Source organism: Capra hircus, chromosome 4 (genome assembly GCF_001704415.2).
Source record: "Capra hircus breed San Clemente chromosome 4, ASM170441v1, whole genome shotgun sequence".
Taxonomy (NCBI): Eukaryota; Metazoa; Chordata; class Mammalia; order Artiodactyla; family Bovidae; genus Capra; species Capra hircus.
The window spans coordinates 8,663,768-8,807,946 of NC_030811.1; the positions used below are offsets into that span (position 1 = coordinate 8,663,768).

Sequence of the window (144,179 nt, forward strand, 5' to 3'; positions counted from 1 at the left end):
AGTGCCCAGGGCAGCAGCGATCAGTAAGTTTCCACTGATTTGTAGCATGAATGGGAAGCTCAGATAAAACACCTTCCTTTCCAGTTATGCAAACATGGACGAGGCTGGTTTCTGCTGTCTCGATGCACAAGCCCTGTGACCTGAGTCCTGGGATACAGTTTATTCACCCTTGGCTTTGGCAGTGGCAAACTGCACGTGTGTGTCTCCTGTTTCCCCTCATCTTCCCTGCCACCTGCTGAGACCCCTGGTCTCTGTGCTATACCCAGGAGGTGTCACTGACCAGTTTAGGAAGTCGCCCCCGAGCTTGCGGCCCGTGAAGCCCGTTTGTTCCGTCATGTGACCAGAGGCAGCAGAAGACAGCAGCTGCCATGATGGAGGGCAGGGCTTGGGAGCACCGCCCGGTGTGTGCGCTTCGCACAGCGGGCTTTCATTCCTCGACAGGCAGCGTACCTCCAGGAACCAGTCCACTGACCTCACGGATGCGGAGATCCTGACCAGAAATCCTGGCCTGCAGCCACAGCCATTTGTGATCGAGAGCATCCTTAGCTCGTCAGCTGGACTTGTTCCTTTACCTGGAGTCGGGGGGAGAAAGAGCTTGACACAAGGTACTCAGTTCACACAGAACACCAAGTTTAAATATGTGCTTTTTTTCTCTTCCCCTCGCTCTCCCATCAAGGTAGTAATTGACATTGTTTGAGCCTGGTGGGTTTAGTTCCCCAACAGGGGGAACCAAGAAGAGCTATGTGGAATGAGTGTCCACATCAGCGGATGCATAAGCATCAGGATACGGATGCAGTCACGGTTGCCATGGTTTAGGGAGCTCACACCTTGTCCACTGAGGAGAAAGAGCCCAACAGGCTGTCCAGCTGGTCAGCGTCTGTGGTCCCTAAGCTTTTCCCCAGTGGTCACGAAGACCCACACGTCTGACCACAGTCCTGACGTCCAAGTACAGGCAGCAGCCTGGACTCCGACTAACTGCCACAGGCTAATTTGAAGGTGCCATCACATCATTCTGTGCGACAAAATTATCAACATTTTGAAGTTTATTTTTTAAAAAATGTAATCCTCTACCTAGAAACTGCTTCCTATTTCTCAGTATTATCTGGATCAGTCAACCTCCAGGCTTCAGTGTGCCCAGTCAATGACTCCAACTCTGGATTCCCACCTCTGCCCAAGGCGTTCAACTGCCCACCACTGCCACCAAAAATCAATTCACAGATGGTGTCATTTAGATTTGTAGGTTGCAGGTAGGATCTTCCGGACCCAGGGATTGAACCCAGGTCTCCTGCACTGCAGGCAGATTCTTAACTTTCTGAGCCACCAGGGAAGCCCACTTTAGATTTGTAGGTAGGTCATCAAGAAAGGTTTCAAACGACATTTTGAAAGAACCTAAGTATTCCGTTGGAGGGCCTCTCTGGTGGCTCAGCTGGTAAAGAACCCGCCTTCAATGCAGGAGACCTTCGTTTGATTCCTGGGTTCGAAATGTTCCCCCGGGGGAGGGCATGGCAACCCACTCCAGTATTCTTGCCTGGAGAATCTGCATGAACAGAGGAGCCTGGTGGATTACAGTCCATGGGATTGCAGAGTCACACGACTAAGTGTGCACGCACGCACGCACATGCACACACACACACACAGACACATACTCTGTTGGAAGTTGCATAGGCTTTGGGCTCTTATCAGAATAAGCTCAAATCAACACTTGCTTATTCCTCTGGCCTCTGTTACAAATGATCCAGGGAGGGGTGTGTGTAGTACCTGGGATGAGAAGTGGTCCAACACATCCACGCCACACAGCTTTTTGTATGTGAACCAAAGCTCCATAAAGAAGTTTTAGAAAACTGTCCTCACCTATTTTGACCAAGTCATTGTTCTGCCTCTAGAGAGATGAGATTCATCAAACCACCCAGACAAGTTGTTGCCATTCCTAAAAAAAAAAAAAAAAAAAAAAATTTTTTTAAAAGGATTTAGTTAAGAGGGATTTACTTCAAATGAGTCAAATGATTTTTTAGCTGGGTGTGGCAAAATCTTTTTTTCCAAAGGAAAATTAAGATACCTCAATGAATAGGTAGGCCATCTTAAAATACTCAGTGAGTAAATATATTTTAGATTTGGGTGCCTCTCAGCCCTGTGTCTCCTGTTGTGGTGTCCCTGGATGCCTCCTACAAAGGCGCTGACCTGTGAGGGCTGGCAGTTTGCCTCTAGGCAGGCGTGAGGTTTGAGAACCCAGCCCAGGAGAGGGGCTCCTGGCCCTGGGCTCTACCTTGTTGCCCCCCTCCTAGGAGAGAGGAGATGGTTCCGTCAGGGGCAGCACTTAAGCGACTGCCCGGAACACAGCTTTCCTTCAGTGAACCAATCCCTGTGGGTTATGCCAAGGCTGCCATACACCACCCCTCTTCCAGGGCGTGAACTTCCCTGAGGGCCTGGGTACTAGGCAGCCTTCAGAGGTGGGTGATGGCAGATTCAGAAGGCTACTATTGAGGTTCTGAAAAATGCAGCTCAATGCAGGAGACCCTGGTTTGATTCCTGGATGCCGGGGAACTCAACCCTCGTGGCTTGTATTTGGAGGCCCAGCCATTCTTGTTAGGCTAGGAAGTGGTTCGCGGAATGAAGGCATCAAGTCTGGAACTGCCTTTTATTCCACATCCATTAAATAGGACTTTCATCTAGTGTGAGGGTCGGGGTGGGGGGTATGCACAGGGAACCTCCCATCACCCACCTCCAGTCTGCCTTTGCTCACGGATGTCCTCGGTCTTACCAAAGACACTCTTCACCCTGGAGGAACTCGAGAGACGTCAGTAAAGTCTCATGAAGAGGTCCCTTAGAGGAGCATCAGCACAGATACACTGCTGTGTGAAACAGCTAGCTGGCGGGAAGCCACTGTGTCCTCTGCGATGACCTCGAGGTCACCCCTCGAGGGGTGGGATGGGGGGAGGGTTTGGAGGAGAGCTCAAGAGGGAGGGGGTCTATATCTGATTCACTTTGTTGTGCAGCAGAAACAAACACAACACTGTAAAGCAATTGTACTTCAGTTAAAAAAAAACCACCACCACGAAGCTCTAGTATGTGACCTGGCAACCCCACTCCTGGGCATGTATCTGCGGAGGCCGTCGTCTGAACAGGTACCTGGACTCCAACGCTCACCGAGGCGCTACTTACAGTAGCTGGACGTGAAGGCAACCTAAATGTCCATCAGTAAATGAACAGATGAAGCAGCTGTGGTACCCAGACACAATGGAATATTATCCAGCCACGTAACAAAGAATGCAACGCCATCTGCAGCAACACGGATGGACTTAAAGACTGTCACACTAAGTGGAGCCAGAAAAAGACACACCATATAGTATCACTCGTATGTGGAAATCTTAAAAAAAAAAGGAACAAATGAATGTCTACAAAACAGAAGAGAGAACTACAGATGTAGAAAACAAGCTTGTGTTGAAGATGGGATAAGGCAGGGGAGGGATAAACTGGGAGACTGGGGCATATGCACACTGCCACACACAGCACAGATGACAAGGACCTCCTGTATAGCACAGGGGACTCTACTCAATACGCTGTAATGACCTGTATGGAGAAGAATCTAGAAGAGTGGAAACAGGTGTAACTGAATCATTTTGCTGCATACCAGAAGCTAACATGTAAATCAACTGCACGCCAATAAAAATTTAAAAAAAAAAAGAAAAAAAAGGCAATTTACCTTCCTACTCTTGCGGGGAGTCAGACGGCAAGTGCGGCAAGCGGCTGTGGCGGTTTACAGCGCGTCTGTCCCTGGGCAGGCGGACTGTTGCCAGGAAAAGCAGAGCTGTGGTCTCAACTCCCAGCCGGGGACTCGCAGGGCAGTCTCTAGGTGGTCCTCGGAGCCCCAGGGCACTACAGCTCTGGGAGGGGGGGGTTCTCTGGGGGAGGGGGGGGCATTGCTTTTTGCCTGGTTCATACACTGGGGCTCTTATTAAGACTGTTAGAAAAAAGAAGATACACTAAGACAAACATGGAAACCGTTAAGCCAAGTGCTTAAGTCTATTACTCTTCCTTTTAATAACCCATTTAACCATTAAATTTTAAAACACTAACCTGTTAGGTGCCAGATTGGTCCAAAAAACTGGAAGGACATAGTAGCTTAGGTGTCTTCCTCTGGCCCTGATTTCAGAAGCAGGCCTCAGGGCAGGTGGAGATGGCACAGGTGTTGACAAGCATGTCCGAGTCTCCAGTCAGGAGAGCCACGTGTAGTTTTTATGGACCACGAAGCCCAAAAGACGAAACCAGCCCGGGGCTTCTGCTCTCGCCTCCCGTTCCTTCTGGATTCAGGCTGGGAAGTGACCGCACAGGGGCTGCAAGCCAACCACCCGAGACCACAGGCGAGGAGTCACAATGGGCCAGAGGCGAAAGGGAGACGCTGGCGGTGGACATGGCCCCTGAGCCCGACTCGGGACGAACGTGGTGACCAGCGGCCACCCTTCCAGGAAGGCGGCTGGCTGACCCTGGCCAGCACCACGGGGGTCTGCAGAGAAGCCATGGGGATGCTCCGGGGCGTTGGTCGCTGGAGCCAGTCAGGGAAATGAAGGCAAACGCTCCAGGAGGAGAAGGCGAACAGGGCTTGGACATCCAAAGCTTAAACATGTTTCCTCTCGGCCCGGCGGCCCTCGGGGCCTCAGGAAGACACCAGGGAAGGCCCGTTTGCACAATCATTATATCTTTTATTTACAGATAGAAATTAGTAAAACTTAAAACAAAAACCCAATGCGACTTGTACAGAAATCCTTTAATTTTCTTTATTTTCACACATTAAAAAATGAAACACACTATACAAATGGTTTTCTCATAGCAGATTACACGTGGGTCCCTTCAGACCCGCTCTCCAGGACTGCCGGCCTCCGAGGGGCCCCGGCCGGCAGCTGGGGCTCGCGTGGCCAATGGTTGATCCGGATGCAGGCGCATGCAGCCCTCGGCGCGGGAGGTCCCCCCCTCCGGTCTTAAATTAGGTTAAATGGCGTCGGTGTCCGTATGTACAGACGTGAAGTGTGGCGGTCCTGAGCAGCTCCGGGGCCCGCGCCCGCGCCAGGGGCCGGGCCTGGGGCCGGGCGGGCGTCCGGGGGTGCGGCCGCCGCGCTTGGGGCTGCCGTCCCCGCGGCCGAAGGGCTGCGCCCGCGCTCAGACCCCCGGGTTAGGCCAGGTAGCTGTAGGTGTCCTTCTCCCCATCCACTCGCTCCAGATACTCCTTCTCGATAAGAATGTCAATGCATTTCTGCGCGTGGTGTTCCGAGGAGGGAGAGGCCGTGAAGAGAAAGAAAAACACATTTACCGATGAGAGAGGGATTCTCCCACCCTTCCAGGGCGGCGCCGTCTCACTTCCCGCAGAGCCCCCTCGCCCCCCGGGGTTTCCCACCGCCCCCCTCGGGTCTCAGAAGGGGAAGGACGCCCGGTTTCTGTGTGAAAAGACCCCGGGGGTCCGTGTCCCGGGGCTGCAGACCCCCGCGGGCCCAGAAGGAGCCACGTCTGCGGGACGGGCCTCCCACCGGGCTCCGCACATGCAGGAGGCTCCCGGGCCGGCGCTGTTCGCTCTGAGCAGCTCAGCAAGTGGAATGCTGAGGATTTTGCACGTCTCAGAATTCGGCCTGTTTTCTTTTGTAGAAACCTATTTTACGTGACTAAGCCAAGCTCCTCTGTGACAGTCATCGCCTCTTTTGTTTTTTGAGATAATAATCATCTGAATCCTGGTGCTGGGGGATTCCTATACCTTAATTACTGGGACCCGGGGCTTGAATCTTGAGGACAGCTGAGTCAGGACTTCTCCAAGTAACTGCTGGTGTTTTAGGACCTTCCTCATTTTCATAATTCTCACAATAGCCGCCTATGTGACCAAGGAAAGAAAAACAGACCTTGTTTTCCCCAGAGTTAACCAGAACTTGTCTGTAATGAGGAGAAGTAGCAATAAGGCTGCGGGGTGCGCTCTGTGCGCAAGACTGGGATCCCAACGGGAACCAACACACTGCAGGTCCAAGGACGCAGGGGGCCGATTCTTTCTGCTTGTTTCCGCGCCAACACAACAAACGTTAGAGTGTTTTGGTTTTGTGAGCAGCAATTTTAGTAATTTAACCCAACTAGAACACACATTTAAAATGAGGAAAAATTCAGTCCTCAAAGCCACAGATGGCACTTGAGCGCTCCACCAGACAAGCCTTGCTCCCGCCCCTTTTACGGACTCTCTCATCTGTTTCTTCGGTACTTCATCTACTACGCCCAGAACCATCTATCATCCAGGCCGCCTCTCGCAAGTCCCAGGCGACACACAGCCTGAGGGAAGCGCCCCCAGCTATGGGCGGCCCGCCTGCCACGTGAGGGGCCGGCCCCGGTCACCTGGATCAGTAGTTTGCGATCTTCCTCGATGTTTTTGTGCGTGGTTTCCTGTTCCTGCTTCTGTTCCGTTTTCATGGGCACATTGATGTTAACCCTTAATTTTTTACTGTCAAGAAAGTCGAGGAGACCAGTCACTATTGCTTCCAAAGACATACAGTAAAGCTGCTTTCTGTTTTCGGTCTTAAAGAGTGGCTCTGCCCCCAGACAGAGGGTGGAGAGCATGACCAATGACCTCCCGCCTCCCCAGGCCGTTGCCACGTCATCTCTGTGAAAGGCCCCCTAGTTCCCTATGGGGCGGGGTCCTACCCTGCCAGCAATGGGACAGCTGTGTCCCAGGAAATTCAGCTCCTTAACCTGCTCTCCCCAAACTATCAAGTGAAATAACATCAAGACACGGGGGCTCAGAGGGCCAGGCTTTCTAGGAGAGCCATTTACCAAATGAAGAAAACCCCGAAAACTTGAGAGTCAACTGGAGAAACACCTGGGATGGCCAAAGGATGTCAAAGGCCTCGGCAGAGGCCAGCACTGGGCTCACAGCCCCGTGTGCGATGACACCCGTGTGCGCGCTTGGGGTCAGGGGGTGAGTCTGTGGCCTAGGACCATCTCCTTAGCAGATTTTCCTTACTTTTTATAACCAAGATATAATTTTATTAAGGTATCTGGCTTCAATTCCACCTCATCAACATTTGCGTTTTCATCTTCCAAGACCTGTAAGAAAACAACTGTTAGTACATCATATCAGGAAACGGCTTTCTTCTAGTTTAACATTCAAAGAACACAGACGTACCAATAACTTGGACTTCAATAAAATCTGTAGGACTTGTGCCAAAATGTCCTGCAATTAAAGAGAAAAATACATTTTTTTCTTTGCAGTAAAAACCACAGCCAATCCCACAGAGTCTATTTTTGGGGAAAAATTAGTGACCCAAGTAGAAGATTATGTCCAGAGGGAAAAGAGGGCTGTGCCCCTCAGCGGCTCCCCAAACGTACTCCGAAAAGTGGCAGCAACCCCGTTCTGCTCTTGATCACCCAGTATTAAAACTCACAACTCTACTAATAAAGACCAGAACGTGTAAGATCGACCTCCCTGACTGCATCTTGGACACAGCACTGAAAGGAATGGGCAGGAGCTTCCACGGCCTTGCACGCACCTTCTGCTCATGAACACGCCAGGGGTGGCGCCCGAGACGTGCCTTTGGTGAACCCACGCCCCTGGGCCACCTCTGTGTGCAGAGAGCAGGCGGTCCGTCCTGTCTCAGCTCTCCTCTAGCGCCCCAGCTTGGGGACCCCACACAGCGGGACAGCCGCCGGGATGCTCACATGCCCCCCTGCCCTTAAAGGAAGGCCATTTCGGCCCAGGCGAGGCGCAGCTGGAGAGGCCTCCGGTGTGCTGACCGCCCGGAGCCGGATGAGGATGAGGTGGCCACGCCCGCAGCATGGCCGCAGAGGCCGTCTTCACAAGCCACAGTGACTGAGCCACCAACAGCCCTCACGCAGGAGAGGAGAGGGAAGTGGGGGACAGCCGGCTGAGGGGCTAGCGTGGAGGCTGAACAGGGGAGCGAGGGCCGCCCAGCCCCGAAAAGGGAGTTCCCGAGAGCAGAGCCCTCCCTGCGGTCTGGTGACAACCTGAGCCTCTCCTCCTCCTGGTGAGGAATGAGGAAGGAAAAAAAGAGACTCTTATGTGCACAGAAGCAAATTCTTGTGTTATTAGAACTTGAAAATGTATTCTGGGCTAACCTGAAGCACGATGCAAAAATAAATGACTTTCCTAATTCACGTTCCATGAGGCCAACAATACCCTGACACCAAAACCAGACAAAGCTATCACAGGAAAATGGCAGACCAAGTTCCCTATGAATAAAGCAGCAAAAATCCTCGAGAATATTCCAGCGAACCAAACCCAGCAGCATATAAACAGTGTCATATACCATGACCAAGTGGTATTTATCCCAAGAATGCAAGGGTGATTCACCATTTAAAAACCATCAACATAACACACATCAGTGGACAAAAGCACACAGTCATCACAAGGGAGTAGCAAGAACATTTCAACAAAATCCAACACTCTTTCATGATGGAAACACTAAAAAAACAAAACACTATAGAAATAGAAGGGAATGTCTGCAGTCTAGTAAACAGCATCTAAGAAAAACTCACAGTGACAAACTGCAAGCTTTCCCCTCAAGGTCAGGAACAAGACAAGGATGCCCGTGCTCACCACTTCTACTCAGCACTGTACTGGAAGTTCTATCCACAGCAATCGAGCAACAAAAATAGAGACACCCAAGGAGTAAAAGTAACAAAACTATTAGCATTTATAGATGACATGACTGTGTATTTAAAAAGTCCTAAAGAATCCACACAAAAAGTACCAGAATAAATGTATTCTGCAAGACTGCAGCATACAAGATCCAACAGGTAATTGTATTTCTGTACACCAGCAATGAATTTACAATTTCATCAACAATAGCATCAAACTTAATAGAATACTTAGAGGAGTAAATTTCACCAAAGTATCAAACTTAATACTTGGGAGTAAATTTCACCAAATAAGTGTAAAAAGGCTTGCATGATAAAAACTGTGAAACACAGTTAAAAGAAATTAGAGACAATCTGAATAACAGAGAAAGATATCCATGTTCACAGATTAGAAGACTTGATCTTGTTAGGATGGCAATTCTCCCAAAGCAACCTACAGATTTAATACAATCGCCATCACAATTCCAACTGCCTATTGTGCAGAAACAGACAAGCTAATCCTGAAATTTATATGGAAATACAAGGGACCCAGAACAGCTAACTCAAGTCTGATACAGAACAAAGTTGGATGTCTCAATTCCAAAACTTATTACACAAAGCTGATGTGGCACTGGCATAAGGCAAGACGTTTAGATCAGTGGAGAAGAACTGAGACTCGAGAAAGACATCTAGAACCGACTGACTTTCGACAAGGTTGCCAGTACCAACCAAGAGGGGAAAAACATGTATAAAAATATCCAGCCACTATGATGTACACCTGAAACTAATGTATTAATTTACACTTCAATTATACTTTAATAATAAGTCAACTGCACTTCAAGAAAAAACAGGGCAAGAACAATCTTTGACCTTGGATTAGGCAATGATTCCTCAGATGTCTGACACCAAAAGCATAAGCAACAGAAGAAAAATAGAGTGGGCTTCATCAGAATCAAAACCACGTGAGTGATAGAGAAAATGAAAACCCACAGAGTAGAGGGAATATCTGTAAATCACTTATCCGAAAAGGGTCTACTACACAGAATATATGAAGACTTCTTACAACTCAACAAAACGACAAACAACCCAATTAAAGTGGGCATAAACATACAATGAGGCACTACTTCATATCCACTACAATGGATGAGCACCGTGCTGGCAAGGATGCAGGGAGGGTGGAGCTCTCACACTGCTGCTGGAACACGAGCGGGGGTAGCCACTGTGGGGCCGCCTGGCAGTCCCTCCAGAAGGCAAACGTAAGCGATCACGGCTGTAATTCCACAGCTAGGTCTACACCCGGGAGAGCTGAAAGGCCTGCACACACGTGTTCCCAGGAGCGTCACTCATAACAGTCGAAAAGCAGGAGCGACTCGCACGCCCATCAGCTGACAAACGGATAGACACGGTGTGGCCCATCCGTATGCCTGAACGGATCTTTCCCGTCACAAAAAGATGAAGGTAAAGAGTAGTTACTGCTAACGGTTACTGGTTTCTTCTTCTGCTGATGGAACTGTTTGGATTTGTATGACGACGGTGGTCGTACAGCCCTGTGGAAGCCACTGACTAGTATAAAATGGTGGATTCAGTGTCATGTGAAATGTAGCTCAATAAAAAACGATTAGCAGGAAGGATAACATTTGGTGAAAATTTAAGTTTAGTAAGGGAAAGCTTAGCTGGAAAGAGGGCTGAGAACAAGCTAAATGAATGAGAAAAGCGAGCCATGTGGGCATGTGCGTGGGTAGGTATATGTTACACTGAGTTTAAAAATTAAGCTTTGAACACATCATGTGTTGAGCCCTGGAAGAAGAGCTTATTCAGGGTCATGGATCCTTCCCCTCCCCAGGACACCGAGGCTGGAGTACCATTTTGATCTGGGTGCTGTCCGTCAGCTGCTGCACGGCATAGGCATCCTCCGTGTTGTACTGGAGCAGGATGGCCATCTGGAATGTGGATGCCTTCGGGGCCCCATGCGAAGGAAAGAGAGGAAAGAGCTAAATGCTGGGCAACTCCCAAAAGAACTTATTTAGGAAAGCAGTGCTCTGAATAGACGCAAAAAACAAAGCCGATCCATTAAGTGGGAGTAACGCACGGCTCACAATTCCACCATGATCCGCTTCTTCCTGAAAGACGCCGCTCCCTACCTTTACAGACACTCGAGGATTCTGCATTTTCTTCCACACGTTTTGTCCATGTAAATACAGTGGACCTCTGAATGATGCAAACTGAATACTTAAGATGGGGTGTCTTTTTATGTAAATGGTCTCGATAAAGTTTACGTGTCTACTGATCCAAAGCGGGGCGGGGGGGCACTGAAATTTTAGGTAATGAAGTCTGAACTCAGAGATTCTTCTATGTATACTTGGGAAGAAAGAAAACAATTTCAATTGCATAGGGGACCCTTGACATGGGTTTGAACTGTGTGAGTCCATTTATCTGTGGATTCCCCACCCCCAACGGTAAATAGCACAGTGCTACTAATCTGAGGTTTGTTGAAACTGAAGATGTAAGGAAACCATTGGATGCAAACTGCTGACTCTAATTTTTGTGCAGATTTTCAACTGCCCAGGGGGTCGGTGCCCCAAACTCCCCGCTGCTCAAGGGTTAGCTGTACAGAAATCCACATTCAAGGTGATAAAGACCTCTGGACCTGGTGTGACGGAGTATCAGACACTTCAGTTTATCAGAATAGAATTGCTGAAAGTTTAATGAGCAGGTTGAGTCTGCAAAATGCAGTCAGAAGTTTCCTAACACTTACAGATTTACAATTGCTTTTATAAGCTTATAAGCACACAAGTGAACCCTCTTCAGGATGGAATCTTTAAGGGACAAGATCTTAACGGAAACTGTGGCTCCTATCAGCCAGGAGCCAGAGGAGGTCCCTTCGCCAGGCCGATGCTTGGCTGCTCAGCGACAAACCAGGAAGCAAGTGGCCGCTACCATCAGGCGGGGCGCAGCGCCGCAGGGAGCGAGCGCCGAGGCTGCTGCTGACAGGAAACTGCCCCGCAAAGAAGAGAGCTAGTATCACAATTACAGACAGAAAACTCCAGCTTTTAAAGCTGGTATCTGAACACTAGTGTATGTCAAGCAGAAGCTGTGTCAAGGACTCTGCGACCCCAGGGACCGCAGCTCCTCAGCTCCTCTGTCCATGGGATTTCCCAGGCAAGAACGGGAAGCTGGAGTGGGCTGCCATTTCCTCCGCCAACCTATCTCCCTGACTCAGGTCCTGAACCTGCGTCTCTTACGCTGGCAGGCAGACTCTTTGCCGCGGAGCCACCAGGGAAGCCCTCAAACGCATATTAAAATACATTCAACTTCACTTCGTCTTCACACCGCACACAGAGTCCAAGCTCTAACACCGCCTCCACACTTTTGTGGAGGAGAAAAGTGAGGCTCAGCATTAGTGAGTAGCTTCTCCCTTAGCTAGAGAGAACTCACCTCTCCGACTCATAAAATCCAAGCTGTTACCTCGGTATTATTTTGCAGAAGCCTAACTCTAGATTCTGTCGCGTGTCACCGCTGGATCTCTATACTTCATCTCATCTTCATTTATAGTAAACCAACCAACCTCCAAAATAAAAAGTGATCTTACCTGCAAAGTGTATCTGTTTTTGAAGCAGTTTGTTACTAATTCTCCTTTTGACAGTTGATATAACCACGTCAATTTTCTGCCGCTGTGACGGCTGGCGTAAAAGGCTGTGAATCGCTGGTAACTCCGCTCCAGCTGCGTACAAGGTAGGGAGCGCCTGTGAAACACGTGCCTCAACACATCCTACAGTCATCTCTAAACACACACTGGGCCTAGTTCACAGGACAACATGCTGACGTGAAAGTGAACTGCAAGTATCAAGTGTTCATTATCTTGCAGAAGCCCGTTAATTTACACGTTTGAAAGTACAATTTTAAAAAGTCTCTAGTTCAAGACAAGTAGGGATCACCATGACGTTCATCGCCGAACTACGAGGTCCTACTTTCTGAGAGTAAACCACCACTGCTGAGTGGGACCGGAGGTGCCACCTCCTGACCCCACGCTGGCCAGTGCTCAGGGCTGCCGGGGCACGGCTTGGCCAGCAGGAAGGCCTTTTGCAGGCATGCCGGCATGAAGGGGCTTCTCCTTATCCCTGCCCAACACCAAGGGAATAGAAGAGGAACCCATCCTTACCTCTGATGGCAAGGCAAACGTGCAAGACTGCTGAAAGGGCCACGATCCGGAACTCAGCACTTGAATACTGAAATCCACTGGGGGAGAGGAAAGTTCAGGAATACATTAGCCTTATAAACTGGAAAATGCCAACAGAGCAGGTAAACTTAAATTGCTTTTTATTAAAAGAAAAACACACTAAATGAAAAATCCTGCTTTAATATAAAACTAAGGATGAAACACACTAAATTTCAATTAAATTTGGTAAAGGGAAAGTGTTAGTCACTCAGTTGTGTCTGATTTTGCAGCCCCATGGACTGTAGCCCACCACGCTCCTCTGTCCACAGGGATTCTCCAGACAAGAACACTGGAGTGGGCTGCCATTCCCTTCCCCAGGGCATCTTTCCCACCCAAGGATCTCCCGCATTGCAGGCAGATTCTTTACTGTCTGAGCCGCCTGGGAAGTAAAGGGAAAAAGAGCCACAAATTCTCTCCCTGCAGAGTGCGTCTTTCATTCCCCGTCTAACTCAGAATTATAACACCATGTGCCTGTTTGGCTTCATCTGCTCTGGTTTTCAGCCACCAATAAGCTCAGTCCACTCAGGGTACACCTGAGTTCCTCAGGCTGGATGGCCTGAGAGCCTCAAACTCAAGACAATGAGAAGCGCAAGTCAACCGACTTCATTATGCTTTGTGTGGCGCTGAAGACTCTGTGTACAGCACAAAGACACATGATCTATAAATTATACCATAATGTCATCACTGCAGACAGCTGACAACAAGTCTGCTGGCACCATGGTCAAGTTTTACAATGGAATGGTGCTTTTGATTTGGGGCAAGTACAGCCTCATTTTCATTTAAAAACAAGAGAATCACCATGTCCGCGAAACCTGCCACCCCCTGCTGCAGCCAGACCTCGCAGGAACCCAGAGGACCTCTGTGTCCTGACACCAGCCTGTCCTGACCCCCAGTGCAATCAAGGAGCCAGGTTTTGACTGGTCATCTGTATGGCCACGGCAGTTTCTTATAATAGAAGAAACTGCTAGAATGGAATCAAACTTAAGTGAAAAAACGTTAACTGGAACTTAAACTGTAACTGGCACCCCTGAGCTGGCGACCGGCCAGGGTGAGGCGACCATGCCAGCCAGTGGAAGAGGTCAGGGCTCAGGACCTGAACACAAGACCCCCACCGGCTCGGCCCCTCGGGGGGAAACGCCAACCCCCTTCCCCGGCTTCACCTCCTGTCATCACCCAGGAGGCAGGAGGCATGGGGTGCGGACTTCCTGTGTGCCTGGCCCTGAATTTCTGATAAAGCTGCCGTCTCTCGCACTCACTACAAAGAGCACCGCCTCCTCCAAGAGCCCTGCCTGGTCAAGGAAGCTCGGGAACCAGGGGATACTCACAATCCAGTGGCTCGGAGTTCGTCAGGTGCTTTTTGAACTGCTCGTTCAAATCTTTGCTTACACCAATGTCTTGAAACATCCGCTGAAGTTTAGAGGTATACTCAAAACCACAAGCTTGCTGAAATGAACCCAGACAACTGCCTTATTAACTTCTCCAGAGACAGAGATGTATACAGGGTAGTCTGACGGGGAGCATACACACAGGAGACGCTGAACGGCAGTACTGAAGCTGCAGCAGGTACAGGAGCTCATGGTATGAACATGCACTGATTAACGTCCATATGCTATCAAAGCCTACATAGCTGTAAACAGAACCGTCAGCGACTGGCGTAGAACACAGTGACTGCCACTCGGGCAGGAAGAGCGAGGATTTCTGACAGCACGAGAACACCGAGACGACTTGGCTTGTCTGTGTCTCACCCGTGGCCGAGGACTGACCTGCCCATCCCCCACACCCCATCCCATGCTGAAGTCCTAGGCTGCTGGCACTTGGAAGTGGGGCCACGGTGAGATAAGGAGGTTTAGGAAAGGTCCCGAGGGTGGACCTCTATGCGGGGAAGAGTTGGCCGGGTGGGGACGTGGCTGGGCGTCCTCAGGGAAGGGGGAGGGGGAGGGGCGGGGGGCCTGCACTGGACACTGAGCTGCCTGGACCTTGCTCTGGGCATCCTGGCAGCCTCTGGAGCTCTGCGAACACTTCTCTCCTGTTTGAGCCACTAAGTTACGGTACTCCATCACAGCAGCCCACACGGAGTAGCACTCACGTTAACTAATTTCCGGTCACAGCGAAATACGCCGTAAAACGTGGAACAGCCCTGAGAGGCCAGGTGCAGCGGGAGCCGAATTAAGAAATAAATGCTCAATAGCCAGCAGCATTCCTGTCCTCCTGCAGACGTGGGGTTACTAACAGTCAACCAAGCCCAGAGAAATACAAAAAGCCCCAATTGCTCAAGGCCAACAAAACATATGAGTGGAGGCCACACCACGTGGAGCCATTCCTGGAGGTGGGGGGAGTGGGCCGGTGGGGGTTGGGGGCGTGCAGAGCTGGGGCTGTGCGCGGGAGCCGGAGAGGATGCGCTGGGTGGGCTCAGCTGCAGCAGAAGGGCGTGTGTGTGTGTGCGTGCACACGTCTGTGTCTGGGAACCTGTGTGTGTGCACATGGGCACACACATGAGTGTTGGGGAGAGCACAGGCAGCCCTATGACGGGGGCCTGGACGCGTCTCAACGACTGTGGGGGGGCCTGGACGCGTCTCAACGACTTTGGTGGGGGGCCTGGACGCGTCTCAGCAACTTTGGTGGGGGGCCTGGACGCGTCTCAACGACTGTGGGGGGGCCTGGACGCGTCTCAACGACTTTGGTGGGGGGCCTGGACGCGTCTCAACGACTTTGGTGGGGGGCCTGGACGCGTCTCGACAATGGTGGTGGGCTCTTGGTGTGCAGCGGCAGCGCTCACTCTGCCATCACAGCTGACGGCTCGGCCCAGCTGACAGCCTGGAGGGCCCAGCCGACAGCCTGGAGGGCCCAGCCGACAGCCTGGAGGGCCCAGGAGCCTCGGCGCCCGAGGCTGCACTCTCTGGGAGAAGCCAGCCTTACCTTCAGCTTGGAGATCATGCTCGCCTCGGCATCATCGCTCGCACTGTTCTGGTGCACAAGCCTCTTGGCCAGCATCTTCGCGTAGAACTTCTGAAACACGTCCTTGTCCTCGATGTACTTGAAGACCACCATCTGGAAAGCCACCAGAGAGCACACACACACCTCACGACCGGTCCCAGCCACAGGCCGGGAAGCAACACGTGGGTCTTGTTCTGTCCCACCCCGTATGCTGACATTCAGAGTGACAGAATACTGCCCCCAGCATCTTTTAACACTGTCACCCACTCCTTAAATCACGCTAAGTTGGTCCAGACTTATTACTAATGAGAAAGGCGCAAATGCTAACATTACTGACTCAGTACAGGAAGTAAAATCAGATTTAGAATAAAGTAAGTGTTTCTACTACTGTTCAGATGCCTCATAAACATAACCTCTAAGCCATCTGTCAGAGAAAAAGTTCCTGAAAACCGACGTAACTAGCCAGCACCTTACCACTTGGTTGAGCGTGTCTTCGAGTTCTGCTTCTTCTGGGTTCTTGGAACTGAAAATTTTTAAAAGGCACGGTGTTTTATTAATAAAACAAACCAGCAAATGTTTACTAAACAAGCACCTCTTTGCCAAACTACCATATCAGATGCGGTTCAAACGGTGAGTTCTTTTTCAGATCAGCACGTGGATGAGGGAAGGTTAGCTTTTTTAACCTGTGGCCATTTGGCAATTTTATATTCTATTTCATAAACTATCCTTCCAAATAATCATTTAGAATATCCACAACAAAAATTAAAAGTTTCCCAAAACATTCTGAATCGTTTTCCTTTAAGATAAGCCATTTAAATTTAAGTAAATTAGCTTCACTTTTCTAATTGCTTTCCTCAATATGCTTGAACTTAACTTTGAAAAAAATAAAAGGCCGTTCAATGGCCTAATAGTTAAAGGTAGTGGGAGAGCATTTTAAACTCCCTCCCCAGTGCCGCCTCCTACTTGTCGTTATGTCTACAAAACAGATGGCTGTCCTTTAGCAACTGACTCGTTCACTCTGGTCTATGAGCAAATATTAATTGAAAAGTGACTTCAGGACAAACAAAAATTTAAAGGTTTTGCTCCAAGAGTCCTCTCTAAAAGAGATCCCTATAAATTCATCTAAAATGACCCAACCACCAAACAGGCTCTGAAGAGGTGCTCCTGCTTCAGAACGGTTGGCCGGAAGCTCCGGGCTTCTCCCTGAGAGGCCGGGGCCGTGTCCCTCTCCTCAAAGGTTCCCTTGGCGCCCACTCGCCTCTAGTCACTAACGCATGTTCATCAGACCCGCACTTCGGAGCTCTCCGCCACTCTGTCTGCGTCAGCTGCCTTAACGAAAGAATAGCCTATCAACAGCCTCGATGAGACAGTTTCTGAAAAGACAATGGCTAAAAAAGCAGCTGTGTGTCCTGCCAAACAAACTCAAGCTCTGCCAGAGTGCCTGCGTATTTAAAATACGAAAGTTTTTCATTTGATAGCGCTCCAAATTTTAGCCTTTTAGCTAGGAGGGTCACGCTCCCACTGTCTACAATTACAGACGCAAGAAACAGGTGAACTGGGCCACGTTAACATGCGACATGAAATGACTTTCAGGAAGACAAAGAAGCTGTACTCGGTTTACAGCATTTTTCTCAAAAGGTACAAAAAAATTACAATGTAACACACGTAATAGAACTTTAACTCCTCACTAGAGGCCGAGGTTTTAAGCAGGTTTACTAAGAAAACGCACAAACGCACTAGTACCTCTTCTTCAGCAGGGAGTCACAGTATCGAGCCAGCAACTCAGGTGATTTGCTAGACGACTGAGCCATCTTGGTGACTGCGTTGTTGTTTATGAAGCGACCGCAAGCCTGCAGACCACAGACATACAGTCAGAGGCCCGCGGGCCTGCGGGCCACAGGCACACAGTCAGAGGCCCGCGGGCCTGCGGGCCACAGGCACACAGTCAGAGGCCCGCGGGCCTGCGGGCCACAGGCACACAGTCAGAGGCCCGCGGGCCTGCGGGCCACAGGCACACAGTCAGAGGCCCGCGGGCCTGCGGGCCACAGGCACACAGTCAGAGGCCCGCGGGCCTGCGGGCCACAGGCACACAGTCAGAGGCCCGCGGGCCTGCGGGCCACAGGCACACAGTCAGAGGCCCGCGGGCCTGCGGGCCACAGGCACACAGTCAGAGGCCCGCGGGCCTGAGGGCCACAGGCACACAGTCAGAGGCCCGCAAGCCTGCAGGCCACAGACACAGTCAGAGGCCCGTGGGCCTGCAGGCCACAGACACACAGTCAGAGGCCCGCGGCCTGTAGGCCACGGACACACAGTCAGAGGCCCGCGGGCCGTCCGCTCGGTCCCGCACGGAGCCACAGGTCAGCATACCCACCTTGTCCAGCGCGGCCACGAAGCCAGCATCATTGTTGAATGCCGACATCACCAGGGCGTTGTATTTTTTATGAACATCCAACACTGTCTGTACATACATTTTGGGGTCCTTGGGGAGAGGGAAAAACAGACACGAGTTGTTTCCTGGGGACTAGACTGTATACTCACATGCTACTAGAAAATATTCCAAAAGATCTGCTTCCTTCTTCAAAGATGCTAACAAATAAGATCAAGAAATAGTTCACATCCCATCATCAAAACACATAGGATATTCTGCTTATAGATATAATAAAAGAAAATATATTCTCTGTACTCAAAATGAAATACTAATTCCGAGCTACACGAAAAAGTGATTTTTCAAATTATTTGAAAACTCAAAGGAACCACACAAAACAAACTTTCAAAGTGACAGCTTTCTTTGTCTACTTTTGCCGTTGAAGATTTCATATTCTGGACTTTGTCTTGGCTGGGGAGACCCGTCAATAAGTTACTTAGAACTTAGCTGAGCAGGCAATGTAAAAATAATGTAGGTTTGAGATCTCAGGACATGTGGGCAAGGGCAGGGGTGGGTCACACATGGCAGTGAGGGTCTGACTAGTACACCCGGGAAATCTGAAGATGGACGAGGACAAGTAGAGAGCTAGGGTGGGGAAGGCCAGGCCCGGAGACCGTCAGAGCACCAGGCGATCAGCGAGGTGGCCACTGGGACTCTTTGGACAGAAGAATAGAAAGGAGATGTGAGAACCAGCCTCAGGGGAGGTTTCGGGAGTGCTGCAGAAGGCAGGCAGGAAAGACGGGCCGGAGGGGACAGTCTGGGGTCATACGAAGACCAGAGTGGCCAACCCGAGGGCTGGCTGCGTGTCAGAGGGCAGATTGAGCTCGCAGGCCTGACCCGTCACACTGTGGGGTCAGGGCTGTTGGTCTCCCCCTTAGAGACGAAGAAACAAAGTCAAGGGCGGGCACCTGGCCAGCCTGATGTGGGCAGCCTGCTCCTGAGAGTCTCAGAGAGGAAAAGGCCCAGGGAGAGGTCGGGCAGACAGGCGGAGCCCAGGCGGTGCTGCTGGACGCGGGGCTCAGCACGAGCGCAGGGCTCCCCGGGCAGCACGTCACTGACGGGGGGTGTCAACGGTCTGCCAGCGCGCCCAATTCCTGATGAGTATTTCTCCTCTGGTTCAGGAAGGAGAAACCACAACTCCCCCAATTCCAATCACTCTGCGTTTCTGTGACACCTGACTTGATCTTGGGTCACCATTAAATCATTCTTCTGTGATAGGGTTATACCAGGAGGTTCAGAGGTTTTCTGTTATTAAAGATATAATAAACATGCCAGGCCTGTTATTATTATGAATAAAAGTACTGTGACAAGATTTTCATTTCAGTGACATGTAAAGTGGTCTCTACTGGGCAAACATTTGATAAAATGTTAAAAGGGAACTTAACACAAAAAACTGCCAAATAAAAATCACTTAAAATATTGAAAGCGGATGCCACATATATTTAATGTTTAAAAATTTTTCTATCTTAAAACTTAGAACACACACACACACACAGCATTAACTGTCCCACTGTACAATCCTGCTCTTAGTTTCCGGAGAACGATTCCAGGTGTACAAGTTCTTGCATTCTCTATTAATAATCTGATTCCTAAGCCTGCATCCAAAAATACCTGTCCCTCAGCACACGTCTTACTTCATATAAACTCATTTCTTTTCTTTTTTTCTTAACAATGAAAATACTGTTCGCTTGACTTAATTTTGGTTTTGCCATTGAAATTGATACTGCTTTTGCCAATTCAGATTTTAGATTGTTTTCTGATTTCATGTCAAATTATTTCTCATCATTCATACTGTTTTCCTCTTGGCATTGGTTCTTTTAAAGTATTTACAAAGAGCTTTCACCTCCAACAAGTACCCAAACACTGGAAAATGCCAACACTATCACACAGTAAGGTTATTAGCAGCATTAAAAAGAATCACATATCAAAACTGCCAATTTAAGGACTTAATTTGCTTCCAAACCTTGCTGTTTCTTGCAACATCACTCACAGGATTGATATAAAGTGTATTATGAATATAAACAGATTAATATTTGCTTCGTTTGCAAGAAGGACTGCCTCTTAGGAGCGGAGGACGACACACACACATTTATAACTGGGCACTGCCCAGGAGGAAGGCTGACCCACTGGACTGCCCCTCTGTCTCAGCCTGGTTCCCAGAGACGGCCTGAAGCTCGGAGTTCCCACCTCGATGGAGTCCTCTGAACCAGCAGCGCCGCTATGTTGACCATTATGTTTGCGAAAGAACTACACGCTCTCCCCTGTCTTCACTTCTTGACCGATTTTTCTCAGATCCAGGATTTGGAAAAAACATAAAAGTCCCAAGAAATGCCAGGTATGAATTCCCCATGGAAAGACAGACCTTCTCTAAGGGAACAGAAACCTTCAGACTCCAATTCCAGATCCTTTCGGCTAACAGGAGAAGACCCAGCCGGGAGTCTGGCTGGTGAGAAGCGAGGGTGTGGATGGAACCTCCTGAGGGAAGACTGTGCTTAGGCGCTGAGCCCTGGAGACCTGAATTAGCTTCTGAGATCCTAAGAGAAGCCACCTCGGAGCTGCCAAGAGCAGACGGAGACAGGGACACACAGGAGTAGCACAGAGGAGGGAGTTTGAGGAAGGAGCCATCAGCAATGTCAAATGGAGGAGAAAACGTTCAAAAGGTGGGTGATTTAGCAACCGGGAGGTAAATGGTGATGTGCAGGAGCTGTTTCCGAGGGCCCCAGATGGCAGGGTCACAAACGCAAGAGAGGTGAGGGCAGAGGAAAAAAATGCATGCTTTTTTTTCCGGCCAGCTGGATAAAATGCATGCTTTTTTAAGAACATGAAGATGCGAATTTTGGATGTTAAAAAAAAAAAAAACACGAATGGTGTACTTAGCAATCTGCGTGATTACTCTTACTATGCAAGAGTTCTCTGCATATAAGAAACACGACACTGCTCAGGCTGGTCCCAGGGGGTGGGGGGTGGGGTGAGGGGACCTCATACAACTCCTACGTGATGGGCATCTTCTGCCCGTGGCTGGCATATTCCTCTCCAGACCAGATGTCCCCACTCGGCTCACACAACCTGCCCTGGACACAGGAGGATTCCTGAACTCCGCGTCAGAGTCGGCCTGACCGCCCATGGTTCTGCCGCCCTCTGCACTGCTATTTACATTTCTTTTCTGTCAACGTTTTATTGTAGAAAAGATTCAGATATATTCAAAATCACAAAGGACCGTGAAACTCGCCCCCTGTATTCACTGTCCAGCTTCAACAATCATCCGGCATGGACCCTGCCTGTTACAGTCTAACTGCCTCGTTCCTTCTCTGCGTCCCCATCACCAGCCGTGTCGTTTCTATCTGAACCACTCTTAACAAACCTAACTGGTATGCTAACAGTTCTTCTTCCTTTTAATCCATTTTTCACATGGTAGCAATTTCATTTTTTTTAAAAAAAGGAGAAAAGCAAAAAAATCATATTGTCAGTTTCAGGCTTCTCATACAGCCTAACCTGGTTTCTTCTTGTCCTTGGAATTAAGGCGTTCACTGACCTAGCCTTCGGGGTCTCCCTGGTCTGGCCAGCCCAGGCCGTCCTCTCAGGTTTACCTGCCTCCCCTGCCCCGTCCCCACTTCCTGTCCCAGCAGACCTCTTGGGGGCTCCGTGTAGGATCCCAGCTGCCAATCTTGGACTCACCAGTATTTTCTGAGAACCTCCCTGAACCCTGGACAGCAAGGCCTCCCCCATCACATGATGGTCAGCATCCTCGTGGGGTGCTGCTCAGGCTGTGCCCCCTTGCCGGGTATGAGCTCAAACACCGAGAGAAGTTCATGGTCTCCTCTGACTGGGCCAGGAACCAGGCGTGGCCTCTTCAGGGTGGGCGGGCGCACAGCAAGGCTAAGCCAGAATTGAGATTGGTGTGGGGGATTTGGGTAAGAGGAGGCTCCTCGATGGGTGTGCCTGTGGAAGAAAGGACTGAGGTTTCCCCCTACAGGTGGAGGAGAGAAGGGAGCTTCCTGGTTACACGAAGGACACAGTGAATCTCCTCAGAGCCTGGTGATCACAGACTAAAAATGGACATTTATTTGTGTGTGTGTTTTTTTTTCCAGAGAAAAAGGTTGTTCTCTTCATCTCATGGCAAGACAGAGTGGACAATTTACCTGCATGTTTTCTAGACCAATCTGCATTGCCACCATGTTATCAGTTCTCTGTAATTAAAAGCATCAGGTGGACCTACTGTATGAAACTGTTTCCTTTTATCCTAAAACAGCTCCTCAGTCCCCTCTCTTTTCCCACATCAACTGCATCAAAACTAGTGCATTTCTTTTTTTCTTTCTGTTTAAGTTTTATTACGGAAAATGTTCAACATATTCAAAATGAGAAATAGTAAGATCTGACACCATGATCCATCACCCAGCGTTCAGCAGTTGCTGGTTGAGGACCTTCTCCCACCCACTCTGTACTGTGGGAAGACCTGGCTGAGGCTGAGTGCTCCATCCCCTGGACCAGACGGAGCTACACCACGCTCCCCATGCAAGGCTCCCAAGCAGGTGTGGCTCTGAGTGGATCATTCTCTTCTCTCACCATCCATAGGAAGATTGAGTCAGAACTAAGTTCTTATATTTGGGATTTTACTCCAGAGAGAAAGGGAATCTTGGATATATCACTTAACCCTCCATCTGCCAGAAGCACCCAGCACCATGTTACTCTGTTTATTCTGGGGTAAGTTCGTACACAATTCGGTTCTTATAATTACACCTAAGCCAACTTCTCAACCCAAACCATAGAACTTTTTTTACAAGTCTGATATACGGCCTCAGGCTCACTCCTTAGTCTTATGCTGAAAACATGCTTGTCAGAGTGCCCTGATTTTCTGTCTGTCTCTAAAATTCTCCATTTTAAGTGCTCCTCTTACAAGCACTCCCGATCCTGGAGCCAGCAGCCCCACGCCACTCCTGAAAATGCCTTTTCATCTCAGGAGAACACTTCCCCCCCACCCGCCAAACCTGCAAATAAATGTTGACAACTTTGTGCCCCAGTCCAGGTTGCAGCCCAGCCTCCCACTGTTAGACCAACAGTCCCGCTGGACATCAAAGTATCTACAAGCCCACTCTTGCTGGGTTACATTTCAGGTCCAGTTAGACTGAAGTCACTCAGTCAAGATACAGTTTCAAAGAGGACTTTGTGCTTATCTGTTGCCATTTCTGCCCTGAAGACAGTAATGAAACATTCTCTATACCTGATTTATGAGGCCTTCTTCGTTGAGAACAATAGCGCCCAGATTGCTGCAGAACGGAGTGCTAATTAAAAATTCAACATGAAACCAACTGTATCATCAAGTGCTCATTAGCAAGTGCTCACAAGTCTGCGCTGACTCCTTCCCTGAACTCCATTCTGCTGTGAAACTTTGGTGTCAGGGGAAATTACAAAGCCATCCAATGACCCGATATAGTTTTACTTTGTATTTACGTTGTATGTGGATGACTTTCCACATGGCTGGTGTTCACTTTAGATGGGCCATTAGGAAAGGTATTATCAGTTTTGAATGCTGATAAGAGTCACTCCTCAGAGCTGAGGGCTTGTTCCTTATGATCGGTGTGAATCAAGGAGCTGACCGTACATCACAGTACTGCCAACTGTCTTTTCCAGCAGGCTTTCTGTGCTGATGGAAAACACTGGAGGCAAATTTGTGACCCACCTCTGTCACGAGACCAGACTTCACCACCTCACTGCACGCATTCTGAGTGCCACTCACTATTCTGCACTCAGCTTCGCTTGTGTCTGCAGCCCTTACTTTGCTGCTGTCTCATTTGTCTTTCCGCCTGTTAGGCACTGTGTGAGCCCCCTGAATCCTGCTGGAGACAGAGAGGAGCATCACAAAGACCCAAGCACACCGAGACCCTGTTCTGTGTGAGGCACGGAGCTGGGCTGAGGGCACGACGGTGGATAAAGCCAGCTCTGCGGGAGACATTTACACAGACAAGCGAAATGTAAGGAGTGTGAATGCTGTGTAAACAGTCCAACACGATGCTGGTTCCAAGGAGTGGTCGAGAAAGGCTTTGGGGAAAGAATGGCATTTGAGGGTATTGGAAGATGAAGGTGTGTAATATACAGGGGAAAAAGAAGGCATACATCTAGGAAGAGAAGAACCAGGCAGGTCCAGCACGGTACGTGTATGGTGGTGTGAAGACCCACAGCTGGTCCAGACTCAGTAGGAAATGACTCCATCTCAGGGGACGAATGCTGCTGGGGGCGAAGGGGAGGGCAGGGGCACCGAGCCCACAGCTGCCCCGCTGAGCTAAGGACGGAGGAGGGAAGACGTGAGGTTTCAAAGCAGACCCGCCATCCAGTCACCGGAGCAGGAGGAGGAGGGCATGGAGGTCTGAGAAGGAAAGCTGAGACCTGAGGGCAGCACAGAGGTGTGGCAATTCACATGGGAACCCAGGCTCAGAGCCAGGCCACAGATCCTTGCGGAATCAATGAAAACAACTTCAATTTTCTCTGAAGCATACATGGGGCCTTTGAGTTATAGCACCAGCCATCATCACGTATCTGGTTGCTGTGGTAGATAAAACTAAGAACGCAGCCAGCCACGCTGTGGGCTTCGGTCTTTGTAAACGAACCTGAAGGTGCGGGCTCTGCTTCCAGGCTGCTCCCTTCAAGTCTCCTCCTTGTATCTGACCATTCTCCTACAAACCGTCACTACACGGCCAGCGGCTGAGCACACACGTTGGGCTCTAGCCTGTCTCCCTAAGCGCAGCATGGAATGTGCTGGCTGACCCAGCCGCCCCCTCTCTCCCTTCTGTCCAGAGGCCGGACGTGGGGTGACTTGCTGGTGAAAAAAACTTGCCTATTAAAACAATTATCTGTTCAGCTCTAAAGCAGTTTAAACCCATCACTGAAGAGTCCTTGGTGCACAAGGTTTTGAAGTCCTCCGGGAGCCTCCGTGAGACATGCCGACGGCGCGGGCGGCGTGGCTGGGCACGCCTGTCCTCAGTCACCAGCCTCTGAAGGCCGACAGCTCTCATCCTCCGCTGGAATCTCCCGTGATGGCGGGTGGGCCTGAAGCCCTCGTCCCCCGAGAGGAGCCCTGATCCCCAGCCTTGTTCTCGAGTGTTCCCTGGCCTGGGGGCGTGGCAGTTACAAGACAGTGCGTCTAAAAGCAGCACGTATGTTCAGGCTTTCAGCCACACTTCACAGGGAGAGGACTGCCAGTTCCCATTTGGGTGAAGTGAGGGGGACCCCACGAGGGGAATTCCCTGGGCACCAGTTACCCAGGAACACATGTGATTCTCAAATCCATTTAACTATGAAAAATATGCCTTCAGAAAATTCTTAAGGCCATTCTGATGTTTGTAACACATAAATATTATTCGAATCACATTACAAACTTAAAACCTGTAAAAATTTCAGCCTACATCAGATTTATTAGCAGTGAAACATGTTTTCCAGCCAAATGGATGGCTACCCCTGCCTTTCTGGCCAAATGGGCTTTGAATGAACAATTGGGAAAACCTTACGTTATTGAAAAGATATCTTCATCAAGGTGGCCCCTTTTGAGTCTCACGTACGTCCACACGTGCATATGTGTGTACCTGTGTCTGTGCGTCAGACTTTTCAACAAAGAATATTCAGAGTTTGGACATAAGAAAAATCATATAATTTTTACATAATTAAAAAAAATTAAACAGGACTGGATACCTGAGAAAAACTGCAATCCTCACTGCTGAGCACTGCGTACTTTCATGTAAGAAGCCCTTTACAAGCTTTAAGTATTCTTTATTCACAAAACCTCTAGAAGGTGGTCACCATCATTAGTCTTTCTTCCTAACTGCCACAGACAGGACAAGCGAGTGAGCAATGCGGTCAGTGGTGAGCAAACAACAGAGCTGGGTCTGAGCCCGGACGGACCATCCCCGGGGGCTGTGGGCAGGGGCCCCACGGCACTGCTGGGACCTCACCCTGAAACCTGGAGACTTTCCACAGCACCTACCACCAAGCCTGAACTCTGCCGTCTGCTAAGTATAAAGTGTATTATTTTATAAAACTCTAAGGTGTGTTTACATTCTTCCCTCTGATAATCCACAGATGTCACAACAAGTGATGCAGTGAGCCCCATAATGAAAAGTGGAAAAGGGAGCCCCCAAAGATAACAGGAAAACAGACTCGAAATACTTTACACCAAACACAGTAAAATCAGGGACAAAAAGTTTCTGGACTCAGGCAGAAGAACCAGCTGTGTTCTAGAAGCTTTTCTTCTCCGTTAGCTGTCCCAAACACGATTGAAATTTAAGCGCACAACAGGGACAAACCTGAAGACAACTTACCTGTCTCTCAGAAACACGCGATACTTCCTATGTAAAATCAGCAACTGAATCATAGAAAACGCAGCAGAAATATTCTGGTACCTCCTGGAGGGGGGGGGCGGCAGTGGGGATGGGGGTTGTAGGAGAAATGCCATACAACTAAGGGCCTTTCCAGGGCAAACAGCCCTGCGGTCTCCAACTGGAGGGCGGTACTCAGACCAAAGTTCCTGCATGGGGCAGCCTGTGGCCCACGGTGCCGGAGCCAGGTCTCTAGGAGGCTTCAGCCTGTTCTTTCTATGGAATCATCGTCTCTCTTCTAGTGCAAGGAATGTTAATTTTGACAAACAATGAAAGGAAAAAAAGATATCAAGAAATAACATCCTTAATGCCTAAGAAGTGCCAGAGGCAAATTAATGGAGCTATTTACTAAACAAAGATGCTTGTGACACTCCTACTCTAAAGAGCCAGTAGCCAATTCCCTATACGAGCCCAGTGAGAGTCTTACCCCCTAGACCTGTGGGTGCAGACAGGACACCCGCCTGCAGTCCACGCGCAGGAATGGTTAAGGCCCGACCCGTGTCCAGCTGAACAGTACTTACATTTAATGCAGCTTCTCCACACTTTTCAATTGCTGCAAGACCCTGATTATGAATGTGTGTCTCCAGGAGTTTTTTCAATTCTCCCAGGCCATCTTGGATTCTAGATACAAGATTATACATGCGACCCAAATCTGAAAGAAGAAGTGCCACCTTTATGCATCAAAACAAACTTTGCAAATCCATCCCACGAAATACGTATTTATAGAGATAAAAGGTGCAGTGAAATAAAACCACCGTGTTTTTAGACCTAATAATCAATTGCACTTAATTGTATGCAAATATTTTATATTTAGCCAAAAGTAACAATGAAATCAGGTGATTATGAAAGCGTATTTCCCCTTTGCCAGGAGAAACCACTGATATAACAGCAAAAAGATGAACAGGAACTACAGGTGATGCTTCAAGATTGAGAAACTGATTATGCCTAATACATAATAGGCACTCAAATATTATTTACAAGAATGAATAAATTTAAGGAGTATTTATGAACATCCATCTCAACTATACAAACAATTCAGCCACAAAAGGGCCCCCACATTCTTCTCTTAATATATGCATGGCACATGGCTGATTTATGAGCACCAAAGAAGACAAGTCCTGTGTCTAAACACCAGTCTTCTACTGAGCGCCTCACATGTCCCAGGAAAACAAGGAAGGGGTAAGGGAAATACTTTCGCAAAACAGCAGCCTTCTCATCTCTAAGAATTTTCAGCATAAAAGTCACACACTCAAATGCACAAAACAGAGGTAGCATCACTGGATGCGAAAGTGTATGGAAGAAGTCAAGACTCCACATCAAACTGAAAAGATGTTCTTCCTAAACAGTCACACCCAAAACACGCTACAGAGATCTGAGAGCAACACACCGCAAGGTACACACACACACAGCCCTCTTAAAGAATGGCTGGTGTGGTAGCGCTAACTCTGAGTCTAGACCTTCATACAACTTCATGATCACAGATCGTAATCAACATCCACGCGCTCCGAATCTCCGCGGCTCACCCTCGTTTTTGTCGGCGTCCAGCAGGTTCTGGAACTCTGTGTGGAAGATCTCCAGGTGCTTCTCGATGAGCACCTGCTCGCACTTCCTGGCGAGCTCGTCCTGCGTGCTCTCGTGAAGGTACACCTGGACCCTGCGCTGCTCCTCCAGCAGACGAGCCTCCGCCTGCGGGAGTGAGCTCAGGTCAACAGTTTGGACTTGCGTCTTTTTAAAACAAAACCAATGACAAATTCAACTCGCAATCCTGCCCTACCCAGTATGAGGAAGAAAACAAGAGGAGGGAAGGGGTCCTTTGACTCAGGCTGGGGTGGGGAGGGAATGCTAACCACAGCAACCGGTCCCCGGTGCGCACCACTTCCTCTGTAGCCTGTATCTTTGTTTCCAAGTCCTCTTCAAATGACTTCAGCGAGGTTATCATGATTAACCATCCGAATGTCTTTATATCAATCTCCTTCCTACAGATACGTGCTGTTTCACACTTTCGAGGGTAGTACCCTTATCGACACTCTGCAATTTAAGACTTACAGACTGTTTATTTCTGGAACTTCTCATTCCATATTGTCAGAGAGGCTGACTGTGGGTGACTGAAACCGTGAACAAGCGAGGACTACCGACCACAGGCCAGCCTCCTTTCACTGTGCCTTGGCACTGGTTTTTGCTTTTAAATAGGAACTGAAGGTCTGTGGTGGCCCTAGCTGTGCAAGGCTGTCAGCACCATTCTTCCAAGAACAGGTGCTCACTCTGTGTCTGTGCTGCATTTCAGTTATTCTCAAAACATTTACACTTTTTCCATTATTATTATTTGTTAAGCTGACCCTTAGTCAGTGATCTTTGATGTTGCTATTATAATTGTTTTGGCATAATTAAGCAATAAAGCTTTTTCAAATCAAGGTATGTACATTGTTTTTTTTCAGACATAATGCCATTCTCCACATTTCACAGACTTCATTAGAGTGTCATGACCAGGGAAACCAAAAAACCCAAACTCCTGGGTATGAAGTCATTAGGTTTTAGGAGGGACAGTGATTTACATTCTTTGTTGATTTGACGGTAAATAAGCTCGTGATCACCACTGTACTTGGCAGACAATTACATCAGAGTACAAATTCAAAAGGACTAAATAAAATTAAGCAAAGACTGTCTCTATTAATTCTATTAGGATCAGTATACAGGAAAAACAAAATGAAAAAATGGATCAAAAAGCAGTCAGCAAATTCATAACATATATTTTGTTTTTAAAACTTAAAAAAATGACATTAGAAACCTAGAAAGGTCAAGTATTCTTTGGAGGCTCACCACAGACTCAATCACAAGAGACAGAGAGTAAGATACACTGAAACTAACGTGGCTGAGGCTTGTTCCCCCGACACCATCAGTAGCAGGGAAGCCACAGACTCTCAACTGTTTCCTCTGAAGGACAATGCAAGAAAAAGGAACACAGACCCCAGAGAATCTGTACATCTAGCCTAAACGAGCTGCTAAAAGGAGAGTAGTTCTTGAAAGTTGATGTTTTATCTCAAAACTGTTCATGAGTTTTGTATTTTACTTCCTAATAGAGTGTTCGAATATAAACATAATTTCTCAAGTTATTGAATAAAATGTTCCATATTTTATCCTGTGTACTATCAGGCATACACTGGAGGTTTTGATGCATACTCATGGCCAAACATCAAATAATATATAATAATGATGATGATGACGATGATAAAATATCCCCATTTTACAGATGAGGAAACTGAGGAACAGACTTTAACCACCATTTACTAGGGGGTTAAAGTCACCCTTAGTAAATGGTGGAGTGGGGATTTTCAATTAGACACATAGCCCAGTTTGACATGCAAGTCTACAGCTAGTAGTAACAGTAGCATTGTTCAGACGGTTAAATTCCAATTTTAAGCCCACAGAATCTCTACATGATGGATTTTTCAAATGGAGTCATGTTTGCTAAGACCCAACCAGATTTGGGCCAAACCGTTAACCCAAGAAACCCCATTTAAGATGGCCAGGATGCAGGTAGCACATTCTCCCTTGAAGGCAGGGCTCAGACTGGGTTGAAACCATACGTCTATAAAGCGGGTTTCCACGCACCAAAGCACTACCACCTTCCTCGGTGTAGACAGCAGGTAACTGCAATTCACGAAGAAGTCCATGAAATGAAAAGGCCTGAGCCACACGTGTGGATCTGTACCCTGATAAAAGGCCACACTTTTAAAATACATATACAGTTTTAAAAGACTTACCATATATAGTACAGTTCAATAAAAGATATGTTTATGAAAACTACACTGTAAAAATCAGTGCTTAGATTTAAAACTGATTGGTCAAGCAGCTGTTTCAACTCTCAATAAGCTGGTTAGCTTCCAGACTGGCACATGAAAGCTAACTTAACTTGTAAATACACAAAGAACTATCACTTTCCCAAGTGTAATAGTTCTGCGGGGTTCCACTTCTGTTAGGTTTTGAAGGACTCGTTTGTCAAGGACTTTTAACTTCAGACTTGTAAGGCCCACTTATAATTACTATCTCTTATGGGAAAATGTTCTAGGAACGTCATGGACAAATTGAGGATGACTTTATGTGGTTAGACAGGGGAGCTGTTGCTCTCCTTGGCTTTTGGTCTCAGCACATGGAGAAAGTGACTCTGCAGTGACTCTGCCCTCCAAGTGAACAGAGACTAAAGGGAGAAGCGGGTGTCCGACACGCAGCCCCGGACCCCCTGGAAGTCTCCTTGCCCGTTGAGGTCAGGGGTTGGCAAACTATTGCCTGGGGGCAAAGTTCTGCTGGAAGGAAACTTGCACTGGAGCACGGTTTCGATGTTGCCACGGCTGCTTTTGTGCCACAACACAGAGCTGAACGGTTGCAGACGAGACCACGTGTGCACGAGGTCTGAAGTATTTACCATCTGGCCCTTCAAGGAAAGTCTGCTGACCCCTGACTGAGGTCACTCCTCTGAGCTTAAGTCTGGGACACCGGTATTTCCGAGAAGGGAAGTTAGAATACCTCCCGCAGAACTGTACTGTGACATCACTTGATGTAGAAGATTCATGATGCAGAGACCAATGCCCAGTCTTCTCATCTAAAATTTCGATCCTGTTCTTTCAGAAGGACTTCTCTAATACACACTGGAAGGTTGTGTTGAATAGATTTTTAGGAGAGATCTCAGAAGCAAAGAAGTAAACAGCTTAGAGTTTGCAGTTAGAAATTTGTTTCTTCAAATACTATTTTTTCACTGATGTAAGATGGTGGCTGCCATTAGATACACCTGTACATTCTAGGAGAGAGTGTTCAAACATGTATGTCATTCAGCTGTAACAGTTACATCCTCCACACAGTAGGAGAACATGAGCCACGATTATTAAGTTAATTTATACAAGCTCCTTAGTGAGTGGGGAGAATCCATTTGCACCTGCTACAAACACTACCGGTTAACAGTGCCCAAGAAATGACTTTGAAGGAAGCTGCATATATAAGCATAAAAAGAGTAATTTACTTGAGCAGCAGGAACTTTTAACTTAAGCCTACTCTAAGTATGTTTAAGCTTACCTTTTTCATATATTCAGTAACCGGGTTCTGCTGCAAGAATTCGGTGCTCTCTCTGGTATAAAATCTTTCTGTGTCTGCCAGAAACTGACACTCAAAGGACTCTTTGTACACTGTTAGCGTGGGGCCCTTTGCAAAGGCGTCATCTTCATTCAGTCCCAGCTCCACTGGAAGTAAACAGAACTATGTTTCAACTGCTTCATTTTTGGTTATATTTTAAGGAATATATATTTTACTTTAGGTGTAGCTTTCAGTTTAAGTTATGTTGAAAAGGTAAGAATAAAATAGCAGGGCAAAAGGCAAACTTATTTTCTGGTAGTTAAATACATTTTGCATTAAAAAAAAAAAAAATCCAAGACACACAAAGGCAAGTGATTCTGACCAACAGCCAGGCATGCTTCAAAGATCTCATCAAGTTCATTAAGAGAACATCTTAATATTTCTAAAGCTTGAAAATAATAATGCTTAATTTTAAACTTTCAAAGAAACAGAACATTACTTAAGTTTTAAACCACTGTGTTGCTTTATTGGCTTCTCAATGGCAGTTGTTCAAGATGATACAGATTTCTGGTTATCATTCAGCTCCATTAATGACACTCTAAGCATACGTAAGTGCTTAGTTTTCAGTCTACACAGGTATATAGATCCAGTAATTCAGTGTGAAACCAGAAAATAATTCAAATGTCAAATGTCTAGTCCATTAAAATCTCCTTAAGGCATGAGGATAAACAATCTTTACAATGGGTAAAATCAAACATAGTAAAGAGAACTGTGAGTGCGTTGGTAAATGCTCACAATGTTCTTCATGACACTATTTGAAAACAAACCTGTTGCATCTCTGTTATCACTGCCACTGATATCAAAGCTTTCACCGAATTAAAGGGAAACTGCTTACCGTAAGACTGTACAACTCCACTTATCAGTCTTGTATTGATAGTTTCACCATTTCTTTCTTTTTCAATAAGTTTTAAAACAGCATTTGTTACCTTTAGAACAGATATAGGAAAGAGACATGTAGATTATAGACTATGGTATGCACCAATATTATGTTACTACATAGCTCTTACACATTTAAATCTATCAGAGGCAAGATGAGAGGTACTCTGAGGATGTTACAAAGGATTGAGAAAGACAAAGGCTAAGGTATGACACCTGGAAGGGGTTTTAAAAGGAAAACACAACACGCACAAGTAGGTACCTGTTTATTCAATGGCCTGAAAAGACAGTCTCTCCAAGTCACCAATGCAAGCTGGATGAAAAGAAAAAGCAACAGTATTAAATGGCTATACTTTTACTATGTTTTTTCAAAGCTGTAGGAGACAGCCTTAATCCCAGATTATAAGTATCAATATTTTTAATTATAAACTTGGTTAAAAAGTCATGATGAAATCAGAGAGCCATTCTCTTGAGTTAAAAAGTTCTCTTTTTTCTTGCGTGCTCAACTGTGTCTGACTCTTTGCGACCCCATGGACTGGTAGCCTGCCAGGCTCCTCTGTCTAAGAATCTTCCAGGCAAGAATACTGAAGTGGGTTGCCACTTCCTACTCCAGAGGATCTTCCCGACCCAGGGGTCAAACCTGAGTCTCTTGTGTCTCCTGCATTGGCAGGAGGACTCTTTACCATTGCACCACCTGAGAAACCTTTATTATACATAAAGTATTCAAATTTCCCATTTTACTTATGTGTGTGCCTATAATGCATTTTTTTAAAAAGCTTTTGAAACTTCTCATAAAGGGTATGTCAGACGATTACTATAAAATGCTCACCCCCTCCAAAAGGGAAATATTAATTCATATATGGCTTTTAAACTGTTGAGAGAGGTATTATTCAGCTAAATTCAAACTTAAGAGAATTTAATACTCAAAAACTGCTGAGAAACTTATATAAATGCTATCAGTCTTATTTTTTCCCAAATTTAACCACAGATAAAACTAGGTTTATACATACAGTTCTGAAAAAATTCTATGTAAACTTCATTTACAAAATGAAAAATTTCTACCAAAAAAAGGGCAGCATGAAAGCAGTATTTAAGAGAAAATATCTTTAATAAGATATGAACAATGTATACCCAAGTCTTCTATTAGAATAAAAAGGTGATTTCAGAATTAGGAACTAGTCTGTCAAAGAAGATGCTGGGAAGGGAAGAGTCTTGGTTTTCAGGAGAAACGCCCCCTGGGGGGCGAGGTTTGGGAAGTCACTCTCCAGGTGCACACCCTCTGTTCCAACTCCCCAGGCCTCCTCAGTGCAGGAGGGAGGCTAGTGAAGACACTACACCTTCAAAAGTAACTTTTTCCCAATATTTTTGTAACTTGAGACAGCGTAAGACAGATGTGATTTAACTCTGGACAACTGGTCGCTTTGAAGAAAGAAAGGCAAGATTGAGAGAGCAGGACCAAAGGTAAGCCAGAGGAAGTTCAGAGGGACAGAATCAGGGGGAAAGTCTTGCTGCATCACTTCAATATGTGGATAATGAAATTAATTTATGTCCTCTGGTTGACTTGAAAGGAAACCGACAACCTTCTGTAACTGAAAAGAAAAAATTATTAGGAAAAAAGGAAAACTTTGTAATTCATGACAAAGCATCCCCATCTCCTGGAGATTCTGGAAAATGCAACCAGAGACCACTGTGTGAGAACCGTTGCTTTGTCAATTGGTATTTGCACTGTGAGTTCAACAGCCTCATGGAAAAGCACGCAGAGGAAACACTGTTTCCAGACAGGGGCGTCCACTGGCCTCTGCTAAGAACTGTGGCTACAGAGTGCACTTCCAAACTAACTACAGCATTTAAGGATGGAGAAACTATGAATTTTGAAACTTAAAAAAAAAAAAAAAAAAAAAAGCAGTCAAATTTTGAAAACAGTATATAAAAAGTTTAAAGACCGTAATGATTTGTAGGAGCCTGTGACATTACTACAGGGCACATGCAGGGTACTTTCGGTCAGGGGGAAATCAAAATCATGCTGATTCCCACGGACAATTTTCAGTCTCAAGAAGTTATTTTTAACAGAAAAGGTAAACTACATGAGGCTCAAATCAACACTAAACATAGAAAGCTTTGTTAAAGCTATGTAACATAACATTATTAAGAAGCAGGTAACAGTTCGGTATAGAAACTGAGCTATACAAATGATAAATCTGTTATGCATCTATGGCACATTATGTTTTCCTTTTAATTAAACTTGTAAAGCTACAAAGCACTGCTATTACAGCAGCATTCGTGAGTATGGAGATAATCTCATTATGCAACAGAATTGACATTTTAACACCATTCAAAAAAGGTACTGTCCGTGTATCCGAGCCCATTATGAACAGAGAGGCTGTTCTGGGGGTCTACTGCTGTTGCTGTTGCTGCTGCTGCTAAGTCCCTTCAGTCGTGTCCGACTCTGTGCAACCCCATAGATGGCAGCCCACCAGGCTCCCCCGTCCCTGGGATTCTCCAGGAAAGAACACTGGAGTGGCTGCCATTTCCTTCTCCAATGCATGAAAGTGAAAAGTGAAAGTGAAGTCGCTCAGTCGTGTCTAACTCTCCGCGACCCCATGGACTGCAGCCTACCAGGTTCCTCTGTCCATGGGATCTTCCAGGCAAGAGTACTGGAGTGGGGTGCCATTGCCTTCTCCATCTGGGGGTCTAAGTCCTGCCTTAATTGGTTCTCAGACTAGAATGAGGATCAGAACCACCTGGAAAGCCTGCTAACAACACGCTGGCCAGTCCCACCTCCAGAGCGTCCAGTTAAGCAAGTCTTGCTTGAGGCCCAAATATTTGCCTTTCTAACAAGTTCCCAGGTCACAATGATGCTGAGGGTTTGGGGACCACACTTTGAAAACCAATGGGCCTTGGAAAAAGCTTCCTTGACTGAAGAAACATACTAATGAAGGTATTTTAACATTTCAGACTTTGCCTCTTCAGAATTCATTTTCCTGCAGTCCTTTAAAAACCCATCCATTTTTGAACTCTGTGACATTACTTCCTAAAGTGAGTGGGCAGGACGGAAGTTCACATCACAGTCTGCTCCTGGAAGCAGTTTCCCTGACCCCTAAAGGCTACAAGGGATGACTATGGAGGCCCGAGTCCCGGGGAGGAGACCCGCTTTGCCTGCAGGCCTTGCTGTGCTAAGACGGCGACAGCTCTAGGCTCAGCCCCACAGTCGGCTTTTTAAATCAGTAACTGCAGAAGCATGCAGGCTGTATTTTGGAACTTCCAATTACTCATACTTCTCCTGTCTTGCCACAAAACATCCAAGGGCCATTTTTTGAAAATTAGCTCACTTGTCTGAAAGCTGCTCACTATCCGCTTATATCCCTTGCTGGAAAGGAAACATCTCCAAGAAAAACACACATCTGAAAGGTGTGTGGTCAAATCTTACAGAATAGATTTCATAGATTCCCTTCCGTCCTTCGTCACATTCGCGGCGAACCCAATGTCTGTTGAGGTAGGCACAGATCCCGTTCAGCACTTTGCTTGAAAACCGGTAGTCTTCCCATTGCTGAGTGTAGAACTTCAGTACACTCTCATCCATCAAATCTTCTCCGTCCTAGAAACAAGGCAACTAAAGCTTTAAGATAACTAATTTGTCACGTGATGAATTAAAGATAAGAGTTCACTGAAACAAATCTATTGTGTTAACATACATTGATGCTCGGGGTTTTAGATAGACGGGTTCTTTAAATTATTCTATACACAAAACATACTCATTTACTACAAATTCTCACAAGAATGTAGCTCACGAGGGTTAGACTACAGAGAATTTTAACAAAAATTCTTTCATCCCAAACTGGAACTTGTTTCACAGTATTAAACATGCATATACATTTGTAAAAGACGGAACTTGCAGAATATGAGGGTAATTCCTTTATATTCATAAATAGGGACAGGTTAAGGAAATCCCTATTTTTCGGTAATTTCTCTGTTAAAAAAGACATCCAATTAACAATTTAGGTCATGGGGCCAGTACTATTCCATTTTTAAATGTATCTTCTTTCTTCATTAAATTTACTTAAAAGTTATAAAAATTACTTTTACTGAAATTTTTACAATTTAAACCACAAATCTTTATTCAAAGGAAACTAACTTGAAATTTTTTCTTAGGTATTAATAACATCCACAAATGACATCTTACCCTTTAAAAATGGGGCATTAAACTGCAATATCATTAAAATGTGCTGCAGAAGAGAAATCCAGGAGCTTGGCGGGGGTTGGGGGGGGGGCGGTGCTGGTGGTGGTCAGCCCCTTCATGAACTCGGGGCCTGGGGCTACCCCTAAACTTGTCAGCCTCAGGCCCTCCAACTGGCAGAATAAAAAGCTACTGAACAAAGCTCCAGAAACACACGGGTGCACAAGTGACCCAACAAGCCAGGTGGAAACCTGACCATATCTTGACACAACCAAATTTGTGTTCATTTAGATTTAAATAACAAGGGATGAACCCAAACATGTAAAGCTAAGCTCTTCTGGATGATATCAGATGACCTTTTTAAAAAATTAAAAAAAAAAAAATCGCTGATGGCAGGCCTATCAACACCCTTCAGCACACAACACATTGTTCATCATTTCGATACTAAAGAACAATCAATCCCAGTGTTCACTTTACAAAGTGTTGCGAATCAGAGCCAGGAGGACACAGTGGCTTCATCAAGACTGCTTGGGAACATGAAAAAGATACTGTCTTGGTCACGACTGTGCTCACTCAACTCTGCTCTGTTAAATGATGTTAAAGCTTCCAGTTACTTTGCAAAATATATTAAGAAAAACAAATTTGGAGCATGCTGGAATTTTTTGGACATTATTTGTGTAAATAAAAAATCTCTATACACACGTGTGCAGAACACGTTGGAAAAATGTGATTACCAGAGGCTGGATAACCTTAGTCACTCACATACCTAATACAGAATATTACAGTGGGTTCAAAATACACATAGATAACTTGAATTCATAATTATATGCTTTAAATTAATAGGTTCATTGCTTTTTAACCACCAAACACCAAATGGTTAGTAATTTAAGGAAAGTACTACTATAGGGAAAGGTGTCAGAAACTTCTAATCTAAGAAGTTAACAGAATGTGGCTTAGAAGGGTTCATCTTCATAACGGGCAAACGGCCTGAGAGCAGCACCTCTTCAGGCACAGACACGTCAGTGCCAAGAGCAACGGAAAACTCACTCACAATCGTTATTTCACGACTTTTCATTTTTGTGCATTCTATTATAAATGTTCAGTATAAATGTAAAACATCTTACCTTAAGAAGATTTGTCAAGTAATTCTTCAGAAACTCTTTAAGCCGTTTGTACAATTCCAGGCCCACAAACTGAGCTCCCCCCGGCGTCTGCCCCTTCTTCGATTTAGAAGGAGGGACACCAGCCCCTCGGGCTTGGTTTGACTGGTGAACACTCGTGCAGTAGTTATAAACGTGACTTGGAGAAAAGTCAAGGAGATCAACGTGCATCATCAATGTCAACAGTCATTAACACGAACAGAGTGTCTTACAAGATACTGCGGTGTCAGTGTTTCCAAACGGCAACGGAAACCTACCAGAGTGAAGATCCCCTTTATACACCAATCAAGCGAAGAGCCAGCCAGCTACGAGGATGGAAGTTTCTGGAGGAAGTCATCAAGAGAATTCTGGACCTTCCAGATCATCTAATGCCATTACCTGGTGGGAAACTGTCCCCAGAGTGGATCAGAAGGTAAGAAAAGTGGCAAATGGTACAGAGAGAAAGTGGAAAGTGAAAAAAAAGCAATTATCTACTTCAGGAAAACAAAAGGCTATGACCATAGTCTATTCTGATGCTTAAGCTATGAATATTTCCAGAAGTGTATGTTACAAATATAAAAATACCCAGAACCTTTAAAATGAGTTGTAAGTGGATTTAACCAAACTACATGGCAAATAGATGGGGAAACAATGGAAACAGTGACAGACTTTATTTTTTGGGGCTCCAAAATCACTGCAGATGGTGATTGCAGCCATGAAATTAAAAGACGCTTGCTCCTTGGAAGAAAAGCTACGACCAACCTAGACAACATATTAAAAAACAGAGACATTACTTTGCCAACAAAGGTCCATCTAGTCAAAGCTATGGTGTTTCCAGTAGTCATGTATGGATGTGAGAGTTGTGGACTCTGAAGAAAGCTGAGCACCAAAGAATTGATGCTTTTGAACTGTGGTGTTGGAGAAGACTCTTGAGAGTCCCTTGGACTGCAAGATCAAACCACACGATCCTAAAGGAAATCAGCCCTGAATATTCACTGGAAGAACTAATGCTGAAGCTGAAGCTCCAATACTTTGGCCACCTGATGTGAAGAACTGACTCTCTGGAAAAGACCCTGATGCTGGGAAAGATTGAAGGCGGGAGGAGAAGGGGATGACAGAGGATGAGATGGCTGGATGGCATCACTGACTAGGACATGAGTTTGAGCAAGCTCCGGCAGTTGGTGATGGACAGGGAAGCCCGGCATGCTGCAGTCCATGGGGTCGCAAAGAGTCGTATACGACTGAGTGACTAAAATGAAATGAATGACATTCTGAAAATGAAAAATATTTAATAAAAAGCAGAAAACACAGTAGCTCAAGAGATGGAGTCCTCTATCGCAGCTGAAAGTCAGGGATGCCTAAGGCTGACCAATCCCAGAGGAGCAACGGCGCGCACTGTGGACACAGGTGGAGACGGGCCGTTTTGTCACGACCTTCACTCCTGTTTCGGTTCATCTGCAAGCGCTTTGTGTGCTTAGTTGCTCAGTCGTGTCTGACTCTTTGTGACCCCAGGCACTGCAGCCTACCAGGCTTCTCTGTGCATGGGACTGCCTTGGATAAAATTAAGATGCCGATACTTATTCAGACAGAAAAACCATGACAAAGATTCCAACTGAAAACCCACAGGCTAGAAAGAAACATGTGTTAGTAGTTTAGGGGCCAAAAACCTAAGAAACGCCTCAATCTCAGTGGTAATCAAAGAAAGTGAAGTGAAAGTGTTAGTCACTAAGCCGTGTCCGACTCTCTGCAACCCCATGGACCAAAATCTGCCAGGCTCCTCTGTCCGCGGGATACCCCAGGCAAGAATACTGGCGTGGGCTGCATGCCCTCCTCCAGGGGAACTATGTCATAAAACACTAAGTCACTTGAATAAATACTTCAAATAGAGAATCACAGGTTATAACATATAACCCGCTGTCTCAAACTCATGACCCAGTGTGCACAAACCTTACAGTGCGCCCAAGAATCCCCACCGACTTTCTGGTTGACTGGAACAGGGTGTAACTGACATGCGCTCCTCCCCAATCCCACGCCTCCTCCCCCTCCCTAAAGGGCAAATGTCTACCAATGTTTAGCATTGCTATGAATGGTTTACACGTCACCATGTAACAACAGGGCTTCCCTGGTGGCTCAGATGGTAAAGAAACCACCTGCAATGCAGGAGACCTGGGTTCCATCCCTGGGTTGGGAAGATCCCCTGGAGATGGGAATGGCAATCCACTCCAGTATTCTTGCCTGGGGAATCCCACGGACAGAGAAGCCTGGCAGGCACAGTCCAGGGGTTACAAAGAGCTAGACAGGACTGATCAAGTTTCATTTAACTAAACATGTAACGATACATGCAATTATTTTACATGTTTTCAAATTTTATATTACAAAAAAATTATAACAAATTGTACATCTGCTTCTGCCATTTCTTTCTGACAACATAGTTTCAGCTAGCGGTGCAGTGGTAAAGAATCCACCCGCCAATGCAGGAGATGCAAGAGAGGCAGGTTTGCTCCCTGGGTCGGGAAGACGCCCTGGAGGAAGAATGGCAGCCCACTCCAGTGTTCTTGCCTGGAGAATCCCACATTATAAATGGTCTTTCATTTCTCAACCATACGTATTGCTATTTCTAGAAAACTGTCCATTTCAAAAGAGGTTAAGGAGAATGGCATTCTAACATGTATACTATCATGTAAGAACTGAATCGCCAGTCTATGTCTGACGCAGGATACAGCATGCTTGGGGCTGGTGCATGGGGATGACCCACAGAGATGTTATGAGGAGGGAGGTGGGAGGGGGGTTCATGTTTGGGAATACATGTAAGAATTAAAGATTTTAAAATTAAAAAAATAAAAAACTAAAAAAAAAAAACAAAAGAGGTTAAGTAGACTGCCCAGTTCAGTCTTCTTTTTTAAAAAATGCCTACTTAATGGTCCCCCTTTTAAAATAGGCTTAATTCTGCCAGAGGCTTGTCCACTCTTTTTAAGGAACCAGTTTAAAATGCATTAATTTCCATCACTGTATTCATATTTCTAGTCCTTAAACTTACTCCTTCCTTTACATCTGCCTTCTATAAATCCTTGTTTGGCTGAGTAGCTCTGTCATTTCCCTCTTCATTCTTTTTAACATAAGCCGTAAGTAGACTTTCTGCTCTTCACCCCTCTGGGTGTATCACCTAAGTCTGGTATTTTCTTTTATCAGTTATTATTTATTTTTTTCCATTACTACTTATCTTGACAGAGTTTAGAATTTAGACTTCAACAGTATTTTTTTTAACCTTAAAAAAAACACTTAGTTTCATGCTAAAATTAATCAGAGAATGTTACCTTTTGGGTGGTTTCTTTAAAATTTGATGAGACTTATAGGTGAATACGTGATGATTTGCTTTACACATGCTTGAGAAAATGTTCACTCTCTAACTTGGACACAACAGCTTGTTATAGCAAGCTGGTCAGTTTTGTTTTTCCAATCATCTATATTGTCAATGACTTGTCTGTTTATTAATTACTGAGAAAATTTTACTGAAATCCCTCTATTCAGTTATGGGCTTGCCAATTAAGTCTCGTAATTCTCTAAAATATTTGTCATATATTTTGAGGTCCTGTTAATAAGCATACAAAATTGGAATTATATTACTAGTGACTTGTTCTTTTTATCATTAGGAAGTAACCACATTTATTCTTAACAACAGGGTCTTAAGAATCTATCATATCTGATGTTAACATGGGTTTTCCTATTCTATGCTTAGCATTTCTCTCAAGTACCTGTATTCCACCTCTTTATTTTCAACTTTTATGTATCTGTGTTTTGGCTTATCTACTGCAAATCACCACAGTAAAATTTACCTTTAAAAAAGAAACTGTTTCTTCAGTCACTCAGCTCAGTCGTGTCTGACTCTCTGCGACCCCGTGAACCACAGCACGCCAGGCCTCCCTGTCCCTCACCAAGTCCTGGAGTCCACCCAAACCCATGTCCATTGAGTCAGTGATGCCATCCAACCATCTCATCCTCCGTTGTCCCCTTCTCCTCCTGCCCCCAATCCTTCCCAGCATCAGGGTCTTTTCAAATAAGTCAGCTCTACACATCAGGTGACCAAAATATTGGAGTTTCAGCTTCAACATCAGTCCCTCCAATGAACACCCAGGACTTGGTTTTAAACGTATACTGTTTTTATACTGATACACGGATTAATCTCTACCATCTTGTCTTGCATTTCCTGTTTTCATCATTGTTCTCTAAGCTTCTCCTTTCCTCCACTTTCCCCTGTACTGGATCACTAGCTTCTTTATTCTGTGGTGGCTCTTTTCTTATGCTAGAGTTGCACATTGTATCCATACGCTTGTGACAGGGCCTTAAAATCTGACACGCACAGTATTTAGCTTTCATCAATTCTGGTAAATTCTTGGGTTATTTCCTCTTCAACATTTCTGAGCTACGTTCAATATTTTCCTGGAGGTTTCACAACCACATGTATGTCGACCATTTTTATTTTAGCTCCATATCTCAATTTATGTCCGTTACATCCATCACTTTATCTTTGTTCAAACTTGTATAATTTTTCTTGATCTACCTATCACATTGGGTTAGGTGATTTTCTTTCAACAATGAAAAATCTATCTTTAATAACTTTATTTTACATTTTCAGAAGTTCCCCACTTCTTTAAAATGATGTCTTATTTCCATAGTGTTTTGTCCCTTTATATTCTGGACTCTTATCACTAACTGTTTTCAATACACTTGGAAGTGCTCTCTAAAGGCCCTTCTGTTGGTAGCTCCTGAGGCTCCAGTTCTGCTGTTTGGTCTATATGCTGACTTGCTCATGTGGACCAAGACTCTCACTTAAACTTTTTTTTAACTCCCTTTCACATTTCAAACACCAGTTCTAGGTGTTTGGTTCCAGGGAACTTTTTAGGTTACCTAATTCAGACTGATCTCTATTTCTTGGCAATATATCAATCTCTAGCTATTAGATTAACAAAGGTCTTAAAAACAGTCAAACAAGTGCAGGAACAGGGAGCATCTATTCACTGGGGTCAGAGCTCAAACTGCCACATATTTTTCTGGACTAAAATGTGCAAATATTCAAAAACCTTCAACTGCATTCTTTTTGATACAGTCATTATCCTCACAAGCATTTACTGTACAGAAATTATCATGGAAGTATACAATTACTTTAGTTAGCAAACTATGACAGCAATGCTGAAGATGGTAAAAAAAAAAAATCTGTAACATCCTATTTGTCAAACACAAAGACTTAGTTACATATATTGTTGGATCCTGAGGATATAATATGCAGCTGTTTTTAACACTGTCACAGGATACAGAATGGTTATAAAAACAGTAATATATGTACCAAATTCACATATTTGGAGTCAAATCCAAGACTCCACTCAGGATACGCATCATATTAAGTAACACTAGGGAAATACTGCCAATTATAATCTGACACAATGCATTCTTAGGTGGAATTTTTATATTCACCTCCTGAAAGATCAGTGGTTTAGACGTGAAACGATGTATCACAACATTCTTATAAGCAAATAAAGAAAAGTTAAATAAACTGGTTGACTCATTCTTAAAGGCCACACACAGCCTTGCTCCTCTGGACCTGTGCGCCCTGAAGGTGATGCGTGTCTCCCACACAAGGCCCTCCTCTGGACACCGAGAGTGACAGCCCCAGGAGAGACGTCCACAGCCCCGCACCGGCTTTTCCTAATGTGCTCTCATCGCTTTGTAAGTTTTGAACCTGAGCTTGCTTGATATTAAAAGGGTTTCTTCTTTTGGGGCAGATTCTTCCCATGGTCCTTAATGGTTTGCAGACTAAGAACAAGGCGGGGCTGGGGGTTCGGGGCGGGGGTGAAGCCTGCAGAGTAAGCAGGCAGTGACCGACACCCGAGGGCGCACCCGGCTCTGGAAGCAATGGGCATGGTACATCCAGATATCAAGACGGAGAGATGCTAAAAAGATTAATAAGTGGAAAGAGCTTAACTTAGAAATAATGAGCATTTCAGTATATGGTTCCTTTGGACATATAAAGTTTACGTATCTCTTCAGGTAGGGACTTCACCGTGGCTCAGATGGTAAAGTGTCTGCCTACAGTGCAGGAGGCCTGGGTTCGATCCCTGGGTCAGGAAGATCCCCTAGAGAAGGAAATGACAACCCACTCCAGTACTCTTGCCTGGAAAATCTCATGGACAGAGAAGTGTAGTAGGCTACAGTCCATGGGGTCGCAAAGAGTCGGACATGACTGAGTGACTTCACTTCTTCAGGTATCAAAGAGCCATTCTTTTGGGAAAGCAGGGCTAGGGTATTTAACAACTTTTAACCACAGAATTCTTTCTTCTTCACAAAGTATTCTCTGTGCACAGAACACGCTCTCACCCCACTGTTATTTTCTTTTAGCCTCACCTCCTCAGAGGACCTTGAAACAAGGCAAGGAGCCCTGGGCCTCACAGAACAGACTGAAAGGAAAATTTTAATTGGGGGTGGGGTGGGGGGAGGCGCTCTTAAATGCTCTTTTAAAATTTCTAACCAGAGTTCAACTCCACTTTCATTCCCAAATTAACATCACCCTCATCATTAACCAACCAGGCATGGAAAACATGAGGCAGTGCTAACCAGTATTCTTCAAAAAGGAAGGCAAAATAGGGTAATTTCAGATAAAATAAAATCAGGAGCGTTCATGTAGTACAGACTTAAATTCTAGGTACAGAGGAATTCATACTAGGTTAAATCCTGGATCTTTAGAAAAGAATGAAGAGCATCAGAAATAATAAATAGCTGTGCAAATATAAAAGACTAGTTTCCTTAATTCTTTAAAATACGAAGAATGATTTAAAACTAACATTTATAATACTGTCTGGAGGGTCTTTAAGACTTAACGACACCAATCCTATAGATCAGGGCCCTACCTTATGACCTCATTTAATCTTAAGTATTTCCCTAAAGGTCCCATCTAAACACTGCAAAACTGGGGTCGGGGCTTCAACATGTGAATTTTCGGACATAAGCTTCAGTCCACGTATCAAGCATGATTACATTACATGAAATGTTCAGAACGGACAAATCTACAGGCAGAAAGGAGATCAGCAGGGAGGCAGGGGACTAAGGAAGGAACAGCTCAAGGTACAGGGTTTCTTTCTGAGATCAGAATGCTCTAAAATGTGATGATTGAATATACCTGTGAATATACTGAAAACGATTGAAACGAACATTTTAAATGGATGAATTGTATGGCATGTGAATTATATCTCAAAAAGACTGTTTTTAAAAAAATTCAACACAATACCAATTGTAATCCAGTGATTTTTAGGGCAGAAATTGACAAACTGACAATAAAACTTATTATAGAGAAACGCAAAGGAATTAGAATAGTCAAAAAATCCTGAGGTAGGAGAACAAAGTTGGAAGACTTATACTATCTGACTTCAAGAATTTTCATAATGCTACAGTAAGAAATTATAAAAAATGAAAACAGCAACCAATAATCCCACATGAATATAGATGCAACCATACTTTGCAAAATATAAACAAATCAAAGTAGTAATACATTCTCCCGTTACACTGGTCACATTTCAGTGAAACAATTTTAGTAATAAAACCACATTTACACTGGCAGTTTTAACAAAGGCACCAAACTGCCCCTGGGGGGGAAACAAATGATGCTGGAATAACTGCAGAGCCACCTGGTGGAAAGAGCAACCTCCAGCCCCACCTCACACCACACACAAAGACCTAAATGGAAAAGCCCAACCACAAAGCTTCCAGAGGAAAACACAGTATCTTTGTGATCCAGACAAAGGTTTCTCATAGGTCACAGAAGATAATTGTAAAGGAAAATAAACAAATTAGGTTTCCTCAAAATAAACTACCTGCTCACTCAAAAACACCATTAAGAAAAGGAATAGCAAGTCTGAGAGACTGGGAGGAAATATCAGCAAGACATGTCTGAGAAAACGCTGGCCTCCTAAACAGAGAACTCCTACAACTCAAAAATAAAAAGCATATTAATCCCCCCAAAAAGCCCCCAAGACTCAGATACTTTACAAAAGACGACATACAAATGGTAAACTAGCGTATGAAAATGACTCAACTTCATTAATCACTGGGGAAATGCAAATAAAAACCATGAGGTACCATGACACACACTTCCAGAACGGCTGAAATGAGAGAGAATGACGTTCCAAGCAGGCGTTGGCAATATTGTGGGGCAACTAGAATTCACAAACATTGCTCACATGAATTCAAAATGATACAGCCACTTTGGGAAAACAGTTGGTCAGTTTCTTACACAGTCAAACATACCATTAATACACAATGCAGCAATTCCACTGCTCTGCTGGCCCAAGAGATATAAAAGCATCTCCCCAAAAGATCTCCACTTAGATATAGTTTTCCCCCCTGCTATAGCCAAAAAAGAGGGAAACAGCCCAGGTATCTATCATTAGAAGAATGAATCAAGAAGCTGTGGTATTCAAACAATGGAATATGACTCAGCAAAAGGGAAAGAAAACTACTGCCACTTAGATAACACGGATTAATCTCAAAAACGCCCTGAATGAAAGCAGCCTTACATGAAGGGGAACATACTCTCTATTGCCCTTTGGATGAACTCCTGGGAACTGCCAAACTAATCTATGGTAGCTGCCGTAGGGGAGGCCAGGATGCCCTGGGAAGCATTAAGGAACCTTCCAAAGGGATGAAGACACCCTCTATCTGGGTAGGTTTTTGGGTTCCTTAGGCAAATGTGCTAGACAAAGCTTCTCGACTGGAAACTACAAACAAATTTCAAATACTAATGATGTACATGCTCAAGCATTTAGTGAGAAGTGTATTGCTGTCTATAGCTCACTCTGAAACACGCAAAATAAAATGGATGGATGGATATACGGATTCAGGGTAGATAGATACGTGATTGAGCAAGTCCAATAAAATGGGTCTTCACTGTAAAATTCTTTTGACTTCTTTGTCTGTCTGAAATTTTTTTATGATAAAAGGTTGAAAACTCCAAGACAGAAAATAACATGTAAAAACCTTCAAAGCAAAACATAAAAAACCTAAACTTCTGATGTCTGCTGTTGTTGCTGAGTTGCTAAGTTGTACCCAACTCTTTTGTGACCCTAAGGACGGCAGCCCACCAGGCTCCTCTGTCCATGGGATTTCTCAGGCAAGAATACTGGAATGGGTTGTCATTTCTTCCTCCAAGGCATCTTCCCGACACAGGGATCAGACCCACGTCTCCTGCGCTGGCAGGCGGATTCTTTACCACAGAGGAACCAGGGAAGCCCAATTAGCTAAAGACAATTAGAAATGCTTTACTACCTAAAACCAGAAGCAAAGCTACAAAGCCAGTCATGTATCTACTACTGAGCAAATGCCTACATACCACTTTGGTCCTCTTATTATTTTTATTTATTAAGACTTACTGTAATGGTGCTCTTAACTGTGTTGTGATAGACTGATAGCCTAAGACAGGCTGCTAGGCTCCAACTATTTCAGTATTCGAGCTGCTAAACTATGTTCATTTTCCCTGACTGTGCCTCTTCCATGTGTGTGTGCGCTCAGTCGTGCCCAGCTCTTTGCAACCCCATGGACTGTAGCCCGCCAGGCTCCTCTGTCCATGGAATTTTCCAGGTAAGATTACTGGAGTGGGTTGCCATGTCCTCCTCCAGGGGATCTTCCCTATCCAGGGATCAAACTTGAGTCTCCTGAGTCTCCTATATTGGCAGGCAGATGCTTTACCATTGAGCCACCAGGGAAGCCCTCTTCATAAGGACGAGCTACTCTTGGGAACTGACTGCTCTCTGCACCTTCCCAGCAGTGCTAATCCAGGAACTCTGTCCTGCTCTCACATTCAACCCGCAGGCTGCTGGCTCTCTCTTAATTCTATGTGCACAGAAACTTCATGGTTTTGTCTGCAGGATCCATCTTTTCTTCCTGATTATCTTCAGCACTAGTGATTTAACATCTTCACTTCTGAGAAGTTATTTTATACTCTCTATGAACACTATTATAAATTCAAAAACTCTCCTCTCCATGTTTTTCTTTAGAATTTCTAACAGTCAGATAGTGGGCCTCCTGGCTTGCTTCTGTTTGCAAAGCTACTTGCCCTCGTATCTTTCCTTTTTAATGTCCTTCAGGGTCTTCTATTACTATTCTTTTTAAAACCTGAGTTGCCATTGCAAATGTGAGTTCTCTTCTCACAGTGTCCTGTTCCTAACTTACTGCCATGAGGAGCTTCTCATCACAGACTTTGTGACTAACATTCAAAAATGTTACTTCTAAAAACATTTTCTTCTTTTCCCTGTATTGTCAGTTTCTTCCTGTTCTCTTTCATTCTATGCCTATTCTGTTCTTTCATACAACTATTAATCCTTAGTACTCATAATGATAAGGCACTAAAAAACCAACTGAGAACACCACTGGCCTGAGGGAGGCTGGTGGGCCATAGTTCTGCACGGCTCACCTTTTGTGTCGACAAATGCATTTATTTTTCAGGCTGTTCAGTTTTCCCAGAGAACTGTTCTGTCCCTAGCATCACCAGCAGTGTTCTGGTACGGCATGATGGACCAGTCACTCTAAATGCTAACTTCTTATCACAGCCACGGTTGTTAGTTCCTATTTATCCCAACTTCTGCTAGGCCTCCTGTTTGCAAATTAATGCAATTAATGCCCACTCAATGTGTCCTAAACAGAAGCAGCGAGTCTTCTGCCTGGGATACAGGCTCTCAGCTGTCGGGAGTTCCACACTCGAGGAGAGGGACGTGACAGGCTCTAGGTCTGCAGACTCGGGGGCTATCGCTCACCTCCCAGCACCACCTCTCACCCCTCCACCTTCTGCCAGGCCGGAGCCTTCAGGCTCTGAGCTTCTCCGGCCTACAGGGCCGGCGGGGCTGTGGCTGGCACCTTCCTCGGGGGACATTCCCTCTAAGGCGAGGCTTCCTACATCCCAGGGACCAGTGCGGCGACTCAGCCTGCTTTGCATTAAATAAAAAGAACAAACAAACGGTTAAATTTCTCATCTAAGCTCTCTTCCATTCTTTGTCTTCACTGATTTAAAATGATTTTATTATGATCATTTTAGTGATGCCACCAATGGGAAAGTCAAAACAAATTTCATCTTCAGCCAGAAGCCCAGAAATCTGCTCCTTTTGTTTCCTGTTTCCATCACCACTACCCTAGTTCAGAACTTGCACAACATCGCGCTTGGATTGCCAAGACCAAGCTGGTCTTCCTGTGCCTTTGATCTCTTTCCGGTTTTAACTCCATTTGGCTTCCAGATTCATCCTCCTCAAGTCACGGATTCTTAAGTCATATGTCCATCCCTGTGGACCTACACCGCTTTCAAAAAATAACAGTAACAAACACATTACCTGGTCTGCAAGGTTCACCACAATCTGGAGTCGTTCAGTGTCAAAGCCGGTGAAACAGTCCGGCGGCCAGCCTGACAGCATCTACTCCTGGCCAGCCTCGTGTCCTCTCGTGGTGCCACTTCCCACTTTCACATCCATCTTTCCCCCTCAAGCAAAACTCTGCAAGGCTTTCTCCCTTTTCTCATTTTTTTCCTCCTTATTTATACTCCTCTTCTGAGGTTCACTTAGCTTTCACTAGTTCTTGAAGCCTTCCAACTTCAATAGTGTCAGCGTCTTTCTCCCTCCTCTGAGCATCTCCTCTGCAATAATAGCTTTCTGTATTGCGCATCATCAAAGACTTTCAAATTAATGAAATGAGACTATTAAATATTGCATCACATACACATACACACCCTTCCACTGCTTTAAAGCATTTGAGATAGCTTATAATAGCTGAAAGAAAGTGAAAGTCATGCAGTTGAATTCTCCAGGCCAGAATATTGGAGTGGGTAGCCTTTTCCTTCTCCAAGGGATCTTCCCAAGCCAGGGATAGAACCCAGGTCTCCTGCATTGCAGGCAGATTCCCATCTGAGCCAACTGGGAAGCCCTATAATACTTGAAACACCACAGAAAAAGGAAACATACAAGCCAGAATAGTATCTATAGAACATAAAAATAAAATAGAACACTAAATTAACAATAACTAAGTCAGAACCCTAAAATTAAACAGATGACCTAACTATGAACAATCCGAAATAAACATATTTTGCATCCAGGCTGCTACGTGCCAAAATTAATTTTGGTTTCAGAGTATTTATCTTCAGCATGTCTAATAGCATTTATGTAACAGAACCAATGGTTAAGGCAACCCCACAGCTAACTAACGTGCAAATGCTATCAAAGGAATCAAGGAGAATGTGTTTCTCTATGGTCTTCAACAAAGACGTTTGCTTCTAGAGCAGACAGGAACAATTCCGGGTGGTGAGACAGCCGCAGAAAACAATATTGCGTCAAGACTGGCCCTCACACTCAGGGGAGGATTCAGAGCAAGTTCCCTGCAGGACCGATGACTAGGGGACCATCCCAGGCACACGGTTGCTAAAACCTGGGAAAGGGTGTTAAAGTATATTTCTAAGCTGCAAACAAACTCTCTTTTTCTGTATATGTGTGTGCAGGTAACACGCAGACAGACAGACATGACCGAGACAGCAATGGAGAGACTCGATGGGGAGAAGGGGTGGGGGTGGTGTGTGGCTGAGAAGATGTGTGGTTTTCACTGTGCGCCTTGTTAGTCTAGGTTTACAACAGGATTATGTTATCTAAAATCAAAAATTACATAGCAGAAAGCCCCCACGGCGATCTACTCTCAAGCCCATGCAGTTTTTCCTATAAGTAAGATTTAGGCCATAAAATGGGCAGTTGTGCCTGACTGTGCAAAGCTTCAGCCCAAAGCCTAGCTGCTCCTCATCTGAGAAGCTGGCCTGGGGACCCTGAGGAGGAAACGGGGGCAAGCAAACAGAAGCCTCCTTCGGGAGTCAGTGGGCTGGCTGCTTTACACTAGGGCAATGAAGCCTGACAAGGCCACGCTGCTGACCTTTAAAACGCTGACCTTGTTTTCAAAAGGTTCCCTGAAGGGTTCCTTTGGCACTGCAGCCAGACTGGGACAGTGAGTGGGGCCTGAGGCAGACACCTGGGGTCTCTGCCCACACTCAGCCATTAACGGCAGAGCCTGGGCCTGCCTCTGAAACAGGCCTATGACTCTTCTGCATCCCACAACTGCTCCATCGTTCGCCAAAACACACTCTTTGCGTGACTGGTAGGGACAAGTCACTGTGAAAGGGGTCGAGTGACAAGCAAAGCTCCAGGCAGACATCGCCTGGGTGCCCGCCCCGCCTCGGGCATCCAGGCACTCTGTGTGACCACACGCCGTCCCTGGCTGTGATGCCCAGGGCGCCTGTGAACACTTTATGACTGGGCACCGGCCGCCACTGTCTGTTACCAGAGAGCACCAGCCTGACAACATAAAGTCGACACATCTGGGGAATCAATCTGTGACTTTCAGTTCCTACCAAACTCAAGCCATTTTCCCTCTGAACAGAACCACTTTCTGCGACCCCTTCTCATCCAGGTGAACTTACAGCGGAAATCTGAGCAGCTGCCTGTGTCAACATCATTTGCAAGGGCTCTGCACTATAAGCTGTGTCCAAACGTCCCAGCTGCAGCCACCGGCAGGCCCGCCGCCCGCACCCACCCTACACTGTCGTCTGCAAAGCTACTAAAGAGTCAAGTTCTCTCTGGGCTGTGGCAGGTACGGCTCTGAAAGGGAATATCCCAAGTGAAGCAAATAAATCCACATTTATTTCAAAGGCAAAAACTGCACGCAACAGCTTGTGATTAACCACAAAATTTGTTTTAACAAAGCTCAAACTGCTCTGAGTATACACACCATGAATCAAATTTAGAAGAAGAAAGCTCCACATACCATGTTTATACTAATAAAACCCCCAAAATTGCCTCCAGAGACAACTACGCGATATGATTACTGAGTTGGCCAAAAGGTTCACTCGGGTTTTTCTGTAACATCTTTATGGCCAACCCAATATAATTTCTATGGGTTTCCTCTGGAAGATAGATTTGGTTTCTCAATCCCCAAAACTATTTTAACAGTACCGTGTCAGTAACGAAAGACAGAAGGAATTTTGCAAGCCAGTGAAATAACTAGGACTTCTAGTTGCACAAGGGAAATAAGCAAAAACTAATCAACTGTATTTTAAAATGTATGTTCTATACTGACAGTCTAGAAAGCACAGATGAGGTTTTAAAACACCATCCGTAAGCCCAATACCTACGGACAGACACTTTCCATGCTACGCAAAGCTTTCCAAAAGTACAGATGGTGTCCTGGGGCTTCACATCACACAAACCATTTCATACCCTGCATTCCCCGTTATTAGGAACATTGTTACATGTCAATGAATAATATTCGTGAGTGAATTTTTAATGGCTGTTTATGGCCATTTATATCAAATCCCACTCCAGTACTCTTGCCTGGAAAATCCTGTGGACGGAGGAGCCTGGTAGGCTGTAGTCCGTGGGGTCACTGATAGTCGGGCACGACTGAGTGACTTCGCTTTCATTTTTCACTTTCATGCATTGGAGAAGGAAATGGCAACCCACTCCAGTATTCTTGCCTGGAGAATCCCAGGGACGGCGGAGCCTGGTGGGCTGCTGTCTATGGGGTCCCACAGAGTCGTACACAACTGAACCGACTTAGCAGCAGCAGCAGTGTTGAAGAATGAGGTTGTTTCCCGTTGTTTCCAATTATAAAATATTCTGAACCCCTGGCACATACAATTTGAACATAACTGGAGGAGGAAATGGTAACCCACTCCACTATTCTTGCCTGGGAAATGCCATGGACAAAGGAGCCTGGTGCGCTCCAGACCGTGGGGTCTCTAAGAATTGAAAAGGACTTTAATGACTCAGCACATTTCCTTAGGACAGTTAAAAGTTATAAAACAAAAATCAGTGGGCCAAAGTACCTTTTTATGTCTTTATATTTCTAAATTTCCCCAGAAAGATCATAGCAGATTGACTAACTGTGGCAACACCCACCAGCTTCTTTCACGTGGGCCAGCACTGGCTACAATCACTTCTCTAAAACGGCTGTCAACCCGATAGGTTTAAAATGTCTTAAATTCTTCATTTCTTTAACAAATAAGAGGTTAAAAATTTTCCTACAGGCTTACTGACCTTTTGCATTTCTTCGCTCTGTGAACCAGTTATATCCTTCAGAGTCTTATTCTAAAAATATGGATAAATGTGTGTGTATATATATATGTGTGTGTGTTTATATATGTGTGTGTATATATATATATATGAAGAGCTGCGTACATTTGGAAGAAAATACTTCTCTACATTTAGGTTTATTTGATGAAAGCCATGCTTGTTAGGTGAGCAAAACCGGATTAATGTTACGCCTCCTGAATAAAAAGTACAAGATGAGAGATGTCCAAATACCTTCACTGGCTGCACGGTCACCTCAAGGTGGACTGGGACCATCCCAAGGCACTGTGAAAACAATCTGACATTCTTTCTGTCTGATCTGCTTTTCGAAGAGCCCGAGTTTCTATACAGGACAGAGAATCCTGGGCAGGTGGGCAGGGAGGGCGGCTGCCGCAGGGAACACCAGCCCCACGGCCACAGCTGCCACGGAGGCGCAGGCGGGGTGGGGGGGAGCCGGCGACCAAGAAGGCAGCGGCGACGCCACACGCGGCTGGCGGGCACTGAGCAGCGGCGGGACTGCATGGCCTGGGGGCTCTCAGCCCTGCCAGGGGCCCAGGAGCCTCTCTGGGGGGGAGAGCGCCCCCACCCCAGTGATGCGAACTGAGTCACAGACTGTGACAGCTGCTGCTGCTGCTATTAAGTCCCTTCAGTCGGGCCCAACTCTGTCCAACCCCATAGACGGCAGCCCACCAGGCTCCTCTGTCCATGGGATTCTCCAAGCAAGAATATTGGAGTGGGTTGCCATTTCCTTCTCCACGCAGACTGTGGGGACAGAGCTTAACTGCAAATTCTGAATATGCTTGTATTCCAACTTGTGGACAGGTATGCAGACCAGGCTAGGAAATAGGAACGTACGTCATCCTTAATGCAACTGCCAGGGAAAAAAGGAACTTTGAAATCAGAATAAACTAACTCAGCTCACAGCACCACAGGGAGGAAAACAGACCCTGTCAAGTGTCTGAGAACTTCTGCAGGCAGAGAGGAAAAAGAAAAAGAGAAAGATATCAACATAGAAGTTTAAACTGACTCCAAGGGAGGCTAAAATTATGATTCTAGGTGAATAACAACTTCAGAAAAAAAAAAAAGAATGACTTGGAAGTGAGAAGCAGGAAGACCGGGGGCTTAGCAAAACCAACAAACTTAACCAGATGGCCTGCCAGCTAGGCTAGCCATGACCAGCCGCTGTCGGGTATGCCACGGGGGGCCCCTCATCACGCCGCACCCCCTGCCCGAAGTCAGGACCCGCACCTGCTCTCTGAGCCGGGCATGGAAACACAGTAGTGTCAAGAAGCTCAAATAGGAGACTTCCCTGGTGGCTTAGTGGTAAAGAATCCACCTGCCAATGCAGGGGACATGAGTTCGATCCCTGGTCCAGGAAGATTCCGTAAGCTTCAGAGCACCTACTACTGAAGCCCGAGCTCCCCAACACCACCACAGCTAGAGAGCAGCCTGTGCTCAGCACAACCAGAGAAGAGGCCTGTGGAGCAATGAAGACCCAGCACCACCATAAATTAATGAATTATTTTAAAAAGAAGAAAGAAAGAAACCAAATAGGAAACGTCACTACCCATTTCAAGTTCAAAAGAAAAAGAAAGAAACTCTACTATTATTTACCCACCAGCATAGAATGTACTCCTATATTTTACTCCAAAAAGAAAAAAACAAAAGAAAGTTGCTGCACTGTACTGTACACACCTGAGACAGAAAATCAGACCTGCTACAGGCATCCAGTGGGGAGCCAGGGCTACAGGCTGAACTTTAAGGAGAAAAGGGAAGCCTTTGTGAACGGCTGGGAACAAAGTTATTAATAACTGAACTAGATCATTCTGACTCAGGTGCTCTGGAATCTTTTTTTCCCCCCTTTCCTCAAGTTGCCTTCTCTTTCTTCTGCTACTCCGAGTTGAGAAATCAAGAACATTTATGCTGTATAATAACCCACCTTCTTGTTATAGCATCGGGGGTGCCAGTGGTTGCTAATCGCTTTAGAAACACTAGTTCCACTTCCAGAAGTTGGTTACTTTTCTCTGGAAAATGTGTCACATGTTTCTCGAAGATAAACAGAGGGTAAAGATCTCGCTGTGAGCTGCTCTCTACAGTGAAGACAGGCAAAGGACCCCTCCTCCTTCTCCCGGCCAGCCCTCCTCCACCAGGCCCTGGTCTGACAGCAGAAGGGAGACGCAGTCTGCTCCTCCTCCCCAGGATCCGAAGTACCTCCCAACCTGAAACACAACCTCACAAGCCAGGGCTAGAACATCCGCCACTGGAAACCAGCCTGGGAGATTATTTTAAAGGGCGATGCAGCTGAGCAGTTACATGGAGACTGAATGTACACCCAAAAGAGATAGCTTTTACAAACACTGTTATGTAAACTGAGGCTGAGATAGAACCCTGGTATGGTGACACACAGTTTCCAAAAGCTGTGTGTAAATGACTGAAATGGAAGTGAAGATGCATTCTAGAAAAATGTGCCAGATGACTTGAGCTCCTGTATACTGGAAAATAACACTGATGTTAAAAAATGCAGGTGAAGGAGGGAGCAGAAGTTTATGATTTTCAGTAATTCAATTAATAAACACAAGTAGACATTCTGTTTCATCTGCATCCTAAAAGTTAATCTTTAAGGGTTGATCAGACTCTTTTGGAACTTCCTAAGGAAATACAGAAAATATATTGAGAACTATGGCTCATTCACATTCAGAATCTGAAGGCCACAGAATGGATAAAGGCAGTTTCTAGAGTCAGGCTACTAAGAGTTTCAGATGAGCATCATCACTGCCCTGGTTGCTATAGCAACTAGGCAAGTTACCCAAGCTCTGGGAGACTGGGTTTCTGACAGCACCGCAGGAGGGTTACTACCACCAGCCCTCGTGGGTGACTGATGAAAGCCTCCAAGCAGATGTAGATGGTTCTCAGCACAGCATCTGATACCCAGGACTCAAATGGCAGCTCTGATTTCACAAATAATACCTAAGGAATTAATGTCAAGTTCAGAACCTCCAATCTCTTTTTTGTGGGGGAGGGGAGAAGTAGAAAAGAAGAGTTCTATTGTTTTGCCAGCAAAGGGGGGCATAGTGGGCTCACGCCCTGAAAAACTGTGTGTCCCAACCCAGAAGGGTTTGGTGAGGAGTTTTACAGCAACAGCTGAAGGGTGGCAGATTCTCCACTCTTAATAAATGTACTAAATAAATGAAACTATTATCTTCTCAGACAAAACTAGAAGAATCTTACTCGAGTTATTTCTGAAAAAAAAAAAAAAAAATTTTTTTTAATGGGAAGTATCAAAATGACAAACTACATTTATAGAATAAAAGAATTCAGTAATTGCAGCAAGCAGAGAAAGAGTTCTAAGACCAAAACATTATACTGAACAAGGAACAATCTGGGCTGGTCAAAAATGAAAACTAATAAGCTCCCTGGAGACCAACTAGCAGCTAAATTTCCATCATTCTATTCTAGCGCTCCCCTGTTGTTAGCATGCAGAAATCCAACCAAGGGCCTTGTTTCATCACTGGAATCACCATCTTTAGCTCTAGGAGTTATAAGAATTAAACAAAATAACCAACCGAAAAAAAAAAACAAACCACACACACACCTCAAAACCTCCAACCACAAAACCTGTCACACCTAGCAAGCCACAACCTTCTTGAGGGGATCAATATCCTCTTCATTTGTAAAGATTACGGCCTCCTTAAAAGTATTCGACACGTCACAAGACCCAGTGATTCCACTCTTACATATACACATGTTTTTTAACACATGCCTACACAAAACACAAAAACTCACACACAATATTTATAACAATATGGTTCATAATGGCCAGATATCCATCACTGACGGATGAATAAGGAAAATATGGAATACGCATTAAATTCAGCTGTAAAAAGGAATGATGTGCTGACACGCGCTGCAACAAGAACGAGGCCTGGGAACATTATGCTAAGTCAAAGAAGCCAGCCACAGAAGGCCACACACTGCGTGATTCCATTTATGTGAAATGTCCAGAATAGGCAAATTCATAGAAACAGAAAGTAGGTTAGCAGTTGCCAGGAACTGGGGGGAGGACAGATGGGAAGTGACTAGCAAGGGTGCAGAGTTAGTTGCTCTGGGGGGTGATGAAAAGCCTCTAAATTTAGACAGTGGTTACGGTTGCACAATGTGCGAGTACGCCGAAAACTTCTGCCCTGCACACGTAACAAGGGTGCATTTTATGGTATGTGCATTATAGCTCAACAACGCGGCTATTTTTTGAAGTAGTCTACAGCCTAAGTATATGTGTATTTATGAATAGTGGTCTATATCCACAATAAGTTTTCATTTTAGAGATAGACATATAGTTTCATACCTATTCAAATTAATGTTAAACTTTTTTAAGGCCGTAAAATATTAGCATAGTCGACGGCCTCCTGGACTATCACATAACCAAGTCTGACAATCACTGATACACATTAAAGCTCTAAACGTAAATCTGCTCCAAACTAACAACTTTAAACTCCTAAAATTAGCAAATCAGTAGCAATCCGCCCTTTGGTGAGCTAGCTTCAACTGCAATTTCTGATATTTGAATGGACTCAAGAAATTCTACAAGTTAAGTAGTAAGCCTTGGTGCACACACACTCAGCCATGTCTTGGTACCTGTGGGGGTCAGGTTCCAGGACCACTCCACCTTCCCATGCCAGAAGCTGTGGGCGCTCAAGTCCCTCATATAAAATGGCCAGTCCAGTTGGAGTTCCGCATCCGAGGATCAGGAGGGCCGACTGCATACAGCAGACACACAACCTTCCAAGCACATGGCAGTCCCTTGCACCTACCAGGGACCATATAGAGTGAAATACCTGAACACCGTAGTTGTAAAACAAGGCCACAACAATATAACTTTTGCTCCACATGGTGACCCTTTACATGGGAGTCACAAGCCTGTCCCATGACGGACCAGACGGTAAATATTTCCTGCTTTGTGGACTAGACCACTTCTGATGCAAGCTCTTCCACCCTGCCCCACCGCATGAGGGCAGCCCCAGACAATACAGAAACCAAAGCCCCCAGCGGTAAGCAGGGGGCTGCCATAGAACTTCCTGCCCTGGCTGAAGTGATTACCTACAGTGCGCTTACAACATGGGTACCACGACTAATGATTCCAAACGGAAACAGCCACGAGCGGCTCCTGGGCTGAGCAGCGCTGCTTTAGACCACCACGTAGCCACTTTCACCTCTGTTCGTACACGCAGAAAGAGTACATGAGTTAACTTTGAAGGCTAAAAACAAACCTTACTGATTCTATCATAGGATGAACTGCAGAGAGAACACGTGATGTAAAATTTCTAACGAGTCACGGGCCGGACCAGTAAAGGATCAAAATCCTAAGCAAACGACCTCGGCTGACACAGGAGGATACGTGTAGAGTTCCATGTATCTGGACTTGGCCATGCTCTGTCTGGTGTACACTTGCTGGATGCCAGCTCTGAGGTCGTCCCAGATCTGGTCGAGGCCAATCTGCTTCAGTCCGTGGGGGTTCTGACTCCGGTTGGATGACATGGTGAGTAATATTCTGAAGTCGTCCAGTGCAGCAATCCTTAGTCAAGGTTCAGCTAATTCTCCATCAGATGCAAATATACAGTTATCATTCCAAATGTATTCACAGCGGCTCAGAAAGGATGTCCTTTGAATGGAGACAGTGAAATCTCATCGCAGGCAAACCTGAAGAAGAAATACAGGTTACTGATTAGTCCTCTCTCAACAAACATCCTGCCTCACGGGACCGGGGCAGTGTGAGAGGACGCTGCCCACACGCTGATGGCAACGCGGGGTCTGCAGGCCCCGGCAGACGCCTCTGCATGCTGATCCAGAGATTATCTCGCTTTCTATGTGACAACACACTCTGTGTAATATGCGTACGTAGATGCTTAGTTCAAAATCATTATGCTTATTAGAGTGTGTGGAGAAGAGCAGGTAAAACTTATACTCAAGCACAACTAACATGCTGTTTCGCTGGTCTTCAAAAGGTCTACATTATTTGACCTAACGGAACAGTTAGACAAACTCAAAGGAAAAAAGGCAAAGGAAATGTCCAGAAAGAGCAACACAAATGGCTAACAGAAGAAGCCAAACGTTCAAACTCACTAGTTACCTGTGAATTAAAAAAAAAAAGAAATTCACTTAGCATCTGGCAAAATACAAATGGTGGTGAGGCTCAAAGTGAGCGGGAATGGTCACTCCTTTTCGGGGGAGAGGAGGAGCGGTCAGCAGCTTGCGAGATCTTACTTCTTGCACCAGGGATTGACTCTGGACCCCGACAGTGAGAGCACCGAGTCCCATTGGACTGCCAGTGAATCCCCGGTCACTCCTTTTGCAGAAGGGAATTGGGCAAGAATTATCAACATTTAAAATGTACCCTGAACTTAGGGAGACCTGGGTTTGAAGCTTAGCTCCACACCTACAGATATATGGTCATGGGCAAGTTACTTCTCACTGCTCTAAGCCTCAATTTCCTAGCCTGCAAAATAGGGGCAGGTCTATTTAACACACAGTAAACACTTGACAAGAGGTGAAGTGAAAGTCGCTCAGGTGTGTCTGACTCTCTGCAACCCTATGGACTATACAGTCCATGGAATTCTCCAGGCCAGAGTAGCCAGGAGTGAGTAGCCTATCCTTTCTCCAGCGGATCTTCCCAACCCAGGAACTGAACCGGCGTCTCCTGCATTGCAGGTGGATTCTTTACCAACTGTGCTATCAGGGTTGACAAGTGGTAATGGCTATTATCTCTAAGTGTATGAAGCGACTGCAAAATACAATTTATAATGCCTCAGGATTATGAATCCACAGATAAGGAACATCAGCTATCCAATACTGTGTTAAGTCAGCACTTGCCAATATAAAACATTACAGACACACGCTGAGGACTGTCTATGTCCATCACATCAAAATGTGGTGGTTTTTAAACAAGTGTTTCCGGTGCAAAACTAGGAAACACCAAATTACTTCAATGGCTCCAAAAAACAAATGCTGGGAGGTGCATGGCACCTGGAACACTAAGAATGGGTGTCACGGCCTGCAAGGCTCCAGCGCGCCCTGCGCCTCAGTGGCCGCGTGGGGCTCTCTGTGGGCTGAGGCACACTGAGGACAGCGGGAGCCACACGAGTGGGCAGTGCCCGAACTTCTGAAGCCTCATCAACTCTGACACTTAGAACCTAAGCTATGGGGCTTCATATTTTATGAAACCACAACACCATTCCTAACCTTAAAAACACTTTATGTCATACATTCAAATAGGTACGTCCAAAAGTGAAACATAAAAATGTCTAACACCAGGATGAATCCTCTTAGTTTTAAGAAACTTAACATCTCAGCCACCACTTTGCAAATGTTTTCTGACTTCAATCTGCCTTTTGTCGACCTTGCGTGGCACATTCCATCACCCCACTTGAGAAGAATTGGCGTGTCCTGGATTGGTAGTGAGACTGAAGGGGGCACGGCACACAACCTTTAAAAGAATGACACAGCCCAAGGACATGACACAAACTGGTTAGAGGCAAGTAGGCCCAAGATGGCGGGTGGCTAACGTCCCCTAGACCTTGGGTCTCGGGGCACACTCACTGCCACACCTCAGTATGCTACGCAACACATCAACGGGCACCAGAACGGCTCCAAGCATGGCCATAAAAGGTCAAAAAGTGGGCGGTGGCCCAGTTTCTGGAAATCCTCATCCTTTCCCCAAAACAGCTGAATTTCTCCTCCCACTGGGTTTTGGTGTGCACAAGATGTCACATGCTAGCAAGGTAAGTTTTGCCAAGAGAACACACTGGTCATATCAAACACTCTCTTTCAAAAACACAAAAGACGACTCTACACATGGACAGCGCTAGATGGTCAACACCGAAATCAGATTGGTTCTATACTTTGCAGCTGAAGATGGAGAAGCTCTATACAGTCAGCAAAAATAAGACCAGGAGCTGACTGTGGCTCAGGTAGTGAACTCCTTATTGCAAAATTCAGACTTAGATTGAAGAAAGTAGGGAAAAACACTAGACCATTCAGGTATGACCTAAATCAAATCCCTTACGATTATACAGTGGAAATGACAAAGAAATTCAAGGGATTAGATCTGACAGACAGAGTGCCTGAAGAACTATGGGTGGAGGTTTGTGACATTGTACAGGAAGCAGTGATCGAGAGCATCCCCAAGAAAAAGAAATGCAAAAATGCAAAATGGTTGTCTGAGGAGGCCTTACAAACAGCTGAGAAAAGAAGAGAAAGGCAAATGACAAAAGGAAAGATCTACCCACCTGAACGACGAGTTCCAAAGAATAGCAAGGAGAGGTAAGAAAGCCTTAAGTAAACAATGCAAAAAAATAGTGGAAAACAGTAGAATGGGGAAGACTAGAGATCTCGTCAAGAAAATCAGAGCCACCAAGGGAACATTTCATACAAAGACGGGCACAATGCAGGATAGAAACGGCATGGACCTGAGAGAAGCAGATGATATCAGGAAGAGGTGGCAAGAGTACACAGAAGAGCGGGCTCCTCTGGTGGCCCAGCAGCTAAGACTCTGGGCTCTGAACGCAGGCGGCCTAGGTTCAATCCCTGGCCAGGGAACTAGATCCCACATGCTGCAACTAGAACCCAGAGCAGCCAAATAAAAACAAAAGAATACACACAAGAACTGCACAAAAATGGTCTTAATGACCCAGATAACCACAGTGGTATGATCACTCACCTAGAGCCAGACATCCTGGAGTGTGAAGTCAAGTGGCCCTTAGGAAGTATTACTACAAATAAAGCTAGCGGAGTTAATGGAATTTCAGCTGAGCTATTTCAAATCCTAAAAGATGATGCTGTTAAAAGTGCTGCACTCAATATGCCAGTAAATTTGGAAAACTCAGCAGCAGCCACAGGACTGGAAAAGGTCAGTTTTCATTTCAATCCCAAAGAAGGGCAGTGCCAAAGAATGTTCAAACTACCACACAATTGCACTCATTTCACATGCTAGCAAGGTAATACTCAAAATCCTTCAAAGTAGGCTTCAACAGTATGTGAACCAAGAACTTCCAGATGTACAAGCTGGATTTCGAAAAGGCAGAGGAATCAGAGATCAAATTGCCAACATTCACTGGACCATAGAAAAAGCAAGTGAATTCCAGAAAAACATCTACTTCTACTTCACTGACTACCCTAAAGCCTTTGACTGTGTGAATCACAACAAACTGTGGAAAATTCTTCAAGAGATGGGGATACCAGACCACCTGACCTGCCTCCTGAGAAACCAGTATGCAAGTCAAGGAGCAACAGTTAGAACCGGACATGGAATAATGAACTGGTTCAAAATTGGGAAGAAAAGGAGTACATCAAGGCTGTCTACTGCCACCCTGCTTATTTAACTTATAAGCAGAGTACATCATGTGAAATGCCGGGCTAGATGAAGCTCAAGCTGGAATCAAGATTGCTGGGAGAAATATCAATAACTTCAGATATGCAGATGACACCACCCTAATGGCAGAAAGTGAAGAGGAACTAAAAAAGCCTCTTGATGAAAGTGAAAGAGGAGAATGAAAAAGCTGGCTTAAAACTCAAGTTTCAGAAAACTAAGACCATGGCATCTGGTCCCAGCACTTCAAGGCAAATAGATGGGGAAACGATGGAAATAGTGACAGACTTTATTTTCTTGGGCTCCAAAATCACTGTGCACAGTGACTGCAGCCGTTTAGTTAAAAGACGCTTCTTGGAAGGAAAGCTATGACCAACTTAGACAGCATATGAAAGAGCAGAGACATTACTTTGCCAGCAAAAGTCCCTGTAGTCAAAGCTATGGTTTTTCCAGTAGTCATGTGTGGATGTGACAGTTGAACCATAAAGAAAGCTGAGCGCCAAAGAATTGACGCTTTTGAACTGTGGTGTTAGAGAAGACTCTTGAGAGTCCCCTGGACTGCAAGGAGATCAAACCAGTCAATCCCAAAGGAAATCAACCCTGAATGTTCATTGGAAGGACCGATGCTAAAGCTCCAATACTTTGGCTACCTGATGTGAAGAGCTGACTTGCTGGAAAAGACCCGGATACCGGGAAAGATTGAGGGTAGAGGAGAAAGGGGTGACAGAGCGTGAGATGGTTGCATGGCATCACCGGCTTAACGGACCTGAGTCTGAGCAAGCTTTTGAAGGGAGTGAAGGACAGGGAAGCCTGGTGCGCTGCAGTCCATGGGGTTGCAAAGAGTTGGACACCTTTGCGAGACTCAACAAAAATAACAAGGCACTTATCATCCCACCTCACTTCCACCCCAGGGGCAAGGTTAATAAGGTACACCGAATAAAATGGTCAGTGATTTTATTTTTCCCCACACGACCTCACTGTCCCCATTCAACATCAGCACCCAAATGTGCTCCTTCTTTCTCCTATTGTACATCCGATTCGAGTTATGAGTCTTACTGTATCAGAGTCACCGGTATTCCAAGATCAAACACAATCTCTCATGTTAAAATAACAAGTCTACTTTATCACACACATTTTCTGTCTAGCTCTATGAGTGGGAATCTGGTGCCACAGCCAAATCTCGGCTCGTGCGGTGAAAAGTCAGCAAACTACCTTACTTCTGCTTTTAGGCGCTTTATTGTTTTCCCTTTCAAATGAGTCATTCCCGTTTTCTAGTTGTCCTCACCGAGTATCCAAAATTTACACAGTTCACAAAAATTCACATGCCATTACCGACTTAACTGATAAGTTGAAAGAGGCTAACCTCATCTTTTATTTTTAATAACCCCCAGAGTCTCCCATTTATAATATTTAACATCTATCACTTATCCTACAATAGAGAAAGCTAAAACTACATCTAAAAGGAAACATTAAAAGTAAGAACATCAGAGAAACGTCTTAAAAATCAGGCCATGTGCTAACAGCAGCTGACCTGCTGGTCTCAGGCTGGGCTCTGTGGAGCAAATGCCTGGACAGAGTTTGGGTGGTAAATGCTTCTTCGGGATGACATCTATGAGGGGCAGGGGAGGATGCAGGCCTGGGCAGAGAGGGGCCGAACCGTGAGGTAGCCCCTAGCTGGGAGGCGTCCAGCGCTGCGTGGACTGGCACACAGGGCAGCAGTCTGTGCTTCTGCTCCTGGGGGCTCAGTCCCCGCAAGCGCGCCAGGTGGGGAGGTCAGGGAGGACCTTACAGCTGGAGGACCTCTGGGAGTCCAGCTCCTCCTGGAAGGGGCACGTGGTGGGGCCCAAATGGATAGGGGGTGCTCTGGTGATGGAGGTCCCACCTTGGGGTGGGGGGCTATGTTTGGATTTCATCTGCTTATGTATCCCTCCTGAATATTCATTGGAAGGACTGATGCTGAAGCTGAAACTCCAATACTTTGGCCACCTGATTCGAAGAACTGGCTCACTGGAAAAGACCCTGATGCTGGGAAAGATTGAAGCTGAGAGGAGAAGGGGACGACAGAGGATGAGATGGTTGGAAGGTATCACTGACTCTATGGACATGAGTTTGAACAAACTCCAGGAGCTGGTGATGGACAGGGAAGCCTGGCGTGCTACAGTCCATGGGGTCACAGAGTTGGACACGACTGAGCGAAGGAACTGAACTGACTGGATGCATCCCTCAATGTTTGATAGTGAACTGTTTGGAATAATAAATACAATAACATAGATGCCCATAAAATAGCTTATCTGTCAGTGTGGAATTTTCAGGAATAAAACCACACAAACCACCTGCCCTCCATCCCATAACCAGGCCATCAAGAACTACCCATAACCTCAGGCGGACCTCATGAAAAGTCAGAGGCTGAAATGGCTTTGGGGTAAGGGATAAAAATACTTTCCTAATAATTCACATCCCACAGCCATAAAACTTAGGGATGTCCAAAAAGCCAGGAGATACTAAAAACAAAAAAACAAAACTAAACCAAACATATACTTAGGCGAGTGTGGGGCAAAAGCACTGTCTTACAGTGACTCCTTGGCATCACAGGGTTTCCGTCGCGGTCATGAATATCCAGGAGGAACACTCAAGTTTTCAGAGAAACTGCAGACTGGCTTTTTTCAGTGGATGTGCAGAAACCAAGGCACAAAAGGCAACCAACCCAGGGCGGGAACCTGCGGGCGGAGCCTGCGGCCCTGTCCCGCTGCGGCCCTGTCCCGCTGCGGCCCTGTCCCGCCGCGGCCCTGTCCCGCCCCAGCCCCGGCTCAGAAGCCTGCACCAGTCAAGCACTGCTCACTTCACCCTCCCCTCCCCCAACCAAGTAAGATAAGGGAGTGGAACCCAGGAGTCAAAACACAGCTGTCTGAGGAGCAGGGAGGTTGGATATTCAAGGACCTGGCTCATGAAAGAGACTTGTTCCAAAGGGATACGAAAGCCATCAGACTCAGTATTAAAACAAGTGTTCTAACACTTCAAACTGTGAACTAATCAAAGTCTATTTCTCAAGATTAATGGTGCGTAAGATTCTTTGGTTGAGTACAAGCATAAACTAACCAAACGACCTCCAAGAATCCTAAAAACTATATTCTCTTTGATATTAGTAACTCAGAGCTTCATTAGTAAGGAAAGGGCTTTCTTAACAGAGCACGTATGACAGATGTCTGCAGACACTAACTGGAACATCAACTGAACAGATCATCCAGCCGATCTGGGGAAACGCCACCTTTACTGCAGCTAAATATTTCGCTTGCTACAAGAGTTCAGAGCCCTTAATAAGTCAATGTGTCTTATGAATTCCTGTCAGAAAAACAGCATAAAATATCTCCCACTCAAACTGACTAGGCTAGAGCATATTTTTCCCTGAATACATCTCAGGGTTGGATTTTCAAGAAACAACAGAACATTTTTTTAAAAAAGGAAAGGTAAATAAATCTGTGCTGATCCCTACAGAGACCTAACTTTCTTGGGATCAACCACACATCCTTCTATGACTTTTTTCACTTAATGAGATAAACCTCACTCACTCAACGAAATACGCCTCACTGGTTTGGAAACGAAAAATAGTCCACTGTTCATCACACTAGCGTCCGACTCCAGACCTTCCAGGTGCTGACTTTTTAACAGCTGTACTGCTGTAACAGGCAGTACAGATCCTATGGATTCCTCTCTGGTGATGTGAGCGCCTATGATAAACACTCACGTGTCCCTACATGATAAAGGGACCCTGGGACCGTCTGTGAGCACAGACCACAACAGACTGGGAAGACTGGCTTTTGGACCCGGGGAAGCTGAGGTGCTTGTGATCTGTCCTTGGAGGCTAGACTGTGGAGGCTCGTCTCTGACCAGCACTACAGAGCGGGAACCACCATCAATCACAGAGACAGGCCCAACCTGAAGCCTGAGGAACATTTAGAGACAGAGTAGATGGTGGGGAACCCAAAGAGTTTGTACCCGCCAAGCTACAGCCAAAAAACAAGACCTATGCTGGAGGCCAGAGAAGGGCACGGTCGTCTGGGCCTCACGCAGTCGCTGCCATTTACTTCTTGTATGATCTTGGGTAAATCACTTAACATCTATGAGGGGCCTGGTTGAAAATGGCAACACAGTTTGTGACAAACGTGAGCTATTATTTTCATCATAATGACAGTATCTGAAACGTAGCTTCTGACCTTAGTTCTATGTAAGACCCTGGGGACCTGAGGAAGGCAGGTGTTGCCGTGGTTTTAACAGGAGGAATCAAACTGGAGTGGGTTATGAAGGACAGCGACAGACGTGAGATTAATCTCCAAAACACACAAACAGCTCATGCAGCTCAATATGAAAGAAATAAACCACCCAACGAAAAAAGGAGTAGAAGACCTAAACAGACATTAGACTTTTCTCTAAAGGATACACACAGATGCTCAACAAACGCATGAAAAGATGCTCAATACGTCACTAATTACTAGAGAAACGCAAAGCCAAACTACACCCCTGACACCGGGCAGAACAGCCATCATTAAAAAATCTACAAGCAGTAAGTGCTGAAGTGACTGCGGAGAAGGGGACGCTGCCGCACTGCTGGCGGGAATGTAAACTGGCACAGCGGGCATGGACAACAGCACCGGCGGCGCCTTCAAAAGCTAAAGCCAGAACTACCACATGACCCAGCCATCCCACTGCGGGGGGCATACCTGGAGACAACTGACATTCAAAAACACATGTGAACCCCAAAGTCCACTGCAGGACTATTTACAATACCCAGGAGATGGAGGCAACCTAGATGTCCGCCAACAGAGGAATGGCTGAAGATGTGGAACATGTTCACAATGGAATATTACTCAGCCATAAAAAGGAGTGAAACAGCACAGAGTGAAGTTAGAAAAACTGATATTATGTAATATTGCTTATATGTGGAATACAGAGAAAAAAATAGTACAGATGAACTTATTTGCAAAGCAGAGAGAGAGACAGATCTAGAGAATACTTAGAGTGACTGAGATGGGAAGGCAGGAGCGGGATGGGCTGGGGGATGGGGACTGACAGAAAGACAGAAAAAAGACAGCTAATGAGAGCCTGCTGCAAGGCACAGGGGGCGCTCCTCCGCGCCGTGTGGTGACCTGGGTGGTAAGGAAACCCCAGGAGAGGGGGGGGTGTGTAGACCTATAACTGCGGGCACTGTGCCACACAGCAGAGACACAACGCTGCAGAGCAACTACACGCAAGAAACGCAGACTCTCTCCAGGATTCCGGCCCTGAAGGCGTGAAGAGGCTGCCCGGGGACGCAGGGCAGGGGAAGCCCGCGTCCTCGCTGGGGGGCGGGGGTCGGGGCTGCCGCAGGGCGGCGGCGGGTGCTCAGGCCCGGGAAGGGCTGGACGACAGGCGGCGGCACCAGCGGCCCGGCCTCGCAGAGGCTGCATCACCGGGAAGGGCGCTGGGCGTGGAGAAGGAGGCGCCGCCGCGGGGCAGCAGGCGGGCAGCACCGGGGGAGCCCGGAGCCTGTACCCGGGAGGAAGGCACCCAGAGCCGGCGCGCCTTCCCGGGAGCCCGGGGAGGGACGTAGGGGTCCCGCAACGGCCACAGCGCGGCTTTCGGAGCCGCAGCCTCTGAGGAGAAGCGAGGGGGCCCAAAGCTGGAGAGGCGTCCGAGGAGTTTCCAGAAGCAGGATTCCAGGTTCCACGAAGAACTGAGGCGGGGAGAGGAGGGCGGGCAGGGGCTGGGGGCTGGGAGCCGGGTGCCTGGGGACGGGCGGCGCGGGCGTCAGCGATGGAGGGCCCGGGGTTCGGCTCTGCTTTCAGGGGTGTTTGCACTTGACCCGGCCCGCCGCGGCCCCTGACCTGGAGAGGGCCACGCGTTCCTCACCACGTCTCACCAGCGGGGCTGCCTGAATTCTCCGAACACCTTACTCCCCTGCCCGACCAGCCCTAAGTACAAAACAGATAGGAACATAAATTCAGACCTTAATGAACCTACATTTTTACTCTAGGGGAGGAGCCCACAGATTTTAAAGTAATAACAGAATTGTAGCCCCTGCTCAGTTTCACCGCAAACATTAAAAAAAAAAAAAAATCCAGATACCACTTTTGTCCATTAAGGTGGTCCTAGTAGCTGCCTCTGTTCCTGTAAATTAAGACCAAACACATTTAGCAGATGCTTTTGCACAAGCCAATGTAGAACAGTGTTCAAGGAACAAAGCAAAAATAATTCAGATCAGAGTTGTAACAGAATACACAACACAGGGTTTTTCAGAATGACCACAACTGTGTCGACGGTTAGGTGACTGCTTTTGAAAAATGTAAAAAAAAAAAAAATCAAAACAAAAGCAAGGATTTAAGCTGTTACAGTATCTTTTAAAAATAGTCATTATTAGAGTTAATGAAAATATAGTTAAAATTCACTGTTAAAGAAAAAACAAGGCTAAATTTGGCTTTTCTAGTTTAAGAACATTTTAAATTTGATTAAAATTTGAAATGATCCTGAGTATTACTCAGTAATTACTTATTTTCTCACAATTGGTTAAAAGTATGCAGAGTCCCTGGCTTCGTACCTGCAGTATGGCACAGAAGAAATGAAACAGATGGTAAAACAGTGCTTTACACTGAGAAGAACGTTTGCCTGTGCACACCAGGAAATACATGAAAGGTGACCAAAAAGAGAAGTCACATATAAGCTGTCAGAAAGCCACACGGCACACCACACACAACCTTGTCAATTAAGAGTCCGGGGGGGGGGGGAGTGATAGGGGAATACACACTAAATGATACCATTTTATATTTGAGAGTAAAAACACACGAAACACAGGAGAGAAGGTCGGGCTTCGCTGATAGCCTGGAACATTGGCTCAGAGCTGTGTAAGGCACCGGCCTCAGGGTTTACGGGCTCCTGTTTAAAAATAAGCAAAACCCCCAAGCCTCACCAGATTAATACTCTTGTGGGTGAAATGATAGGATGGTTGGGATTTACCTAAAAAATATTGCAAGGAAAAAAAAAAAAACCCAACAACTAAGTTCTTCGCATCAGGTGGCCAAAGTATGGGAGACTTTATCATTAGTCCTACCAATGAATATTCTGGACTGATTTCCTTTAGACTGGTTGGATCTCCTTGCAGTCCAGGGGACTCTCAAGAGTCTTCTCCAACACCACAGTTCAAAAGCATCAATTCTTTGGTGCTCAGCTTTCTTTATGGTCCAACTCTCACATCCATACATGACTACTAGAAAAACCATATCTTTAACTATATAGACCTTTGTTCGCAAAGTAATGTCTCTGCTTTTTAACATGCTGTCTAGGTCGGTCATAGCTTTTCTTCCGAGGAGCAAGCGTCCCTTTAATTCCATGGCTGCAGTCACTGTCCACAGTGACTTTGGAGCCCAAGAAAATGAAGCCTGTCACTGTGTCCATTTTTTCCCCATCAAACTTCCATGAATGGAAGGGACCAGATGCCATGATCTCAGTTTTTTAAATGTTGACTTTTAAGCTAGATTTTTCACTCTCCTCTTTCACCTCCATCAAGAGGCTCTTTAGTTCCTCTTCGCTTTCTGCCATAAGGGTGGGGTCATCTGCATATGTGAGGTTATTGATACTTCTTTCAGCAATCCTGATTCCAGCTTTTTACACAACATATGCGGTAGAAAAAGAAAGAGAAGCAAAAAGATGGAGCCTGGCAGGGAGGTGGTCAAGTTCAGGACACGATGTGGCAGGGGATGGGACCAAAACACAGTACCTTCTCACTTACACCCCTGGAAACTGTGCCATTTGATCATGATCTGGTTGGTGCATACCAAGCAATCTCAGTGCCACTTAGAACTGAGACTGGTAAACTCACCACCTGAGAAACTCTTAAATTCCATTAATGATTTAAATGAATGCAACATCTGAACTGCGGTGTTGAAAAGACTCTTGAGAGTCCCTTGGACTGCAAGGAGATCCAACCAAGTCAATCCTAAAGGAAATCGGTCCTTGAACGTTCATTGGAAGGACTGATGCTGAAGCTGAAACTTCAATACTCTGGCCACCTGATGCGAAGAACTGACTCACTGGAAAAGACCCTGATGCTGGGAAAGATTGAAGCTAGGAGGAGAAGGGGACGACAGAGGATGAGATGGTTGGATGGCATTACCGACGTGATGGACATGAGTTTGAGTACACGCCAGGAGCTGGTGATAGACAGGGAAGCCTGGCGTGCTGCAGTCCTTGGGGTCGCAAAGAGTCGGACATGACTGAGCAACTAAACTGAACTGACCATCTGAAACCTGGGCTTGATGTGCATATCTGGGATAAGGTAAGGCGGAGCCTTCAGGCTGTAAACTTTGTATAGCTCTGGACAGGATTTTACTAGACTTCTACACTCTCACTCTGATAATTCAGAAGTCAGATGAGCCATCAGCAGCACGTGGGGTGGCGCTCCCCTCCCCTCCTGGTCCATTGGCTGTGGACCCTCTGTGTACTGGCCACGCCAATCTGCTCCTGACCCAACTCTCCTTCCTTCTCTCCTTTCCTGAACCTTCCAGAAGCCACAAGCTCATGTGAATTAAACGAAACACCTCCCTCTCCACCTTTCTTTACCTTGGTGAGCAGAAGGCTTGGTCCGATTCAAAATCCTGGAGGTGATGAAAGCGCCCCCTGCTAGCTGCAGACCCATCTCCATTCACATATACCATCCCTCCCCCTCCCCAGTCCCTCCACCCTCACCTTAAATTAAGGGCCACTGCTTAGCCTCTTGACTGGCCTACATTCCAACTAAGCCTTCCTCTGTATCCCCCATCTTGGTAAAAGGTCAGCTCTGGTTTCTCCTGTTCTCACCCCTGATGTAAAGTCAGTTCCATCAACTCCCTCCTCGTCTCTTGAATCACCCACCTCTCATGATATGCCCACCAACTCATCAAGAGTCTGGCGGTCACTATCACCTCTCACCTGGGTCACTAACGGCAGTCTCTCCCCTGGTCTCGCCGTGTAAAGGAAGGACCCAGTATTCTCTGTGGGCCTCACTGCTAGACCCTGGGCCACTAGGAGTTGTAATCCTTTCCCCTCACCGAATCCTTACAGTAACCGCATTCTCTGCATAGTACTGTTTCCTGCAAACGAGGACACTCAGGCTCGTGTGTGTGTGTGTGTGTGTGTGTGTGCAGTTAGTCGTAGCCGACTCTTTGCAACCCCATGGACTGTAGCCCACCAGGCTCCTCTGTCCATGGGATTTTCCAGGCAAGAGCACTGGAAAAGGTTGCCATCTCCCTCCCAAGGGATCTTCCTGACTCAGGGATCAAGCCTGTGTCTCCTGCATCACAGGTGGACTCTCTTTCCGCTGAGCCACCAGGGAAGCCCCACTCAGGCTTGGAAATGTTCAATACTTTTCCCAAAACCACTCTAGTGACAAGTGACAAGGATTCATACCCAAATATTTGGATTCCAAAGCCGTGTTCTTTCCATCACTCACCATTCCATGCTGTTTTCTTAGGAAGGCGGAGATTTCCTATCCCACTTCCTTAAGAAGTGTGCTGCTAGGATGTACTCTCTAATTTGAGATTACAACATGGCTTCACAGGAACCATGCAAAAATGCAAGTGAAATCTTCAAGATGTCAGAGTGTGATGTCGGGCCCAAAGGACTGCAAACCAATAGGTCAAGGAAGATCTGGCCAAATCATGAACTGGACACTTAGTCATACTTACATCCCTATTTATTTGTATATGCATTTATTAGTATTTGAATATGAATTATTTAAATGTTTCACTTTTTAAATCAAAGTATTCTTAAAGATACTAGAACAAGGGTTAGTATCTTGTAAATGTAGACCAACAATTGGTACGTTCAATACTTAGGGTTCTGTCTGTACATCACCAAGAAAGGCATTTACTACCTGACCTCCATTATTGAAATTTGTATACTTACAAAATGTAAATGTGTATTATTCCATTTCTATATAGAACTAAGGGCTTAATTACAATTAAGTTCAAACAATTACAGTTGACAAAAGCATAAAAAATTCCAATTAATATTCTAATAGATGTCTTTCTAGGAACATTAGCAGAGTTTTGTCTCCAGTTAGTCATTCAAAGCCATTAAATCTACGGCTAGAAAGAGAATCTAAATACACACACAGATGGGAAATGGGTTCTGCTTTTTCTCAATCACTTCAGAGTCAAGTTCCCAAGGCCTGAATCATAAGTGCTCAAACTGTCTTGTTTATGTCTTTACTCAAAGCTAGTAATTAAACATTTGGGCCATTTAAAGACTGCGTTCAGTTAACATAAATTTACCACTGTGCTAAGTCACTATAGTCGTGTCTGATTCTTTGTGACCCTATGGACTGTGGCCCACCAGGTTCCTCTGTCCATGGGATTCTCCAAGCAAGAATACTGTAGTTCGTTGTTATGCCCTCCCCTCCAGGGGATCTTCCCGACCCAGGGAGCGAACCCCCATCTCCTGTGACTCCTGCATTGCAGGCGGATTCTTCACCTACCACATGACCCATCAATTCCACTATTAGGGATCTAACCCCTGCTAAAAAAAGATGTATGTCCATCCAAAGACCTGTACATGAATGTTCACAGCACACATTACATATAAAAGCCAAAAAGTAGAACAACCCAAATGCCCACCAGCAGGTGAACGGATAAGCAAGGTATCCTTAGTCATACAAAAGAAAACACTTCGGCAATAAAAAATGAAGTACTGATACACGCCACAGCATGAATGAACCTCAAACACATGAGCCTAAGTGAAAACCAGGAGAAAAAGACCACGTGTTACACGAGCCCATTTATCATGAGATGTACAGAATGGGTGAACTGGAGAGGCAGGAAGTGGGCTCCTGCAAGACGGGGGAGCCGGTGGGGGGAGCGGGGAGTGACAGGGGGCAGGCCTCACCCCAAAGGGATCCTCTGGGGTAAAGGAAATGTTCTAAAACTGGATTGTGGTGATGGCTGCACAACTCTAATTTTACTAAAAATTACTGAATTATACATTTAAAACAAGTGAATGTTATGGTATGTGAATTATACCTCAATAAAACTGTTAAGGAAAAAAAGACAGCTTTAAAGCATGCTAGCTACAAATCGTTCTGGATCAAATTCAGGTCAGTCACAGCAAGGAATGGATCTTTACAAAATGACCAGGTTCTAGAGGATATGCGGGAGCCTTAGCATGAAAAGCAGTGTTACTGGGTGTCCCACTGGAAAGCAAGCTTTAAGAACTGCCATCTAGTGTGTTACCAATAGAGGGGCTCGAGTTCTCCTGCAACATAAAATATTTAAAAGACAGCCGAAGTACCAGAAGAGTTGTCACTGGGCAGAGACGTTTTACTGCCCCCGTGAAGATACAGGTAAAACTGCAATAGGAGTCTGGAGGGTCTGGAAGAAGTCACTCCAGACTACAATGCCCAAGAAGGCTCTACAAAGTCTGCACTTTGAATGCTTCTCAGGTGGTATCTGAGGGGTTTTGCCCGGGGAGAGGGGGAGGCAGAAAAGCAAAGGGCAGGAGACTGAGTTTCGGGGGGCTCGGGCTAGAGCTTCGAAGAGAGGAGGGGGTGTCTGTAGTAAGAGGATGCGAGGCCTTTATTCTGAGTGGGCAACAGAGTCCCACAAGGTTCCGGAGCAGGGATGTGACGTCAGAAACATTCGGCCGATAGCCCCGTGGAGCTGGGATGAAAGGAGACCTCAGCGCGGTGAAATTAACTTAAAGACACACGGAGCACGTGGAGTGGAAGGGGCGGCGCCAGCGAGAAACACCGAGGGTAAGAGTCTCTCAGACTTGGGCTTTCAGATCTCCAAAAACGCACCTCTGGATTCCAGAATCCACAGACACTACATGACAAAAGTCAAAACGACTGAACTGTTGCTGGTGGAGGTGTTCACTCTGCAGGCAGTAATTGGCTGTACCCGAAAACGCCGTGGGTGCATTGACCAGTCCACCCAGCCATCTCACTTCTAGTAACCTATCCCCCAAGATAAAGTGGCCCCAAACGACAAGAAGTTGTAAACTCAAGCTTAGTCACCGCAGAAGACTGGAAATCAACCTGAAGCCCGCCCAGAGAGGCTGGGAGCACTGAATGATGGCTGGTCCACACACAGAGCATCCTTGTAACCTCAGACTGAGCCTAGCTCACTCCCCCAGTTAGGAGCCTAGTCAGTGGACCACAGGGGTTCTGGGACCACCTCTGACTTTGCCATCAGGAAATCACAAATATTCTCCTTACTCCAGGGCAGTTATTGCCAGTATCATTTCTGCTCATCAATCAATTGGTGATGCCATCCAACCATCTCATCCTCTGTCATCCCCTTTTCCTCCTGCCTTTAATCTTTCTCAGCATCAGGGTCTTTTCCAGTGAGTCAGTTCTTCCCATCAGGTGGCCAAAGTATTGGAGTTTCAGCTTCAGCATCAGTCCTTCCAATGAATATTCAGGACTGATTTCCTTTATGACTGACTGGGTGGATCTCCAGGCAGTCCAAGGAACTCTCAAGAGTCTTCTCCAACACTGCAGTTCAAAAGCATCAATTCTTTGTTGCTCAGCTTTCTTTACAAGGAGACAAATCCTTCCCAAGACTCCAAAACCAAGGAGCACGACTAGTCAGACTCACTTAGAAGGGGAACACTTGGTTCCTTCAACGCCAGTGCTAATTCAATTCTCAACTGAAGTTAAAGATCCGAATGCCAACTTCTCAGAGTTGTTCTATAAGACATCATAAGTAAACAGGCCTGCTTCTATGGCCAGTATTTAGTAGGAACTCCCCAATTGATGGTGATCTTCCTTCCTTCTTAAAAAATAACCATAGTAGGAGGTGATCATTAAAAACCCATCTAACGCATCTGATCTTAGTCAGAAAAATGATTAAAAGCAATTAAACGCAAGGACACTTTTGGTATGTTGAAAATTTTTCGTGTAATATTTGCAAAGCCTTCCTTAAAAATAAAAGCAGAGCAAAACTATAAAGTTTCTAGAAGATCACATGGGAGAAACCCTAGATGAGCGTGGGTAAAGGTGTGGCCTTTTAGACACATCAAAGGCTAGGTCCACAAAGAAATCACTGACCAGCTGCACTTCACTGAAATGAAACACGTCTGCTCTGAGAAAGACAGTCAAGAGAATGAGAAGACAAGCCATAGGCTGGGAGAGAACATTGGCAACAGACACATCTGATAAACAACTGTTAACCAAAATATACAGAAAGTGCTTAGGATTCAGTAAGAAAACCATCTGATTAAAAAATAGGCCAAAGGCTTCACCAGAGGAGAAATACAGATGGTAAATAAGCATATGAGAAGCTGCACTACATAATACCATCATCAGGAAAACGCAAATTAATGAGACACCTCTACATACCTACTGCATGCTCAGCCTCCTCAGTCGTGTCTGACTCTGTGACCCCATGGACTGCAGCCCGCCAGGATCCTCTGCCCATGGGATTCTCTAGGCAAGAATGCTGGAGTGGGTGCCAGTCCCCTCTCCAGGGGATCTTCCCGACCCAGGGATCCAACCCGAGTCCCTTATGTCTCCTGCCTTGCAGGCGTGTTCCTTTTCACTAGTGCCACATGGGATGCCCACACACCTATGAGAATGGCGGAAATTCAGAACAATGACAAAAACCAAATGCTGGTGAGAGAGAAGAGCAACAGGAGCTCTCCTTCATTGCTGGTGGGAAAGCAATATGGTGTGGACACTTTAGAAGGCACCGTGGGCTTCTGACAAAACTAAACACGCTCTGACCGTACATTTCAGCAATTAACTGTGCTGCTTTCTATTTACCTAAAGGAGTTGAAAACTAATGTCCACATGAAAACCCTCAAACAGATGTTTATAGTGCCTTTTTTCATAGCTGTCAAAACCTGGAAGCAAGCAAGATATCCCTCAGGGGGTCAGTGGATAAATAAACTGTGGTCCTTCCAGACCATGGAATATTATTTAGCACTAAAAAGAAATGAGCCATCAAGCCACGAGAAGACATGGAGGACCCTTAAAGGCACATGACTAAGTGAAAGAAGCCCTTCTGAGAAGGCTACATAGACTATACGTATTGTGTGACTCCAACTGTATGACGTTCTGGAAAAGGCAAAACTAAGGAGATGGTAAGAAGTTGCCCAGGTGGCTCAGTGGTAAAGAATCTGCCCAAATGCAGACGAGGTGGGTTCGATCCCTGGGTCGGGAAGATCCCCTGGAAAAGGAAATGGTAACACAGTATTTATGCCTGGGAAATCCCATGGAAAGAGGAGCCTGGTGGGCTGTGGTCCATGGGTTGGCAAAAATCAGACATGACTGAGGGACTAAAGCACACATCACAAGAAGTTGTCAGAAGTTGCCAGGAACTTAGTGGAGGGGCAGGGAGATAGATATGCAAAGCACAGAGCATTTTTAGGGCAATGTAACTATTCTGTATGCTACTATAATGATGAATACATGTTATTATACACTTGTCCAAATTCATAAAACACACACTACCAAGAGTGAATCCTAATGTAAACTATGGACTTTGGGTGACTGTGTGTTAATGTCGATTTGCTTGTAACAAATATATCACTCTGGTGGGGGGGTGCTGAAAATGGGGGAGTCTGTGTATGTGGGGGCAGGAGGGATACAGGAAATCTCTACACCTTCCTCTTAGTTTTGCTGGGAACCTACAACTGCTTAAAAAAAAAAAAGTTGAAAAAAAATTTTTTTTAAATGAAAGTAGAGGCTCACTTTTGATCTTTAGGTTTTGCTCATAAAATGACTTGCATTTTATAACCTAGAAAACCTGAGTAAACAAAAAGCTAATGCTGAATATTAAATACTACATTTGCTCATTTTTCTTCATTAAAAATCAGTCTATTTTGCTAATTATTGCTATTTGAATAATGGATATGTTAATCAGTAGATTTTACATTTATACCTGTTACTGTAAAAATGGAAAATATATCAATAACTGAAGTTCTTTTTTGTAAACAAAATATCTCACCCAGAATCTTCAGATTTAATAAAAGTAATACGGATCCATGGGCTCTCCTCTGTGGCTCAAAAGCAGTGGTCTAATTCACAGCTGAATCCTCAGCACCAAACACAGTGCCCTGGCAGGGTGGAGGTGCTCCAGAAATACTGGGTGAATGGCGACTCCAGGTATTTGTGGGACTCATCTAAATCGCTGATGCTGCTTTAAAAAGCCTCCAAACCCACCCAGCCCTTCAGCATACAGAACTACAGAGAGGCACGCTGGAGCATGTTAATTACATGTCATTTCATTTTTCTACCAGCACAGTAACAGTACTGAGAAAAATGGGGTGAGGAGAGACACACCATTTACATTATGTATAAAATTTAAGAGAAATTACTCAAATAGGCAATTAAAACTATAAAACTGATGGGATGGGAAGTGAAGAACCAGGCTCAGGACCCACCATTCTGGGGTAGGATGTGAGCAAATGTATTTAAAGCTTCATGGGTTTGTTCTATGAGATCTCCTACTTTCTAAAAACTAGCAGAAGCTTTGAAGTTACTAGGCCCTGAAACTTACACTAAATAAGGGAATACAGCTACCGTGTCCTTGAGACCACTGCCCTTTTAATTCTACAAATAAAGAAATATGCTAATTCAACTCAGTCCCCAGAATACACACACATATTTTATAACTATGAGAAATTCTGGATGTCATTAAGTATGGAATTTTGTCCTATGAACATCATAGGAATTGAGATACAATTTTTACTTTTGGTACTTGAATAATTAATAGGTCTTTTTAAATTCTAAAAATCCACACAAAAGCACTCAAAGCCTTAGGTACTGTTAAAGCTAAAGCTGATTCTTAATCCGGTCAGTGTGTACACTCTTCCTACTCCAATGACTGTGTGACTTCCAGTGGCCTGACACAAGCATGGCTGCTTTAGGAAACTCGAAGACGGCCATAACCACCTGCGATTCAACAGGCAGCGCGCAGACTGCAGCCGGCGTGCTGCACGGTCACGGGGTCACAAAGAGCCGGACACGACTGAGCGACGGGACTGGACTGAACTGACGATACAGACTGCCTCGTTTGTCCACGTAAACTAGTTTTAACTGTTAAGGACCAAGTTTCGGCTCTCCGTTTCACAGGCATGTTAATTCAGTGATCTAGCTTGCTGCTTGCATGTATTTCATTTTCAAGCATTTTCATTCACTTTAAAACAAGGGGAAAAATTATTACATTTGATTATGACTATCTATACCATGCATGTTTTTCATGCCCATTAGTGTGTAGGCCATGAAACCAGCTTAGTCAATGGTAACTGGAACTTTTCAAAAAAGGGAAAAGAAAAGAGCTCATAGAACATAACAAGTATTACTCAGAGCATCTTTAATTCAGTTATGTCTGTGTATGTATAGAGTTAACCTACGAAATGTATTTCTTACTAAACAAACAATTCAAAAGGCACACACGGTGGCAAGACTCTCTGAGAGAGTCAGCACGAAAGTGCACGTGGGCGTCTGAGGGGACGTTTCTGGCTCTGTAACCTACACTCTATATGAGCTTGGGCAGACTCCTTAACTTATAATGCCCATAATGACCTGCAATGATTACACTACCTATCTCACAAGGCTGTTGTGAGGCACAGATGAGTTATGCAAAGAAACTGTTAAGGGTACTAGACACAGTAAGCACTTGCTACTTTTCACATTAACACTTCAGCTTCAACACTGGAAAAGACCCTGATGCTGGGAAAGATTGAGGGCAGGAGAAGGGGGTGACAGATGATGAGACGGTCGGATGGCATCATCGACTCAATGGACTTGAGTCCCACAAACTCTGGGAGATAGTGAAGGACAGGGAAGCCTGGCGTGCTGCAGTCTGTAGGGTCACAAAGAGCTGGACATGACTTAGCGACTGAACAACAAAGGTTATCAGATGTCTTTGAAACCCCTAACACAGTATTTAAATAAAACAACAAAAAACTCAGGGGGAAATATCAAACTTAGAGTGCTTATTTTTTAAGTCAAAATGAAGTGATGTTGCCAGCAAATTGCACAATACTCTCAGACAACAAAACACCAGGGGTACCTCCCCAAATTCCCACCAAATCGGACCCATTGTCAGAAGACAGGGAGCCTCGTGTTCTGACGGACCCGGGGATCCAGCCACAGGCAGCTGCTCAAAGTTCAGCTTTTCTTTGAAATCTCATTCATTCTTAAAATTCAGCTGGTTCTTTGATTCCACCACCAAATGCACTTAAAAAACACAAAAAGCTTTAAAAATACCAGCTGGCAAAGTGTTTCTGACCCAAGCTGGTGAGTGAGCTGCTGCTGGGAGGGATCCACTGAGTCTGCACCCTGGCCACTCCCTGCCATCCTGCTGCCACCGAATCGTCGGGACCCGGGCCAACACAGGCAGAAACACACAGCAGGTCGCCTTCACTGCTGAGACGACCAGGATGCTGGCGGCACGGGGGACAGCTGCAGGCCACCGAGGGTGAAGTCCAGATGCCCTCGGCTGGGGAGGCGGCGCGGGACGTCACGACCAGACAACATAGGTCTCTCCTCCTTGGTAAAGGATGCTACCATGCAGATGGTCACTTTCGTCTTCATGGAATGTATCAACGCTCAGGTCTCACAATCCTGTTCCGCTAACGGCCACATTTCCCCACGTGGCGCACGGTTTGCCCTGTACTTGGCCAGTGCCAGGCCCTGAAATACCATCTGCTGAGTCAGCAGATTTTGAAAGTTACCACGTCACTAAGTGAAGGAGATCATTCAGCTAATCTGGGTGTTTCAAACCTTTTCATTCCTTTTCTTTCCCCTACTCCAAACACATTAACCTTAAGTTCAAAACTCATGACCAGCAGCTCCCTCTAGCTAAGTGAATTTTCAAGACATTCCCCACTTCATTACAAATTGGTTCAAAAAGAATACATAGTCCCGACTCTACACGCGATCTGATTTGGAGCTTTCACATTTGATTTGTTCTGAATACAGTTTACCCATTCCTTCACCTTCCTGAGGTCCGAGAGATCTGCTGGCGCTGTCTTTCAGGTGCCTGGACAGCGCTCTGGCCACACAGGGTGGTAAAGAGCCTGAGGCACCCACTGCTCCGAGGGGTCTGCACCCCACCCCATTCCGTGCACATGTGCAATCAAAGCCGCCAGTCCTGTTCAACTCTGTGTGACCCCATGGACTGTAGCCCACCAGGCTCCTCTGTCCATGGGATTCTGTGGGCAAGAATACTGGAGTGGGTTGCCATGCCCTCTTCCAGGGGATCTTCCCAACCTAGGGATCCAACATGGGTCTCCGGCACTGCAGAAAGATTCTTTACTGTCTGAGCCTGACTTGATGATAATGTGTCCTGTTGAAAATGTCCTTTCCAGCTATGACAACATCAAGTAGTCAGAGATTTATAAATACCCGGCAAAGTATAAGAAGAGATACATAACACACTAAAGTGCTGTGTTTAAACCTGGGCTTTGCACCTATCAAGGACAAACAGATTAAATTCAGTCTCTCAATTATCTGAGTAAGTCTTCTGGTTTCCTGAACACATGCCATTTGATAACCTTCAATAAAGGCTTTTTCCTTTTTTTGGTGGCAGGAGGGGATTTAAAAAAAATCCTGCTCCCCAATCCAACTGAAAACAATCCAGCCATGTCTATAACAAAGGTAAAACCTGTAACAGCTTCACCTAAGAACATGATTCTGAAACTGACTGAAGCTTCTGCCATTTTTCACTTGTGTTTGTTTTTAGATGAACTGATGCTAGTCATATGTTTAAGTTGCGAAAACTTGTAGTGAATTTCCTTCATAATCTACACTAACTTGTTTTTATGGTCACTGTAGAAGTACTGGCTTTTTTTCGGGTTACTGTTTTAGGGACAGAAGAGACAAAAGCAGCTCCTTTCACTTCTACAGTAAAGAATATCCTACATATTGAGATCAGTATTGATCTCTACTACCTGTGATGGGGGCGGTACTATTCTCTTTACAGTCAAGCTCAAGTTTAACAGGGGAAACCTCAGAGAAATGTCTGTCAAAATTTATGATTTCACATAATTTACTGCGGTGTTGGAGAAGACTCTGAGAGTCTCCTAGATTGCAAGGAGATCCAACCAGTCAATCCTAAAGGAAATCAGTCCTGAATATTCATTGGAAGGACTGATGTTGAAGCTGAAGCTCCAATACTTTGGCCACCTGATGCGAAGAACTGACCCATTGGAAAAGACCCTGATGCTGGGAAAGTTTGAAGGCGGGGGAGAAGGGGACGACAGAGGATGAGATGGTTGGATGAGCTCACCAACGTAATAACATGAGTCTGAGTAAACTCCGGGAGTTGGTGATGGACAGGGAGGCCTGGCGTGCTGCAGTTCAAGAGGTCACAAAGAGTCTGAAACGACTGAGCCATGGTATATTTTCTCAAGCAAAGTTTTCAAGCCTGTGCTTCAAATAGCTTATTTTTAACACCATCAAATCATGTTCCTAGTTGAAAATAAAGTATCTTTTTAAAAGAACATCAAAATCACAAAGTACAGGTTTCCTCCAGTTTACCAAGTACTCACACATATAAGAAAGGGAACTTTAGAAGACATGAGCCTCACAAAATGATACAAAAACTTTGCAAACATATCAACTTACTGCAAAGTACAAATGCAACTACCTATGAAGTAAGAAGCACATTTTAGGACTGCTTTTTTCAGATCACACACCCTTAGTCTCTACCAGACTGTTAGTAAAACACAGAAACCTTCCTCTGCATTTGGGGGGGAAGACCCTCTTTTTAATGTAGAACTAGTTAGATTCACTGCTCCCAAGGAGTCATCTGAATGTGCTTTAAACTATTTTAACCTATGAAGGGAATCCACTGTCCTAGTTAGACACACACTCACTCACCTATAAATCTACCATGAAAAGCAACATGGATGTTTCACCTTACACCACATCCGTACTTTCAGTTTGTTGATTATACCCTGTGAATTCTTTAATCACAGACATTTCCCACAAGTCACCCTATCAAAAGGACATTTCTCATCTGTAATTTATTATAGATTAAATCTCAAAATTAACGGAACTTCCCCAAATTGGTTTGCCCTACTGAAATCACATTGTTTCACAGGTAGAAGGTGTGAAGAACCAGGACAAGACGAAGAGCCAGCCCCCACATCAGCCACTTTTGAGTGAGAAGAGCTGCAGACCAGCACCGGGCACACGCCTGACTTTGGGAATTTTCTGAGATTCAGGGTGTGAGACGGACTAGTGGAGAAGGGCTGGCGAGGATGCAGTGCAGAGCCTACTCCAGCCGGTCACGGTGACGCCAACCTCTGCTGGGGACAGACCCTGTAGCCGGGGAGTCAAGACAAATCCTGAATACGGGCAAGGGGAGCTGGGGACAGACCCAAACAAGGCAGAGCTGAGGACAGAGTATGTCGAAGGAAGAACTAATAAGACTCGGCAATCACTTAATGTAGAACATTCTCAGAGACAACACTGTATACTGAGAAGCTGAATGTGGCCTGGGGAGGCTGTGAGGGTGGGGAGGGCCACAGGGAGACCCTGCAGGCTGGGCTCAGCCGGGAGGCAACCAGCTACCCTCGAGAAAGGTCAGAACTGCTCCAGCCAGAACACACCTGAAAAACCCCAGAGCAAAGCGAACCAGACCAGAGAAGCCAGCCAAAGAGCCATCTCCTCAAAGACGATCTAACAAGCAAAGACTAAGACGGTTCAAGAAAAAAACGATGTGATCCTGGTCCAGAAGCTTGGAGAACACTGCATGTTACAGCCCTTCCGAAAGGGGCCCAAAGCGCTCTGAAAAACACACCTGGCTCAGCTTCCCACTCTCACCCTGGAAACCACCGAGCGAGAAACGCAAAGGAATCCATTTAAATATCAGGGGAGCTGACCCAGGAGAAGTCAAGTCTGTGTTTCAATGGACTGGCGTGCTTTGAAAACTCCAGCAGTTTATAAACTTTAAAAAGTTCTGAAACATCTTTGTAGTTAATGTTACAAAGCAGCATTTTCCAGGTTTAAAAAGGACTTTCAACGTATGTCACCTCCAAGAAAATGTGAACAACACGAGCTGAGATTCTGCTGTTGTTCCTCAGTGGTGAGGACAGATTAATGCTGGTACATGTGCTTAAAAAAATTTTTTTAGACACTTCCTATAATAGCACTTTGGGTTTATATTTAGACAAGGAATAAAGTGAGGCAGAAACCATTTCTAGACAAGTACATGTCTAACTCTGGACTTCGGAGGATCCTGCTCTCCACGTTCCCCACCCTGCTCCTGAGAACTTATAGTGTTTTAAGATGCTCAACGCTCTGCCTGAGAGCAAAGAGGCAAACACAGCATTTACTCCACACCTGGCCTCCCTTCCATGGCAATGAATGTCATTTCTCACATTTGATTCTAAAATCGGTATGTCTCTACAAAGCAAAACGTATTCTGTACCATGGTAGTAGGGTTTTCTTCCCTCAGATGCTATTATTAAATCAAGGGTACAAAGGTCCATATAGTCAAGGCTATGGTCTTCCCAGTGGTATTGTGAGAGCTGGACCGTGAAGATGGCAGAACGCCAAAGAATTGAGCCTCTGAACTGTGGTGCTGCAGAAGACTCCTGAAAGTCCCCTGGACAGCAAGGAGATGAAACCAGGCAACCTTAAGGGAGATGAACCCTGAATATTCACTGGAAGGGCTGATGCTGAAGCTGAAGCGCCAGCACTTTGGTCATCTGATGCAAACAGCTGACTCATTGGAAAAGTCCCTGATGCTGGGAAAGATTGAGGGCAGAAGGAGAAGAGGGCATCAGAGGATGAGATGGCTGGACAACACCATCGATGCAATGAACATGAACTTTGGCAAACTCTGGGAGATGGTGAGGGACAGGGAGGCCTGGCATGCTGCAATCCGTGGGGTGGCAAAGAGTTGGACACAACTGGGCTACTGAATACCACCACCACCACCACCTTATGTATGTACACAGACCCTGTAAGATATGTATTTCCTATAAAACAGATGTCTCTCTATAAGGCCAGCGATGTTTATTAGCATATTAAAAGCCCCTCAGTATCCAACCTAGCATTTCCTAAATGCATTTACTCACAGATCTTCCCTTCTCTAGGCTTTCCAGGGGGCACTAGCAGTAAAGAACCTGCCTGCCAATGTAGGAGACTCAGGTTCGATCCCTGGGTCGGGAAGACCCCCTGGAGGAGGGCATGGCAACCCACTCCAGTATTCTTGCCTGGAGAATCCCGTGGACAGAGGAGCCTGATGGGCTACTGTCCATGGGGTTGCAAAAGAGTTGGACACGACTGAAGTGCACAAACACCTCGCTTCCATTCCAATATCTTACATGTCACAGAACATAGATGGGCAAACACTGCTCTAAAATAAACGGCAGAAAATGCAGGCAGTGGTAAAGCTGACTTGCTTTATTATAAAAACAGGGACTGAACAATGCTTCAGAGTATCAAGCATGACAGGCTTCACCATAAATGTCCGGTTAGATCGCAGACGTTCACGAACACAACACCGGCGCCTGCCCGGGACAGAGGCACCGACACACAGGACACTTGCAAAGGGACCACACTGAGGAGTGACTCCTGCGAAACTGCGCACCAGGCCATGCCGTCTCCAGCATTCTGGGTCCCCTGTGGGGAGGCAGTCCTCACCCTCTGGTTTCGGGGGCCTCTATCTGATATAAGTAAAGTGAGTTGCTCAGTCGTGTCTGACTCTTTGCGACCGGGACTGTAGCCCGCCAGGCTCCTCTGCCCACGGGATTCTCCAGGCAAGAATACTGGAGTGGGTACCTGTTCCTTTACCCCGAGGATCTTCCCGACCCAGGGATCAAACCTGGGTCTCCTGCATTGCAGACAAGATTCTTTACCCTCTGAACCATGACCGACTAAGCAAACCATTCCTGCATTGAGTGGCCAAGGCTACCTTTACCTTGGGAAGAAAGACTTATGTCCATAATGAGGTGTCTACCAGCAAGAAGCAGAAAGCTGGGTTGGGGGGGCGGGGGTAGGGAGCGGGGAGCAGTTTCAAAGCTGCCAGAGGGGTTCAGGCCCAGTCTCTGGCACATTCTACGTGCTGAGGAACGGTGGTCATTACCGCACCGCAAGATGATCCCCTAAGACCGGAGTGGAGCACTCGGAAGAAACCAATCTCTGGCTTTCCTTCCCCACCCTCCCCCAAACCGAAGCCCGCCAGTTCCCAAAGTGTGGGAGAGCGCCCCCAGCCCTTATGTCTGGGAGGCCACTTGGGGCTGAACTGCGTGCGTTCCCCGGTTTCTCAGCCTCATCCCCACTTCAAACCTTTCCCTCCAGTCCGTCTAGAGCAGGCCTCCCTGCCTCCTGCAGGAGGGCCTCCAGGCTCTCTGGCCTCTCCCCCATGTCCCGACTTTCTGATGCTTCCTGGGCACGCTCAACTATGTTAGCTACTCGGGGACTCGTTTCTGTGCACCTGTTCTCTCAGATGGCCAACAGCATTCCTAGTTGTGTCATTCAGAATACATTTCTTAATCACTAATAACATTTTAATATTCCAAGCCATGGCATGAAGTGTGTCAAGAGAATTTGTTTTTTCTAATCTGTAGCAAATGCACCTTCTTAGGCATGATGACAGTGGCTTTCAACACCCATCTACTACGGCTAGGAGGTGTGAAGTCCACAAAAAAAGGATAGGAAGGTCACACAGCATTGCTAAGAAAAGGAAACTTCCACACTGAAGACAATTCGTTAGTACATAATCCAGTTACAACTCAACAAAATTCCAAAACATAAATGGATTTCACGGATTAAAACAGTTTCACAGAGGGCATGGAGTATGAGGGGATCCAGAGAAGCTGAAGGATGAAGATGGGAGGATGGGAAGATGAGCCCTGCAGGGAGAACCAACAGTCAGATATGGCACCCTTAACCCTTCGCGTCAACACACCTGCAAAGGGACCTGCCCCAAGTAAAGCAGAAACCCAGGTGATCCAGCACTGAGCTGAGGGAGCAGAAACATCTTGCTCAGAGCAGGCTCAATGCTTCTATTGTCTTTTGTCTTCATAAACTAATCCACTGCATTATAAATACATGTGCACTGTAGAAAACTGGAGGAAAAAAATACAAGCCAAAAGAATAAACTAAAAATAACCATAATTCCACTACTCAGAGATAATCACTATAAACATTTTGGCTTATTAAAAAAAGTACATACACACTAAGAAAGAAAATTTTAGACATTACATATATTGTTCTATAGCATGTTTTGGTCTCACTGAAGACAGAATTACAGAAATGCAAAGATTTATCTACAAATGCTGAGATCATAACCCTTAACAGCAAAACGTGAAAACAAATGTTCAATAGGAAGGCATTCAATAGTGTACCCCTGGCAGAATATTAACCCATCATTTTTTTATTTTCTTAGACTGAATCCCTAAAAGTAGATTAGCTATTTATATTTCAAAGTGCATATATATCCACACAGACACACATATTTACATGGTTCTTACAGAAAAATTATTCTTTTTCAGTCGACGACTGGATGGACTCATTTCTTCATATCCTCACCAGAAGTGGCTTATTTTTCAATCTATTCTAAAATTTAAAACAAACAGTATCTCACTGATTTGCTTTTCCATGAGTACTACTAGTAAAGCTGAATTTTTATTTCTTAACCCTTCTTTAAAAAAATTACCAGTTTGCTCATTTCCCCCCATAGTGGCAAAGGAGGTGGAAGGGGTATCTTTATCTTAGTTCTATAAGTCCTCCTTTTTCAGTAAAGAAAGCAAATTTACCATCATTTGCTTTTTAATTTTGTTTGTGGCATTTTTACATACAGAAGTTTAATTATTCTCAAGTACTCAATGGAGACTTTTCCTTCACAGTTCCTGCTTTTGGGGTTATATGCTGAGAGGACTGCTTCATCCTGAGATCAACTGCATTATTTTTTGGTCCTTAAAAATCTGGGTTGGGGGGGGACACTAAAAGCACACAAGTTCTCTATCCTAAAATCACAATCATTTTATTACCTTAAATATTTTCACCAGTACACATACACTCTCTAAGCACACATTTCATATAATCTGTTTTTCAAAGTATTTTCTGCCATAGGCCTTTTTAAAAAAAATCATAGCTTACTAGATTTAAACAGTCTTAAATGGTTTTATAAGGCCAATGAGTCACATCTCACCCCACTTCACAACAGTCCCAAAGTCCAGAGCTGTTCACCTCATCCCGCAAGCGTCCAATCACTCTCCTTTAACGTCCCCAGTTACTAAAAGACTAAGAATACGCTCATTCTTGGTAGGCAACCCAGTTCTGCATAATGAATTCTGTCCTAATTATCAACGGGAAGATACCAATCTTGAGAGCACATCTACCTTGCTTCCTTCTTCTCTTCCACCTTCATATAAATCAGAGCACCTGGGTAAAAGCTGGAGCCCTGGAGTCACCATCTCATTTTAACTCAGGCCTGGCCACCCAAGAATTGATGCTTTTGAACTGTGGTGTTGGAGAAGACTCTTGAGAGTCCCTTGGACTGCAAGGAGATCCAACCAGTCCATCCTAAAGGAGATCAGTCCTGAATACTCATTGGAAGGACTGATGATGAAATTGAAACTCCAGTACTTTGGCCACCTGACGTGAAGAACTGACTCATTTGAAGAGACCCCAATGCTGGGAAAGATTAGAAGGCAGGAGGAGAAGGGGATGACAGAGGATGAGATGGCTGGATGGCATCACCAACTCAACGGACATGAGTATGAGTAAACGCCGGGAGCTGGTGATGGACAGGGAGGCCTGGTGTGCTGCAGTCCATAGGGTTGCAAAGAGTCGGACACAACTGAGCAACTGAACTGAACTGAAATGGCCACCGAGTAGGCCTGACCTTAACCACCCAAAGCCTCATCTTCTTCCCCAAGAGACTATCAGGGGATTAAACAACAGCAGCTCTAACCCGAGAGGCTCAGTCTAGATGTGAAAGTGTTAGTCGTTCAGTCATTTCCAACTCTGCGACCCCGTGGACTGTAGCCCACCAGGCTCCTCCATCCATGGGATTCTCCAGGCAAGAAGACTGGAGTGGGCTGCTGTTTCCTTCTCCAGGGGATCTTCCCGACCCAGGGATGGAAGCCGGGTCTCCTGCACGGCAGGCGGATTCTTTACTGCCTGAGCCACCAGGGAAGCCCCTAGATGTGAAGCAGGGAGGAAGTTCAGGAACAAAGTGTGAGTTACTGGAGCTAACTCATGCACCTGCACAAGGGCCACGTGCCTGTCACAAGGTCCCACGCCTACAAGAGGTCTGTCCAGTGGGAGAAAGAAACCACAAGTCCAGGCCAAGGTCAAATGCTCCGACAGTGATCGGGCGGGGCCTCAGGGACCCCAGGAAAGGCTCCCCTCTAGATTGTGCATCAGGATCTGAGTGGAGCCTTTCCAGGGCAGGAGCCTGCTGGGGGATGGGAAGGGGACGCTGTACTGGAGGCCAAAAGAGAGCCAGAGGGCATCAGGGCCACTTCTGGGAAGGGGGCTGCCACGATGGGGGAGAAATCAAAGATTCCGCTCACGTGATCCAAGGGTCCCGAAAGGGGGCTGCCACGACGGGGGAGAAAGCAAAGATTCCGCTCACGTGATCCAAGGGTCCCGGAAGGGGGCTGCCACGACGCGGGAGAAAGCAAAGATTCCGTTCACGTGATCCAAGGGTCCCGGAAGGGGGCCGCCACGACGGGGGAGAAAGCAAAAATTCCGCTCACGTGATCCAAGGGTCCCAAGGACCAAGCCTGGGGGTCACAACTCTGCTTTCAAACACGAAGAAAGGTACGCTTTATGGGGCGGTCCAAATGTTGTGAACATTAAAAGCTATGGCATTCCCATGGAATCCACACACTTTGAACACCTGAAGAAAACTGAAGTCAACTGAAAACCATCTCACTTTATAAACGAGAAGAGGTTTTCCACCTCTAGATCCAAGGACATCGTACATCTCAAGCAACAGGTTATATACTCAAGCGGAAAGAAAGAAAGCAGACGTCTTTTCTAGAAGCTATATTCTTGTGCATAAAAAATTTTAAAGCCATCAAACATTACAAAAATCCTGTTTATAGTGTGCATTATTACATGGACAGATTACAAAGCTTAAAATCCTTAGTAATAAACTTAAGGTTTTATTTAAGTTTATTCCTCATTTCACATTCGTGTCTCAATTTGGGAGGCAAATGAAAGAAAACAATTTGTTGAGAAAACTACCCAATAGCACCCCACCAAAACAAACACACACACACACACACACATAAAAACAAGATAAACTTCAAATGGGTCCTTAAAAACATTACATTCTTTTCTCCAGGTATAACTAAAAGCTCAAAATTCATTCTGAGTCTGGACAGTTTATTCCAGACTCAACTACTGAGGCCCATGGCCTTGGAACCTATGGAGGGCTGAAAAAGCAAAAAATAAAACACAAACACACTCCTTTAATTTTTGGCACCCTGATTTTCAACTTGAAGGAGAGCAGGTAACCACTCTTCAATCTAAAGCCCGTTCGTTTGCATTTTCCTTGCAGAAAGAAAGGCATACTATGCTTGCTGGGCAAACGGAGTGAACTTCTGATCAAAAGGCACTCAGGGACCCAAGAAAGGTCTCTCTTGTGAGAAAGGTCACTGGGCCTCCTGGACCCAGAGTCATAGCTCTCTTAACAGGAAGGAGTCTCAACCAGCCAAAGGATTTCACCTCAAAGCTAAGGTGGCAACATTCAACCTGAGGCAAAGACCTCAGTCTTGTTAAAACACACACACATACAAATTTTAAACATCTGTACTTAAAACCAGTTTTGAGGAAAAAGAAGGAAATTAAAGTTTCACAAGTTGCTTTCTTGGCACCCTCCTGATCTTTCAGAGCTGAAGAAAGCCTGAGCATTTTTCCGTCCAGCTCTGTGTTAGTTCCCGGGGATGCGGTAGGAACAATTTATTAAAAAAGCTTGCACTCTTAACCAATGTAAGTGCAGTGACTGCTTCTGTAGCCAAAATCTGAGGTGGTCAGACACTGGGTGTAAATTAGAATTATTCCAGATTTCTTCATTCAAAAAGCAAATGAAGTACCCCTGACCAAGTTCTATGCTCCTCTGGGGATGCAAAAAATAAAGAATATGTCCTGCCTTCAAGGAATTCAGTCTGTAAAGTATGGGAAGTAAGGCTGCATTGACAACCCAGACTTAGCTAATTATCTCTAGAGGATAATAATCAGTAAGAGACAAAGGAGTCAACATATCCGTAATATATGTATATTAGAGCTATGAGTCGACAGAGCTGTAACATCTAAGGAAACTGCAGGATACTACCAGGTATCACCAGGCTGTTAGTTACCCATGTGGTGGGTGCACCGTAGGGAAGGGGGGCCTGCCTCCAAGGACATGGATCAGTGGCCCTAAGAGCTGCTGCTGTTGTCACTGAGTCGCGTCCAACTCTTTGCAACCCCATGGACTGCAGCATGCCAGGCTTCCCTGTCCTTCACTATTTCCCAGAGTTTGCTCAAATTCATGTCCACTGAGTTGGTGATGAGAGGATAGTATGAACTGGTAAAAACCCCTAATACTACAGCTAAAGGTTTTTTTTCCCCTTTTGTTAAGTTTTTAAAAGATGATTCCAATGACAAAAAAAAAGTTAATTATTTTTAGAGTATTTCAGCCAACCCTCTAGAGCTTAAAGAGCACTCTCTCTAGAAACCTCCAAAAATGGGCATAATAGAGTTAAAGCAAGCCAGTCTCCTGCATGCTGTATGCATGCCTCAGAATTTGAAATGCGTTGCAACTATTTCCACTTACTAGGGAAAGCAACAGACTTTTAAGTAAAAATTTCCCGAATACCCAAGGACCCTTTTAGATCAAGACAACGTTAGGTCCAAATTTTTTAGATTAAAAAAAAAATTTTTTTTTTAAATTTTGCTTCTTAAACAATGCTCCCTATTTTTTCTACACAATCCATAAACGCTGCAGGATTTCAGAAAACCAGGTAAAACAGGGTGGCCACAAAATGAAGCGTTAAACTTACACCTGGCCATGCTTTTGCAGACTGCTAAAGCTATGCTGAGGTCTAGAAGCTGGGGGCTTCAAGTAAAAGTGAATTTCAGTCCCTTCTGTCACTCCGATGAGTACATTTCCAAAACTGCGTGACCCCTGACTCCACTAACTTGGACTGTTTTAATGCCACTGCGCGAAGAGCAATTACACAGAGCAAATAAACACTTAACTGCAATTCCTCATTTGCACCCTCACCACTAACTCCAGCTGCGAACTGTGAGCAACGACAGTGATCCAATCCGAAAAGAGGATCCTATTTTTGGCAGAGAGCTCGCTAAAGGGAGAAAACCCTCAACTTTGGAGGATTAGGCTCAAGGAACGTTCACCATGCGTTTCTCCTCGGAACCACCAGTACTCGGCCTACAGCACACGGGGGGCCAGGAAGGGCGCGCGGGGCGACCCCTGCACGCGGCCGGCCGGCGCCCGGGTTACCTGCGGGGTCAGCGCGCGCTCCCGCCGGGTGCAGGGCCGGGGGCGCGCCGAGGCGGCGGCGCAGGCCCGGCCCGACTCGCGGGCGCTCGGCGGGCGCCGCGGAGGGGGGCGGGGGGGGCGCTCCGTCCGCTTCGGCCGCCGCACTCGCATCCCTGCGCGCCGCCCCGGGCCCGCTCCCCGAGGAGAACCGGGCAAAGGGGCGACTGTTACCCAATAATAGCGCCCTGCAGAGTCGCAACAATGCGGGCGGGGGAACCCGGGAGCCGCGGGGCAGGGAACCGGAAAGCAGAGAGAGCCCGGCTCCGCGGCTCCTCCGGCGCGCGAGCCCAGTACTTTACTTGAGAGCACGAGTCGGGGGCAAGCGACGCTCGGGGGAGCGGTGGGTCCCCAGGGGGGGCCGAGGGAAAGAGGGCGCGGGCTCGGGAGCCCCTTGGTTGAGGTGGGGTGGTGGTCGCCGCCTGGAGAGGTGAGGCGCGCGCGCCCGACTGCCCCGGGGGCCGCTCGCCAGCCCGGCTCCGCGGCCCGAGGCGGGTCGCGCCGGGAAAGAGGCGGACGCCACCAGGCCGCCGCCTCGGGCGCGATGAATCGGGCTTTTTTTTTTTTTCCCAGTGCGTAGTCCGGGCCTGGGCCGCCCCGAGCCCGCGTCCGGGGCCGCGGCCCGCCAGGCCCGAGCCGGCCGGGGTGACTCAGGGCCGGACCCCGCGCGCGCGCGCGCGCGCTCGCTCCCCTCCCGCCCCCGGCGCCCTCTGCCCACGAGTGCCCCGGCCCCCGCCGCCATTCCGCCCGGTCGCGGCTCGGCGCCTCAGGCCTCTCGCCCGGCGCCTGAGCTCGGCCGCCGCGGCCCCAGTCACTGCGACACCGCGGCTCCGGGTCGGGCCTGCGCCGCCGCCGCCGCCTCCCCTCAGCCCCGGCGCCGCCGACAACTCACCCGCATTTCCCGGCTGCCTAAATGGCTCCGGCGACGTCTCCACCTGGTCGCTGGGCCCGGCCCCGGTTAAATCCCCGTCCCGCCAAGGTCTCGCCGCGTCCCTCAGCCGCCGGGGCTGCCCCGCCTGGAGCTGCGTGCGACACGGCTCCCGCCTCCTCCTCCTCCTCCTCCCGGCCCGCCCGCCGGCCCTCCTCCCGCCGCCGCCGCCGCCTGCACCACGCAACCTCCGCCCTCTCGCCTTCCCTTCGCCGCTCCCCGCCCTCCCGGCCTCACCGGCTCCGGCTCCCGCGGTGGAGAAGCTGGGGGGGGAGGGCCGGAACGCTCCGCCATCGGCGTCCGGGGCGGGGGAGCCGGGAAACCGTCGCCGCCATCTCCCCACCAGCCCCGCGGAGCGGGAGGGGCCCGAAAGCCCCCGCCCGCCGTGCCCCGGCCCCGGGTTCTCCCCACCCCGCCCGCCGCCCCGCGCCGCCGCGGCCCCGCTCGCGGGGCTGCTCTCTACCTGAAAGCCCCCGCGGGCCGCTGGCCATGGACGCCGCACCCTCCCCGGACGGGCGCACCGGATCCTCCTCCAGGTTTTACTGCCTCCCTGGCCTTGGGGGCCGCCTCTGAGGACCCGGCTTCCCGCCACTTTGGGCCGAACGAGGAGGGGGCGGGGGTGGTCACCTTCCTAGGTCGGGGCCCCAGCCTGGGGAGAAACCGGCCCGAAACACCCCGGAGCAGAGGGTCTCACACGCCGCCCTCCCCCGCTCCTGCGCGCACACACACCCTGAACCGACACGGATCACAACTACACCCGCTGGATCTACCTTCCCGGCGGGAGGATAACCAAAAGCCATACCCCGACCGGTTGATGAAAGTCAGAGATGGGCGAGTGGCCCTGAAAGGCAGGCGCAGCAGACTCCAGAGAAACGTGCCGTCCATTCTCTGAACCCCAGGACACCTGCGGCCTCGTGGATCGGCACCTCAAAGTCCCAGCTCCTCGGCGTCTCTCTGTCTCTCTCTCTCTCTCAAATTGGTTCGGAGATCAAACCAAATTAGCTTACCTCTTCAAACTCTCTAACCCACTCTTTTTTGAACAGAGGTCGACAAAGACACTTTACCATTAATCTCTGTAAAGATAAGTGAAGAATGAAATTGAAGATCTTACATATATGGATGGGATGAGGTATGACTATTGAATAGGACTGTTTTCACCAGTGCTGCGGAGTCGTTCGTCGCATTCATCTGAAATTAACTCACAAGTGGGTACCTGAAATACAAATTTGGGCAGCGCAAATGGCCACCTGGCTTCCTGTGGGGACACAGGTGAGAAAGCTTGGACTTGAAGGGGCTTCTTCTCTAATCCCATGGTCCATGAACACTTCAGCATGGAAAGATTTCAGGTTATCTGGGCCAAAGACTTGATGAGTGTAAACTTCCTGTTTTGCTCCAAAACTAAAACATTGAGTATCACCTTGGGGTGGAAATGCTAGGCCCAGAGCCTAGGGCTACTCCCACAACCTTCACTGTTTCCTGAGGAATATGGATGTCTCTTAGAAGAAATATCTAAGACACACTTGTATATGCGGTTCCTCCTATTGAAATGTGGCCTTCTATCAACAACTCTTTATCTTTGAAAGTATGGCATTTGTCTGTACCTGTCACCAGAGTCGTGATCTCAGCCTATTTAAGGATTTTTAAATTCGTGCTTTATATCCTCAATGGACATGAATTGGAGCAGACTCCGGGAGATGGTGAAAGACAGAGAAGCCTGGCGTGCTGCAGTCCATGCGGCTGCAAAGAGCTGGACAGGACTGAGCGACAGAAGAGCAACAAATATCCTATACTTCTAAATATTCAAAAGAAGCTTAGATGTATTTAACTTTCTCATGGGCACATGGGAGAATTGAAGGTAAAAATGGAAGGCTTGTACATATATATGTACGTGTATATGGGAGGCTGCACATATATGGTTTCTCTGAGACCCTCACTTCTGCGAGCTTTCCTCAGAGGACAGGTTAGCTCATCTCCCATTTGTCTAACCTGTCCTCTGCCATCTCGTCATCCAATATGGTCGTCCTGTCTGTGACTCCCCACAGCTAACACGTGAGCTGAGTGGGTCAGCTTTCCCTTTGCTGTTTGTTTCTTCCAACGTCTGTTTTTCCCTAATGGGAGGATTTAGTTCATCTCTACCTTCCTCTCCACTTCTCATTGCCTCAGTTCCTAGTTCTTAATTTCTTCCGGCCTTTACTCTCCACTCATCTGCACTATTATTCTTAGCTCTAAGGCTACACCATTGACTTTTATGTCCACTTCATAACCAGGTTGCATCTGTACCACTTCTGCTCTGCACAGGTAACCTTGCCTCCTACCTTAACCATTCATTCTCTTTCCACTCCAAAACTTCTCCATCTTCTCCCCGATCTCAGCAAAACTGATGTTGTCCCCCTGTCAGATGACCCAGCATTTGGAGGGGTAATTAACTTACAGGTGTTAGAATCAAAATTGAAAATAGTCTTGACTAGAATATTAGGTCAAAACCTAGGATAAAATATAACTTTGCAAACCTAAAACAATATGATGAAGTTCAAAAAGCCCACGTTTTAAATTTAAGCAGACCTCTGTTTATATTCAAACTCAAACCACCATCTTTTGTCTTGGTTAAGCCAACTTATATGGGGATTAAAATACCTCATTAAGTTGTAAGTTGTTGTGCAGAGTAATTCCTTCAAAATCACAGCATACTTCCTGAAACACTGTTAGTCCCTTTTGTCTTCTGTACAGTTGAGATTTACTGACCGCCCTGTTTGGTTGTTGATAATGCTGACATTTTCTAAGTCATCAGTTCAGTTCAGTTGCTCAGTTGTGTACGACTCTGCAACCCCATGGTTTCGAAGTCATACAGGCCTGAAAACAGTATACTGACCTGTGAACCTTGCATCCCAGAGCTAGTCACCATCCTAAAGAAATCTTTTGTCTATTTTGGCTCAGTCTGGGGACATATATCATCATTATCACACTCACTTTCCAAAGAAAAACGTAAGACTCCAATAGTCGGCAGTTTGCCCCAAATCACAGCTTAATCGGTGGCATAACCTGACACAGTGACTCCCAAGCGCAAGTCGATTCATTCCTTTACTCCGATGTTTCCCCACACCTGTATCGTTCCTTTAACCTTTTGAATGGTTTTCCTGGTTCTCATCTCTGCTCTGTCCTTCCCGCCTGCACAGTAACTGAGCCCCACTGGCTGATTCCAAACTGATTGCTTCATCATTGACTCTTTATCCTTTCAAACTTTTCAGTGGCTCCCCACTGCTTATAGAGTTCAGTCCAAACTCTGACCTCGTGCCTAAAGTTGACCATAATCTTGTCCTAACTTACTTTTCCAAATTTTTTCTAGCCATTCCCCAAAAGGAACTCTCAACTTCATCCCATCCTATTAAACCTACTGTTGGCCCACAAATACCTGCCTTGAATCACCATTTGTGAATGCTTCCTTCCCTTTGTTTCCTGAAACAAACAGAATGGCCCCTCCTCCTTTCCTTCATCTGCAAATCACCCTCCCTTTTTCACGTCCAGCTCACGTCCATTCCGGAAGCCTATTTTGTGGAAGCCTACTTTGCACCTTCTGCGCAGGGTTTTGTGATCTCTCTGATTGCCAACCCTCTTACGTGCACCGTTAAAGGAGATAGTCCTTGGTCAGGCGTTATTTCCACCAGGCCCCTCAGTATTGTGCCTGAACAACAGGGGACAGTGGTCCAAAATAGCTGTTTACTAGTCAAATCAGAAAGGGTACCATGTCACCTGATGAGCCTTATGCACCATGGTTTCTAAGACGTGAGTAAGGAACTAGCCATCCAGAGCAAATTAAATTCATTTAACAAGAGAGTTCCCAAACCTGTCTTCGCCTCAGAATCACCTGGGGATTTGAACACTGATTCCAGGGCCCATTCCAGACCTACTGAGTCAAAACTGGGCAGGAAGAGGGAAGGGATGAAACCTGAAACTGTCAGAGTTTATTTATATCATGGCTTTACTACTTATTATCTGAGTAACTCCGAGCAAGTTGCTTAACCTCTCTGTGCCTTGCCCTATGAACTGGGGATGATAATAGTATCTCATATGAGGTTGCTATGAACATAATAACTTAAACATGAACTTTCCTGCTGGTGGCTCAGCGGTAAAGAATCCGCTTGTGATGCAGGAGATAAGGTTCGATCCCTGGGTTGGGAAGATCCCCTGGAGAAGGAAGTGGCAACCCACTCCAGTGTTCTTGCCTGGGAAATGCCATGGACAGAGGAGCCTGGTGGGTACAGTCCATGGGGTCGCAAGAGTCAGACACAATTTAGGACTAAAGCACCACCACCAGTGATGCTGCTGATCGAGTTATCGAGGGCTAATCTGGTGACCTGAGTTTGGGAACCACTGATTTAATGGACTGCTCCTTCCTGTGTTAAAGTTTCAAATGTTATGATCTTAAAAGTTCTGGTGTTAGCATTGTTGACATATTACATAAGTCTTACTTGTTTTGAAATCGTGTACCTCAAGGAAGAGGAGCTAAGTAAGCAGATTTTTCAATTAAACTTGCTTATTTAATCCAAATCATGAAATATACTTTATGCATGCTTAAAAAAACAACAACAACTAGTTTCTCTTAGAAAAATAACCCATGTACTATAGCTAAATAGAGTAATCCAACCAGCTTAACATTCAAAGGAAGCAATCAGGAAAGATATGAAATAATACATGATTTCTTCTATTTTTTTTCTTCTATTTAGGATAATGAGTTGTAAATTCTTTTTGAAGAAGTAGGTTTTTAATCTTCGCTTCAATTCATTAGAAAAAATTCATAGCTCATGTTAGTCCACCAAATTCCAAACAATATTTTAATGATATTAAATGTAACTAGCCATAAAAATAGGAAGCAAAAATTTACTTAACCAAAGTCACAAAGTAAATATGTCTGGGGAATACAGAATGGGTAGCCCCACCTTCTCAACTCTTGACTGATAAATGGCCTATACAAAAATACACAAAGGCCTTATTTTTATTGTCTGGAATTCCACCAAAGATTCCTAGTGTCCTCTCTTAAAGACTCACATAGCTCGGGATGGTAGCAGGGCTTAAAAGTGATTCACACATCAACACTAACTAGTTCAATCAGATGGCCTTCTTTCTAACCTGCGTAGATAACAGCTAAAGAAAGGAAGGTTTGGGACATGTTAAGTTTGGGGGAAAGACGGTGCTTCAGGGAACACTGAAGGCCTTGGGGTCAGAGGTTCTGGTGAGAAGAGCCATAAGCAAAAAGAAGGGACTGAGGAAAGGAGATGGAGAGACATAAGTCTAATCTGTTCAAGTCTAGATTTTGCACGTTGAGAAGACCTAAGCCTCTTGTTTTGAGGACCCATAAGGCAGAAAAAACTACTGTCAAGACAGTCATGAACCAAATCGGCTTTTGAGTTTGGGGAACCTGAGCACCATGGTAACATTTGATCAGGTTGGGCCATACGGAATTGCAACTCATTTTCTAATGATTCAACCTTTTGTCTATGAGAAAATTATTGGGTTCCAGAAAATTGCCCTAAAATCTCTTCTTCCAGGAAACTTTGTCTGACCTTACACATGCCAACCGAGCCCCACACCCACATGGGGATCAGGTGCCTGCTTTTTGTGATTCTTTTATACCACGTATTAATACTTACTTACTGAAGAGTTTGTCTATATTGCATTATAATTTTCCTTTCTCTATTTCCCACTCTCATAGGTTATAAGCTTCTTGAATACAGAGAAGGTGTTTTTTATTACTATACATACACTATTTATCATAGTTCCTGGTGCATAGTCTATTGAAAAAAATACTTAGAACCCAACTCATGGATTAGTGGGGATTGTTTATACTATGAAACCCAGTGATGCCACTTTCCTGCTCAAAAGCCTTTAATAATTCCCCATATCCTACAAAAAGAATGACAAGCACGTCATTCCTAGTATTAAAACACCCTCCACACTTCAGCTTCAGTGGATTTATTCATATTCATCTCTCAGGTTTCTTACACATACCAAGCCAGATCCAAACTGGACTCCTGAGCAGCCTGTGTTTCCTCTTCTAACCACACTTTCTGTATCAGTTATTCTTCCCCAGTCGCTGCTCACGTCAAGGGAGCATAGCGGTAAAGAATCTGCCTGCTAGGCAGGAGACACGAGAGACACAGGTTTGATCCTTGGTTCGGGAAGATCCCCTGGAGAGGGAAATAAATGGTAACCCGCTGCCGTATTCTTGCCTGGAAAATCCCATGGACAGAGGAGCCTGGCAGGCTACAGTCCATGGGGTCACAAAGAGTTAGACACGACTGAGCTCAGCACAGACAAGAGAATCACTGCTCACCCCAGTACAGTTCATTCTTCTGGGTCTACCTTAAATGGAATTTCCTCAGTGAAACCTTTCTTTTCCTCTGCCTAATATAAATTTCAACTCTATCGCCCCTCCTCCCCAACCCCCCACCACCACCCCCACCCCCCACCCTGCACACATACTCACTGGGTGAGCTTCTAGAAGACATCCTTACACAAGTTTGTGATACAGGACTGTATCTGTCAAGGTTCCCCAGAGAAACAGAAGCAATAGGAGATACGCCAAAGATACAGATCTATGGAAGTGGAACCAACAGGAGATATATATATATATGAAAGTGAAAGTGAAGTCACTCAGTTGTGTCTGACTCTGCAACCCCATGGACGGTAGCCCACCAGGCTCCTCCGTCATGGGATTCTCCAGGCAAGAATACTGGAGTGGGTTGCCATTTCCTTCTCCAGGGGATCTTCCCAACCCAGGGATCGAACCCAGGTCTCCCACATTGCAGGCAGACACTTTAACCTCTGAGCCACCAGGGAAGCCATACATATATATATATATATATATATATATATAAAATTTGATGCCTCAAGTATATTTATTCTTCCCTCTTTTCACCTCCATGTCCACTAGTTCATTAAATCCTATCCACTTAAGACCTGTATTAGCTTTCATTTGTGCTGCTGCAGTGGCCTTCTGCTGGTCTTCCTACCTCCTGTCTCTCTTCTAATTCATCTTCCACGTAGCCATGGAATGTGTTCCCCGCCACTACCCCAGAATACGATAGTGACTTCCTCAAGAAGCAGAAGATCATGGGCTCTGGAGTTAGATGATCTAAGTTGACCCCACCACTTAATGGCTGTTGGACCCTGCAAAAGTTATTTCACCGCTCTCTGCCTCAACTTCTTCACCTGTAAAATGGGAACAGTACACACTGTATAGGATGGTTTTTAAAGGTGGGCTGTAGCATTTCATGGTGTTGGATGCCTGACACACAGAAAGCATTTGGCATATTATTGTCATTATTCAACAAAAAACTCAACGGTTTCACATCCCTTAGGAAGACACTCGATGATAACGTTCACAGCGTGACCTCTGCCTCCCTTCCCAGTATCCCTTCCAGCCACATCTCTTCCTGGACCTTGGGTTGCAGCCACAGTGACAACCAGGGGGGTCCCCACCAGGAAGTGTGGAGACTCCTGGTAGAGACCTCTGTTGAGAATGTCCTCCTTCCTTTTTCTTTTCCCTTGAGTCATTCTCCGGACCCCTAATCCCGCGTCATCTTTTCTACGAAGTTTCCTCCGCCTCTTCTTACTCTTACTGTATTCTGATATTTTTGCATAAATGCTGGCGAGAAGTTCTCTGAGAAATTCCCTTTCACCTTGAACTTTCTTTTTTGATTGCCAGAAATGGGGTCTCCAATTTAGAGCTACTATTCGTGTATGTCGCAAAGAGTCGGACACGACTGAGCGACTTCACTTCATTCTTGTATGTAATGTAATACATGTAAAGTATATCTTGGATTATTCCAAGTTTTTATTGGCATAAATTGGAGAGGACATTCTCATTGTGAATGATGAAGTGTGTTTTCCAGGTCATACCACATTTGTGCCAAGAAAAACTTTATAGCCCTTCAACACTATTGGTTTATGATACATTTTTAAAGATGAGCAATAGTTTTTTGAGAATGTGAACAGAGAATTGAAGAAATTCCAATGACCTTAGAGCTAGGTTTTCTTGGTCTGAAAGGTCATTTGCTTTATGATTCAACATTAACTTTGGGGATAAAAAAGAAATGAACATTAAAGGAGGCTGCAGGCTGGAGTTCCCAATGAACAGATAATCAAAAGAGATATTATACTACCATTTTGTGACAGAAATTATTTTACTTCCCGGTCCGTTAATTTTTTTCCTGTGGAAGAGAAGTGAAGCAAGCTCTCTCAAATTTGCAGAATTTCTGTTTGAAAAAAAAAATGTATTTAATTTTTTAATTTAACTTTCTTAAAAAAATGTATGTAATTAAATAAAAAAATGTAATTCAGACATGGAATCTGGATAAGGAGCTCCTGGCTAGCTTTGAGAGCAGAATAAATTCAGGAACCAAATGCTTTTTTGTACAATGAGAGTTACATTTTATTTTTGCTGATAATGTCCCAGAAACTGAAGTCAATGTCATCAGCCACTGTTCCACCCCAGCAGCAACAAAGCCATTGGCAGGTGTTTAGCTTTTCCATCAACGCCATCCGCGTTCAAGTCTGCTGCTGTGAGCTTAAGCAGTTCAGCGTACCAAGATGAGAAAAAGAGTTACAGCCCCTCCCGCCCTCCCGGCTGCCCCATAACCTGATAGGCGAGTAAGAGACAGAAGACAGATAGGAAACCAGCTACTAAATATCCCAAGGAAGCGTTCAGACTTTTCTCCTGCGTGGGAAGCTAGTCCCTCTTTCTCATTCTTTTGTCAATGATATTTTCTTTCTCCCTTCCAGCCACCCTGACCTTTTACTTCAAGATTGGAACTAGGTAAATATCCAGCTATCCGGTTCCCTTATTGTTGTTAAGGTTGCTGACTTACTCGCCTTTAAATTAGACCACGCTGCCTGAACCATGCAAACATTTATATTCTGAACATGCCAGCAAGGCCACGTGGAAGAATGGGCAGTGGAGTAAAATTTACTTTGAACCACAGACGCTTAAGTCTTCCTGATAGAATTAGGCAAGGAGACGTAAAGAGCAGGTATAAACACACTCTAATGGTAAAAAATATTGTGATTTTTGAAACCCTGGGGTATCGAGAGTTGGGGAAAATAAAGCATTGACTGTGATTGTGTTTCTGGAGTGAGCACTTCATAAACCATTTGCTAATTGACCTACTTTCCCCTCCTGCAGCTACAATGCCACAGCTCAGACATGGGCCACAGGGTGGCTCTTATCTTGCACTGAGTGGGGTCAACCCCACTAGCTGCTGCAAGGAGCCTCTCCAGCTCCATCCTTGGTCTGAGAACGACTATGAGAAGAAGCAAGGAAGAGACACCCGTGGGGAAAAGACAGGCTCAGGTACCCAGGCCTGGACCTGACAGCAGACAGAAGACGGGGCGCGCACCGAAGTGGTCACACATAACTCCCTCTTGCTCCCCTGCAGGAGGAGCAGATGGGCGTCTTGCGTGATGGCCCCTGGCTAAACAATCCCATCCTTCTGGACGACCAGAGCTTACACCTGTGAGCATTCTCTGCACCGCTTCCCAGAACCAGCATTTTCTAGCTGTGAGCTATTTGGGAACAGCGCTCCGTCCCCACTACACTGGTTTCCATAATTTGTCCCCAATCCCCCTTTCCAGGCTCACTCCCCACTTCGCTCCTCCCTACTCTGGAATTCTCACTGGGCCACTCACAGTGTCAACATTCTTTGCACTTTCCTTCCTTCTGGTAGTGGTGATGGTTTAGTCGCTAAGTCGTGTCCGACTCTTGCGACCCCATTGTAGCCCACCAGGCTTCTCTGTCCATGGAATTTCCTAGGCAAGAATACTAGACTGGATTGCCATTTCCTTCTCCAGCGAATCTTCCCAACCCAGGGATCGAGCCCAGGTCTCCTGCACTACAGACAGATTCTTTACCATCTGAGCCACCGGGGAAGCCCATCCTTTCCTTTACTACAATGTTTTCCCACACCTGTGTCATTCCTTTCACCTTCTCTGTCCATGGGGTTCTCCAGGCAAAAATATTGGAGTGGGTTTCCATTTCCTTTTCCAAGGGATCTTCCCGACCCAGGGATCGAACCCGGGTCTCCTGCATTGTAGGCACACTGTTTACTGACTGAACCACCAGGGAAGCCCTTCCTTCCGTCTAGCTTTTGCTGATTCTATCTTAGATGCTCCTCTCACTCTTGGGTCCATCTCTTACAATCCTACTGACTTGTCTTTTGATTCCTAGCTTGGTTCTCACTTCATCACACTTTGCAGGTTTCCTTGGCTGAAATTACTCTCATTGTCCTTTGCATTCTCATAGTACGTTGTTTGGACCTCTAAGGTAAGCACAGATTCTTATGGTTTGTATTACTGCTGCATTCAATTCTAAGCTTCTTGTCTTTTCATCCTCTTGCCTTTCACAGAGCAAATGGTTTTCGTGTCGATGATATCCAGTTTATCAGATTTCCTCTTGAGCATGGTGCTTTTGATGTCGAGTCAAGGAACCCTTCAGTCCTAGATCCTGAAGATTTTCTCCTATGGTAAAATAAAGATTCTTGATCGTATTTTAGAGACAAGGAAAATGACATTAAATATAATGGAAACACTGTAGAAGAACAACTGTTATGTTCACATTAATTAGGATTTCTTGCTGTTTAGAGAGAAGAATGGTTAAGGCGATATGCATGTGAAAAAACAGGGATAAAACTAAGTGCATTTTTTTTAGCCAAAACATCTGAGTATGGAATAGTTATTGCAGGAAAAGCATGACATCAAATCAGAACTCAGTGAATACTTTTTAGTAATAGAAACTGGGGACTGAAATAGATTTCAAAACAAACGCAGAAAAATTGTTCTATAAAAGGATTTCTCAAGAATTTCTTTAGCCTGGGTTTAAAGTTCTCAAAACTTTTACCTTATATATATACACACTTAACACACAGGGAGTTCAATATGTTAATGAATAATGTTAAAACATTTCCAATTGCAGCTACAATGGATAATCAGTATGTTAGGGTGCTGCTCATTACATAAAGTATATTAAGATTATTTTCAAGAAGCTTATCTGAAAGTAGCACTTTGTTGAGAGATGAATTTTCTGAGTATATCAGTTTTTTATTCTGACTGATAATCTCAAAAAAAACAATAAGATGCAAAAAGTTTTGCTTCTTTGTCTAATTTTAAAGTCAGCAATGATATGGGTTCTACCAAAATCAGCTGTCATTCTTTAAAACATGTTATTCACATAGGTAAAACTGTACAATAGTTTATGTGCTATATCTCACTTCTCTCCACCCAAAGAGATGGCAACCTCTGAACTGTAGTCATCTCTGAAGGTAATATTCCATGTGGTAGCTTTAATATATGTCCATAAAGGTTTTGTGCTCGTCCCATTAAGTGAAAGTGAAAGTCGTTCAATCATGTCCAACTCGTTGCAACCCCATGGACTATACATACAGTCCATGGAATTCTCTAGGCCAGAATACTGCAGTGGGTACCCTTTCCTTTCTCCAGGGAATCTTCCCAACCCAGGGATTGAACCCAGGTCTCCCGCATTACAGGCAGATCTGTTACCAGCTGAGCCGCAAGGGAAGCCCCCTCCCATTAAGAGGTGGGGTCAAATTCCTCTCCCCTGGAATGTGTGCTGAACTCAGTGACTCGCTTCTAATAAACAGATTAAATGGGAAGTAATGATATGAGACCTAGTTGTGAAAGATGCTGTGTTCTTCCTTGTTCCCTCTCGTGGACAGCTTACTCTGCAGAGAGGCAGCTGCCATGTTGCAAGGAAATCTCCTTGAGTGAGAAACTGAGGCCTTCTGCCAACAGCCATGTGAGTTCACCATCTCTGAGGGCATCCTCCAACCCCAATCAAGCCTTCAGATCACTGAAGCCTCATTGGAACCACACAGCAGACCCTGAACCACAGCCACTCAGCTAAGCCACTCTTAAATTCCTGCCCTGCAGAAAATCTGACATATTTTTTTTTCATTATGGTGTGAGATTAAGATCAAAGTTTCTTTTTATTCCACAAGTATATATAACTTTGTGAGCACCATTCATTGAACAATTATCCTATCTCCACTGAATTGCCTTGGGGCCTTTGTCAAAGATGAGTTGGTCAGTGGGATTTACCCTAGGAATGCCAGAGTAATCAGTGTAGTACACCACAATGATAGAATGAAGGGAAAAAAAAAAACATGATCATCTCCTGTACATCACACCATACACACAAGATGAGGAAAAGCATTTGACAAATTCCAATACTTTTTATGATTAAAAAAAAAAAAAACTCGTAAACTAGAAATAAACAGGAAAAAGGCCATATATTAAAAGCCCACAGCTAACATACCCAGTGGGGCTTCTCTGGTGGCTCAGTGGTAAAGAATCCGCCTGCTAACGCAGGAGCCTCAGGAGACGCAGTTTTGAGCCCTGGATTGGGAAGATCCCCTGAAGAAGGAAATGACAACCCACTCCAGTATTCTTGCCTGGGAAATCCTAAGGACAGAGGAGCCTGGGGGGCTACAGTCCACAGGGTTGCAAAGAGTGGGACATGATTTAGCAACTAAACAACATAGTCAATGGAGAAAGACTGAAAGCTTTTCTCTCAAAATCAGGAACAAGACAAGGATGCCCACTCTCACCACTTCCATTCAACACAGTACTGGAAATTTTAGCCAAGAGAAGTCAGACAATAAGAGAAATAAAATACCCCCAAACTGGAAATAAAGAAGAAAAGCTATCTCTCTTCAAGGACGGCATGATGTTATATGTAGAAACCCTAAGAAATCACACAAAAAAAGCTTTAGAGCTAATAAAAATGAATTTGACAAATTTTAAGGGTATAAAATCAATGTGCAAACATCAGTTGTACTTCAACATACTAGCAGTGAACAATCCGGAAAAGGAAATTCAGAAAACATGTCAATTCATCAATCCATGTTTATCCTTCGGTCAATATAACAGTGAATTAATTGATGCACCTTTACAGAAAGATTTGCAATCAGGTGGTGTAAGTCCTTCAACTTCGTTCTTTCTGAAAATCTTTCTGGTGATCTGAGACCTTTTGTGTTTCCTTATAGATTTTAGAATCAGTTTGTCAATTTCTATAAGAAAGCCTGTTGGGATTTTGACTGGGATATCTTCTCTATCTCTTGAACCTCTTTCTCTCCATCTCAACCCCAGTGACCACCCTAACACATGACAAGGTGAACAAGAGTCTGTTAACTGGTACGCGTGCACGATCAGTCACTTCAGTTGTGTCTGACTCTTTGTGACCCCTCGGATTGTAGCCTTCCAGGCACCACTGCTCAAGGGATTTCCCAGGCAAGAACACTGGAATGGTTTTCCATTTCATCTTCCAGAGTGTCAACCCAACCCAGGGATCAGACCTGTGTCTCCTGCATTGGCGGGCAGATTCTTTACCACTGATCCACCTGAGAAGCCCTCTATTAACTGGGAGGAGGGATAAATTAGGGGGTTGGGATTAATATATACTAATTAATATACATTAATTAATATACTAATATATAAAATAGATAATAAGGACCTCCTGTATAGCATAGGGAACTATTCTTAATATTTTGTAATAACCTATATGGGAAAAGAATCTGAAAATATATAATATATATAGCTGAATCATTTTGCTGTATACCTGAAATTTACATAACATTGTATATAAACTCTACTTCAATTAAAAGAAAAAAAGACTGTACTGACTGGTCCCTCTGTTTTCACTTTGCCACTTCCTCAATCTGTTATTCACACTGCAACTGAACTGGTGTTTTCGAAACATGTATCTGATCATGCCACCATCTTCAAAGATATCCCATTATTCTCGGAATAAACACTAACCTCTTACATGGCCTATAAGCAGGGGTCGTATTCAAAATAGTCTAAATAGGGACTTCCCTGGCAGTCCAGTGGCTAAAACTCCGCACTCCCAACGCAGGTGGCCTTGGTTTAATCCCTGGTCAGGGACTGGATCCCACACGGCACAACTAAGAGTTCGCAAAGAGCAATGAAAGGTTCTGCGTGCTGCAGTCGAAGGTCAAAGATCCTGCATGCTGCAACTAAAAGACTTGGCGCATCCCCCCAAAAAAATCTAAATATTTAGCAACCAACACTGTGCAGGTACTGACCATCAGAACAGATGCCAGCATCTTGGAGTGGTACTTTAAAAATCTGCCCTCCTTGCCCTCTTCTGCCAGATAGCACTGTCTTGGCTGCTACCTCAAGGGGAAGCCCAGAAGAGGAACTGGGCAGCTGGACTGGGGATGAGAGGGTGACGGGACGAGGGGAGTTTAGTGCAGGAGTTATTTACCATCCGCTCCAGAAGAGTGTTGGGCTTTTCTGGTGACTCAGACGGTAAAGAAATACAGGAGAAAGTGTGTCTCCTGCACAAAATACAGGAGACCCAGGTTCGATCCCTGGGTCAGGAAGATCCCCTAGAGGAAGGAATGGCAACCCACTCCAGTATTCATGCCTGGAGAATCCCACAGACAAAGGGGCCTGGCGGGCCACAGTCCATGGGGTCTCAAAGAGTCAGACACGACAGCGACTAACACTTTCACACTTTTCAGAAGAGTGTTACGCTGGAGCCGATTGGCTGAACACCAGGCCTGCTTCCAGGGCCTTCTGTGGCCTGGCGTCTACCCACTCTCCTGGTTTTATCTCCTGCCCTCCCTGCTCGAGTCACACTGTCTTCTTTGAGTTCCTTGAAAATACCTACCACGCTGCCACCCCAGAGCCCCCGGGCATTGTTCCCTCTGTGAACATCCTTCTTCCCTCCCTCACTTAGCAAACTCTTACCCCTGCTCTCTGTCTCTACTCTTTAACTCGGATGCCTCAGGAAGCTGCTCTGACCTCCCTGGAGAGGTGAGACTCCCCAGTAATCATCCCTCATGGCACCATGTCCTTCTCTGTTCTTGAAGTCATCACGCTTGAAGTTATAAATATCTTTACCGGATTACTCAGTTAACCCTCTCTCCTAAGCTCCAAGAGGGCAGGGATCATGCCTTCTTTCTTCTACCATCATGTCCACAGCCCCAGCCCAGTGCCTGGCACCTACTGGGTGCCAGGTGACTGATAAATATGTGACAAGAAAATGAATGAAAAACCCAACTCAGGGTTCCCTGATGCTCCAGTGGTTAAGACTCTGTGCTTCCACTGCAGGGGGCACAGGTTTGATCCCTAGTAGGGAACTAAGATCCTGCATACTGGACACCCAAAAACCCAATTCAGAGGAAAATAAATGTCATAGGATATTGTTTATATGCAGAATTTAAAAAAAAGATACAAATGAATTTATTTACAAAACATAAACAGACTCACAGACATAGAAAACAAACTTACGGTGACCCAAGGGAATAAAGGAGGAAGAATAAATTGGGAGTTTGGGATTAACAGATATGCACTACTCTATATAAAACAGATAAACAATAAGGACCTACTGGCAGTAGGACTGCCACTTCCCTGGCAGTCCAGTGGTTAAGAACCCACCTTCTAATGCAGGGGATGCAGGTTCGATCCCTGGTCGGGGAACTAAGATCCCATGTGCCTCAGGGCAACTAAGCCTGTGCACGACAACTAGAGAGAAGCCCACACGTCTCATGGAAGAGTCTGCATGCCGCAACTAGGACCCAGCACAGCCAGATAAAGACACACGGAAAGCCCAAGACAAGGAAGCCCTAGAACCCGCTATATAGCACCGAAAACTGGACTCGATATCTAGTAATAACATAATAAAAAAGGGTATGGAAAAGAATTTGCATATATATATATAAATGAATCACTTTGCTATATACCTGGTCCTTGTAAATCAACTGCAGCCATAAAATTAAAAGACGCTTATTCCTTGGAAGAAAAGCTATGACCAACCGAGACAGCATATTAAAAAGCAGAGACATTACTTTGCCAACAAAGGTCCCTCTAGTCAAGGTTATGGTTTTTCCAGTGGTCATGTATGGATGTGAGAGTTGGACCATAAAGAAAGCTGAGCACTGAAGAATTGATGCTTTTGAACTGTGGTGTTGGAGAAGACTCTTGAGAGTCCCTTGGACTGCAAGGAGATCCAACCGGTCCATCCTAAAGGAAATCAGTCCTCAATATTCATTGGGAGGACTGGTGCTGAAGCTGAACCGCCAATACTTTGGCCACCTCATGCGAAGAACTGACTCACTGGAAAAGACCCTGATGCTGGGAAAGATTGAAGGCAGGAGGAGAAGGGGACGACAGAGGATGAGATGGTTGGATGGCATCACTGACTCAATGGACATGAGTTTGAGTAAGCTCCAGGAGTTGGTGATGGACAGGGAGGCCTGGCATGCTGCAGTCCATGGGGTCACAAAGAGTCAAACATGACTGAGCAACTGAACTGAACTGACTGAACTGTGAATCAACTATGCTTCAATAAAGTAATAGTAATGAGAAAAGCCAAACTCAGTTCATCGCCTCTCAAACCTCTTCTTTCTGAGTTTCCCATTTTGGCTTATGGTGTATCTACCTAGTTGCCATAGCAAAGGACTGGGAAATCATCCTAGATTCTTCCTTTATTCCATCTTTAAGACCGACATCAGATCCTATTGGTTCTACCTTCTGAAATCTGTTGCTACCTTAGCTCATTTCTTGTTTGGACTGGAGCAGACTTCTCCATAGTTGTCTCATCTCCAGGTTCGCATTCGCTCAGTTCATTCTGCACTCTGAACCTGACCAGGTTAGTCCCCTGTGTAAAGTACTGCAGGGTCAAGTTCAAACTCCCTCCTGATCTGGTTCTTGCTCATTTCCAAGGCCAGTTGTCTGTAGCCATTCATGGTACATCCCACATGCTCTCGTGTTCCTTTAGTGAGAATGAGCAACCCTGGATATAGTAGGGCCCAGGCTTCACTGACTATTTTTAGAAGTCCGCATCATGTCTGGCTTGGAGAGGGAAATACACAAATGTTTGTGGTACTGAATGGAAATGAACAAGACTTATTTTTGTCCTGGTGTGCTAGCTGTCAGCAGTGCACTACAGTGAAGAAGGTTCACTGTAGGATGACAGCAAGTCATTAAGAAATGGACTGAATTATGTTTATAAACTTAATATGCTACATCTTGCAAAGCCGTCAAATGAGGATGGTTATGATTTTAAAGTTTTGATTTAAAGGCATAGCGGTTCAACAGTGTCGGAGAGTCAGATATGCAAAAACACATTCTGTGAGTCTTTGAGTTATTGGGACTATTTGACTATGAGTTAATAATATTGTGCTTCCCTGGGGGTGGAGTGGGGTGCAGTGGGGGAGGCTTAGCAACATTTGTGAGTTTGACATAAACGGTCTTAAATTTCATATTTATACCATTTTTTTCCTGTTCCTTCAAATTATTGTCTTATCAGAAACAGTTGCTAACTTCTAATTACTTGTTTTTATTTGCTTCTCTGAGACATGGTGTTTGGAGTTAAAATTACACTTAGCTTTAAAGTGTGGCTTGAGCGGTCCATAGACAAGGATGTATGTGATTCAACAGGCTGTGGGAAGAAATGATGCTAACAGGTACCACAACAGATGCAGCCTTCTTAAGGGGCCAAATCTCCATCTGTTGAAGGCAGCTGGCCCACCAAGACTGAGAAATAAAAACCAAGCAGAGAGGGCTTCAGATACATGGTATAAGTCTAATTTAAACTAGGAAACTTCATCCAGGAGCTGAGCAGCATAATTTGAAGAAGCAATTTTAGTGAGGGTGGGGGAGAGTCTGGGGAGCCACTGTAGTCGGAAGGCTGAATAAGACACTATAATTATAGTATTTGAGGCTCTACGATTTTTCTAATAGGTAGTATGAACAGTTAAGATGATTAACTGATAATTATCTCTGTTTTCCTACCAGAAAAAAATGACTTTGCCTCTAAAGGTGTGTAAAATGGTGTCAAGTGCTTCGGTGCTGATCCCCACATTCAACTTGGAGATTCCATTTGGAATTAATATCCCACCTTAAACTCTCCCCCTAGAACTAAGTGATCTCTTAATAACTGATGCCACCTTATTTGAAGGGACCTTTGTGTAATTCTGTGAATGTACCAAGTTTGATCAGCTTTTGCACTGTAGAGAGTAAGCACAAGGGACTGGCTAAGAGAGAATTGTTCCAGTGGAGGCTGCCCTAGTGGCTCAGTGGTGAAGAATCCGCCTGCCAATATAGGAGACACGGCTTTGATCCCTGGGCCCGGAAGATCCCACATGCCCCGGAGCAACTAAGCCCCTGCGCCACAGCTACTGAGCCTGTGCTCCAGCGCCAGGGAACTACAACTGCTGAGCCCACGTGTCGCCAACTAGTGACGGCCTAGCACCCTAGAACCTGTACTCCACAACAAGGGAAGCCACTGCAATTGAGAAACCCACACACCGCAAGTAGCGAGTAGCTCGCACGGCAGCAAAGACCCAGCACAGACAAAAATAATAAATGAAATGATCATTTTCTTACAAATTGTTACTGTGAATTCTTATTTACCCTGTAACCTCTTGGACCTGATCAAGTCCAATACAAAATTTGAGTTCATTTGGACAGGGCCCTATTTGTATTTTTACCATGATACCATCTCTATAAAATATGTTTGAAACCAACTTAGCATTTTTGATAAAATTTCAAAGTGAATAAGTAATTTTGTCAGGCACCCTCATGGGTTTAGAAGCACCATTTACCCATAATTTACTATCCTGCTTACTAAAGTCACTGTTACCTTTTCATAAAACAAGATCTTTTAGTAAACAGCAATTTAGCAGACGGTCCAGTTTTCCTGTCCGTACACTTTTATCAGACATACTCCATGCGTTTAGTTTTTGTGCTTAGCATTGTTGGCGACAAGAATAAATGTTAAGGAGACAATGATATGCTGGCAGGATAAAGATTTCCCCCACAATTATTTTTATAAGGAAATGAGAGAGTATACAGTCATAGTGTAGACTGTATCATAGTTACGAATTACAGAAATTCAGAGAGGTGAGATCAGTGCATTCTGGGTCAGTGAGGACCGGCTTTATAGAGGGTGTTTGTCATCGAGTGCGTGCTCAGTCATTTCAGTTGTATCCAACTCTTTGCGACCCCCTGATTGTAGCCCGCCAGGCTTTCTGTCCATGAGGATTCTCCAGGCAAGAATACTGGAGTGGGTTGCCATGCCCTCCTCCAGGGGATCTTCCCGAACCAGGGATGGAATCCATGTCTCCTGTGTCTCCTGTACTGGCTGGTGGGTTCTTTACCACCTGGAAGCCTCTTTCCAAAAAAATTACAATCCAGATGATTCCCACAAATTTCCAAAGGATTTTCCTGCATTTCATTTCAGTTGTTAACATCAATCTTTAAGGAGGATATAGACAGGAGGATTATACTGTTCTTTTCCCAGCTGCTCTGCCCCGCCTAACCCCACCTCTGCAACAGTTCAGAGCCTTGGGTCTGGCCCCTGGCTCTGTCCTGCTCCAAACCACCAACACTTAGGACTGAGGCTGCAGAACAACTCACGACCTATTACCTCCTGACATTAGGAGGGTAAACACAGACGAGATCTTTGGGTCTCCCTCATTCTCCAATATAGTCTCTCAAAATGTTTCTGACAAGAATTAAAATTTTTCTTTTGCATCTCAAGGTCCAATAGGGCCCATTTTCAACTTTCACTTGAAACTCCTTTTGCCTTCAATCTTTGTCAGCATCAGGGTCTTTTCAAATGAACTGGCTGTTTGTATCAGGTGGCCAAAGTATCGGAGCTTCAGCATCAGTCCTTCCAATGATTATTCAGGGTTGATTTCCTTTAGGAAACTGTCACTACTTGACATTAGATTTTATAACCTTCTGATTAAACACATTCTATTAAAAAAAAAACATGTCCAAGGAGCGGTGGCTGCTCGGGTGCAGGAGGGCCGAGAGGAGCTACTCCACATGTAAGGTCAGGAGGGGCGGCTGTAGGGAGATACCCCTCGTCCAAGGTAAGGAGCAGCGGCTGCACTTTGCTGGAGCAGCCATGAAGAGATACCCTACGTACAAGGTAAGAGAAACCCAAGTAAGACGGTAGGTGTTGCGAGAGGCATCAGAGGGCAGACACACAAACCATAATCACAGAAAACTAGTCAATCTAATCACACGGACCACAGCCTTCTCTAACTCAATGAAACTAAGCCATGCCATGTGGGGCCACCCAAGATGGGTGAGTCATGGTGGAGAGGTCTGACAGAGTGTGGTCCACTGGAGAAGGGAATGGCAAACCACTTCAGCATTCTTGCCTTGAGAACCCCATGAACAGTAGGAAAAGGCAAAATGGTAGGATAATGAAAGAGGAACTCCCCAGGTCATTAGGTGCCCAATATGCTACTGGAGATCAGTAGAGAAATAACTCCAGAAAGAATGAAGGGATGGAGCTAAAGCAAAAACAATACCCAGTTGTGGATGTGACTGGTGATAGAAGCAAGGTCAGATGCTGTAAGGAGCAATATTGCATAGGAATGTCAGGTCCATGAATCAAGGCAAATTGGAAGTGGTCAAACAGGAGATGGCAAGAGTGAACGTCAACATTCTTGGAATCAGCGAACTAAAATGGACTGGAATGGGTGAATTTAATTCAGATGACCAGTATATCTACTACTGTGGGCAGGAATTCCTTAGAAGAAATGGAGTAGCCATCATGGTCAACAAAAGAGTCCAAAATGCAGTATTTGGATGCAATCTCAAAAACGACAGGATGATCTCTGTTCATTTCCAAGACAAACCATTTAATATCACAGTAATCCAAGTCTATGCCCCAACCAGTAACGCTGAAGAAGCTGAAGTTGAACGGTTCTATGAAGACCTCTAAGACTTTTTAGAACTAACACCCAAAAAAGATGTCCTTTTCATTATAGGGGACTGGAATGCAAAACTAGAAAGTCAAGAAACACCTGGAGTAACAGGCAAATTTGGCCTTGGAGTACAGAATGAAGCAGGACAAAGGCTAATTGAGTTTTGCCAACAGAATGCACTGGTCATAGCAAACATCCTCTTCCAACAACACAAGAGAAGACTCTACACATGGACATCACCAGATGGTCAACACTGAAATCAGATTGATTATATTCTTTGCAGCCAAAGATGGAGAAGCTCTATACAGTCAGCAAAAACAAGACCAGGAGCTGATTGTGGCTCAGATCATGAACTCCTTATTGCCAAATTCAGACTTAAATTGAAGAAAGAAGGGAAAACGACTAGACCATTCAGGTATGACCTAAATCAAATTCCTTATGATTATACAGTGGAAATGAGAAATAGATTTAAGGGACTAGATCTGATAGATAGAGTGCCTGATGAACTATGGACTGAGGTTCATGACATTGTATAGGAGACAGGGACCAAGACCATCCCCATGGAAAAGAAATGCAAAAAAGCAAAATGGCAGTCTGGGGAGGCTTACAAATAGCTGTGAAAAGAAGAGAAGCAAAAAGCCAAGGAGAAAAGGAAGGATAAAAGCATCTGAATGCAGAGTTCCAAAGGACAGCAAGGAGAGATAAGAAAGCCTTCCTCAGCGATCAATGCAAAGAAATAGAGGAAAACAACAAAATGAGAAAAACTAGAGATCTCTTCAAGAAAATTAGAGATACCAAGGGAACATTTGATGCAAAGATGGGCTCAGTAAAGGACAGAAATGGCATGGACCTAACAGAAGCAGAAGTTATTAAGAAGAGGTGGTAAGAATACACAGAAGAACTGTACAAAAAAGATCTTCATGACCCAGATAATCACGATGGTATGATCACTCACCTAAGAACCAGGCATCCTGGAATGTGAAGTCAAGTGGGTCTTAGAAAGCATCACTACGAACAAAGCTAGTGGAGGTGACGGAATTCCAGTTGAGCTATTTCAAATCCTGAAAAGATGATGCTGTGAAAGTGCTACACTCAAATCTGGAAAACTCAGCAGTGGCCACAGGACTGGAAAAGGTCAGTTTTCATTCCAATCCCAAAGACAGGCAATGCCAAAGAATGCTCAAACTACCACACAATTGCACTCATCACATGCTAGTAAAGTAATGCTCAAAATTCTCCAAGCCAGGCTTCAGCAATATGTGAACTGTGAACTCCCTGATGTTCAAGCTGGTTTTAGAAAAGGCAGAGGAACCAGAGATCAAATTGCCAACATCCGCTAGATCATGGAAAAAGCAAGAGTTCCAGAAAAACATCTATTTCTGCTTTATTGATTATGCCAAAGCCTTTGACTGTGTGGATCACAATAAACTGTGGAAAATTCTTCAAGAGATGGGAATACCAGACCACCTGACCTGCCTCTTGAGAAATCTGTATGCAGGTCAGGAAGCAACAGTTAGAACTGGACATGGAACAACAGACTGGTTCCAAATAGGAAAAGGAGTATGTCAAGGCTGTCTATTGTCACCGTGCTTATTTAACTTCTATGCAGAGTACATCATGAGAAACGCTGGACTGGAAGAAACACAAGCTGGAATCAAGATTGCCGGGAGAAATATCAATAACCTCAGATATGCAGAAAGTGAAGAGGAACTAAAAAGCCTCTTGATGAAAGTGAAAGAGGAGAGTGAAAAAGTTGGCTTAAAGCTCAACATTCAGAAAACGAAGATCATGGCATCCAGTCCCATCACTCCATGGAAAATAGATGGGGAAACAGTGGAAACAGTGGCAGACTTTATATTTTTTGGCTCCAAAACCACTGTAGATGGTAATTGCAGCCGTGAAATTAAAAGATGCTTCCTCCTTGGAAGGAAAGTTATGACCGACCTAGATAGCATATTGAAAAGCAGAGACATTACTTTGCCAACAAAGGTCCATCTAGTCAAGGCTATGGTTTTTTCAGTGGTCATGTATGGATGTGAGAGTTGGACTGTGAAGAAAGCTCAGTGCCGAAGAATTGATGCTTTTGAGCTGTGGTGTGGGAGAAGACTCTTGAGGGTCCCTTGGACTGCAAGGAGATCCAACCAGTCCATTCTAAAGGAGATCAGTCCTGGGATTTCTTTGGAAGGACTGATGCTAAAGCTAAAACTCCAATACTTTGGCCACCTCATGCGAAGAGTTGACTCATTGGAAAAGACTGATGCTGGGAGAGATTGGGGGCAGGAGGAGAAGGGGACGACAGAGGATGAGATGGCTGGATGGCATCACTGATTCAATGGACATGAGTTTGGGTAAACTCTGGGAGTTGGTGATGGACAGGGAGGTCTGGCATGCTACAATTCATGGGGTCACAAAGAGTTGGACGTGACTGAGTGACTGAACTTAACTGATTAAAAACAAATGTCATGGATACTCAAAACACGTCACTTCCTAATTTTTTTATTACCTGTTATTATTATTGATGGCCTTGAGGTCACTTACATTTATTTTCTCTGTAGGGTAGAGAAGGCAATGGCACCCTACTCCAGCACTCTTGCCTGGAAAATCCCATGGACAGAGGAGCCTGGTGGGCTGCAGTCCATGGGGTCACTAAGAGTCGGACACAACTGAGCGACTTCACTTTCACTTTCATGCATTGGAGAAGGAAATGGCAACCCATCCCAGTGTTCTTGCCTGGAGAATCCCAGGGATGGGGGAGCCTGGTGGGCTGACGTCTATGGGGTCGCACATAGTCGGACATGACTGAAGCAATTTAGCAGCAGCAGTAGCAGCAGGGTAGAAATATTATGTCCTGGGTGCTCCTTTATCTCTCTTCCCAACTCTTCGTTCAGGGATACTTGGGTAGCTTGAAATCTGCTCTGGTGAGAGTGTTTATTCTCTCACCGTGGAAATCGGCAAACAATTCAAATGAAGACCCCCCCACCCCGCCCGACCTCCCACCCTCAGGGCTCATCATTAAATATTTTGCAGAGCACTGCGGGGCATCCCCCACTGTACACATCTCTCCCCATCCTGGTTCACGTGGCTCGAGTCATGTGACCACCTGCTGCAACCCCAGCAGTGGAGACAGGCTCCAAACAGTGAGTGACAGTGACCCCTCTGGGGTACCTGCATTAGCAGGATGTAAGTTAGTAGCTGGTGACCGACAGCCTCTTTGTCATCACAAACACAGAGACTGCTGGGGGAGGAAGCTAGTACAGAAGAAAGCAGAATGGAAAGACAGAAATGGATGATATTTTTAGACATTTAATCTAGTTCCCTGTGCTATATAGTAAATCCTCATTGCTTATATAAATACATAAACATTTTTTCTGGCCACACTGTGAATGTGGGATCTTAGTTCCCTGACCAGGAATCGAACCTGCACCCCTGCAGTGGAAGTGCAGAGTCTTAACCATTGGACCACCGGGCAAGTCCCTGGAAAAAGATTCTTAATGACATCATCTTTCAACATCAGAATCTACCTGGTCTGACACTATGATAGCCTCGACTTTTCAGTTATAAGAATTGATCATTTCTCCCCTTTTTTTTTCACCTGAGTCATTCTGAACTAACTTTCTATCCCTTTAAAGAGCGGTTTTCCCCAGTGAAAATAATTTGTCAGAATCACTCCAGGATTGTTTCTGAGCCCTCATATACAATAAGAGAGTAACAAAGTCATATCTGATGATGGGTCGATTCTGGGAGTGCATGCAAACTCATTCCAAGAGATTTTCCTGGCAGAGCACATGATTCAAATTCCTGTGTTAGCAAAATCACTAAGTGAATAGACTTATCTGATTGCCCTTGGATGACTGAATCTCTGAATGGCAGATCTGTGAATCCTGAAGCCCACTTTGTTGATGCCCAGGCTTTGGCTGTGGCTGTCCTAACCCTTGTCCACATGCCACAAAAAGAGGTGGTCCGTGTTCTCCAGGGATGTTCTCCATGCTGTGAAAACCCATCACACAACCCTAGTCAAGCTCAGGGTCCTCAAACTGTTACAAGACTCCAGGCTAGAAGAATATGCCCAATTTGTGAGAAGAGCCCTGCATTAGAAGTCAAGGTTTTGCTTTCAAATTCAGATGTTCCCACAGTTTTGGACAAAAAGCTTCCCTTCTCTGGGTCTCAGCTTCCTCTTCCAGATAATGAGGAGTTGCTGCAATGACTCCACCCGAATCTAGGATGAGTTCGGTCACAGGTAAGCGCCTCACCTGTGATACATGGGGCACTTAGCATTTTAATCCTGGACAGTTCCTTTTGTACTGCAGGGATCTTTCCCATGAGTTAGTGTGCCTTCACATTCGCCTTCATGATTCTGGCTTTGACTTATCGTAAGAGACTATCCAACACGATCCCCTTGGAACGCTCTGGCCCAGAGTGTCTTTGGGTCTCCCATTACATTTTTCTCCTTTTAAACCTTATATACATATATTTATTTGTTTGTGTTTTCAGTCATTTATTTGCTGCACTGTTCAGGATCAGCTGCTGCAATGGAGGCGTGAAGTCTTTACCGCTGGACCCTCAGGGAACTCCACCCTTACCTTCTTAGAGTGCGTGCTGTAGGTAGATGGTGATATTAGGCATCTGTAGATAACTGCTATATCAAACATACACATCCTGGGCTTCCCTGGCGGTCCAGTGGTTAAGAATCCGCCTTGCAATGGAAGGGACACCAGTTTGATTCCTGGTGCAGGGAGATTCCACAAGTCAGGGGGCAACCTGTGTGCCACAAGTACTAAGCCTGTGCGCGGCAACTCGAGTGGAACTGCTTGCTGCGACTAGAGAAAGCCCACGCACAACGAAGACCCAGAGTAGTCACAAATTAAGAAATAAAAATATACACATCCTGTGTCTAATATGTTGCATCAGTATGAAAAAATAAGGACACTTTCAAAACAAGAAAAGCAATTGCATTGGTATCGTCCGTGGTCCCAGTTCCTGTGGTTCTACATTAAACCTTCATGTTCCCAAGTGTTCTCTAATTCTCAAACATTTTCTGATCAAATTAAAAAAAAAAAAACTATGTAGATAAATTGCTACATTTTAGAAGGGCTCTTATTTTCGTTTTTGAAACCATGAGAGAGAGTGGTAAGGCCAGGAGGTGACAGTAGGGGTAAATGACAAGTGACTTTTCACTGTAAGAAGATGGAAGCCGATGGGACCCAAAGGGACATTTACCATGGAGGAGGGGCTATTCTGTAGAGTTCATGCCCCAGCTTCTAGCTCTTGCATCACCAGGCTGTGATCATAGGTGCTAATTAAATTAATAAAAAGGCATTTGGTTAAAACATGTGCTGCACACCTGCTGTGCTGGGCACAGGTGTCTTGCCTGTTGTGATGGAACGGCTTTACCATAAGCAAGGAAGATGCAAAGGCAAAAACCAGCAAGCGGGGAACGTCGAATTGGAGCCAATATGTCCTTGATTTCCTGCCACAGATGTGTGTTAATTTGCAGTGACACACATTCAAAAGCCCACATTTTGAATCTGACATTCTCAATTACTTAGGGCGTGACAACTTTGCTTAATAGCTATTATAATGACAAGAAATAACATCCTGTCCTCACTCAATTAAGGATGAGGATGATAAACTGAGAAATTACAGCTTATAAAAATAAAACCTTAGATGCCAAAAATGGGCACCTCCATCTCTCCAAAATGATGCTCTTACTGAATGGTCTGGAGGTCACTCACTTGGAATCACTTCGGTAGCTCGAGTATCATTTTTCTGGACTTGAAAGCAGACCCATGTGTGTTTTGCTTGAGGAAGATAAATTCTAAAAATCTTTTTAATATGAAAAAGAAGAGGTATGTACATGTATAACTGAATTGCTTTGTTGTATACCAGAAGCTAACACCACATTGTACATCAACTGTACGACAATAAAAAAAAAAAAAGAAAGTAAATTCACAAATAGAAAATAATCAGGCCAAAATGAATTTCAGGGTCATGTCACCTGGAAAATATTCAGTGCTGCACTGATGAGCAACCTAGATAGGATATTCAAAAGCAGAGACATTACTTTGCTGACTAAGGTCCGTCTAGTCAAGGCTATGGTTTTTCCTGTGGTCATGTATGGATGTGAGAGTTGGTTGTGAAGAAGGCTGAGTGCCGAAGAACTGATGCTTTTGAACTGTGGTGCTGGAGAAGACTCTTGAGAGTCCCTTGGACTGCAAGGAGATCCAACCAGTCCATCCTAAAGGAGATCAACCCTGGGATTTCTTTGGAAGGAATGATGCTAAAGCTGAAACTCCAGTACTTTGGCCACCTCATGTGAAGAGTTGACTCATTGGAAAAGGCTCTGATGCTGGGAGGGATTGGGGGCAGGAGGAGAAGGGGACAACCGAGGATGAGATGGCTGGATGGCATCACTGACTTGATGGATGCGAGTCTGGGTAAATTCCAGGAGTTGGTGGTGGACAGGGAGGCCTGGCGTGCTGCAGTTCATGGGGTCGCAAAGAGTCGGACACGACTGAGCGACTGAACTGAACTGAACTGAACTGAACTGAACACTGATAACTGGTATTGAAGGTGGCTTAAGCTTGTTGGTTTGATTAACACAGACATGTTTTAGAGTCATAAATGATAAGTATAACACTTCTGTAGTACCAAGGCTTGCCAGAGATCAAACAAGACCTTATTATATCTGCAACAAATTTGTCAGCAAGAAAAGCAACTTGAAGTGAAAAAAAGACCTTTTGAGGAAAGTTAAGATGTATGTTTTCAGTAAAAGAAAATGAGAGGAATGACAAAAAAATAGAGTTGTACATGATCGGGATTTTCTCAGACTAGATGAAATTAAGTTGGATAAATGGATTTTGTTGGGAGTGTGATGGGGCCAGACTGGATTTGGCTTCTCCTCCAAAATTTTCTTGAAATGTTCCTTTTAATAACAAATAGTATGAGTTTCTTTGCCTTTAAGCGATCTGTATTTGCTTTTGAGGTCTTTTATAACTTCCGTTAAGGAGTAAGTATTGTCTTACAGTGAACTATGATCTTATTTGACTAAGTGTTTTAAAACTTTTTGACAAACGTCCCAAATACCAACTTTTAATTAAAGTTCTTTGGACTTTTAGCTAACTTTGGGATGTCAGAGGGCCCCTGAGGCATCTCAGAGAAATATTTAACTAGTATTATTTAGTATGTCAAATTGCATAGAGAGCATTACCACATAAACAATAAACTTACTTGAAAATATTCTATTAGTTCAGTTCAGTTCAGTCACTCAGTTGTGTCCGACTCTTTGTGACCTCATGAATCACAGCACGCCAGGCCTCCCTGTCCATCACCAACTCCCGGAGTTCACTCAGATTCACGTCCATTGAGTCAGTGATGCCATCCAGCCATCTCATTCTCGGTTGTCCCCTTCTCCTCCTGCCCCCAATCCCTCCCAGCATCAGAGTCTTTTCCAATGAGTCAACTCTTCACATGAGGTGGCCAAAGTACTGGAGTTTCAGCTTTAGCATCATTCCTTCCAAAGAAATCCCAGGGTTGATCTCCTTTAGGATGGACTGGTTGGATCTCCTTGCAGTCCAAGGGACTCTCAAGAGTCTTCTCCAACACCACAGTTCAAAAGCATCAATTCTTCGGCACTCAGCCTTCTTCACAGTCCAACTCTCACATCCATACATGACCACAGGAAAAACCATAGCCTTGAGTAGACAGACCTTAGTCAGCAAAGTAATGTCTCTGCTTTTGAATATGCTATCTAGGTTGCTCATAACTTTTCTTCCAAGGAGTAAGTGTCTTTTAATTTCATGGCTGCAGTCACCATCTGCAGTGATTTTGGAGCCCCCCAAAATAAAGTCTGACACTGTTTCCACTGTTTCCCCGTCTATTTCCCATGGAGTGATGGGACCGGATGCCATGATCTTCGTTTTCTGAATGTTGAGCTTTAAGCCAACTTTTTCACTCTCTTCTTTCACTTCCATCAAGAGGCTTTTTAGTTCCTCTTCACTTTCTGCCATAATGGTGGTGTCATCTGCATATCTGAGGTTATTGATATTTCTCCCGGCAATCTAGATGAATGTTATTGATATAATTCTAAGAATTATATAAAGTTTTAAGATTTGGATATTGTTGTTCAGTCACTAAGTCGCATCTGATTCTTTGCGATCCCATGGTGACTCCGTGGATTGCAGCCTGGCAAGCTCCCCTGCGGTGCTGGAGCAGACTCTCAAGAGTCACCTAGACAGCAAGGAGATCAAACCAGTCAATTCGAAAGGAAATCAATCCTGAATATCCACTGGAAGGACTGATGCTGAAGCTGAAGCTCCAATACTTTGGCTACCTGATGCGAAGAGCTGACTGACATTAGAAAAGACCTTGATGCTGGGAAAGATTGAGAGCAGAAGAGGGTGACAGAGGATGAGATGGTTGGATGGCATCACTGACTCAGTGGCATGAGTTTGAGCAAACTCTGGGAGATAGTGAAGGACAGGGAAGCCTGTTGTGGCGCAGTCCATGGGGTCACAAAAGACTGAGTGGCTCCCCTGCCCTTCACTGTCTCCCAGAGTTTGTTCAAATTAACGTCCATCGAGTTGGTGATGCTATCTAATCATCTCACTTTCTGCCGCCCCTTTCTCCTGTTGCCTTCTATCTTTCCCAGCTTCAAGGTCTTTTCCAATGAGTCAGCTCTTCAATATGCCCTGGTATAATGCTATGGTTCTAGTTATCTTAAAATGTTGTATGTCACAACAGTAACCAAGCATCTTTATGGAGTAATCAGATGTTTAACTGTGTCTTTTAAGTCTTTTGTCAATCATAGATAGTTATTTTTGTACTCTGATGCTGTTACAAGAAAGAAGTGCTTCATCAAGAAGATTCATAGGAAAGCTAAGGAAGCAGTTATTAACAGTTCCACAAGAAGATGATGGCTCATTTGGGGGTTCCAGCCCAAACAGATTAAAACAAGGAGCTATCTTGCTCCGGGAGCCCTTGGATCAGGCATCCAGAGATTTCACTCCCAGACAGGCGGGTTGATGGCCCTACTCAGCCTTGAAGCAGCTACAGAAGACTGACCGTTGCCACGAAGCTTCCTATAAAATTATGGGAGTAAAATCTCTGAGTGGGGAATGTGACAGGAGGGAAGGGGGTGGGGCCCAAATGTTAAAAGAATATAGTTATGAAATATGGGCTTCCCAGGTGGCACAGTGGTAAAGACTCTGCCTGCCAATGCACAAGACACAAGAGACGAAGTTTTGATTCCTGGGTCGGGACGATTCCCTGGAGAAGGAAATAGCAACCTACTCCAATATCTTGCCTGGAAAATTCCATGGAGAGAGGAGCTTGGCAAGCTATAGTCCATGGGGTCGCAGAGAGTCAGACATGACTGAGCATACAGCACACAGACATAAAATAGAGACATAAAAGTATACAGACATAGCCCAAGGACATGACATAAACTGATTAGAACCAAAGAGGTCCAAGAGGGTGGAGGAGTTGACCTCCACTAGCCCTTGAGTCTCAGTATACGCTCACTGAAGCACACCAGCAAGCTAAGCGACACGTCTACCAGCTCCGTGACAGTTCCAAGGCCGACCAAAGATCAAAAAGTAGGTTGTGGCCCAGTTCATGGAAATCCCCACTCCTTCCCTGAAATGGTTGGAATAATCCTCCTACTTATTAGCCTATGAAATTACCCAGCCCATAAAAACTAACCGTGCCATATATTTCAGGGCACTCTCTCTAGAGATGGCTGATATGCTGTCTGTGTTTTTCTCTCTAAATAAATCCACTTCTTATCTATCAAAAAAAAAAAATGTATGTACATGCGTAAATGAATCACTGCACACCCAAAACTAACCCAACATTGTAAATCAACTATGTACGTGTTAGTCCCTCAGTCATGTCTGGCTCTTTGCGACCCTATGGACTGTAGCCTGCCAGGCTCCTCTGGCCACAGAATTCTTCAGGCAAGAATACTGAAGTGGGTAGCCATTCCCTTCTCCAGGGGATCTTCCTGACCCAAGGATTAGACCTGGGTCTCCTGCATTTCAGGCAGATTCTTTACTGTCTGAGCTAGAAGGGAAGGCCAACTATACTTCAATTTAAAAAAATAAAATAAATTTCAAAAAAAGACAGACAGACATAGAAAAGAAGCTTATGATTACCAAGTGGGGAAAAGGGTGGGGAGGAGTAAATTAGGAGTTTGGGATTAGTAAATGCAAACTATTATATCTAGGATGGATAAGTAACAAGTTCTGACCATATAGCACAGGGAACTATATTCAATATTCTAACAAACCATAATGGAAAAGAATCTAAAAAACTGTGTGCGTGTGTGTGTGTGTGTGTGTGTGTGTGTACACATATGTAACTGAATCTCTGCTATATACCAGAAACTAACTCAACATTGTAAATCAACTATACTTCAATTAAAAATAAATTAAAAAATTTTAACTTTAGCTACACTTTATGTTTAAAATGGTCATGCCCCATATATTAGGATTAGATTCTATGAGAGAGAAACCCTAAGTAAGAATTTCTTTCTCTCTCATCTAGAAATCTGGGCCGAATGTCCAAGTTCAGAACACTGTTCCATGGCATCAGGACCAGTCACCTTGGTGCTCTGCTGTGCATGGCCTCTATGTTCAAACTTTTCTCATGGTTTAAGATGAAATCTTGCCCAACTTGCACTTACATCTTATTGCAACCCTTAGACATCAGATATAACTGCAGCAGGCTAGAAAAATAAAGTCTCTATTCCAGGCAGCCACGAACTGAGGTTAAAATTGCACGATCTAGTATTATAGAACAAGGGCTGGCAAACTTCTCTTTCTGTCGAGGGCCAGATAGTAAATATTTCAGGCTTTCTGAGCTACATGATCTCTGTCTCAACTACTTAACTTTGCCGTTGCAGTGGGAAAGCAGCCACAGACAATAGGGATATGAATGTTCATGGCTGTGTGCCAATAAAACTTTATTTACAAGGACAGGTGGCTGGCTGGATTTGACTTGCAAGCTGACTCCGGTTATAGCAGATGGGTAAAACAGATGCTGGAGATAACTAGTACTTCTACACCAGGTGATGGAACTGTTAGGGATATTAACTTTGGTATGGTCCTTTTGCACCCCTCCCCCCATTTTAATACAGTTAGTGCCCAGCAAAATTGTCAATAATTAATTAAAATCAGCAAAAAAAAATGTAGTGGGTGGAAGTTTGTTTAAGGCTCTCTTTGAAAGACTAGTTAGTGAATTTCAACTGTGCTTTTGTCATGCTGATGTTTCTTTTACTTTGGCAAAAACTCCTGTTGCTCACCTTGGTAAGAGAATGATTTTCTCAATCCAGTGCTTGGGAGGTGCCCGATTTCATGAACTGACTGCTATGAAGGGACTGCAGAGGAGACACTGAGAAAATGATGATGGCTTTTCGCTCTTCTTGGCAGGGTGGGACAAGCCCCGGGTTTCATTTAGTTATGTCTTACTCTAATATCTTTTTTTCCTTCCTGGTGGTCAGGGGAGAAGAGACATGAGATTCTGCTAGGCAGTTCTCACTTGAGCAAAACAAAGCCTGTAGGAGTGTGACCAAAACTGATAGCGGTAATGATTTTTATCAGTCATTTTTACTTATTATTTCATTAACCATTTATCTTTTTCCCCAAATGCAAAGGTAGCACATGGTTTAATAAGTCAAATAGAGATCAATATTGAATTGACAGTCTTCCACAATATCCCCTACCAAGTTTCTCCCAGACTCTTTTATATGCCTGTCCTAACAGTTCCAGGAATGCCAGGTTACAGTCATTTCTGTTGCTTTCACCACTCCGGAAAGCTGTTCTACACACAGCTCCCTTGGTTCCTTTTCCCTCACTTAAGATCTCATTAGTAGAGGAATATTAAGCTTCAGGATCTTCCCTTGTCATAGTGCTGACTACTGTTGAAGCTACTTTTTGTTGTTGTTTAGTCAGTCGCTCAGTCATGTCTGACTCTTTGTGACCCCATAGACTAGCCTGCCAGGTTCATCTGTCCCCCATTATTCCCCAGAGTTTGCTCAAAGTCATGTCTGTTGAGTCAGTGATGCCATCCAACCATTTCACCCTCTTTCGTCCCCTTCTCCTCCTGCCTTCAATCTTTCCCAGCATCAGGGTCTTTTCCAATGAGTCGGTTCTTCACATCAGGTGGCCAAAGTACTGGAGCTTCAGCTTCAGCCCTTCCAATGAATATTCAGGGTTGATTTCCTTTAGGATTGACTGGTTTGATCTCCTTTTGATTTGAAGCTACTTTCCACATCTCCCAGACTCCTAATTTTGTTTTCAATACAAAAGATACTTATCTTTAATTAAACTGATCAGACATTTTACCACACAAATTAGAAACTAGAAGGATGGTAGCCTTATATTTTCCCATTTATGCATGACAATCTAGAAAGTTAGAACAGAATGGGAGAGTTAAGATGAAGCTTAGAGATAATTTCCCCCTCTTCACTGACTGAGGGGAACTGAGGTTCACAGAAGGAAAGTGACGTGCCCTGGATTGCACAGCTAATTAATAATAAAATTCAGTAGCAACTCGGGTCTTCTGCTTCACAGAAACACTTAAACATTCGACCCTCCTTGCTGGTGGGCTAAACGCTCAGTGGCAGTGTGGCCCTTCCTGCAGGTGGGGGGCAGGGGGACACAGCCTGCTGTCTGAGGGGGACTGGCAAGTAGGAGGTTAAGATGTATGGCTTCTCCATTTCTTCCTGCAACAGCAGTTTATGAGGAGTTTAGCCGCTTCTGTTCTCTGGATCAAGCACGCATGGAGATCTGTCGGGGACACATGAGCGTATACGAGGCAAGACCGACCAGATGTCCCCTCCCCAGGATGTCTGGGCCTGTCTTTGTAGTAATCTCAGGTGCCTTTAGGTTTTTCCGGTGGTCTCAAAGAATTACCCTCAAATCTAGAGTGGACTTTAACTCACCTTGGCTCCAGTAGCACAGTTTGTGGGAATGTGTCAACTTTAGACCAAACAAAAAGGTTACCAACATTTCCCAAAAGGTTGGATATCACTAAAAAAAATTCAGGGCTTCCCTAGTGTCTCAGTGGTAAAGAATCCACCTCCCAATGCAGCAGACCCGAGTTCAGATCCTGACCCAGGCAGGTCCCACATGCCGCGCAGCAACTAAGCCCGTGGGCCACAACTTCTGGGCCTGTGATTTAGCGCCCGGGAGCCGCAACGACTGAAGCCTGTACGCCCTGGCACCCGTGCTCCGCAACAAGAGAAGCCACGGCAGTGAGAATCCCGTGCAGCACAATTAGAGTGGCCCCTGCTCGCCACAACTTGAGAAAAACCCGTGCAGCAATGAAGGCCCAGCACAGCCCAAACTAAATACATAAAATTATATGTTAAAAAGAATTCAAATGAATATGCATGGTGGTGGTGTTAGGGACATAGTAGTTCCTAGCATGTGTATTAATTCCCAGGGTTATCTTCACAAATGGGTAAAATTTTCATAGATCCATATGAACATATGGATATACATTCATATTATGTATGAAAGTGAAGTTACTCAGTTGTGTCCGACTCTTTGCGACCCCATGGACTGTAACCTATTAGGCTCCTCTGTCCATGGGATTTTCCAGGCAATAGCACTGGAGTGGATTGCCATTTCCTTCTCCAGCAGATCTTCCCCACCCAGGGATCGAACCCCAGTCTCCCACATAGTAGACAGACGCTTTACCGTCTGAGCCACCAGGGAAGCCTCATATTATGTATACATAATATATATATGTAAGATACACATGCATTATGTATATACACATAATAGATAATAGAATATATTCATATGTGTATACATGCATATACATGCATTCACACATACAAAACATCGAATTATGTAAAGTTATTTATATATGCATATATTGCATGTATATATTATGCAATGTGCATAATAGACACGTGCGCATGCGTGCTAAGTCGCTTCAGTCCTGTCCAACTCTTTGCGACCCTATGGACTGTAGCCTGCCAGGACCGTAGCCCACCAGGCTCCTCTGTCCAAGGGATTCTCCAGGCAAGAATACTGGAGTGGGTTGCCATGCCCTCCTCCAGGGGATCTTCCTGACCCAGGGATCAAACCCACGTCTCTTATGTCTCCTGTACTGGCAGGCAGGTTCTTTACCACTAGTGTTTCTGGGAAGCCCCATATGTACACATCTACATCCATATATTCATATTCATCTGCAGAAATTATATTCATTTATGATGATTACCCTGGAAATTAAGTAATAAACATATTAGGACACACTAAGTATTCATGTATATACATACACATACATACACATATAAACACACAATATACATTTTTAGTAATGGATTGTATACATATATATGTTAACTCTTCCTCCATATATGAATATATTGTGAGAACCTTCTCCCTCCACATCTGTATATATGGATACATTTTACACTTTTCTCTTTTTTTAAAAAAAAATTTTTATCTATTTGTTTGGTCGCACCAGGTCTTAGTTACCGCAGGTGGGATCTAGTTCCCAGACCAGGAATCGAACCCAGGCCCCTGCATGGATGCATGGAGTCTTAGCCAGTGGACCACTAGAAAAGTCCTCACTTTTCTCTTTATTATTCCTTTTTATTTTCCCTCCAAGAAGACGGAGGGAAGAGAAAAGAGGGGAAGAATGAAAGAGAACAGAATTGGGTGACCAAAAGATGTGCAAACAGTAATATGGGAAGAATGAATGCTTAAATCATAATAATTAGTGACACAGGCCCCTTTCGGCTCTCATCTGTTCTAACCTAAGGAAAGAAATTTTAAAAGAACATTCTAAAATGGAAGAAACTCTCTTTTTCTACTTTCTACAACCAATGAAGGCTATGTCATATCCCAAGCCATTATAGCAAAAGCATTAGGAAGGACCATTTCAAGTTAAATCTGTAATTCATTTACCAACTACTCACTTGAACCTCATATATAACTTTAAGTAGAATGGGTTGTCAAGTTTGATTAAGGTCATTATTTTGGGTTAAAGCAGCCCACAGGCGTTTCTCATGTCAGAACGCTTTCCATAAAAAGAAGAACTAAGGTTTCTCCAAGGTTAAGGGCCTCTAGAGCCTTTTCCATGAAGATATATTACAGCAGAGAGGATGGAGTGTATAGAAGTCTTCTAGGAAGATTATACAAGGTTTCTCAAGGTAAGAGGTCTTTGAACAAGAACAGATTATGTTATTTTAAGAAGATTTGCTGGGTGTACAATTTCCAAAATGAACTGTAATATTTCCTGCTACCTAGAACACTGATACCCGTGGTGAGAAAATGAGAGCCTTGGCATCAGTGAGTTCATTCAACAAATATTTATGGAGACTGTCCCATATGCCAGATACTCTTCTAGGTTCTTGGGATCCATCAGTGAACCAAATGAGATCCCTGCTCCCGGAGACCTTATACTCTAGCGTGGAGGCAGGAAAAAACCAAAAGCCATATATGATTCCAGTGACTTTGTATATAAATATAATTATGTCAGTATGGTTACATATATAATTCTATATACATGAAGCACAAATTTACATCTCCAGCTCTGTGTTTCCGATTTGCATAACTGGCTACCTACTGAATACCTCTGGGCTTCCCTGGTGGCTCAGACAGTAAAGAATCTGCCTGCAGTGGGAGAGACCTGGCTTCGTTCCCTGGGTCGGGAAGATCCCCTGGAGGAGGGCAGTGGCAACCCACTCCAGGATTCTTGCCTGGAGAATCCCCATGGACAGAGGAGCCTGGTGGGCTACAGTCCATGGGGTCGCAAAGAGTCGGACACACAACTAGATTATAATCGGAGCACAACCTAGATTATAATCGGAGTCAAGGAGGTAGACACAACTGCCTGGTACAATGCTTAGGGTGGTTGGAGAAGACAGGCTAGCACCCCCAAAGAACGGACACAGAAAACGTAACTTGAAGTGGAGACTGATGGGGCTTCCCTAGTGGTCCCGTGGTTTAGGAATCCGCCTTACAATGAGGGGAGCACGGGCTTGATTCTCGGCTGGGGAACTAAGATCCCACATGCTGGGGGGCAAGTGACCCCACTCGCCACAACTAGGCAACCCATGCACCACCACCACCAAGGTCCTGCGTGACACAACTAAGACTCGATGCAGCCAAATAAAAAAATAAAAATAAATATTAAAAGAAAGTAAAAGACTGACAGGACGTGGATGAGAAGTGTGAGGAAAGGAGAGAAATGGGCTGAGCAGGAACTGAGCGGTCTTCCAGCGGGTGAGGGATTGAGCCGCTTCACGCTGTCTGAGAGGGGGGAGCTGGGTGCTCCCTTGGATCTGACAGCGAGGATGTCCCTGGTGGGAACCGCTGGAGTTGATGAGAGCGACAGCCAGACGGTGCTGGTCAATGAGACGGTGAGTGAGGGTAACTCCAGGAGGGACAAGGGAGGGAGGCGGCTGCAAGAAAAGAACACAGGGAACAGGGGCTGAGGAAGCTCGATTTTTAAATAAAGGAACTATCCGTGCGCATTTCCCCACGTGCTGATGATAAGGAAGTCGCTCAGAAAAAGAAGTGAGAGATGGAGCGGAGACAGGACAAAGCGAGGAATGTGTTCTTAGAGCGGAAATGGGTGGAAGGGTTGACTTCAGACTTGGGGAGGGGTAGGGGGAGAGGAAGGGAGGGTGCGGCTGCTGATGTTTATGTGGGTTTGGTGATGGGAGATTGTTGGGCTGCCTACTTCTTGGTTGTGCAAACCCTGCAGCTGCCCCGACTCAAGAGTGAAGAGCCTGGAGACAGCAACAGAGACAATGGTTTCCTGCACAGGGGATCTCATACAAAGTGTCCTGGAGTGACACCCCACCTTGCGTGGCAGATGGTGAGCAGGACATGGCAACAGTCTTTCCTCCTCAGGGGAGAAGGAGGCTACCATTTATAAGGGTAGGCTCACCAGTCACCAGGGACTAAGGAAGTCCTCTAATTAAGAGGTTTGGGTAGCCATGTGAGTGAAGCTGGGACTGGTGGAGCAGGGGGTGTAGCGAAATCAAGGGAACAGCTGTCTTACATGGTCTAACCATACAGGGATCAAGGGCTTTCTTGTTACAGGAATTCATTTCAGTAGGATTGCGTGTAAAGGGGAGATGTCGTGCGGTCAGAAGTTTGAGGAGGAGAGTAGAAACACTGAAATAATGAAGTGGAGACCGTGAGAGTGGATCAGGGAAGGATTCACAGGTTGCTGGGAGCACTGAAGAACCTGATAGGGTCTGGCAGCCACGAGTTTATGGTGGCACCAGTCTGTGAGCTTGTCTGGTGTTCTCAAGCAAAGCTTGGCAGCCTAGTGTACCAAGAGCCCAGAAACCTTGGCTCGGTCAAAGTTGAGGTATTTCCAGGTGGCTGGGGAGGGTGAATTATGGAGACACCGGAGCGAGAGAGTCGAGGGGCTGCAAGAGACTGGGTGAAGGGGCAGGTCGTGGAGGCTCAGCTGAACGGGAAATGGGAGAAGGAAGGGGCAGACTCGTATCTGGCTCTCACTTTGACTCTGCTACTTTGGGCCATTTGCCACATATCTCTGGGTTTCAGTTTTTTCCCACTTATAAGAGAGGGTGTTGGCTTACTCGACTAATATCCCTTCCAGTTCTAAAACTCTGTGGTTCAATTTTCCAAAAATGTAAGTACTCTCTGACCATGAGTGAGAGACCTTGCCAACTCCTTTCAATCACTGGGGTCAAACAACCTTCTGTATGCCAGAGAAACAAATTCCATCGATGCTTCCAAACCACTGATGCAACTCTTCCATTTTCTCATGAAAATATGAAAAACATTTGGGGCCCTCCCCATAAATAAAAAATAATTGTCTTCTTGCTGTTGGCTATCCAACCCTGTTGTACACTTCTGAACCTATACTCGATCAGTTCAATCAGCTTAAAAACATACTTATTGAGTACTGACTCTGGGTGAGTTACTAAGACAGAAATGGCAGGGGATGGGAAGGTAACAGAGCTTCAGTCACTGTTCTGTTATAGTCTAGTCAGAAGGATCAGACTAGTATAGAAATAAATATTTGGGGGTATAAATATTCATATTCAACTCAGGGAAGAAAGGACAATTTCTTTACTTCTCCTTAACTTGATTTCTGTTCTGAGCCTACTTTTCACCAAGTTGGAATAAACTCAGTGAGGCTCTCACCATTTTGGGGGTCCCAAGTAATTCTTGGGGCTTACATAATCTTAAGGCAGCAGGACGGGCTGTCTTTATGGTCCTCCAGCTCATCTGTCAGCAGATAGAGACATCCATAGGCCCCAGGGTTCTGCATCATCAGTTCATGCCAGCAGCCACAGGGACATACTCATTTGCTTGGCATGGTCCCTTTAGGACATTTTGATTCTCTGCTACTCTAGGCCTTTCTGAGCTGCATAGTAAACAATGCGCCCCTTCCCAGCATGCTCAAACACACCACTATGGTCCGTTTATGTCTCCCCCAAATTCGCACGTTGAAATTCTAACCCCTGAGGTGATGGTGTTAGGAGGTAGGGTCTTTAAGTCATGAGGGAAGAGCTCTCATGAGCAGGATTAGTGCCCTTATGAAAGAGACCACTGAGAGATCCCTTACCCCTTCCACCATATAAGGACAGAGGAGTTTGGGCTATCAAGTACTAGATCTATCAGTACTTGGATACCCCAGCTTCCAGAACAGTCAGCAATAAATTCCTATTGTTTATAAGCCACCCAGTCCATGACATTTTGCTATAGCAGCCTGGATCGAGTGAGACACACACCGTTCATTCATTTTCTTTGTGGAGTCTTACTCTGTGTCCCCAAGGTTCTATGTGAGACACAATATAAAATGCCTCTTCTCTCTAGAATCAGTTGACATGTTGGTTCTCCTCATTTGCTCCCCCTGCCATCTTTACTTTTAGCCCTGAGAACCCTCTGATCTGCGAAGACTAAGCAGGTAGGGTGGGGAATCTTACTATGACAAATAATGTTTCCTTCTAAATCTTTTGTTTTTTACTGTGAGCCATTTATGTTATACTGGAAACCTTTTTCTCTCACTTTTCTGCTTTATCACATTCTTTTAAGGCAATGAACACAGAATGGATTATCTGCTTGCATGTGGAGAAGAAAAAGGGTGAAAAAAGAAATGGGGGGGGATCTGAAAGCTAATTTCATACAAGACAGAAATAGGGTGCATTGTGAGAGGTACAAACGTTGTGCTCTGAGGATTAAACTATATCAATAGGGATATTCAGTTGAACACGAAGATGAGATTGATGAGACTGGGTGGGCCTTAATCCAATACACCAAGGTGGTGTCCTTGTAAGAAGAGGAGCACCTTAGTACATATGGCAAGCACTAACCTCTATTAAAAAAAGAAATTGATAGTAGCACAATAATAGTGAGAGACTTTAACATGCCACTTACATTAATGGACAGATCATCCAGAAAGGAAATCAATAAGGAAACACAGGCCTTAAATGACATGTTAGACCAGATGGACATAACTGATACTTACAGAGCATCCCATCCAAAAGCAGCAGAATACACATTCTTCTCAAGTGCACCTGGAACATTCTCCAGGATAGATCACATACTGGGCCACAAAGCAAGCATCAGTAAATTCAAGAAAGTTGAAATCATATCAGGTGTCTTTCCTGAGTACAATGCTATGAGATTAGAGATCAACTATAAGGGGAAAAAAACTGTAAAAAACAAACACATGGAGGATAACTGATATGTTACCAAACAACCAATGGATCATTGAAGAAATGAAAGAGGACATCACAAAATGCCTAGAGATAAATGATAATGAAAACACAACAATCCAAAACCTATGGGATGAGGCAAAAGCAGCTCTAAGAGGGAAATTTATAGCAATACATTCTTATCTCAGGAAGAGATGAGGACACAGATATGCAGAGGGAAGACCATATGAAGATATAGGGAGAAGATGGCCACTTACAAGCCAAGAAAAGAGGCCTCAGAAGAAATCAACCCTGGCAGCACTCGAATTTTGGATTTCCAGGCTTCAGAAATGTGAGAAAATAAATTTCTGTTGTTCAAGTTATTTGGTCTGTAGTACATTGTTATGACAGACCTGCCAAACTAATAAAGAATTTTTGTTTCTTATTTTGGAAGCCCTGGGTACCTGTGGAAACTTTGTAAAGAGGGAAATTCTGCTGGAAAATAGGTCTATCAGTAGGATATAAGTGAGAGGAATGGGTAGAGTCTGGAGGCTGGGAGACCAGTTAAAAGGCTACCACAATAGCCTTGAGAAAGGAAGATGATATTAGCTTGGACAGCGAAGAGATGGTGACTATGATGGAAACAGAATTCACTAGGTTGGTCATGAACTGAATGCTAGGAAAACCGAGTTAAAGATATCTTAGATTTTTTCTAACCAGTTCCCTAGGAGAATGGGTCATAAAAAAGAATTTCTGATAATGAATGATGAAAATCCAACTCAAATAAGCTTAAGGAAGAATGGAATTTAGTAGCTGTTATCATTGTGAGGTCTCGGGGAGGGGTGGTGTACCCTCAGGTGGTTGAGGAGGAAACTGAAGCCCCAAGAGGGCCAGGACTTGCACGAGTTCCCCATGGGGTCTGAGAGAGGAATGAGGATGGTCAAGCAAAGCCTTGACTCTGGTATTCAACGCTAGGTCTGCTGTATGGTGCCAGCCTGCAGCTTCCCCTATACCAAGAGGCACACTCAGATGCCTCTGGTGCTCCAGCACATGCTCAGTCCCTCAGCTAGGTCTGACTCGTTGTGACCCCAAGGACTCTAGCCCACCAGGCTCTTCTGTCCCTGGGATTTTTCAGGCAAGAATACTGGAGTGGGCCGCTGTTTCCTCCTCCAGGGGATCTTTCCTGCCCAGGGTTCAAACCCACATCTCCTGTGTCTCCTGCATTGGCAGGTGGATTCTTTACCACTGTGCCCCATGGGAAGCCCCCAGCAAATGAGTGAAGCTGTCCCCATTAACGGGAACCCCTATTACTCAGCTCAGCTGATCACTGTCACGTGGGACAAGGGGTTGGGAATAATCCAGATAGGATTTTCTGAGAGAAGCTGGTATCTGAATTTTCATGTTGGCAGCTAACTTAAAAACATAAAAACACTGTCTGAGCAAAACAGGTTTGTGGTTGGGCTGCCAGTTTATGACTTTGGCTCTACACCTTGGGGTTAGGGAAAAAAAAAAAAAAAAAAGAGGCCAAGATGTGGAGGAGAGATGATACAAACAGTCTTCACCTCCAACTTACTTTTTCCAGAGACACTGGTGGGAAAATGGTTTCTGTGATCCTGAAAATCTGGACACCTCTAGTAAGACAGGACAGAGTGTGGGACTTTTAAAGCCATAAACGGTCTAGATTTTAAATCTCCTCTTATCCTCTATGTACAACTGGAAAATTTTTTAGTTGTAACCATTCTTTCCTTTTTGGTGAAAATACTATAAAATATGGATATATATATATATATATATATATATACACAGGATACAGGAACGTTGCTCAGTCGTGTCTGACTCTTTGCGGCCCCATGGACTATAGCCTACCAGGCTCCTCTGTCCATCGGATTTTCCAGGCAATAGTACTGGAGTGGATTGCCATTTCCTTCTCCAGCAGATCTTCCTGACCCTGGGATCGAACCCGGGTCTCCCGCATTGTAGACAGGCGCTTTACCGTCTGAGCCACCAGGGAAGTCCATATATATATATATATATATACATATATATATATATAGTGAAAATACTATATAATCTGGTTTAAAATAGTATAGGATAAGCTGAAAGAAAGATTTTGCCAATCTTTCAGTCATATCTTTCCTTCAGTCTTTTTTTTTTTTTCCTGCTATGTGCAAGGAAATGAGTTCTACCTTGGAGGGTATAAGAAATGAGCAAGGATCAGATGCATCCATGCTCTTGAAGTTTATAATCGAGGAATCAGAATGTCATTGGTTCTTATAGTCTCCCAACCATCATGTGTTCCTTGTACCACATTATTATTGAGGACAAAGTAAAAACAGGACATGTTTGCAGACTCAGAGTTTAATGTAGAGAGAGATGTAAACAAATAATGACAACTACATATGTAAGCAAATAATAGGTTTGTGTATGTGTTATAACAGCAGTATGATCAAGAAACTATAAAGGGGATTTCCCTGGTGGTCCAGTGGTTAAGATTCCATGCTCCCTATGCAGGGGTCGGGGTTCAATCCCTGGTCAGGGAACTAGAGTCTACATACTGCCACACCTAGAAGATCCCGCGTGCTGTAACTAAGCCCCGGTGCAGCCAAAGAAACAGACAAATAGGGAAATAAATTAATTATAAAAGAAGGAAACTATAGAGCAACAGAGGAGAATGACCTAATTCTGCTTGTATGAGCCAGGATAGGTTTCACGGAGGAGGTAACATTTAGGATGCATTCTTAAGGATGACTGAGGATTTGCAAAGCAGATTAAGGGTGGATAGGCTTTCTAGGCAGAGGGCACAGCATGTTTAAAACTCAGGCACAAAGGAACATCACATGTTTAGGGTGTGATGAGTGAGAAATCAGATGTGGCAAGTTCCTTGGGAAACTACAAGCAAAGTGCTTCACGATTCTCATTTACATCATGATTCCATTGTTCTGTGGAAAATGAGTCAGGGCGTGGAATGTTTTGGGCATGCCAGACATTCAGGTAGTTTGGCAATTCCCTTACATGCTCTGCACATGAGAATTTTACTGGAATTCTTAGTGGAAAGAAGCCATTTATATCATTACATTTTGGGAGAACAGTAGCTTCTACAAATTACTTCAAAGTATTTATTTCACTTCTGGTATCTAGAGTCAGGAGACCAAATATTTAAAAATGAGCATTACTAGTTACCATAATCCATAAAATAATTGTCCTCTATTACTGTCGAATTAGTGGTTTTTTTCCTTAGATGCCAGGAAAAAGATGGTTTAAATGGGAATTTAATGGTAAGATCTATTATCTACTTACATTGAATTCTGTCATTCAGGAGACTATTGAATATTTACAATATACATAGGTAGCTATGGGCTTCCCTTGTGGCTCAGATGGTAAAGAATTTGCCTGCAATGCAGGAGACCTGGGTTTGAGCCCTGTGTTAGGAAAGATCTCCTGGAGTAGGGAATGGCTACCCATTCCGGTATTTCCTGGAGAATCCGACGGACAGAAGAGCCTGGAAGGCTACAGTCCATGGGATTGCAAACAGTCAGACATGACTGAGCGACTAACACTTTCATACACACTACTAGATAGCTATATGAGTCTTTAAAGACAAGAGGATGATTTTTACATCTGGTTTGTATAATCAGTATCACTACCTTAATTCATAGTGAAAAAGAAAAATACCAATCAAAGGAAAGGTACAGTTCCTTCCTCAGCAGAAATGTTCAGAAAGACAGTACCACAATCCAAGGAAAATGTCTTGGTCTATACCCTGAGACATCATGGTGAGCGCCTGGGACCTCCCACCCGTGAAGGTCACAGGCTGGAGTTTAGCTGACGTGATTTTTCTTCATTTACACATGTATAGTTCTCATGAACTATATATTAAATATATGTGGGTTTCCAGCCAATTTTTGTTAAAAGACAAAGTGTTTCAGAGCATTTTATCTGTGGAATTTGATTTTAACATTATTGGATATTTACAAATAAAGACAGTTACATACTAAGTAGAATGTAAAATCCATTGAATTGATTTACTATCATAGCTTAAAAAAATGAACTCTTGTGAATGTGAGCTGGCAACTGCCCATGCCAGGGTGATCATCTCATCTTTGTTGCAGCCCTGAAGGTCTTGAGTCCCAGGGCCCCAGACCATGAGGTAATTCTGCCCATTGAAACCAGCACCGCCTAGTCCAGGCTCAGATCTGCTCTCTGACTCGTGTTCCGAAAGCAACTTGAAGGACTTAGTATCTGGCTGGAGCAGAGCTGGCTGGTGGCATGTGGACTGCTTGAAAATCAATGACCCAGGGTTGTGACAACTGATAAAATACTAAGGTTGTATTGTCACAAATCTGACTACAAGTGATGGGGAATATGAGAAAGACAGAAAATGTAGGCAGGAAGGAAGGAGTGCCAAAAGGCTGGAGAGAAACTTAGGAAAGCTTGGCTCACTAGCTCACAAGCCTCGTCCAGAAATATTCATCAAGGAATGTTGTTTCTCTCCTCACTGCCCCTCCAGATGCCTATGTTCAGGGAAAATCCAGATAAAAATCCTCATGTGCAGCATTTTAATCTTTCTTTTTAAAAAAAAATGTACTATGTCCTTAAGTGAGCTTTCCTTACCATTTTTTAATGAAAAATTTCAAACATGCAGAAAAGTTGCAAGAATTTTACTGTGAACACCTAGACACCCACCACCTGTATTGCACAACAACCATTTTACTACACACTTGCTTTATCACATTATTTTTCATCCCTCCAGCAACATTCAGAAAACTAAGATCATGGCATCCGGTCCCATCACTTCATGGCAAATAGATGGGGAAACAGTGTTAGATTTTATTTTTTTGGCTCCAAAATCACTGCAGATGGTGACTGCAGCCATGAAATTAAAAGCTGTTTACTCCTTGGAAGGAAAGTTGTGACCAACCTAGACAGCATATTACAAAGCAGAGACATTACTTTGTCAACAAAGGTCCATCTAGTCAAAGCTATGGTTTTTCCAGTGGTCATGTATGGATGTGAGAGTTGGACTATAAAGAAAGTTGAGCACAGAAGAATTGGTGCTTTTGAATCGTGGTGTTGGAGAAGACTCTTGAGAGTCCCTTGAACTGCAAGGAGATCCAACCAGTCCATCCTAAAGGAGATCAATCCTGGGTGTTTATTGGAAGGACTGATGCTGAAGCTGAAACTCTAATATTTTGGCCACCTGATGTGAAGAGCTGACTCATTTGAAAAGACCCTGATGCTGGGAAAGATTGAGGGCAGGAGGAGAAGGGGACAACAGAGGATGAGATGGTTAGATGGTGTCACCGACTCAAAGGACATGAGTTTGGGTAAACTCTGGGAGTTGGTGATGAACAGGGAGGCCTGGAGTGCTGCAGTTCATGGGGTCACAAAGAGTCGGACACGACTGAGCGACTGAACTGAACTGATCTATCAATTCATCTTATTTTTATACATTGCAAAGCAAATTCCCATATTCCTTCCCCATAAACACTTTCGCATGCATATCATTAACTTAGACTCTAGTATTGTTCTCTTTCTCTTGAGATAAAATTTATACTTAATGAAATTCACAGATCTTCAGTACATTTTTCCACGGGTTTTGACAAATACGTACACCTATGTAACCCAAACCCTTGGCAAGACATACAGCAGAACATTATACCAAAAAGTTCCCTTCAAGTCTCTTCCCCAGCACTGTCATTCCTCCCCCCAAAAAACAGGCAATTCCTCTTCGATTTTTTTCCACTACTGATTAGTTTTGTCTGTTCTAGAGCTTCATATGAGCGGAATCAGAGAGTACACATTCTTTGGGGTCTAGTTTCCTTTGCTCTGTATAATACCTGCCAGATTCATTCTTGTTCATATGAATAGCAGCACTCCACTGAACATCTATATCATAGTTTGCTTCTTCCTTCTCCTATTAATAGACATGTGGTCTGTTTTCAGATTTTGAATATTATATATAAAGCTGCTATGGACATTCTTGTGCAAATCTTTTTGTGGACATTTTTCGCTTTTCTGGGGTAAATAGGAATAGAATCCCCAACATTATTTTAACTGGTTTAGTTTAGTACTAGGTGGTAGCTAATAATCATTGTAGCTCAGCACATCCCATGTCTCTATCCCTCTATCCATCTGATTTTCTCTCCTTTTCTCCTTCCTATTTTCCTGATCACCTTCTCCTACCTCTTGTCTCTTTCCTGATAGGGTATAATATTTTATTACCTTTTTTTTCATTGTCCTAAAAATTCTTCCAGAGGGAGGCAGCATAGTGTTGATGGAAAAAGCCTCAGTTTTGGGGGCTATATTCAAAATACACCCCTGCCACTACTTAGCATGGCAAGTCACTACCTTTCTAGGCTCATGGATCATTTATTCAAGAGGTTAGAAGAGGTGACTCTGAAGTCCCATTTCCAGATCTATTGTTCTGTGAATCCATGACCTCTATTTCTAAGACAAAAATAGGGGAGAGAGCCAAGAGAAAAGGAGGGCAGAAGATGAAGATATCAGGGTAGAGGTGGAGAAGGGAAAATAGAAAAATAAACCTCTTTCCTGCTTCTTGACCAGGAAGATAGTGGCACATTCTCTGGGATCAGGACAGTCCCATCCTGGAGTCAGGTTTCTTTTCTTACTCCTAGTTTTGGGGTTAGGCACGCCACCTCATTTAGCTTTTCCTCTCCTGCCAGATGCCCCCATCTTCTCTGCTTCCCCCTTAATCTGCTTGTTCTGTGCTCCAGAGAAGCTCACTCTACTTTTGAGATGGCAGTATGCGTGCGTATTTGCTCAGTCATGTTCAACTCTTTGCAACCCTTTGGCTTGCAGCCCTCCAGGCTCCTCTGTCCATGGGATTCTCCAGGCAAGAATACGGGAGTGGGTTGTCATCTTCCTCCTCCAGGGGATCTTCTTGACCCAGATCGAACCGTGTCTCTGCATTGCAGGTGGATTTTTTACCAGCTGACCCATCAGTGAAGCTCTTTCAGATGGCATTGTATGCTAATTTATGCCAATAAACCAATGAAGAAACCAAAAAAGGTCATTTCTTGCCCCGGTAAAATTTGCAATTTAGCCTAGGCTTTGTGGATGTGGCACACTCATCTTTATCATATAATCCAAAGTTAGCAGCTGTAGGTCCAAGAAGTGAGGCGACACCATGGCAGCCTTTGGGGAGTTCCTCTTGAGCACACGAGGCTGGGCATTTGAGATCCGATCATACAAACTATGTGACCTGAATTTTACTGTGTGGCCTCAGTTCCAAAAGCTTTATCTGGCTGCTCTCAGACGTACTCCTACACTTATCAGAACCCATATTCCAACCTCGGCTCACAAACTCTGTTCCCAGGAGTGTTGACTGATAGCATTCTCAGGACGCGTGCTCTTCTGGGCAGTCTCTGTTGGTTAATAATTAGCATATATGTTATCTCAAAAAGGAAGAGTTCCAGCCCTCAGTACTGGATTTGCAGAAAGGTTAAGTAAAGGGACAAACTACTAATATAAGAGGGAGACAACCTAATTTTTTTTTAAAAAAGGGAGATAATATAGAATGAAAGAGAGGGAAAGGATGGGACAATTGTGAATGGGAGATAGGAAAACAAAGGGGGATGTGTGCCAAGAAAACAGAAAGCCCTTAGAAGACAACATTTTATTATTTTTATTAAAAAAATTCTGGGCTAATACTATTTAAAATTGCTTTACCCAAAACCAGAGGATTTAAGAGTAAATGTAAATCTTGGGCCATAGCGCCCCCTGGCATACCTAACTGCAAGCACAATTCTGCACATTGAGACCCTGTCTGTATTTGGATGCACTCAAAAGGTACTCATATTTCACAACAAACACAAATTAATTATAGCTCAAAAAGAGGAGAGCTAGGCTTTCATTTAAGCTCCAAGCAATCATATTAGCGATTATATTTTCTGTTTCTAATACACACCAATTAAGCTCATTGAGTTACTAATTAAGTTACTTCACTCAGAGATAAGGGAATCATACATGCATAGAGATGGCATGAGCTCTAGCTTTTACATAATTATCTTTCTGAGGTGGGGGCTCTTCAGTTTCCTATGTTATGGAATTGAATCTTAAGAGTCACTTATAGAAAAAGAAAAAAGGCTTTCAGACAGTTCTAATAGTCCTCCTCCTCAGACACAGCGAAGAGCACTGTGACTTTAAGACCCAGAGGCAGGCACCTGCGAGAACTGGAGCACACATGCTTTGAAGAGAGGCCCCGCCACAACGGGAAGTTATGCTGCTCCCTCTTCTTGCCATCTAAAACCCAACTCCCCACTCCAGGTATATCGAGGAGCCACTTGACCTTTTGTTGTTCCATCACTAAGTCATGTCTGACTCTTTGCGACCCCATGGACTGCAGCACGCCAGGTTCCCCCGTCCTTCACTATCTCCCAGAGTTTGCTCAGACTCACGTCCATTGAGTCAGTGATGCCATCCAACCATCTCATCCTCTGTCATCCCCTTCTCCTCCTGCCCTCAGTCCTTCCCAGCATCAGGGGCTTTTACAATGAGCTGGCTGTTTGCATCAGGTGGCCAAAGTATTAGAGCCTCAGCATCAGTCCTTCCAATGAATATTCAGGGTTGATTTCCTTTAGGATAGACTGGTTGGATCTCCTTGCAGTCCAAGGGACTCTCAAGAGTCTTCTCCAACACCACAGTTCAAAAGCATCATCAATTCTTCGGCTCTCAGCTATATTTATGGGCCAGCTCTCACATCCGTACATGACTACTGGAAAAACCATAGCTTTGACAATATACTTGATGTTTAACTCCTTAGAAAACAAGCCTTCAGAAGACACAGCGAGCAAATGGAGGCTCTAACTTTGCAAACTGAAGAGATTATGATTTGAGATAAAAAGGAAGATCAGATAGATGGGGTCAGGATAAAAAAAAAAAAATAACAACAAACAACCCTCAGAGCCAGGATCTGGGTATGAGGGGAGGAAGGGGAAGAGGGCAGAGCATGTTGTTTTGAGAACCCAAACAAGCAAGGCCCCCAGACTGGGGGGCAGGTTTTGTAGCTGCACACGTGGGTTAAGAGAATCTTAAAAAGCAGGCAACACCTGCCGCTGTGGCCTTTCAACTCCAGCTTGGGTTCGGAGAGAACCACCTCCCCAACTACACTCTACCATAATTATAGTTAGCTCACGTCTTTGCTGAACCCTGAGGATGTCTACCCAGAAATCTATTTGAAGAAGGGCTTTATAAATTTATCTCTTTTAAAGGGAAGTTTTCCATTAAAAGACTGACAACTATGAACTAGTCGTATTTCTGACATGGGCTTCCCCTGGGAAGAGCTGGCCGCCTGTAGCCAAGAGCAAAGCCCAGCGAGGGACACAGTTGTAAATGTTCAGTGGCTGGCCTTTCCAGTAGCACTGGCTCCATTCTCTCTGCTTGTTTGTTTGATTTTCATATTCATTTGTTTGATTGTGCCGGGTCTTAACTTGTGGCACACGAGATCTTCGATCTCTGTTACAGCATGTGGGATCTTTTTTATTTTTAAGTGGAGGATAACTGCTTTACAGACTTGTGTGGGCTTCTGCCCTACATCAGTGTGAATCAGCCACAGGTATGGGAGGTGGGGTCAAGAGGGAGGGGACATGTGGGATCTTTTACTCACGGCAAGCGGAATTTCTAGTTGTGACATGTGGCATTTTCTGTCTCAAAAACAACAGAATGATCTCTGTTCATTTCCAAGGCAAACCATTCAACATCACAGTAATCCAAGTCTATGCCCCGACCAGTAATGCTGAAGAAGCTGAAGTTGAATGGTTCTATGAAGACCTACAAGACCTTCTAGAACTAACACCCCCCAAAAAAACGTCCTTCTCATCATAGGGGACTGGAATGCAAAAGTAGGAAGTCAAGAAATACCTGGAGCAATGGGCAAATTTGGCCTTGGAGTACAAAAGGAAGCAGGCCAAAGGCTAACAGAGTTCTGCCAGGAGAACACACTGGTCATAGCAAACACCACTCTCTGCCAACAACACAAGAGATGACTCTACACATAGATATCACTAGATGGTCAATACTGAAATCAGATTAATTATATTCTTTGCAGCCTAAAGATGAAGAAGCTCTATACAGTCAGCAAAAAATAAGACCTTATCGCAAAATTCAAACTTAAATTGAAGAAAGTAGGGAAAACCACTAGACCATTCAGGTATGACCTAAATCAAATTCCTTATAATTATATAGTAGAAGTGACAAATAGATTTAAGGGATTAGAACTAATAGACAGAGTGCCTGAAGAACTATGGACAGAGGTTCATGACATTGTACAGGAGGCAGCAATCAGAACCATGCCCAAGAAAGAGAAATGCAAAAGGGAAAAATGGTTCTCTGAGGAGGCCTTACAAATACCTGGGAAGAGAAAGGCAAAGGAGAACAGGAAAGCTATATCCATCTGAATGCAGAGTTTGAAAGAATAACAAGGAGAGATAAGCAATAGCAATAGCAAGGATATTCCTCAGCAATCAGTGCAAAGAAATAGAGGAAAAAAATAGCATGGGAAAGACTAGAGATCTCTTCAAGAAAATTAGAGATACTGAGGGAATATTTCATACAAAGATGGGCACAATAAAGGACAGAAATGGTATGGACCTAACAGAAGTATATGGATGTGAGAGTTGGACTGTGAAAAAAGCTGAGCAATGAAGAATTGATGTTTCTGAACTGCGGTGTTGGAGAAAACTCCTGAGAGTCCCTTGGGCTGCAAGGAGATCCAACCAGTCCATTCTGAATGAGATCAGCCCTGGGTGTTCTTTGGAGGGAATGATGCTAAAGCTGAAGCTCCAGTACTTTGGCCACCTCATGTGAAGAGTTGACTCACTGGAAAGACTCTGATGCTGGGAGGGATTGGGGGCAGGAGGAAAAGGGGATGACAGAGGATGAGATGGCTGGATGGCATCACTGACTTGATGGATGTGAGTTTGAGTGAACTCCGGGAGTTGGTGATGGACAGGGAGGTCTGGTGTGCTGCGATTCATGGGGTCGCAAAGAGTCGGACATGATTGAGCAACTGAACTGAATTAGAAGCAAAAGATATTAAGAA

General features: G+C 45.1%; 1 protein-coding gene and 1 long non-coding RNA gene across 6 annotated transcripts; one reads left to right on the forward strand and one right to left on the reverse strand.

Moving 5' to 3' along the window:
• Positions 4,677-93,256, reverse strand: CUL1 (cullin 1). Of its 5 annotated transcripts, none has more exons than XM_018046827.1 (22): positions 93,180-93,256; positions 58,361-58,662; positions 37,829-38,003; positions 35,958-36,125; positions 32,793-32,843; positions 32,490-32,580; positions 31,598-31,761; positions 28,057-28,219; positions 27,055-27,185; positions 18,117-18,224; positions 17,489-17,595; positions 16,220-16,268; positions 15,728-15,859; positions 14,137-14,254; positions 12,755-12,831; positions 12,185-12,316; positions 10,458-10,550; positions 7,145-7,192; positions 6,983-7,065; positions 6,358-6,463; positions 5,738-5,851; positions 4,677-5,245 (listed from the first exon to the last, which is right to left on the reverse strand). In XM_018046827.1, the coding sequence occupies exons 2-22, from the start codon at positions 58,498-58,500 to the stop codon at positions 5,165-5,167; spliced, it is 2,331 nt and encodes a 776-aa protein (XP_017902316.1). In that variant the 5' UTR covers positions 58,501-58,662; positions 93,180-93,256; the 3' UTR covers positions 4,677-5,164. The 5 variants fall into 5 exon arrangements, with proteins under 5 accessions (XP_017902316.1, XP_017902313.1, XP_017902312.1 ...); XM_018046824.1 differs by lacking the exon at positions 93,180-93,256 and adding an exon at positions 92,954-93,070; XM_018046823.1 differs by lacking the exon at positions 93,180-93,256 and adding an exon at positions 92,681-92,870.
• Positions 94,486-106,127, forward strand: LOC102189097. The gene is made up of 3 exons (XR_309971.2): positions 94,486-94,571; positions 103,114-103,230; positions 105,872-106,127. It is a non-coding gene; the product is annotated as an uncharacterized LOC102189097 (long non-coding RNA).

Coding starts and splice junctions, on each gene's coding strand:
- CUL1 (XM_018046827.1), bottom strand. CDS start 58,500: ATGTCATCCAACCGGAGTCAGAACCCCCACGGACTGAAGCAGATTGGC. Junction 18,225..27,054: donor GTGGAGAAGCTGCATTAAAT/GTAAGTACTGTT, acceptor CCTCTCCCCAAG/GACCCCAAAATGTATGTACA. Junction 16,269..17,488: donor GACTCCCTGCTGAAGAAGAG/GTACTAGTGCGT, acceptor AAAAATTTTCAG/TTCCAAGAACCCAGAAGAAG.